Source organism: Lampetra planeri, chromosome 11 (assembly GCF_965212315.1).
Source record: "Lampetra planeri chromosome 11, kcLamPlan1.2.h2, whole genome shotgun sequence".
Classification (NCBI taxonomy): Eukaryota; Metazoa; Chordata; class Hyperoartia; order Petromyzontiformes; family Petromyzontidae; genus Lampetra; species Lampetra planeri.
In genome coordinates, this window is record NC_136117.1 from 6944885 (window position 1) to 7089063 (window position 144179).

The following is a 144179-nucleotide window of genomic DNA, read 5'->3' on the forward strand; positions in this document are numbered from 1 at the left end:
TCCAGGTCGCTTCTGAAAAAGAGCTGTATCGCTCAGTGGGCCTTACCATGGTAAAATGAAAATTGAATAATACAAGTATGAGAGTGAAGGTACATATGCTTTCGATTGTTGCAATTGTGGAGCAGTATATTTTACTAAATCGTGTTACCCATTTACTGTAGGTTCAAACGTACACGATTGTCGGAGTCTTCTCTTGAATGTATGAAGCTAATGTTACTGGTTAGATGTAGTACAATTTAGGCGACGTTACAACAGTACTACAAATTCTCTGCTCACGCTGCTGCTGCTGCTGCGTTGGCAGTGCTGTGCAAGCACTAATACACAAACAAAACTCAACACATTCATCAAGGACACCGTGGCCCTAAAATGAAAACTATTTAATCGGCGTCGTGGGTTTTAATTGGGCAATATTTCATTCCACCAATAGGTGTCAACATGATCACTGCTCACGCTCGTTTTGTTTGCTTTTCATCTTGTTCCAGGAGCAATACGTGGTGGTTGAGCTGTCTGGCATCATAGACTCGGATTTCCTGGCCAAGTGCAACAACAGCTTTAAAATACTGGTCAGTGAAGGTTATGTGAGTTTGCGCTTACCTAATATTTTAGCTCTGCTTGATATATTGCGTGACATTTTTTTGGGAATGTCAAGTTATGGTAGCATTGTACTGAAATGAGTGATGGGTGGACATAATAATAATGATGATGCATCATTCATGCAATTTGCATATCGCAATGCTGCACAATCTTCCAACACGGAGGTGCATATATAACGATTTTTCAGCCAATTAATGAGTGTGTATGTGTGGGAGGAAACCAAAGCACTCGGAGAAAACCCACACTTGCGAGGGGACAATACTCTTATCCTACACAGATGTAGTAGGTGATGTTAGTTCTTGCTTTAGTAGAAACTGTCTTCTATTGGCAAACCAGAGTAAGGCACCTACTCGATGCCCATCAGAAGGATATTTTGTAAAATGTATGCGATCCAACAACCCTCGGTTCCAAGATCGTGGATTACAGGCGTGCGCCACCGCCGCCCATCGGCGTTCACGTGTCTCTCGCCAGTGTAGGCAATTCCACATTGTTGTTGTGGTAATCAGTTTATCCGCATGACAACCGCAAATTCAACTCCCGCAAATTTAATTTCGATTGTATCAACCGCGAAGAGATGGTGAGCTTTCAAACCATGGCTGGCCTTAAACTCTCAAACCGATTTAATCGAATTGTCTTTAAGATGAACTGGAATGTTTTGTTGTGTCATGATAAAAATATGTTCTGCTGCAGTGTTATTGTCCCAACAAGAGCCAAACTGTTGAACAGGATTAAAAAAAATACCTCGGCACGTTAAAACAATTCCCAGAGCAATGCTCTACGTCTGTAAAGGTTCCAAGCTGAATGTGTGTATAAAGTGAGTGCCTGGAATTCCATTGCATGCTGTGATGCTCAGCAGAGCATTGCATTTTTTTGCTCTCTGCTAGGTTGTAATATTTCATTTTCATTTTTCCACTTGACCCGTGGATGTGCCATGTGATACAAGCTGTGTATTGCCAGCCAAAGCTGACTTGTGGTTTAGTTTGACATCGATCCAACACATTTGATTTGCAACCAAGGGATTAACGCTTGCACGCACGCCAAACACTTCTATTGTAACATCTAACTTCTCTTTTGCGTGTAATTAGCTGTATACATTCCACAAGTTGATGAATGAAAGTTCACGTGCAATATTAAACGAAAAGTAAGCTGGTGTGAATGAGGTCCCCTCACGCTCTCATCCATCTCTTCCTTCATTCCCGATTTTGTCTCACGATACAACTCAATTATCCACACATCATGTATAATGTGTGCAATAATATCGCCATAATACAGGTGTTTTTGGGTTAAATGCGTAAATACGAATGTGTCGTTAAACCCGCCACCACCCGACACAGCCAATTAGTAAGCTTTGTCACGTAAACAGAACACGCCAAATCGTTACTAGTACAGCACACCTGTGTGTTGGAGAGCAAATCCACAACATTTACAATCTGAGTATGACGTTTTGCCAGTAATTACAACTAGCATTATCAGGTGGACAGCCACGTTTGTGGATAAATCCTCCTGTTTCGTTCCTTAAATAGAGGAATAATATCTCCCTGTAAGGGGAACGATGGCACAGTGGTTACAGCACATTGCGCTATGAAGCCAGCCATGGCTAATGTCAGTGGCCAGTGATATATGAACTGGTTCTGGCCCCCCTTCACCAACACGCATGGTGAAGTTTGAGCCAGCAACCCACCATGACCAACACAGCATGGCGAGCCCTTCATGTAGCAGTGAACTTGCAAAGGGCTCTACATTATTGATGTTGCGTCCCCCTAATTAGATCTCAGAAGAAAGCAGCTTTATAGTTGGTGATTATAACTGGTTTTAATATGTTGTGGTTACAATGATGATGATGCACTTCACCAAGGAAAGCCTTGCTGAGTCTCAAGACTCATTCAGGAGGGTTCTGTATTGCAATGCTGATCAAATTTCATTAGGCGGTGTTTGACAATTGGAAGTATACCAGAGTTCCTGGAGGAAACCCATGCATGTCATGAGCTAACACTTAAAGCTCTACTGAGATTGATAGCTGTGCTGTCATCTAACAGTATTGCATTCCTAGCCTACAATACCTCGTATACTCAAGTCGTCTCCCAGGCTCAGCCCTGCTTATCTTATATTTTCTGATGAGATTATGCCCATTCATGATCATTTAGTCACTGAAAATGAACCTGTTGCAAAGTTGCTTATTAGTGGTCCAGATCTCAAATTTTACCAACCATCGGTTGCCATGCAATCTTTTGTGCATTTCAATCTTCATTCCCATTTGAATGGAGAAGGCTGGTGAACATGGAAGTTGGACCATAGTCAATTGCAAGAGGTGGAAGTCTTGACAAGCTCTGCCCCAGAGGTCGCAATCGGGTACCCGATACCCATACCCTACTCGATACCCGGCTACCCGTACCCGGCCGGGTACGGGTAGCCGTTTGCGACCCTGGTGCGGCCGGGTACGGGTACGGGTAGGCCGTGAGTCACTGGTGAGTAACCGTTTGTCACTCATTTCCCAACGTCTTGTCTCTTCTCACAATTCAAGTTCCTAGAATCAACCCACCTGCGCCTGCATCATGGCTTCATCCCAGAGGTCGCAATCGGGTACCCGTACCCTACCCGATACCCGGCCGGGTACGGGTAGCCGGGTATCGGGTAGGGTACGGGTACCCGTTTGCGACCCTGGTGCGGCCGGGTACGGGTAAGTAATCAAAACCCGTTTGCGACCTCTGCTCTGCCCTAACCCAGCTTTACTGTCGCCCATTCTCATGTCCACACTGCCTGCAGGGGGTGGACACGGATGAACCCATCATGCAAGTGGGTGGCTGTGTCTTTGCTGGTCGATACGAAGGTAATGAACAACATTCCTGGTTGTGTGGTTTCCTTGGGAGTTATCCGTGCTATCGACTCCATGACTTAGTTCAAGTCCAGGCTGAACAACCGCCTTTGTTCCTCTGCCTGTGACTGGCTTCCGCTCTATTAAAGGCTATGCCAACTGTTTGTGTGCAGTGTCTTCAGATGCGGTTGCATTTAAATGCTACGTACGTCAAAATTGTGTGATATTTGTTGCATGTTAAAATGTGAGTGGCTTGAGCTTGTTTTTTTTTCATGGAAACACATTAGTAATTTTGCGTGCTGTACTTTTGCACTTGCTTACAGATGCACTCGGGACGTGCGTGTTATTCAAAGAAAACTCCACTTCAGGTTAGTGTTGCAAAACGGATTGACTGATTGGCATTTCTGTATTAACATTGCGTAAAGTAGCGTCGTTTACTCTAAGGTCCTGGTATGGTCAGTCATAATATCGCTGTTGTACTCAAGCATTGGCTGGTGTTCTTTTCAGTTGATGGTCCTCGGCTATTCGTGACAATTCCCACATTTCTTTGACCGAGGTCAGTCTATTCCACCCAAGGACGACCACTTGACTTCCAACAAACGAGGTTGACCCGCACCTCCGATTAGCACGGTTGGCTACGTACGGTGCTAAATAAGTTCAACGTACATACATACGACCTTGACCAGGATTTAAATTCATAGACTCATGACTTAATGTCCTGCTGTTATATCAACTCAGCCATTTCCTAGCCTCTGTGATAGTAATACATCTCATGCTGCTATAGGAATAAATAACTTGATATTAGTGCTGAGAAATACTTGAGGCATCGTGATTTTGTGTATGATACTGAAGGTAAAATCTCCCTTTACTTGAATGGGATTCTAACGGTACTATATAGTGGCGATTCTTGGAATCGCCACAACATTTTTAATGGGGATGTTGGCATTTACATCAAAAGAACGGAGATTCTTTGACAGCTTAGCAGTCATGCATATAGTTATCATGCCTTTCAATGGAAACTCCTGAGTCTCTTTTAAATTGAATTGGAATCTTGGTGGGAATTTCAAGGGTCACCTCTTAGGTGGTACACTTTGGCAATGCCCCATAGAAAATATCGATTATCCAGGAGTCTTTAACGATCCCTCATTCCTCTTGGGAATTGTATTCCATTTCAATAGTTGGATCGCGATTCTGGGTTAGCAATTACAGTAATCGCCCAGCACTAATATATACACATGTATGCATATGCAGGTAGAGCAGCAGATATAATAAACATTTAAAAAATAGGAAGTTGTGGAATGACGCGAGGATCACTGATTAATTTAGCTTTTTATGATCACGATACATGCATCAAATGCGTGTTTGAGAATGTGTTTTGATCTTCTTGGTTCTGTCGGTAAAGTCACGTAGAAGGGAAATAATACAATAATAAAAATAAAACATAAAATACAATTCTCACGACGTTTCGGCCACAACGTAAGCAGCCGTCCTCAGGTGAAGAACAGATCTGTCGGAAAGACAGCGTCTACGTGACTTTACCAAAAGAACCAAGAAGATGAATCCCTGCAGTCACGAAAGCTTTAGATCGAAATGTGTTTTGATTCGTATGTTGGGTGTACGTGACCCCTGTAGCCACGAGTGGCCACTGCTTCACCCCTCCGTTTAACAAAAATAATACATTTTTGGAAGCAAATTGGGACCCCTGACTCGCAACAATTCATGGAATTGTAGGAGGAGTAGGGTTTGTTTAACTCCTTAATAATTACCAGCATGGACAATGATTCGCCTCGTGACAAGTTGTGGGAAAACCAATTTATTGGGCATTCCTTACCGTCTCTCAAATTTCTTGCCACAGGCAATCATTCATTGGCAGTCACGAATGTAAATGTTTTGGAAATTCACAAAGTCATTTCCCAGTAAATACCACATGTCATCATCTTCGACTTATTCTTGATGGTGGCCAGGTGGCTTGGCTGACTATTTTAACGTCAGATCTCTGAACATGTTGCGTTTATTTCTGTTGAATGTATAATCTTAATCAAGTTGTTTTAACACTCCTTGCACATATTGTGTACAATGCATATTTCTTTAAATGCACTTTGCAACGACATATTTTTTCCACATTTATTGATTTAATTTCAGTTACTATACCCTTTGGTTCTTTCGGTAAAGTCACGTAGGTATAAAATAAAAATAGTTACTACTTTTGTATGTGTTGAGATATATTGCGCCATACTTGTCTCAATAGACTCTCACCTGGTTACAAACAAAGTTTACGCATCCGTTACCTCAATTAGACTATGGGTGTATTCATCCTCACGTGACGTCTGGGCATTACGCAAAACCTGGTACAAAGGAGCGTTGAAGGTGTCACGATACGCGTCGCTGAGCCGTGAGCGATGACGCCTGCTTCTCTTGTTTTACAGGTCCTGGGGACGCGTCGGAGGGCACGGCCTTGAGCTACCAATGTCACACGGCCAAGAAGCTGCTCATGCATCGAACGTTCCTATCCGAAAGGCAATCATCTGAGCCCATCTCTGGTGAGAAAAAGGGGGCGGCAGTGAGTGAGGGAGGGCAGGCACGACTATCCCTTGACTCACCGGTGCCGGAAACGTGACAGTCAAGGTCATAGCACCGAATGATGCAATTTGGTTTTTATCCGGTAACGTCACGTGCTCGCAAAGGAACAAGGTAGTTGTGTGTTGTACTTTCAGCCTCCTTTGCCTCCCCACTCTGACATGAAACAGACCTGGGACAGAAGGAAGGTTATGTATACCTGCACCAATTGTTGAAATAGTAGATCAGAATAGAATGCTTTAGGAAAACTGAGTTTGGGAGTAGAATGTTTTCAACCATTACATATTACCTCATGACATGCGATTGAAAACTGGACCACATTTTAATGATAGCGCAGTGGGTAGCGCACTGCATTATGAACCTGGTGGCCACAAATTTGATTCCTGACCACTGCTAATATCAGTGACGAGTGATATCTGAACTAATTCTGAGCTCTTCGGCTTCACCAACCTAAATGGATCAGCATGATGAAGTACAGTGGTACCTCGGGATACGTCGTTAATTCGTTCTAGAAGGTAGGACTTATACCGAAAATGATGTAGACCAAATAATTTTTCCCATAAAAAATAAAGGGAAAGGAAATAATCCGTTCCAGAGTATAAGAAATTATATTTTATATGGCATATTTTACATTAATGGAGTTGTATAAAATAATTTAAAACACTACTTATTACTAAAATGCATACATAAATGAAAATACATGCATAAATAAATTAAAATAAATTGAAATAAAAATAAAATTTAACATCACTTTACCTTGCTGAGAGGAGTTGATAGCCTATGAGGATGGTGGTGAGGAAGGGGAGGAGTCGTGAACGGGGTCTACGTGGGTACGCGGTGACTCATCCCGACCCATACAAGTTCTAGCAAGCGCGTCGTATCCCAAGACATTTTTTCTCTCGTCAAAACACGACGTATACCAAATTCGACGTATTCCAAAGCGGTCATATAACGAGGTATGACTGTATGTCAAACAACCACCATGACCAACACAACATGGGGGGAGGCCTTCAACCAGCAGTGGATTGACAGAACTCTAACTATGTATTTTTTTAATCCACACACATGTCTGGATAACAAGTCATCCAGCAGTAGTTTCCCAGAAGCGCTACATTTATCCGATCCACGTTTTACCCAGGAAGAGAGCAGTCACCGAGAACTGGCAGCAAATTCATTCCGTTTGCTTTTATCCACGAGTAACCACGTTAGATTATGGGGTCATTTTCACAGATAGTTGTAGATAACGGTGTCTGCCAATAGCACCCCCAATATCAATGCAGATGAGGGGAGTTTGACTGTACTGGTGGCAGTCGCAAGTACCATTACAGCGGTGTTCTTCATTGCAAGGCCCGTGGGCCACTGGCGGCCCCTGGTGGCCTTTAGTGCGGCCCCTGATGGCCTTTAGTGTGGCCCCTGGTGGCCTTTAGTGCGGCCCCTGGTGGCCTTTAGTGTGGCCCCTGGTGGCCTTTAGTGCGGCCCCTGATGGCCTTTAGTGTGGCCCCTGGTGGCCTTTAGTATGGCCCCTGGTGGCCTTTAGTGTGGCCCCTGGTGGCCTTTAGTGCGGCCCCTGGTGGCCTTTAGTGCGGCCCCTGGTGGCCTGCAGTAAGGCCCCTGACGTGCAGCCCCCGACAATACACAACACGTGAAAACACCCCTTGCAGGCGGTGTGGCGGCTCTCGCACCGATTCCTTATCGGCGAAAGTGGCCCCCCTCTGAAATGTAGTGAAGAACGGTGGATTACAGCACGAGTGACCCTGACCCAATCGCACCACCCTCACCCACCCTCCCACCCGCAGGCATCGAGGCGATGCAGTTAGACTCGCTGGAAGGATACCGCCACTCGTCGGGATACCACTGGCAGCCGCCCAAGGAGGAGATGAACACAGACGTCACAGGAGGTGACGACGAGGATGAGGACGACGATGACGACGACGGCAAAGATGACAATGGGGACAACGACGGCGACGATGATAACGATCACGGTCGACGGCGAGCGGAGGCTGCGGTGCCCAGCCCAGGAACAGCGAACGAGGGCAACAAGGAGGCAGTACCCGAACCATCTCCCGGCACGAAGGCTGAAGCCTCAATTGTGCCGTGATGGCCCATCAATCTCCAGTGGTTCTTTTGTCGGGCTGACTTTTTCACTGGCTTGCGCAGAGTGGGCCGTGTAACATGCCCACTAACGTTAACTCAATTGTTTCTTTGCTCAAAGGAGTAACAGCAGAGTGGGCCACATCCTGCTAAAGGCCTGAACCAGGGGAGAAAATTCCACGTTTCCCATCGTGGGAGCCATTCCCTCCACAGGTTGACAACTACTGACTTGCTGCAAAGTGGTTATGTATTTTATTTACCTCCAGAAGGATGATGATGGGCTGAGTTGACATCCACCTTCTGGTAAGAGTTACACTCCCTAACCACACCACCACATTCTGCAATGTAATTATTACGAGACATAATAAACCGGTATTGAGCTGCATACGGCTAATGTTTAAGTCAGCTCTGTGCCATCTCTAATAGGCTGAGCCTATGTAATTGACACTGATGATGTATCCTGTGCAGGTTGTTTGGTAATGAAATCACAGCACACTGGCATCGGTGTTGCCACGTTGAATCTACGTAGTGGGAGGAGGTGGCTTATGATGCTTGTGCAATATCCTGAATGTCCCTTGAGGTTTGTATTGGTCTTTATGTCATTGGTCGAGGGAAACTTCCATTCACTCGGACTGTGTGTACACAATGTAGATACATGTCATGTAGACGTGTTAATAAAAGTTGTTTTGTTCACCATGACCCTAATGGAGTTGAACATAGAAGTTTGGAATGTTTGGGTACATTTTGTATGTTGACAATACCGTATAAAGTCAGCGCTATTATAAGTCGGTAACATCAGTCCCGTTTACAAGGCTGTGCATTAAATAAAATCATTGTTTGGTTTGCATTTATTTACAGCATTTATTTTCCACACGTAACACAAAGTACACTCAGATACAAGCTCAATTATCACAAACATCCAGTACTGTCCACAACACACCGACATCAAACACTCAGTATTAAGAAAAACACTCAACTGGCTACAGCATCCAGTATTATCCTCAACATTAAAAAAGCGAAATGCACAAGACGTTTATTGTGGGCCGTGTCCGTTGTTTTCCCCTGTGCCATGTTAAGAAAAAAGCAGAAATTAGTCAAAATGCTGAGCATATGTAGTTAAATAACTTTACATTGTTCACTGCAGCCAAGAGGCAAGGAAGCATTTGTTATTGGCAATTTAAAAGTCTAAGTTGCTCACAAAGCAAGGCATCGATGAGGTCTGAGTTGGCATGTAATGACGCATCAATTAAAATCTATTGTGCGTGTTAAGATACATTTTTATTCGTATATGTTCTGATTAGTTTTAGGTAAACTCTGCAGCCACTAGATTCTATTATCATGATCCAGAATTAGAATTCAGCGAATCACAAGGGAGCAAATTATAAAAAAAAAACATTATGTTTGAGCGTATGTACGTTGAACTTCTTTCGCACTGTACGTAACCAACCGTGCTAATCCGTTACCCACTCAAATCTATAGTCATGGATTTTCCTTCAAATGGCTAATAATGGCCAATTGATAGACTCCTTAGCTTAGGTCTCTATGCTAATTTGCGTATTAGAGTTGAGATGTAGCTTGCATATACCCTGCTGCAGTATTGTAGTGTGTTTTCTGTCCTTTCAAAAAGTATAAAAGGTGCCTCTCAGCATGTTAAACTGTTAATTCCTCGTGAAACAGCATGCAGGTGCTGCTTGTGGTTTCGTGAATAGCAGTGACACCAATGTTTACATTTCAGTGGTGCAATTTTATTGATGAGCAAGCACACTGATGAATTGATGGGCACACACATTGTGTATTGATGCTCTTCAGCCCTAATTGGGCAGCTAGTGCAAGTTTTGACTCGTTCACATGAGTTGCCGTTATGTGCCCCATAGGCTCGGATTATAAAAGATGTGTGGGTTAGGCACCGGGGTCTAATCTCCAAATTGTCTGCTGTAACAAGCGCTTGGGTGCTTCTCAGTTGGCAGCCTTGAGCCAATGGTGGGGATATCCACATTCCTGTGAGAGAACAAATCACTGTGGACTTCCAGTACTTGTTTTATTGACTCCAGACGGATGGTGGGATTTGAATGAACAATTTCTACAATTGTGAAAAAAATTCAGTAATTTTAAAACGTTTACTCAATAACCGCCACCCCCCCCCACTGCCCCTCAATTTTATGCCGATTGTGATACCGGTGGCATGAGATGAAATATATTTTCAGAACTCTCGCAGGGAAGTACATCTCCCCTTGTTAGAGAACGGCCCGCAGAAGAGGTTATTACAGAACCAATACTGAGAACACGTCAGGCGACCTCTGGTCCACACAGTAGGGGCAGCACTTTCCCACCCACCCTTAATATTTGTCACGTGACAATCATGCAACAGTAAAACTGTCGCTTGGCAAAGTGCGGAACCATATTTATTGGGGGGGTTTGCCGTCATTTGGTGACTGGGTTCAGACCCTCAACTCGCTACATTCGAGAACCCATTTAATGACAGGCGGTTGCCTGGGTTTGAACCCAGGTCCTCGGTGGTGATAGCTCGCAGCTACGAGCTGCCCAGTCACCTCGCACTGCAGCACCACCTGGCAGTGGTTCACTCGCTGCACTATGAACCCAGCCACCTGGGTTCACTTACCAGCCATCGACAACATCAGCGGCATATGGAATCTATACCAGCCCTGGACCTTCCTTCGGTCAGCTCGGCCCTAAAATTGTAGCTGTGTGTTGTGCAGTGAATGCTGCAATATTGAGGTAGTGCAAAATGGCACCGTGTCTTCAAGGCCTCGGCAGTAGAGGAATACAAATAATGCTTTGGCTCTTTTTGATCCGCCGGGATGTTGTCACAAACCAACAAATTAGCAGAAGACGTCCCCTATTCAGGGAGGTAATGGTGGCACCAGGCTCACATCTGAAATCAGCACAAGCAATGGGACGGGGTCGTAAAGACGCCTAACGGTTAAGTCTTCATCCGGTCAGAGGTCATGGCAGACACAACGCTCGCACGCAACTTGTAAGAAGTTTAGCGTCGACAGATGGCAGTGTACCATGCCGACAAAAATCGAGGGGGGGGGTTCTTTTAACAATGTCTATGTTCAACGTACACGTTTAAACAATCACATCATCTCTTGACACAAATGACGTGGAGGCGGGGGGGGAAACGCCCCACATAGCGTGGCAGTCAATATGCGTGTTTGTGTAATCCATAAATAGTGGGAAGCTTTCTCGGAAATCTCCAACATTTGGAGATATGCGCAGTCTGCGGCAGTGTTTCAGTCGACGAGATCCATGGGTCGGGGGAGTTGATTTCTATAAATAACAAGCACCGATAATATTAATTCTCGGAATATTTCTCGTTGCACAGCGCAAATTCCTCTTCAGTCGGTCTTGACAAGGCCCAATTTTTTCAGATATAACAGAGATGAGAATCGTATTCCACTGGTCAGCCAACCGATGGAATATCTGCGTACACGATCTTTCATCACAAAAACAGGAAATGAAGTGAAATCCGCCAGTCCGGCTGGCCAATTTGAGTTCAACAGGAACGAGAGCTTTACAGTTTCTCCATGAATTGTGTTCGAGAATACAGATTGTAATTTAATAAAGAAGAGTCACTGCTGTGCCTTTCTGAGAAGTATGTAATATCGTTATAATAGACAATTGTCTCAATATGAAAATGAGAGACTTTGTTCCAAATGACAAAATCCGTACAGATATTTCAGCATCCCAGAAATTGGTAATTTTTTGCATCAATGTGTCCATGGACTTAATTTTCAACGTAAGTTACCTCTAAAATTAAGCAAAAAATATCCGCGTTTCATCTGGTTCATGCAGAGGCGAGCTGTCCCTGGTTGTTTCTGCTTCACCGCTGTCCTGTTGGGTGGCCTGGCTTTCTTCAAAATGACCCCCTTCGTAGAGCTACGATCCCTGCGTTTGATTTATAACGTTCAAAAGGATATTGACGGAGTCCAGTCCTGGACGATGTTTTATTTTTATAGCTGTTGGAATTCCCTGTCTAAGACTCAGTGGGGGCGAAACGTCAACAAACAGCCACGTCTTTAAGTCTTGCCGAAATGCTCATGTCTACGTTTGGGGGGCGAACAGGTGGTATGAACGCGGCTCGGGCAGGTGGGGCATGCCGGGGTAAATGCAGCATAACAAATTTACGTTGTGCCGCTGGATAATCTATTTAAATAAGTAGACAAATAAGGTCGTGTGTAAGTGCTTGCTGAAATTTTACGTTGCAGGATCATGAGAGATGGCATTTGCTTGGGGAGGCCTTCATCCAGCAGAGGATTATGGCTGGTGATGAAATGGTATGCAGCCAAAGCCCCTTTTAAAAGTAGTGAATAACCTAACATCCACTCTCGTCGATGGTTGTCTCTTACACACCGGATAAAACCATGTGCACAATATTCAGGTCACGACCCTATCAGCTTCGACTCTCGTTTAACAGCCGAGAGGAGCCGTCACATGGGGATGCTGTCTGAGAGACGGTCAATATCCCGGCACACTTGGAGAAACTCATCCTGAATTTCCGGATCAGCATCGGCCCATCGGAAGCCGCCCATGGATCTCGCCGACGCCTCGCTGTCGTATTGCGGAGCCGACCAGGCTGGTGAATAGTGGCCTTGCTGCTGTTGTTGTTGCTGCCATTGCTGCTGCTGTTGTTGTTGCTGCTGCTGATGCTGCTGCTGCTGCTGCTCGTAGCTACTGCCCTGCCGCTTCCTCTCGCTGCTCGAGTCCGGGCTACTGGATCCCAGCAGCATGAGCGACGAGTCGTCGCTGCTGCAAGCGCCGGGCAGATACGACGCCTCGGCCTGCCTGAGCCGCGAGCAGCTAGGCAGCGTCTCGCTCCACGACAGGTGCATGGGGAAGTCGGGGTCGTCTCCCGCGCACGACTCCCCGTCGCGTTGCACCTCCCGCCTCCGCACCTCCGCCTTGCCGCCCGTCTTTCCCCGCCCGCCGTGCCCGTTGCCCACCACCCCCACGTGGGCAGGGTGCCTGCTGTTGGCCGACCGCTGTCTGCCGCCCCCGGCGCCGCTCTGCTCATCGCCAACGCCGTCACCGCCGCCTTCTGAAATCCGCACGCAGATGAAGGACTCGGACACCGACGCGTTGTCCTGCAGGCAGCCGCCGCCATTATCCCTGCGCTCCATCGAGCGGCAGCTGCTGGAGATGCTGCCCTTGAGGTCGATCATGTCCAGCAGCTCCGGGTGGACCTGGAGGAGGCCGCCGTTGCCGACGACGCCGCCGTTGCGGGACGCCTCGTGTTGCTGGTGTCGCGGCGCCGAGGGAGGCAAGCGAACGCCGCTGTCCAAGAAGCGACGCGGGGCCACGTCGCGCCAGCGCACGTGCAGCAGGCGGAGGTAGAGCGCCAGTCCGCTCGCGGCAAGGCAGAGCGCGAGCTCGGCCAGCCGCAGGCAAATGAGGAGAGCGTCACGCCGCGCCATCGCCAAACCCTCGTCGCCCTCCGCCTCCTCGTCGTCGCCGGCCCGGCGAGCGAGCCCCTGTGAGCTGATGGCGGCGTAGAAGCAGAGGCAGAAGTAGGGCCCGGCCACCGCGGCCACGAGCAGCACCACGGCGGCGGACGCCTGCAGGCCGCCACCCGCGGGGCCGCCGTGGAGCGCCAGGCCGTACAGTTTGGTCTTGCACAGGCTGGCGGCCCGCAGCTCCTTGCGCCGGCAGCGCATGGCACGCCGGAGGCCGGGGAAGGCCGCGACGTACGCGAGCGACAGCGCCAGGCCCCACGCGGCCGAGAGCGCCCGGCTGACCATGAGCAGGGACGGCCCGAGGCCGCCGCCGATTTCCGCCGACGGCGCAGGCGGCTCGCCGCGCCTCTCGAAGCGCGGAGGCGACGACGGCGCCGCCGCGGTCGGCCCCTCCGCCGTCGCTGCATCCGCGAGCCCCGCGGCGGCGGCGGCGGCGGCCAGCGAGAGGGCGAAGTGAGCGAGCACCGCGGCGAGCAGCGCCAGGGGCCCGGGCGTCCCGCGCAGCAGGGGCACTCGCGTGCGGGACGCCACCAGCGTCGCCAGGAAGAGCGCGGCGAGCGCCGAGCCGGGGCACGGCAGCGCCGCGTCGTGCAGCAGCAGCAGGGGGAGCAGCGGCGGCGGCGTCGACGACGGCGGCGGCGGCGACGACGACAACGACGACAACGACGGCGATCGCTCGCTCTGAAGCCAGAGTAGCGACGCGGCCCTGAGCGAGGATAGCAGCAGAGCAGCGCCGCTCGACACGGCGAAGTGGACGCGCGCCGCCGGGAAGTGTCGGGCGCCCGGGGAGAGGGCGAGCGCCGCCAGGGAGAGCAGCGCGAGCAGAGCGAAGCAGGCGCCCAGGCCGTACGCCAGGCTGGAGCCGACGCCGGCGGGGCCTCCACACGCCCACGCCGAAGCGGCCGCTCCCGGCACGGGGAAGAGCGGGGCCACCCGCGGGCGGAGATGCCACGGCGGCCGTCCCCTTGCGGTGGCGGCGGTGGTGGTGGGGTCGGAGGTCGTGCTCGCGTTGCCCGTGGGAGGGGGCGTCCGTGCGTCCGTCGTGTGGGATGGGGGCGATGATGTCAGCTCACCTGCGCACGATGAATACAAAAATGAAATGGTCTAAGTTCGATGTTAAGATGTCGTGACTGATCGCTAGAATAGCACCGCACTTCACATCTTCCTTTGCTCTGATAGAACGCGCAGTCGACAATCAGCCTCGACGGTTGGCTTTTTTCTTCATCATTATAAAAATAAAGAAGAGTCCTGAAAATAATGTTACAGCCGCCAATTAAATCACTATATTAGGCCTCATTGTTCACACCAGATGAACGCCTTTCAGTGCCCTGCAACGAAAATGTTTGTCATACGGCAATGGGACCAAGATCATGAATTCTCAAAGTTGTAATGTGTCAGTGAAACAGCAGATATGTCTGTTTTTGCGTGCAGTCTTTGTTTCCTGGGCTGACACCACCAACTCACTACACATGAGACCGCGGTTTAATGAATGGTGGCTAAAGTCCGGATTGAAACTCAGGATATCGGTGTTGCCAGGCCGTGACACTGTCCTCACCTGCTCAGCGACCCCAGTCACCTCCAATAGAGGACATCATTTCACTGTCGCCTTGCCCAGCGACGGCATTTCACGGATTGGTGATCGAGACCCTGTTCCGATTTGTTGACCTAAAGCAGCCACCCCAATAATGTCGCTCGCAGCCGACCTCGAACGAGGGACAGGGTGCCTACGCGCCATCGTCCGTCCAGCAGCAGCTCAGGGGCCGTCCATAAATGACGTCACGCGACTTTGGACGATTTTAACCCCCCCCCCCTCGTCACACGGCGTCACAAAAAGTCAGACGCCCACCTCAAATATGACGTCACAAAGCTCTGCCCCCCCCTACCAAAACCATATTTCCATTTTGAAAATTAAACATGCTTCAAATCGCTTTAAACTATTGTCATTGTCGTGCGTATTTAATGTGGCGCTGCACTCTGATGTTGTAGGAGTGTTGTTATAACATTTAGTGTTGTAACAATTAGTGTCGTTATAACAATTAGTGTTATAACAATTAGTGTCGTTATAACAATTCTACCACGACCGCTCCCGCACGCCACCACAACCACCACCCCACAAGGCAGCCCTGTGCGTTCCGCGCAGTGTGCTTTGGGGGGGCGCGGAATTGAGGCACTGACGACGTGCCCTGGTTTGTTGTTGTTGTTGTGCCCTGGTTTGTTGTTGTTGTTGTGCCCTGGTTTGTTGTTGTTGTCGTAGGCCCGGAGGTGGCAATCCTCTCGGTGTGCCTCATCAGCTGAGCGTTAAACAACACTCAGCCCGCCACCCCCCCCCCCATCTCTCTCTCTCTGATCGTTTCCCTTCGTCTCAGTTTACTTTAGGCCACAGGCCAATCGGCCTTAAAAGGATCGTGTCTCTCTTTGCCGGAGATTATGTCAAGGTGACAGAACGCAGTCGCGCCTTCAACACTCAGAGATTTGCTTCACTTTCGCACAGGCTGAAGAATTAAACTTTGGCGTTTCATGCAAAAGTGAGATTCCGTGGAAATGGAATCTCGTTTAGGAAAACGTGTTTAATAAAACCGCATATAATTGTGCAAATGTCACATTGTTCTCTCCTTTTACTTAAGACTTATTATTATTTTACATCACACTAATGTAACGTCGAAATGCGACTGCATCTGAAGACGCTGAACGGGAAACTTGGGGCATGGACACCCTGGGGAGGGGATGTATCTTTATCCATACTCTTTGGTTCTTTCGGTAAAGTCACGTAGTTAGAAATAAAATAAAACAAATCACGACGTTTTGATCGCAACACAAGCGATCGAAAAGTCGTGTTTTATTGTATTTCTAACTACGTGACTTTACCGAAAGAACCAAAGAGTATGGATTCCTGCAGTCACGGAAGCTTCAAATCAAGATCTGTATTCATGTTAAGGAGAGAAATACCGCCACAGGCAGAGGTAACGAAGGGAGGAGACCTTGAGCCTGAACTTGAAAACGGTGGCAGGGATTCAACAGCGAGGATGGTTTGTGGGAAGGGAGTTCCAGACGACTGGAGGAGCAGAGGAGTAAAATCATTTTCCCGCTGAGCGGAGGTCAACTGGACTGTCGCCTGATGAAGCTAGTTGCAATTGCTGGCGAAACGTCGTACTCAGATTGTAAATGTTGCGGCTTGGCTCTCCGACACACCGGTGGTGCTGTACTAGTACACTACACTATACACTACACTGCTATACACTACACTACTACACACTACACTACTACACACTAGTGCTGTACTAGTGACGAATTGGCACGTTCTGTTTACGTGACGACCCTTACTAGTTGGCTGCATTGGGTGGTGGCGGGTTTAACGACACATTTATATATATTTACGCGATCTAACCCAAAAAAGCCTCTTATGGATGATATTGGTCGTGACAGCCTGCCACGTGTTAAACCAACTGGGGGGCTTTGACGAAAGGCCTTGCTGGTGCATAGAGTTCACAGGGGGCAGGGGGGGGGGGTAGAGTGAGAGGCAATGACGAGTCCACGGAATGATCGTGAAGACGGCAAGTGTGATCCTTGACATGGATCCAGGATTGTATTGGGAGCCAGTGGAGTGATCGGGGTGATGTGGTCTCATCGACGGGTGCGGGTGAGCTGTCTGCCAGCCGCATTTTGGATCATCTGGAGTTTGATGACGGGGAGATTCGTGGATGCCGTGAAGGAGGAGGGAGTTGCGTTTGTCGAGCCGGGGATGCGATGAAGGCTTGGATTAGAGTCTCGGTGGCAGCTGGGGTAAGGAAAATAATGGATGTGAAAAGTGAACATTCCATTTTTTTTCTAACATAACACAGGCCGCAGCAAGTTAAGATACGACTGCAAACAGTCCTGGATTTGTTTTCTTCATAAAAAGCCTACAATGAGTCACATCTACTGTGGATGTCTCTGTGGAATAAATCAAACACATTTTCAAGTCTTTTATGAATTCTTTTTTTTTTCCCACAGACAGGGTCTTTTACTTCACTAAACCCACGCAAAATTCTCCACAGTTGCGCTGTCTCCTTCCTTCAGGCTCGAGTGATCCCAACTGGGTGCCCAATTATTGTCTTCATCAACAAAAAAAGCCACCTCCAGCAAGTTCCTTGCACACAGCACGGGTCCGTGGCTGCGTGTGTGCACGAACGGTACACAAAGACCCCCCGTGTAGCCTGTAACAGACTGCAGGGGCAAGTGCTGTTAGCGAGCAGCACCTATGAAGGCCGGCACGGAACACGAGGGGGTAGGTGGCCAACACCACGCCCGGCCGCCTTTGTCTCCCTAGTGGCGATGTTTGCACACCGCACCAGGTACTGATTTGAGGCTGAGTCGACCTAGGGGACGCCCAGGACCCGTTCAGATAATCGTCGCTGGTGTTGACCGTGAGCGGGAATCGAATTCGAGTCGCCGGGTTTGTAGCGCAGCGTAGCGCTAACCGCTACACTACCGCACATTAGCAGAGTAATGATGCATCGATTAGTTGATGAATGTACATTTTAAAAACCTTATCATCAGCCATAATCGACCCACTGCAATCCACAGCGGGATGAAGGTCTCCTCCGCCAGTCCGTAGCCATCTCTCGTGGTCTTGCCATACAACAATCCATCGGCACACGATCTGTCTTTGCGGTGGCTGCTTCTCTTGGAGCGCGTTCCCTACTTTCGTCTTGCTGCCACTCGTTGGGTTTCCGGTGACCTGTTCTGCCCTAGCCCATTTGCATTTCTCTGAAAATAATTGTAATAATACAAATCTACGTCTGTAAGGTGTGCATTTCATCCGTAGATCCCGATGCACCGTGTGTGGTAAGCAGGACATAAACAGAACCAGGGTACACGGCCAGAACTAGGGGATGAATACCAAATTTAAAGAGGTGAGTTTTCGAGAGCAACTCTTGACTGCCTTCTTCTTGGTTCTTTCGGTAAAGTCACGTAGAATGGAAATAATAAAATAATAAAAATAAAACATGATAGAAAATTCTCACGACGTTTCGGCCACAACGCAAGTAGCCGTCCTCAGGTGAAGACCAGGTCTGTCGGGGAGACAGCGTCTGAATGAAACAGCACCATGCTTGGAGCGTATATTTAAGCTGGGTTGGATGGGGGGGAAGGGCGCCTTTATTTTATTATTTTATTATTACCATTCTACGTGACTTTACCGAAAGAACCAAGAAGATGAATCCCTGCAGTCACGAAAGCTTTAAATCGAAATCTTGACTGCCTTATTACCAAAGGCAAAGCGTTTCACAGTCTTGGAGCGGCTTTGGCAGTCACCACGATGTCTGTAACCCTCCTGATCCAAGTGTTCCTCCTGTCCCCAGACAAATTCCAACTCTCCATGCCCTGTTGCTCAGACATCGAACCGCGCGTGTAAGAATCCACGTTGGTTTTTTTTTCATTTACGCTTTTGTTGCCTGTGATATGTTCACATGGCCCATGCTGCTACTCGAGGCCACGACAACCACCACAATGATAAGATAATAAAAACAATAAAAATTGTATAGGCTCATTTGTGTTGTTTCCCATTCTTTTTTTGTAATTTCAACAGTTTTGTTCATTCCGTTAGCTTTAAAAAATATATATTCTTACACACACAATTTGATGCATTTATTGGGATATTTTAAAGTGTAGACATTAATCTATCAACCGATCCGTCATCACAACCCAGATTCTCAAAGACGCTTCCTTAAATTTTGACTTAAAACTTTCGTGACTGCAGGAATTCATATTCTTGGTTCTTTCGGCAAAGTCACATAGATAGAAAATAAAATTAAAATAACAAATATATTTTTTAAAATTAAATTTAAATAAAAAATAATACAATTTTTTTTCTATCTACGTAACTTTACCGAAAGAACCAAGAATACGACGCTTCCGAAGTTTGCCTTCAGTTTTACAAAGTCGATACTGACGCTCAGATGAGACTCTAGACAATGATTTCACTGCACTGTTAGACGCACCCGATGCCTGCCAGCCCTGATGCGTGAGACGACACCACCGCCACTATTTCAAATGTTCATCGGGCAACTCGTGAAGCCATCCACCGGCTCGCCAACATCAGCGTGGACACGTCTACAGTGTACACAACGCTGTTGAGCAACAATACGAAGCGAATGGCAGGAGCAGCAGTTGCGTGAGAGAGAGAGAGATAGAGCCGAGCCGAGGCCAGCTGCACGACCCATTCCAGATAATGTAATCTCATGTTTAACACTGGTCAACACACTTTTTCTGGCATAAGGTATTCCAACGGTTTGAAGGTAATTTTGGGGTGCTGATTCCAAATCTGGCATCAGTTTTTGTCTATCACATCAGGTTTTTTGAGATATCAAATATTGCATTTTCAATAAAAACTGCAGAAGAAATATATTAAATAAATGTGGATATCTACATAAAATTATATTATAAACACACTATCCTAAAAATACAGCACCATATTTTAACACTAAAGCAGTCACTGACTCGCAACAACTTGCAATCATAAGTGACAGTTAATTTTGGGTAAAATCAATGAAAATGGGGTATGCCGATAGCATAAAAATGAGATGTGATAGAGCAAATCTGAGATTAGATTTGGAATCAGCACCCTGAAATTAGTCTAAAACAGCTGCAAAAGTCCAGGCCAGAAAAAAAAGATTTTTTTGTTGACCAGTGTAATTAAAGAAATAAAAAACCCTTCACGTAAATTAGGGCATGGACGTGCCCGAGGCGGTCACTGTGTGCACTGGCAAATGGGATTTGCGGAGAGCAGAGATGGAGTGTTAAAGAACGAGGAGATCGCACGCGCAGATCGCAGGGGGCGGGTTCCCGTGAGGGCGGTGCCGCGTCCACTTCAAGCGGCTGTGCGTACACGTGTGTCAGTGTGTCACGTGTGTAGTGTGTGTCACGTGTGTCAGTGTGTCACGTATGTGTGTGTCACGTGAGTGTCACGTGTGTGTGTCGTGTGTCACGTGTGTGTGTGTGGGGATGTGTGAGTGTCGTGTGTGTGTATATGAGTGTGTGTGTGTGAGTGTCTAGTGGTTATCGCTACGCTACGCTACGAACCCAGCCACCCGAGTTCGATTCCCGCTCACGGCCAACACCCAGTGACGATTATCTAAACCAGCCATCCCTAGGTCGACCTGGTGCAGTGTGTAAACATCGCCACTGGGAGACAAAGGCGGCCGGGCGTGGTGGCACCTATGAAGGCCATGCCGGCCTTCATAGGTGCTCGCTAACAGCACTTGCCCCTACAGTCTGTCAAGGCTACACGGGGAATCTTTGTCTTTATCTTTGTGCGTGTATATATGTGTGTATGTACGTGTGTGTATTAGTGTGTGTGTGTATTAGTATGTGTGTGTATGTGTGTATGTGTGTGGAGAAAGACGACGTATTGGTTAACGCACGTATTTGTTGAGTTCAATTCCCGGCCATGGCCAGCACGACTGGTGACTGACTGCGTGACCAATTCCTCAGCCTCCCCGAGGTTTGCCTCGCATCATGAGCGACTCCCTGCAGTGTTCAATAAACATCAGCACTGGGGAGACAAAGACGGCCTGGTCTGGTGGTGGCCACACCACCCCCCCTTCGTGCACCGTGTCGGTGTGCAGTGGCGCGTGTCAACTACACTTGCCCCAGCACCCTATGGGGCCGTCCATAAATGACGTCACGCGATTTTCGACGATTTTTGACCCCCCCCCCCTCTTCGTCACAAAAAGTCAGACCCCCCCTCAAATATGACGTCACAAAGCTCTGACCCCCCCCCCCCCCCCCAAATATAAAACATGCTTCAAATCGCTTTAAACTATTGTCATTGCAGTGCGTATTTAATGTGGCGCTACACTTTGATGTTGTAGAACGTGTTGTCTATATTTATTAAAAGTTGCGCATTTTGATGTGACGTCACATTTCTCACCCCCCCCCCCTCGTCACACATCGTCACAAATGTCTGACCCCCCCCCCCCCCTAGGTGCGTGGCGTCATTTATGAACGGCCCCAATGTAGGCTACATGGTGGATATTTGTCTATGTGGTGTGCAAAGCCAAAACATCTTGTCACGTTCCATGCCCCTTACACTCAGACGCCTTCCCCCTCTGACGAACGTCTCACTGCCCCAGCTACGGCTCCTTTCTCCGCCTTTCACTCACCTTCACTCACCCTCTCACTCACCCTCTCACTCATCCTCTCACTCACCCTCTCACTCACCCTCTCACTCACCCTCTCACTCACCCTCTCACTCATCCTCTCACTCACCCTCTCACTCATCCTCTCACTCATCCTCTCACTCACCCTCTCACTCACCCTCTCACTCACCCTCTCACTCACCCTCTCACTCATCCTCTCACTCACCCTCTCACTCACCCTCTCACTCACCCTCTCACTCACCCTCTCACTCATCCTCTCACTCATCCTCTCACTCACCCTCTCACTCATCCTCTCACTCACCCTCTCACTCACCCTCTCACTCACACTCTCACTCACTCACCCGCTCACTCACCCGCTCACTCACCCTCTCACTCACCCGCTCACTCACCCTCTCAGTCACCCTCTCACTCACCCTCTCACTCACCCTCTCACGCACCCTCGCTCAAACCTTCACCTCTCTGCCTTCTCCTCTCACCCGCTCACTCACCTGCTCACTCACCCTCTCACTCACCCTCTCACTCACCCTCTCACTCACCCGCTCACTCACCCTCTCACTCACCTGCTCACTCATCCTCTCACTCACCCTCTCACTCACCCTCTCACTCACCCTCTCACTCACCCTCTCACTCACCCTCTCACTCACCCGCTCACTCACCCTCTCACTCACCCTCTCACTCACCCTCTCACTCATCCTCTCACTCACCCTCTCACTCACCCTCTCACTCACCCTCTCACTCATCCTCTCACTCATCCTCTCACTCACCCTCTCACTCACCCGCTCGCTCACCCTCTCTCCGTAATCTCTCCCCAGCCCTCCTCCTCCTCCCTCCCTCCCTCTCTCCGCTCACAAACTTCCTCTTCTCACAGGTACACGTGCGTCTCGTTTCGTGCCGTGCCCGCTCATCACGGCTCCGACGCCACTGGCTTCGGCCCAAAGCGAATTTAGTGGAGGAACGGCGCCTGGTAATTTACGTTCCAGTCCTCTGCGCGGAATGCCCACGAGAGAGGGCTGGGGGTGGGGTGGGTGGTGGTGGTGGTGGTGATGACTCCCGTTGGTCATTAAAATCGGCAGATGGTCTCCTGCCAGATGCGCCTCCCTCGACAAGATTTTGGTGCCCGAGGGCCTATGAATCCCTTCAGAGGATTTCGCTACTTTGCATGCAGTAATTGCTTTTCTTTTACTATTACGAGAGGCACAGTTTACGGACATAAATGCAGTTTTGGATTATTTTGGTTTTTTTAAACATTGCGCCGTACTCTGTGGTGCTTGACCGGTTATTGAAAGCGTCGCGTGAGATCACGCGAACGTCTGCTGTCATCCCCCCCTCCTCCTCTCCCTTTGCCGGAGAGTTCATGTGTCCACGTGAGCTGTTGGCTGTGACGGCGGCACACAGTGGACGACTGCTCTGGATGGACGACGCTGAGACGCAGTTGCGGGGCTCGTTGCCAATTCCCTGCGGGTGGCTACAGCAATTAAAGTGGCTCAGTGTCAACGGCAATAATCGCTGAACTCTCCAATGCGGTGGATATGCATTTATAAACATCGCCTCAAGCATACAGATAATGGTGACTGACAAGCTCGATATTTGACTGATGTTCTAGATGAGCTAGAAGCAGTCGTGCAGTGGCATATACAACAGCGGTGAGTAACGCAGGCCATGTCCCAGCGAGAGGTGGGTAAACTCACATCACCCGCGGTCGCCCTCGACTGCACCACTGACCAGTCAGCTGAAAAGTTGTACAAATATAGTTGAGTCCGTGCTTATGGCTACAAAAACAAATGGTCTTACGTTTTGGGCCAGAAAGATGATGAGGCCCAGAATGGCATTGGCTTTACTCACAGCGCAAGGTCTGCCTGAAGTCTCGTGCTAAACACTGACAAATGTAGAAACCCCATCACCGGTGAACCAAGTAATTTGCTTCCCGTGGAGCGTGACACCAGCGCTGATATAAAGCGGTCAACGCATGCCGACAGTGACTCGCTCGGTACATCGCGTGCTACCTTCTCCGCTCAGGTAAAAATATTTCTGGGGCCAGTGCTGTTAGCAGTCTTCAGTTAAAGCCCTGCACTGCTAAACCACGTATTTGATGTTGAGTCAACCTAAGGGTAGCCCGGGCTTCGATAAACCTTTCGCAAGTGCTGTTTGTGCATCATAGACTGAAATAGAAGATGGGTCACCAGGCCCATAGTGCAGTGCGCTCCCCGCTATGCCACCACTCCCTTCGCGAACGCACACTGAAGCGCACACACTGTGCGCACAAATATTTCGTATTTATTTATCCAGCCCAACGTGAATTTCTTAATGTTAATTTGCCAAAAACAACGGGCGCCCTTCTTTGCAACGGGAACGTTATCCGTGCCGTGACATCACCACCGCGGAGTGAGGTGACGCGTTGCGTAACTTGGCGACGTTCGCTTCACGGGCCCCATTCATCCCCTCGTCCGATCTGTGGCTCCAGAAGGGGATGGTGGGTTGAGTGGAGGAGCGGGCGGCCAGGCTGGCAGGCTCGCGGGCTGGCAGGCTGGCAAGAAAAGGAACCCAGGGTGACGGCAAGTACGTGCGCTGCAGCCACTGCCCCGACCGCCTTGCCCAACCCGCAACAACAACGCCGCCTTTATATTTCACGCGGTGGACCGATGAAAGCCACCTGTGTCGGAGGTGACCCCGGAGGCTCGAGGGGCTCACAATGGCCGTGTCAGAGCAGTGAGCTCGCGGGGCCGATGTGCGTGCTGATGCTTTTTGGGGTTGGTGTCTGTCTTGTATCTCTCGGGAGGCTACTAACGGCCCTGTCGGTGGTTTTGAGCCAGCAACATTGAGATGCTGGTTTCAATCTCTTCAGCTTGGCGCTTCTTTCTTTTTGTATTCTTTGGTTCTTTTGGTAAAGTCACGTGGATAGAATAAAATAAATGTAAATAAAATAAAAATTACGACGTTTCGATCACAACACAAGCGATTGTCTTCAGGAGGAAAAAGGGGCAAGGTCACTGAAGGCAACCTTTTTTAAAGATTTTAAAAAATGGGCGTGGCACGAGCCTCCTGGTGTCAGAACGTAGTGGGCGGGGCATAAGTGGGCGGGGCATATGTGCCCTGGGCAGAGGTCGCAACCGGGTACCCGATACCCGTACCCTACCCGATACCCGGCTACCCGTACCCGGCCAGGTACGGGCACAGGTACCCGTTTGCGACCCTGGTGCGGCCGGGTACGGGTAGGCCGTGAGTCACTGGTGAGTAACCGTTTGTCACTCATTTCCCAACGTCTTGTCTCTTCTCACAATTCAAGTTCCTAGAATCAACCCACCCGCGCCTGCAACATGGCTTCATCCCAGAGGTCGCAATCGGGTACCCGATACCCGTACCCTACCCTATACCTGGCCGGGTACGGGTAGCCGGGTATCGGGTAGGGTACGGGTACCCGTTTTCGACCCTGGTGCGGCCGGGTACGGGTAAGGAATCACAACCCGTTTGCGACCTCTGGCCCTGGGGTCAGAGAGCACCAAGATTAAGCACGGAAGGTAACAAGAAAGTAACGGACGGTGACAAGAGAACATACAGCTTCTTCCTTTCTCTCTCTCTCTCTCTCAAGAAACTCGTGAGGGCTCTGTCAGAGCACTGAGCCAGTGCAATCGTAATTCAGCGTGAGTTCCAGCCACCAGCGATCAAACGTGGTTCTTGAGTGTGCCGAGTTTGACGTTTGCAGATGGGTCAACAGTGACTGCACGAGATAATCCATTACGTAGCTCATTTATTCTTTCAGTTAATTTAGTCTTGCAAGCAATGAGGGCTACAATTTAAACAATTCAGTTGGCTGATTTGTAGTGAACCACTCTTTAAAGAGCGTAATTGTTCTCTGTTCGCTGTTGGGGTTAGAGAGGTCTGATTAACTAAATGTCAATTTCAATTCTAAATAACTCCTGCTGAAGTATACATTGCTGGCCCTGATCAGGTGGTGGAAATTCCACATTCCTGTGATGGTCGACTCACAAACTCCTTCTCGTCTACCCGCCGACTGGTGCAGCCTCATCAGGTGGTGTTTATGTTATACACCCTCGAGGGATGATGATGATGATGGTGTGGTGATGATGATGATTATGATAATGGTAGTGGTAATGAGAGTGAAGATAATATAATCTTGACCAGGATTTCCACTCATCACCTCCCTACAGATTGGAGTTCTTTCTTTATCAAGTTAAATTCTGGCCATTAACGGCAATTAGAATATATAAAGATATCGCATAGAGCCTGCTGACAGAAGTCCTGCTAGAGAACAATCATGAAGGCTGGAATGGCACACGAGGGGGTGGTGTGGCCAACACCACGCCTGGCGTGTTCCCAATGCTGATGTTGACACAATGCACCAGGTACTACTTATTTAAGGTCGAATCAGCCTAGGGGAGGTCCAGGACCGGTTCAAATATTATCCGCTGCTATTGGGCGTGATGAACTCGGGTCGCCGGGTTATTAGTGTCTATATATAGGCCCACATACACAAACAAAAGACTGATCTACTAAGCAGATGGTACGTTAAATGCCTGTACTTAGCAACGCAAACCTAATTACCGTAAATAGCGCTTGCTGACGTCACGGAGCGATCTGTAAATATGGTTTTAATGTTCTTGAATAAAATACCAAACGCCGCCCACTACGTTTTGGGCAGCTGCCCTTTCGTGGTTGGATAAACGGACGGAGAGGAAAAGTGTTCCCATCATTTAAAACAGGGCTCGCTCACAGCAAGCGACCGGCTTGGGATTCCATAAAAAAAAATCCTCGGTAGGAGTTAAACGCCGGTGCCCGAGGCTCTCGCAGTGAAGAACAAGTGAGAATAACAAGTCCGAATAACACATTGTCGGGGGGCCTTCATAAATCATGAGAATAAATGGCAGGCTGAAAGCGGTGGAAAAAGGACGTTTAAAAAATGTTCAAAAAGCTCGGTTGGATTTATTTGTTCTTTTTGCGCGGCGTTTGGTTCACCGAATAATTTCAGTCGGAGAAACTTTATTTTTTTGAAAGAGGTACGCAATCCGCGAACTTTAGCTTTACAATCATTAAATGTTTCCACTCCATTTTTCTGAGGTCTCACTTGCGAAAGCAACTTTTTGTCAAAATTGGATCGTGTGTGATGATAATGGTTTGATGGCGATGATGAATGACGTAACTTACAAAGTTCTCTTCATAATTACAAACTGCCACACACACGGCGCTGATATTGACACTCATTCCACAGGTCAGAACATTATCAAGATTATGTGTAATTATTACATTCACAAATCAATCATTTTGGATGCTATCGGGGTGCATGTACAATCGTAGAGGCTGTGAGGTTTCAATGAAGTTCCTGTGAAAAATCTCTCCCACGGCTGACCTCTGACTCACGAGGAAACCGCACTATGAGATTTCCAGATGGGTTCTTTGTCTTGAGACGTGTATGGATGTATGTATGTTGAACTTCTTTGGCACCGCACGAAGCCAGCCGTGATAATTAGAGGTGCGGGGGAAGGACAATCAACTAAACACAAACAAAGCAGTTCTAAAGAAATTAACTTTCAATCTAAGAAGAAGAGACCGCTCTGTATTTAACACAATAGCACGAGGCCAATAGCACAATTTCAATAACAATTTAGGTCGGAGAAAGACCCAAAATATATATTTAAATAAATTCCAGTGATCCAATGAGGGAATTGAACCTATGCCCTCAACGGTACCGGCTCGGTAACCTGACTCAGGCTTGGCCCCATGAGCCCACCCAACCTTCAGACCTCTTCCACCCAGTCCCCTCCTCTCTCTCTCTCTAACAGTCAATCACTCAAAGCCTAATTAACCCGCTCAGAGGGCAGCCACGGAGTCAGGGAGCAGCACAGCAAGCATTCAAAATGTGTTCCAAGCCAAAGTTTTAAGATGTGTTCAGCAGCCAATTGCATGGGGGCTGTTTATCATGATCCACTCTGGGCAAAGCCCAACGCTGCAGCGATCTTAGCTCTGGCCGTTAAATGGCACCCGACATCTAACTGGGACTGAAATGCCACAGGGAAGTTTTGCCAATTCAAAAACATTGCTTTCAAGAGGCGTTTCATCAAACGCGTGACCATTAAGATTGTGAAAGAGCCAGAAAATGGCTTAGACGTTTACTTACGACTTTAGCCGAGGCCTGTGGTGTTTCAACAAAGAGCTTAGAGCTGTCTTATTTGTTTATGGATGGCCATGGCTGGCAAAACTACGTGACAAGATTGCCATAAAATTAACCCACTACAATGTTAAATTATAATATAAATAGGCCTTTGTCAATCCACTGCATCTCAATGCCATGTCGGTCTAGGGGTATTGTTTGACCATACTTCACCATACTCTTAGTTTTTTTTTCCGGTAAAGTCACGTAGGTAAAAAATGAAATAAAAATTTATACAAATAAAAGAATAACAAAGAATAAAAATCTCGACATTTCGGAGGCAACACAAGCTTCCGTCTGAAGACGTCTGAAGACGGAAGCTTGTGTTGCCTCCGAAACGTCGAGATTTTTATTCTTTGTTATTCTTTTAATTTTATTAATTTTTATTTCATTTTTTACCTACGTGACTTTACCGAAAAAAAAGAAAGAAAAAAACTAAGAGTATGAATCCTTGCAGTCACGAAAGCTTCAAATCTAGAATCATACTTCACCATACTGGTCAGTGCGAGGGTTGGCCGGGGGTGGGGGGGGGGGCAGAACTAGGTCAGATATCACGAATCACGGATGTTTGCCGTGGCCAGGCATCAAACTCAGATTACTGGTATCACGGTGTCGGAGTGTGCAAACCACTGCGCCACCACTCCACCCCTGGGTATAACAGGTAGTACCCCTCGATTTGCAAAAGTTTGGTTTCACGGAATTGCGCGTGCACGCAATTGATGAACTATGGACACCCTTCGACGTACGAAATCGAAACGAAATGTCTCACGGCACGCGCCACAAGGTCATGAAACAAGAAGCACCCAGGAGGCTGCGTCATCCATCCGCGGCAGCGTCACCGTATCCCTGCAGTACAACAGCAACGGCCTCCACATCACCTTCCCTGTCTTTCCAACATGCAGATCTTTTGGTGAGTTCCTTGAAAAGATAAAACTAAAATGATTTACTTTTAGTTATGATTCAATCGTTTTAATGTGTGTGTTCTTCATGATTATTTTGTTTTGTCAAAAGCGATATAGGTGAATATTTAGGAGTAGAGTTGGAATGGCTGTGCAAAACACATCCCTAAATTGTTGGTATTTACATTAATGGCAAAAGTCGATTCCGAATTAGGAAAAGAAATTCAACGTGTGCTTTTTAACGAACGCATCCCTTTCGTAAATCTAGTGATACCTGTCCATCTACAGCGGTGCATTTGTTGAGATATCACTCGTCACGAATGTTAGCTGTGGCCGGGAGTGGAGCTGATGTAGCCAGGTTCAGGCTATAGTGAGCACCACAGCTCCACCAACTTGTAATTGCAAAGCAGATACGTTTTATTCACACATGCTTAGCATTTGGGGCTTGGGTCATATTGCCAAAATATATGGCTTATCTTTTCGTACCTTTCTTGGTGGCAAATGCTAAACTCGTTTTTTGTGAAATGTTATCTCTAGATAAAATATGTATCCTTACACAAGTTCAATGATAAATATATATGATAGCAAGGTCACTGTTGTCGAATTTATGAGGGTAATTTCAGGCAATATCGCTTTTGAAGGGAATATAACACTATGATAATCAAAGATGTATGGTATCTGAGGATAAGTGTGCAGTGTGTATAGAAAACAGACAGTGCAGAGTGCCCCCATGATGCATGCGAGTGGCATGTTCCACTGCAGGTGGTATTGACCAACCCCCTAGGATCACGGCCTGAAAAGGGTCCGCAGATGAAGATGATGGGGTGGGTGGATCAGAAGTGGGGGAAGCATTTATAAAACGGGGAATGAAGACACATTTGGACAAAAATACATTTCCTGGGGTCAAGGCAGTTCAAATTTAATCTTACCGATTGCAACGCTCATTTGCATTCATGAATGCAAATGTTTTTAGCAGCTGTTAACACACGGTGGCTGTTCAAGAACGTTTTAATTTAAAAATCATTATCACGACTCCGGGGCGGAGGGGTGGTGCAGTGGTCGGCGCTGGCCACAGCGGGAGTCAGTGCCGAGTGACATCTGAACCTGTCCCAGGCCCCCTCTCAAAGCCCAGCACTGGGACGGCGTTTGGTGATGTGTGGACAGACAACGTCCGTGACTGAAACGAGTCAGCACAATTCCTTCTAGCAGTAGATTTCTGAAGGATTGGACATTACAAATATTTCTTTAAATTATTTATCATGTTTAAACCACGTGTAAGTGTTATTTCTTATGTTTAAACCATGTGTAAGTGTTTGTTGATTTCTATACTTCTAGTATTTTCAATATGCAGTGAACATACCTATTTATTTTTTTAGTTTCATATCACGTATGAAAGTTTCGTATTGATTAATGTTCATTGAGTTTCCTTCCCCCTCTAAATTATTGTATGTTATTCCTGGGGGGGGGGGCTATCGTGTCAGTGGAGGTGCGGTGTAGCAAAATGCAACGTTGTACCGTACTATGCCCCGATATCTTTAACAACCCCACCTTCACCAACCCGCGCTGACCGGCGTGAAGAAGTTATGGTCAAATAACCCACACATGGACTCCCAAAAGGGCTGTGCACGTACGCGTGTGTACACGTGTGCACACGCGTGCGTGCACACGTGTGCACGCGTACTTGCTCGTCTAGGTCTTTTGCAAACATCACCGATGGCCTCATTCATTCGCCGGTGGACGGGCAATTTCACCTTTTTGGCCAAACACTGGTGATGACTGCCTCCGAGTCACCGCACGGCCTGGGCCACCTCGTTGAACACCGGTTGCTGATCTGACGAGCGCTGAGCCGTTTGCTCTGACTGTCTGAGTGAGGCGCGGGGAGCCAGATTCGTCGGACGGAAGAGGCGGGAGGCGAGTGGGGCGAGCGACCGACCGACCCTGAGTCCACACGGAGGGGTGGCCTGCCACTCGGGACCATTCATTTGCTTGCTGGATTTCCCTTCCTGCCGCTCGGCCCACAGCCAACCGTTTGTCGTGTTGCTCTTATTATTCGTACAGGTCAGTTCCATATTTATAGAAGCTTACCCCCCCCCCACCACAATCTAGCCTTCTTCAATGCCCCGTTTTGTTTCATTCCATTTTTTATTGTACAATTTATTTACTGCCCTTATTTCTTTCCTTCGTTGTGCTATTGCTAAAGTTACAGCTATTTTTCCTCCTGCTTTCAAATTACTTGCAGGACCAATGCCGCGAAGTGCACGTAACGCAACACATGCACACGCACACACGCGCACACACACGCACACGCGCACACGCACGCGCATGCACACGCACACACGCACGCACACACCCACACACACGCACGCACACGCACACACGCACACACACACACACACGCACACACACACGCACACACACCCACACACACGCACACACACACGCACACACACCCACACACACGCACGCACGCACGCACACACACACGCACACATACACACGCACACACACACACGCACGCACACGCACGCACACACACCCACACACACGCACACGCGCACACACACACACGCACGCACACACACACACGCACGCACACACACACACGCACACACACACGCACACACACGCACACACACACACGCACACACACACACGCACACACGCACACACACGCACACACACGCACACACACGTACACACACACACGCACACACACACACACGCACACACGCACACACACCCACACGCACACACACACACACGCGCACACACGCACACACGCACACACACGCACACACACACACCCACACGCACACACGCACACACGCACCCACACACACACGCGCACACACGCACACACACAAACACACACCCACGCGCACACACGCACACAAACACACACCCACACGCACACACGCACACACACACGCACACAAACACACACCCACACGCACACACACGCACACGCGCGGTTTTTAATGGCTGCTCGTGGGGAAATTCCACACTTCAAGAAGGATGCCGATGGTAAAGGCGCAGCCCTGCACGTGCATGCTGACGCCACCGATGGCAAAGGCGCAGCCCTGCACGTGCATGCTGACGCCACCGATGGCAAAGGCGCAGCCCTGCACGTGCATGCTGACGCCACCGATGGTAGATGGGCTTCCACCCATGGCAGCTCTAAAGAGCCCCTCCAGATGGTACCCTGTACTTGGCCTGCTTTTCCACGCCGGCTAGACATCTGGGAAGAGGTGGGAGAATGCCCGCACTTTATCCCACGACACGCAACCTGCAGATCGACTAACTGTGAACTACCCATGTATACATACTACTCGGTGGACACACTTTAGACACCTGCATTGCAAGCCCAGCGTGCTAACCGTTGACGACGCGGCAGCATCCCTGTATGGATGTTGAACTTCTTTCTCACCGTACGTAGCCAACCGCGCTAATCGGAGGCGCGGTGGAAGGACAACAAACTTAACACAAACAAAGCAGTTCTACAGAAATGAACTTTCAATCTCAAAAGAAGAGACCGCTCTGTATTTAACGCAACGATCACCGTCGACCTCCCACCACGTGCGTCAGTCTCACCAGGTGAGTCTAATTTTGCTAACCACAAAGAGATGATGATGATGATGATTATTGGATAGTGACAAACGGGGCGATGGTGGGGGGGGTGGAGGGGTCGTGGTAACCCTGCTCAGAATGGTTCCTGTGGCGATCTCACAAGTAAATTAGGGAGCCCGGTTGCCACTCAACCAAACCACAACAGAAACATTATAAACTGGTCAACGCACTTTTTCTGGGGTGCTGATTCCAAATCTGGCATCAGTTTTTGTCTATCACATCAGGTTTTTGAGATATCAAATATTGCATTTTCAATAAAAACTGCAGAAGAAAAATATTAAATAAATGTGGATATCTACATAAAATTATATTATAAACACACTATCCTAAAAATACAGCACCATATTTTAACACTAAAACAGTCACTGACTCGCAACAACTTGCAATCATAAGTGACAAAGTTAATTTCGGGTAAAATCAATGAAAATGGGGTATGCCAATAGCATAAAAATGAGATGTGATAGAGCAAATCTGAGATCAGATTTGGAATCAGCACCCTGAAATTAGTCTAAAACAGCTGCAAAAGTCCAGGCCAGAAAAAAAAGTTTTTTTCGTTGACCAGTGTTATTCAGTAACATTCAATCACAGCGGCGATATGAATAACATCGGAGCCGTTGCCAGAATGCCAGTGCCAATTTGTGTCTTCGTTTCGCATTTAGAAAGTACACCGCTATAAGAGAGTGTTCATGCCTAAGCCACCGGTGTCATCCGTTAAAAAAAAAAAATCTACTTGATTTCTCGAGGCTCACAGAGCCCATCCGAAGGCGCCTTCGCGATTCTTTGCGACTCAACATCAGCACCCGCAACTCGGAGCCGCGGGCGTGCGCCTAATTAGAACCCAACAGCAACAACAGCAATCATCTGTTAGACGCAAACCGTCAGGTGCAACAGTAAAAAATATGGCGTCGGTTTTGGAAACTCTTAAAACCGCTTAATTGGTGGAAGTCCGCAACTCCCCGCGTTTGTGCTCCATTCCTTTGTGCGCCTTCCGCCGCGGCCGACACAGGCGAGGCTTTTGTCGCCGCCGCCCGGCCCAAACGTTGCCCTCGTCGTTGCCCAATTACTCCCGGCGAGGGTCAATGCGCCTTTTGTGCCGCCGAGTTTCCTCGCCGCAGGTGACCGAGCCCACCGCCCGCCCTGCCGCTCCGTCTCATCCAACGCCACTTCTCGTTTGGTGGGGGGGGGGGGCCTTTCTCAGAGCTCGTTAAGGTTTTTTTTTTTTTGGGCCAGCGCTTCCTTTGTGTAATATTTTCGTTTTTATACACACGAATTAAATTCTGAATGAATGTCGCGCAGGGAAAGACGGTGTTGGATGACCGGTAGGAATTGTGTTACCTCCGTCCGGAGCCGATGGCTGCAAATGAAATGTTACGCGTCGATGAACGGTCCTCAATCTTAGGATGCGAGGTGTTTGCGCCGATACGTACGAGTGTACGGTATTTGACTTGCAAGTTCGAGCACGTGTACACGTACGGGGATTTTTTTCCATCCATGTGCTGTGCGAATAGTGGGAGTCTTTTGACGATACTTCACCACACTGGTCAGTGCGGGTTGGTGGGGAGGGGTTGCTCGACACCGGTTCGGATCTCGCTCGCCGCTGACACCCGTGGCGATGCAACAGCGGCTCAAACAAACGAATCCTGACGCACTGCCATTGCAGTCCCGGTGTCTCGTCTCGAGCGGAGCAAGATGCAGCACCTCAGTCTTGTGAGAGGCTGTAAAAACTGAAAGTATTTACACTATATTTTTTATTTTAGCAGGTAAAGCCCACTGAGCTATGAAGCTAATTTTCAGAAGCGACCTGGCCACAAATGATAGCTCAACCAAGTGGCTTATCGCGTGGAAATCTATCACAAAGTTTCTAAATGTGGAGGGAAATACTGGAGGACCCGGAGAAAAATCCACGCTGCCACGGGTACAACATGCAATCTCCAAATATATAGGCATCAGGGTTGGGATCGAACCCACGACCTCCTGTATACCATGCGAGGAAGTCAACGTTTCACCGCTGAGACACCCACATGTGCAAGGGTTAGAGGTTGCAAGCCCCCTGCCCTTACCCGATGACTGTGTAGCGACAGCTCCATCGGTCGGGACGAGGTTCACAAAGCCAAAGCGGGTACTCCAGCAACAATTACGTAACAATTTACCACCTTCGCACCGTAAATCATCGGGCCTGGGACCCGAGCGTTACGAAGCAATGCCCGTTTGTTTAATGGCGTGCGACGGCACAGTCGAAATTAAGGCGATAAAGGAAGTGCGTCCTTGCCCAAATTAGTCTTTACTCATGCCCCATCGATCAGACCGGCCTCGATTCAGCGCAGGGTTTTGTTCGCGTCGCTTTCTGTCAAATGCAACACAGCCCAGGCGCTTTCCAGCGTCACGAGAGCGGAGGCTGCAGTCTGGGGGTGGCAGATTTGAGCGTTTACCGGCAAACGCGGCCCACTCTTTGAAGTCAGCCAATCGGCAGCCTGGAGCATGAAGTTTGAGATCCAGTCTGGCTCCGAAAGCTGCCACTCGCGAAGCCACGGACTTTACGATTGGAATGTGAATGGCGAGGAAGAGGTGGATCAGGGGCTCTGCTCATAACGGCTGTGTTTGATCAATGAGCCACTGAGCCCCTGAAAGGCACGCCTATTTTTTCCTTCACAATTTGCTTTACGACGTGACATAGATTCGTGAATTATCATGCCATTAGCAACATTTTACAAATGCCAGAATTGATTAGATGTTTTTTTTTTAATTGAGGTTGGTGTCTTTTGCTTGAAACATCTGCCTCCCCTTGTCTTTACAATCTTTACAAACTGGAATTCCCACGTCCTCACTGCAGCCTGGCATCGCACATTACAATCCAACATAGGGAATCTTACAGGCTCAATCACACGTTGCGTGAGTCTTTGGCAATGATGGAAATTCCACATTGCTATGACTGGGAATTTCAAATGCGTGTTGCTCATTTTCACGTCAGTCAAGGAATGGTGCACATCCAATCGGCAGTTCGCGTGCAGTGCAGTAAAGTGTGGGCACTCCCAACTCTTCCTAGACACCTGGCCAGCGTGGAAGAGTAGGCCAAATGCCCTCTCTCTAGAGGAGCTCACGAGGGCTACCCTTCTGTCCGCAGTGGCACGTGCAAGAAATTGTAGGGCTGGTAGGACGATGATGGCAATGATGACGACTGCAGTGAAAAATCAAGTCCGGGGCCAAGAGCTCAACTCTCAAACCTCACAACTGGAAGCGCTGCAGTTCTGCCAACCGAGATCAGTTGTGACCACTCAAAGAAAAACTGCGCGCACTGCACGTCGCCGATTGACTCAGCGGTTCTCGCTTCTCGACGCAAGCGAAGCACCCACCTGTGTCATGCCGGGTGTGCTGGGTCCAGCCCCACGTGTCCCTCTCGGCCGCCCGCTGCTCCCCGCCCACACCAGCGCCCACCATGAGCTCCCGACCCCAAGCCGACCCCGGCGTGGCCTCCGCACCCTCTCCGCCGCCTCCGCCCGCCCCGTTAGTGCCACCGCTGCCAACGGACGTCCCCGGCATCGCCGTGGCGACGGCAGTAGGAGCGGCAGGAGCAGCCGTGGAGGCGGCGGCGGTGGAGCGAGGGCTCTCGATGCTGCCGAGGAGAGACTCACGCTCACCGTGGCCCTGCGGCCAGGCGATGGCCGTGGTGATGGAGGGCGAATTTAAACGTCCATCGTCATCGTCATCGCCGCCGCCGCCATCGTCTCGGTCGCTCCAAATGACGCTGCCCCCCGACGTCCGAGCGACGGAGCGAGAGGAGGTCCCGGACCCCCCGGGGAAATCAGGAGACGTGGCGGCGGCGGGCGACGACGACGACGATGCCATCTGCCACGGCGGCCGCCCTCGTCCCCCGGGGGCCTCCGTGCTGCCGCTGCTGCCGACGCCAGCGCCAAGTCGCGCGGATCCGGAGGACGCTTGGGCGGGCGAGCTGCTGGGCACGCGCCTCGCCCAGCTGTCCGTCCCCGGGGAGATCGCCGGAGCGGGGGACGCCGACGCACGTGGAATTTCCGAGCGGCCCAGTGAATTTGCCGCCGCCGCTGCCGCCGCCGTCGAGGTGAGGGCGGAGTCGCCGCCGCCGCCACGGGATGGGCCCGTCGGGGCCGTCGTCTGAGACGAATCGCTCGGAGGTGGCTCGATGCTCGTGAGCAACACCTCGCTGCCGACGCTGCTCCTCTCAGAGTCGTCTCCGGCTTGCACCGCACCCTGCGCCGCCGTCGCGTGCGATGTCGGCGGAAAGTCCCACAATCTGGTTGCGGTGGGGTTCGTGAACTGTGTTGAGGTCGGAACTGCTGCTGCTGCTGCTGCTGTCGTTGTTGTCACGATGCCTGCGCTGCTGCTGAGGGTGATTCCGCGCACACCGACAGAACGGGTCGTCGGCGTTCGACTCGTGCCAAACGCATCGTCTTCCTCTCGCGCCGCGGTCGGCACGGCGGCCGTGCGTGTCGGGGTCACCTCGCTCGGGGTCTCTCTCGCCACGTTGGAGCCCCGCGTAGCGGAGGAGGCCCAGCTGGCCGATGTGAAAGTCCACCCTCCTCCCTGCCATCGTGTCGTTGCGTGACTGGTCGAGGAGGACCACCCCGCAGCCGGAGATTCCTCCCATCGGCCCCCGCGGCGAAACAGACGGCTCCTCTCCACCCTCGCTCACGGACGCCGAGGCTGCGGCGACGCCGTCGTACGTGGCCGGCAGCAAACCCTCGTCCACCAGCGACGCCACGAACGAGGACTTGTCCTCAACCTCCTCCGACCTCTCCTCCGACCTCTCCTCCGACCTCTCGTCCCCATGCGTCACGATCGACGTCGGACCCTCGGCATCGCCGGGCAAGGCCAGGTCGACGGCTCGCTCCGTCTGCATGGAGGCGAGTGCAGCATCTTCCTTGCTCACGTCCAGGGGGCCCCAGCTGATCGCTGGACCTCCCGAAGCGAGCGTTCTGTTGCGAGCGGGGTGCCGATGAGACATCAACGACCGCAACATGGACAATGCCGTGGCCGCCGCCGCTGTTGACCTCGACGTCGGAGCCGGTGATTCATCGGCGCTGTCTGGCAGCGGTCCGTCCCCGGAGGAAGAAACGGCCGCGCGGCGGTGAGCCCGAAACATGGCCAGCAGCAGCATCCGGGCGGCAGTTGAGCCCAAGCTCACGGGATGCCAGGCGTGGTACGCGGCGTCGGTGGGAGCCTGTGCCGTGGTGGTCCCTGGGCTCGCGTCTCCTGGACTCACGTCCCCGGTACGCGTGTGCCTAGAGCTCGCGGATCCTAAGTTCGCATCTCCCGGGCTCGTCGTCTCTCCGGGGCTCACGTATCTGCGGCTTGCGTATCTGCGGCTTGTGTATTCTAAACTCAAGTCTCTTGGGCTCGCGTCTCCTGGGATCGTGTCTCCCAGGCCCGTGTCTCTGGGGCCCGTGTCTCCGGGGCTCACGTGTCTCGGGCTCGTGTCTCCTGCACCGGGCAGCAGAGCGGCCGCTAGGCCAAGGCACGTGGCCAGCAGCAGCAGCAGGAGGCTGCCAGGCTGGGCCATGGTCCCGCACCGTGGTCGCGCGGCGAGCAGTCGCCGGTTTTGGGAAGTGCGTTGAGCGTGTTTGCGAGACCGCAGGGAAAACGGCAGGTTACGAGCGAGGGTCGTCTGTGAAGAGAGAGAGAAAGAGGGAGGCAGAGAGAGATGGTGCAATGCACAAGAAGCAAAAGTGTTATTAGTTTGAAAAATAAATTAATAAACAGAGCAGGGCCGTGGCTGACATCAGTGGCGAGTGACATTTGAGCCAGTCGTTGCCTTTTGCAGAGGTTGGCGGTTCGAACTCGACGACCGCTCTGGGTAATACCAGGGGTGTATCAACCATAAATACGCGCCGTTCGCTTCGTGGCCTTGGAAAAAGAGCCAGAGGCCATGTGTGCCGGTGTCACGGTCTCAACTTGCAACGTTTTAAAATGCTCGCAAATCTCCCGAAATTTTATCAAACGGCATAGCAACAGCGGGTTATTACTGTGGATCTACTTCAGACTATACTCGGATATGAAGCGTATAGCACCTTCACGGTGGCTCTGCGCTATAGGAATGGAGCAAATCGCAAGTGCACAAATTATCTCTTGAATTGACTCACAACCGTGGCATAAAGTTGACCAAATTCCTCCTCATATAGCTAAACGGTTGCTCAGGTATTTATCACAACATCAGCAACAACAAAAACCATCATGAATCTTACAAGGTGAAGGCCTACGTTGGTCGAAGGACTTTGAGCTTTTTTGTTGCAGTGACTTTGCTTCGATTCAAGTATCTGCACCTGGTGATGGGCCGCCAGTAGGTCAGCTGAGCCTCAACAAGTTTCAGCTGGTCGATGTTTTTAATACGTGAAGCAGAAAGGTTTTTTTTTCTGCTGCTGCTGCTGCTGCACCTAATAGGCCTCTCGTCTGCTCAAACCCAGAGGAAACCCCGTACATGAAAGCGATGGGCGGAGTTTGCGGGGGTCGTGGGGGGGGCAACACCCCCCCCCCAAACTGGTCATCTTTATTAATTTAGTTTCAGTAGTTCACAATTATTTATATATATGCACTCGCGATTCGTAATGTGAGGGAGAAAGCGAACCCCTGCCCACCGCCCCCCCCCCCCCCAATACAGAAGTCAAATGATGAAAGCATACCATCGTCGGCAGGATGCGAATTTTATATTTTAAATTATCACGAAATATTTAATCTAATTGATGCGGCTTAAATGAAGGCGCCGAGCGGGTAATTTGCGTGTCCTGAGATCAAAGCCGTAAGCTGGCCTCGTTAGATGTTCGGATGAAAGCGGGCGACACAGAAATGTAGGCGACACAAGTTTCTCCTTCCCGGTGCCAACTGCTGTGCTGCACGTGCTGTGGCAGAGCCCCAGGGGCAGGTGAGGGCCCCGAGGGCCCAACAGAGGCAATCGCCTCCCGCTGCACATCAGATGATGGCCTTGAATTCACTGTGCAACAGTTGTGGGATTTGGCAGGAGGAAGGGAGCGATGGCGTGGTGCGGTGACTATTAACAGCACAGGCTGTGATGACCTCTTGACCTTGACTTGTAAGATCATTTTAACTTACTTGGAGTTTTTGTTGTTGTATTATGGTTGCTGAGCACAGTTCCAAAAGCCCCAAAACTCCATCGGTCAGCAGCAAACATCGCTCTTAAAGTCGCAACCGCGTAAGAGGTAACGCGACTTTGAATCGAGCCAGGCTAGAATTGTTCGGCAACAGGGAGTATATGAGAGGGAGTTCCAAAGTGGAGCGGTGTGGGGAGAGACGCAGAGAGAGGAGAGTTTAGACCCGCAGTGTGGTGGCTGAACACAGTGTGGGTCGGGGCACCACAGTCAGTCTGCAAATAAGGGGCTCTAATAGTTCCAATCACCAGGCACCTCAGATTTGCATGGTTGGCTCAAAAGAAGTTCAACACGTACATCCCTATGTCAGAAATGCAGCAGGATTCTTACCCTGGAAAGTTCCTGTAATATTTACTCATTGCAATTGTGGGTTTCCCAAAGTCACTCCAGTTCCCTTGTACAGAAACAATCCTGCTAAATAATTGGGCCAACATCCCAAGCATGACCCCTGTTGTAGCATGAGCCGAGAGACTCGCAAACAACCCAGAAGCCCGAGTTCGATTCCCCGCCGGGGCTAATGTCAGTATCGAGTGACGTCCGAACCGGTCCTGGGGCCGCCCCGCTCCGCGAAAATCGACGTGGTGAAGTATGGACAGATAATCCTCCCGACGACCGACATGGCGCTAGAAAGTCTACATCCAGCAGTAGATAGACAAAAGGGCTGAACATTACCGATTGTTTTTTTTCCACGTTATTCTAAGTCATTGTTACGCAGTGGATTGTCTGCACGAGAATGAATCATCAATCGCGGCGCTAATGCATTTCCAATGGCAAAAGGCCACGGCTAAAAATCTGCCAACAGCCTTTGACTTTCAGCCAAATGCAGCAAATCGGTTTAATTGTTGTGAAACAAAAGGTGTGCAAATGCCGCAAGCCGGCTTACACCGCAGATAAAAGTTAAAACAATCCAACAAAATCATTTAGGAAACTGGCCACGAGGAGTGGCTCTTGTGAATAACGTCTCGGGGGGTGCCGACATCCGTGCCCCCCCCCCACCCCCCTTGATTCATCTCGCGGAGTCGCGTCGAGTCTCGCTGCGGCGCGATTGCGAACGTTGCTTTGTCTCTGCTCGCAACACGCAACGGAATCAACGGCACGCGACAGCAAAAAAATCAAGGAACCTTAAGTCAGTTTAACACGTAGGAGGCTTTCGCGACCAATATTATTCATAATCATCGTTTTTGTGGGGGTTAGATCGCGTTATTTATAAATGTGTCGTAACCCTCCACCACCCGACACGGCCAATCAGTAAAAAAGTTTTCACGTTGACAAAAGACAAATAGTTCACTACTTTAGCCCACCGGTGTGTTGAAGCGAATTGCCCGATGATGCTGGATGAAATTACCAGCGAAACGTCGTACAACTCAAAAATTGTAAATGTTGTGGTTTCACGCTTCAACACACCGGTGGGCTAAAGCAGTGAACTATTTGTCTTTTGTCAACGTGACACTTTTTTGCTGATTGGCCGTGTCGGGTGGTGGAGGGTTACGACACATTTATAAATAACGCGATCTAACCCCAAAAACGTTGATTATGAAGGAACCTTCAACAAAAAATCGGGAATCACAGCGAAATGGCTCAACACGACGCGGGAGCCGTGCGACGTCGCGACTCGCCGGCGAGTTTCCCGGTTGCAGCCGCGTGCCGCTCGCTACGATGGACGATGCGCCACCTCCACGCGCCGGCGAGCTTCTTGGGCAATATTTCAGCGAAACGTCGGACACCGCGCCGAACAACGCGCGGCGCGAGCCCAAAATATCTTCTTGGTTCTTTCGGTAAAGTCACGTAGAATGGAAATAAAAAAATAGAAAAATAAAACATAATAAAATAATTCTCACGACGTTTCGGCCACAACGCAAGCAGCCGTCCTCAGGTGAAGAACAGGTCTGTCGATAAGACGGAGTCTGAGTCTGTCTTATCTGAGTCTGTCTTATCGACAGAACTGTTCTTCACCTGAGGACGGCTGCTTGCGTTGTGGCCAAAACGTCGTGAGAATGATTTTATGATGTTTTATTTTTATTATGTTTTATTTTTATTATTTCAGAAAAATAAAAACACCATGAAATCACCCACGCGGTCGTGTGGGGTGAAAAAGTTCATTCCACAACCTCCACCCCCCATTGCAGTGGCTCCAGTTAGCTATTTGGGAGGTTATATATATATATATAATCCTGCAGTTGCACTGGGACTTTCGACTGCGGAATGAGTATGTGTGACATCCTAAACACGTCTAGTTGTTAAGACAAGGAGTGGTGACAAGGCACAGCTGTGAATACAGCAACTTTGGAGGAGAGGATCAGTGAACCACTGAGACACGGAGGCAATATGTGCGCGAGACATGCACCCGCTGGGAAACAGCGTGGCGCTTTCAGGAGGTAGCACACAGCAAGTCGGCTGCGGATCGAACTGTGAAGATTGAACGGCAATGTTATAGCCCCCATCGTTGCAAAATCAACACGGGCAACTGCGTTGGTTCTGCCGTGTAAGCATCGTTGCATGTACAGTTACAGCTCTTTTTGTATCCACTGCTGGATGAAGGCCTCCCCACAACTTTTGTTCAATTAGTTGGTGTTGACCATACTTCACCGTGCAGGTTGGTGGAAGCAGGAAGCATAAACTGTGTGCATAGTACAGTACAACATTGCATTTTTCTGCACTGTCCTATGTTGCCCACAATGTAGCTCCTTATCAACCAATAAACAGCTGGTGGGCAATGTGGTCACCCATCCAAGCACTGTCGATGCTCACGCCTGCTTAGCTTCCAATTTGGTCATTGGGCCTTGTCCATGAACACTGCTTTATAACAGAAAGACGGTCACTGCATTGCACACTTTCAGATGCGATTCTGTGGCCGTCTGGAATGCTCTTCCCTCTGATATGAGGAAGCCACTGGAGCTATGCACTTTTACATTATCATCTAGATTGAAAATTAATTTCTTTAGAAGTGCTTTTTGTGTTTAGTTTGTTGTCCTTCCCCCGCAATTCCGATTAGCGTGCTCGGCTATGTACGGTGAGAAATAAGTTCAACATACATACATATAAAATAATAATACTGGTAGGAACCTCCTGGTTACTCCAACCCACAGGGATTTATTGTGTCCGTCCGTCCGTCGTGCATCCAAAAATGGGAGGAGTGGGGCTGGGTGGAGAGGGGAGGGTGGGGAGGGGCTGGGTGGGGAGGGGCTGGGTGGGGAGGGGCTGGTCACCCCATGGTGCCCTTATAAAACTCAACGTTGAACCTACTCACGCCGGCTTGTGCCCGCCCTCACAGTCGGCCATATTTGCATAATACACCACGCCGCCGTTGAACCTGGACATTGACCGAGCAACCCAACGTTCCTACCAGCTCCCTCCGCAGGAATGTGTTATTGAGCTCCAAAAAGCCATTCCACTCGTTGTATTTTCTCTTCAAAAGCAGTGTTGATGAAGGTGTTGCTTTCTTGTATTTTGTGCTATGCTATCTTATATGTGTGTGTTATAACATATATACAATATCTTCAATAAGGCATTGGCCAAATATACCAAGCATGACCCAACGTGAAAAAATAGTCTTGAGACTTCTCCAGTCTTTCTTGGGTAAAATTCGGACTGAAGTAAAAAGTGCGTGGTATCATTCTGTGTCGAGTTTAACCTGCCCATGTTTAATGTTGCAATGTTTCCAGTTGGCTTGTGAAATCTGGCATTCCGCCTTGTGCGGGAGCCAGCGATGTGTAAAGTGGACGCGGCTCTGGGCGTGTGACAACAGCATTTGGCTGCTGCTGTACATCTCCACACGACGATGAATCGCCGCCACGTCGAGCGATCATTTGTGGTCAGGTCGCTTCTGTATAAGACAGCAATCTAGCTCAGTGGGCCTTACCTGGGAAAAAACTATTATTTTGTTTAAATGAACGTCACCTGTGAGACTCGCCAATATTTGAATGCAGCTGCTTCGATCAGGATTGACAAAATGACCTTGAGAACGTATATCGTTGTATCACACCGAATCTACCACGTGCAAGCTCGGTGGGCCTTACCTGCTAAGATACCAATAGTAAATAGTTTAAATATATATTTTATACGTAACACATCGGCAGGACTAGCGATGCTGTTTATGTTTCTTCACTCCACAAATTAATAACTACATGAACTTCCTTGCATTGAAAAGTAAAGCTGGGATTTTTTTTTTAAGATCTAAATATCCACCGAGAAATATATATATATTTGGTTTCAAGAGAGCAATCACATTTCAAATCTTTTTTTTTGGTCGAAGTGACAAAACAATAGCATCTCCTCACTCAGTGAAAACAATAGCATTTCATTTTTAGAAGCGCGTTCTGGCACGCCCCGCCGTCGACAGGAGAAATTCGCGGAAGCTTCTCGTGGCAGCCGTGGCACGCCTCGAATCCAGCGGCAGGCAGGAAAAAGGGTTCGTGCAACCAGGCGCGCAACGATGGGGGGAGGGGCGTGGTGGGGGGGATATACAGCACCGTTATGCGACGCATAGGGGACTAGTCTGCCACACGCTAGGGCCCAGAATTAACAGATAAACGTGGGGAAAAAAACACATGAAGAAAGAATCTTCAAACAAAAAAGTTTTCATTAAAGTTTTTACCTGTGGTCTACCATGGACCGAGGCCTATTTTGCGCGATCCACACCCCCTTTGTGGAAATCCTAGAGCGATTGGGCCGGCATGAAAGCAAGACGCACGAACACATTCCTGCGGAGGGAGCTGGTAGGAACGTTGGGTTGCTCGGTCAATGGCCAGGGTCAACGGCGGCGTGGTGTATTCCGCAAATATGCCCGACTGTGAGGGCGGGCACAAGCCGGCGTGAGTAGGTTAAACGTTGAGTTTTATAAGGGCACCACGGGGCGACCAGCCCCTCCCCACCCAGCCCCTCCCCACCCTCCCCTCTCCACCCAGCCCCACCCCTCCAATTTTTGGATGCACGACGGACGGACACAATAATCCCCTGTGGGCTGGTGTAACCAGGAGGTTCCTACCAGTATAACTTGATTTGTGAGTATTGCACCTTTAAATGTGTTGTGTTCATACGTTCACTGCGAGACTGTCTTCCTCTAAACCCAATGCACGGTGCAACTAAATTTTGTTTAACAAAATAGTTTTCGCCTGCATAATTATTGCGTGCGGGGTTAAAGACATCCGTTGAAATAGGCAGTGAAACGAAGAGACAAGCGCGAGACACCCGCCTGGCAGACGTGTGTCGGGGGCAGTGAAGCAAGTAGGTTCATGGCATGAAATGGCGAGGGAGTCAAGCCATGCTGTAGCATAGAGGAGCATCGTCGGATAGGTAGTGACCTCCAGTCGCGCACTGACGGAGGCAGGGAGAAAAGTCATTGCGGGAGAGAGACTTTTGACTTTTAAACAACTTTTATTGCCGCCAGCAGCAACAGCACTGGAGGCGATTTTGATATGAAATACACAAAGTCACCAGCAACACAAATGAAATGAAACGCTACAAATCCACGCGCTGTGGCGCTAAAAGCACCGCGCACAACACGAAATAAAAGCCACGTGGTGGTGGTGGTGGTGGTCATCGCGCACGCCACGGTGACGAGCGAGCGCTTCAGAAGGTGAACACGAGGGTGCCGTCCACGCTGGTACAGAGACAGAGAAAGAGACACAGAGAGAGACACACACAGAGAGAGACAGAGAGACACACACAGAGAGAGATATATATATAGAGAGATGGAGAGAGACACACAGAGAGAGAGAGCGCAGAATTGTGGGAACACATCACAGAGGGAACCAGGGCATGACCGTGGCGGAGATTTAAGCGAATAATCTGGAGTATAATAAGGTTGTCAGTGGCCAGGCTGAGACCATCAAACTCAATAAACGAGAGGAAGAGCTTAATCTCTTGGGTCGCCGACAATTCGAACCCATGATCTCAGCGGTAGTAGCTTAGTGCTTAACAATGCCATTATGAGCCCCCTCCCCCACCCCCCCGAGATGAAGACACACACACAAAGGCAAAGATCCACCGTGTAGCCTTAACAGACTGTTGGGGCAAGTGCTGTTAGCGAGCACCTATGAAGGCCGGCACAGCACACGAGAGGGTGGGTGGCAAACGCCACGCCCGGCTGCCTTTGTCTCCCCAGTGACGATGTTTACTATACACCGCACCAGGTACTCATTTGAGGCTGAGTCGACCCAGGGGAGGCCCACAACCGGTTTAGATAATCGCATAGCTGTCAACCCATACGGCTTCCCCGTATTGTTGTACAGGGGAATTGAGTGTTCAGGGCCACACGGCGTACAGCCGTTTCAATGCGGGCAAAACATGTGTGTCTATGTGTTTGTGTTTCTCCCTTGTGATGGGACTTTGTAGGATGAACGTTGATATGTATAAGGGGCACGGGATGACCAATGAGGTCTGAATTAATCTGTAATAAGGTCGGGCACTGGTAAGGGCTTGACAAGTTTGTAATGATAATTGTTTTTTTACCCTTCTATCTGGCAACAAAACTGACACCTTTTTTTATCATATCATATTTTTTACTGGCAAATGAGGTTCCAATGGTGAGGTTTGTAATGGTCACATACACACACAGACCCAGCCACAACGCTCACGATTTACTCGTCGTTCGCCAAAGACGTAAACACACGACGCACACACGATGCACACACGACGCACACACGAGACACACACGACGCACACACGAGGCACACACGACGCACACAAAACGCACGCACGACGTTGCCCGCCACGTGGTCCCGTCGCAGGTTTGGGGAGAGTTGTGGCAGAGTGGTGGGGGGAGTGACCACGACGGGCGAGCGAGACGCCCGCTATTGTCTCCCTCGCCGACAGAACCCCTCGACCCCCCCCTCCCAGGACATCTGACGCCGTGTCTGCTGCCCCCCTCCACCACCACCAGCACCACCCTCCCCATTGTCCCGGCTCTCGTGCAGACGGAGAGCGGCGGCGCTCGTTCGAGAAATGAGCGCGACCCCCACGACCCCCGCCCGCATCCCTCCACCTCCTCCACGCTCTGGCGACCCCGATCACTCGCAGGGGGCCCTGCCCGGCCTGACATCGGTGACCTCAGATGAACCCGGCCACGGCCGGGGACGTTTTCATTCGCTTTCGTTCATTCGGAAAAAAAATTGCCGCCGTGTTCCCCTTTTATCATGTACGGCCGGGTGAGTGAGTGAGAGAGTCAGCGAGCACTTGCAGCCGGAACGGTCCGGAAAGCCGTTTCGGGAATGATGTAGACGCACGAAGTCTGTGTCGTGTTGTTGAGTCTTCGGGATACTGCGCTGGTGTGTGTGGTGGTGGTGCAGTGTTTGGTGGTGTGCATGGTGGTGGTGTGCATGGTGGTGGTGGAGTGTGTGGTGGTGTGCATGGTGGTGGTGTGCGTGGTGGTGTGTGGTGGTGGTGTGTGTGGTAGTGTACGTGGTGGTGGTGTGTGGTGGTGTGTGGTGGTGTGTGTGGTGTAGTGTGTGGTGGTGTATGTGGTGGTGTGTATGGTGGTAGTGTATGGTGGTGTCTGGTGGTGTGTGTAGTGGTGTGTGTGGTGGTGTGCGTGGTGGGGTGTGTGTGGTGGTGTATGGTGGTTCGTGTGTGTGGTGGTGTGCATGGTGGTGTGTGGTGGTGGTGTGTGTGGTGGTGTGCATGGTGGGGTGTGGTGGTGTGTGGTGGTGTGTGTGGTGGTGTGCGTGGTGGTGTGTGGTGGTGTGTGGTGGGAGTGTGCGTGGTGGTGTCTGGTGGTGTGTGGTGGTGTGTGTGGTGGTGTTGTGGTTATTAGGGATGTGTGGCGATGTGAGGTGGTGTGCGCAATTGTGTGCAAAGCAATGCACGTGAATAGTGCTTCGGGTTACCAGATGTCATTTAGGAAAGTACTCGGATTATTATGGATATCCGCACCTGAAACTCTAGTGGTAGTGCCTTATGCCAGTAATCCCTATTCCGAACCAAGCCTCGCAGTGTTCTCGAGTGTGAAAGTAACCCCTGCACATCATTGTCTGTTCAGCCCTGGAGAGAGTCCACTGAGACCAGGAGTCAGATTTGCGAGGGATAGCCTTGGATCAAAATAGAGGGGGAACAGTTACAAGAGCGAGGGAATTGGTTGTACAATTTGAGCATACTAATAATAAGCAATCAACAATAGTGCGGTTATATATATGGGGTTTAAGAATACCAGCGATTTAAATAGACCGTTGCAGTAGAATGGACAAAAATAGCATGCAAAGGAAATCTGAAAAAACGTACGGCAAAAGATATATAAAAATATTAATATATAAATCGTTAAGTGATAAATGTAACACGTGTAACATTGTGGTGAATGTGCTGTGACCGATATGGCAAGTATAATTGGAATAAATGTTGTAGCTGCCTGAATCATCAGCTTCAGCAAACATTAACATTCATGAGATGCTAATGATTGATTCAGCTGGCAAAACAAGATACGACAGGCCTGCTGAGATGATAACGGTCGTGCAGATGCATTACCATTACCATTTTAGCTGAAGCTTCATTTTTGTATGCACTTTGACAAAATAAATGTTATTAACTTCAGGGATTCAGTAGAAAGAATGTGAGACATACAAGATTGTCGGGATTTTTCCTATTGAACCGTGCGACGTTGTTGACTGGCGCGGCAAATAAAATATCCAGTGCATTTAGTGCATTTGGTATTCACGCCATAATCATAGCTCAAGGTATGACGAAGGTGCTGTCTCAAAGATGGGTAGAGTCACTGAGGTGATGAGCTAACTTGGCAAAGTCGGCCCCCGGCACATATTCCCGGCTGTGTTTCGAATAACGTCACGGGCGCCCCCATTAACCGCCGCCGTCAAACACACGCCGCGAAATGCTGTAATGTTTGTAATTAAATACTTGCTGCTATATCTTATGAATGCAAATAACATATTCATGAATCTTAGCGAAGGCATACCACTGCATACCTACAATAAACATCAGCAGTAGTTCATTAAGCCCAGAGCTTTGTTTCAAGGTGATTGCAAGCAGTCTTTCAGCTCCTAAATTGCCACATTTCCAAACGAGGTGGTTGTGCGTTCTTGTAGTTTGTAGTTTCCATGAACACGCCCGCCTGCGCTAACCAGGGCGGCAGCTGGGCTAAAACCCGTGAAACTCGGCAATGCGCCACCGCCGCAACTTTATGTGATTACTACACGCTTTCATTTAACTCTGTTGTTCTTCTTGGTTCTTTCGGTAAAGTCACGTAGAAGGGAGATAATAAAAGAATACAAATAAAACATAATAAAATAACACAATTATGTTTTATTTTTATTATTTTATTATCTCCCTTCTACGTGACTTTACCGAAAGAACCAAGAAGATGACTCCCTGCAGTCACGAAAGCTTCAAATCGAAACTCTGTTGTTGTTGTATCCTCAAATTTAAATGTTAACCCACTTCCCCATGCGGTATCGACCGCAAACTTGGTATACTTATGTTATACTGATGACAATACTATATTCTATCATTGAAAATAAAAAATATATATTTTAAACAATGTTTTTTATATGTTATATTTCAGCTTGGGTCTAATTATCCACGCTCAACTGACGTTGGCCGTAATTGGCCACGCTCCCTTACGTTGTGGCAAGCTTCGGGGCCACTTCCTGGAGTCGTGGAGTTCTTCCATTACGAGTACATTTAATAAAAGCGTGTTTTAAAAACTGTTTTTTTTTTAATATGACTTATTATTTATTCGCTTCTCGACCCGCGTGCGCGCGAGCCCGGAACGAGCCCGTGACTGCGTAAGAGGGAGGACGCCGGGGGGAGGGGGGGGGTGGAGGCAGCGCATCGTGGGTGGAGGGCACGCACGCGGCATCTGCTGCAAGCACGCCAGCACTCCCTCGCATCGCGCTGTTGAAGGAGGAGGAGGAGAAGAGGCGTTCGTGAAATGCGCTCAGCCGCCCTGTCCATAAATGGGGCGCTGTTCCATAGCGGCGCTCGGGGCTCAGGGGCGCTGACTGCGAGCCCCGTGGCTCTCGTAGCGGCGGGCGTCGTTTGGGAGCGACAGCTGGTTTTGCTGAGCGGCCAAACAGGGTGCGTGCGTTTGGGATTCATAAAATGGAACGGAGGTCGCGAAATAAAAGCCCCCCTCCCTCCACCCCCGTTGATATGAGGTCGCGAGAGCCCTGATGTTAAACAACACGCGCGAAGGAAAAACAAAATCGACGCATTCATCATTGACGCCGCTGCGTAACAACAACAAAAACATCGAATAGGTTGACGTTTCGGGCAATGGCCCTTCTTCAGAGCAGAGCAGACTCTTTGCCCGAAACGTAAGCCTGTGGTATATTGTTCTATAACATTACACTGGTCAACAACAACAAAAAATTCTGGCCTGGACTTTTGCAGCTGTTCTAGACTAATTTCAGGGTGCTGATTCCAAATCTGATCTCAGATTTCCTCTATCACATCTCTTTTTATGCTATCGGCATACCCCATTTTCATTGATTTTACCCAAAATTAACTGTCACTTGACTGCTTTAGTGTTAAAATATGGTGCTGTATTTTTAGGATAGTGTGTTTATAATATAATTTTATGTAGATATCCACATTTATTTAATATTTTTTTTGCAGTTTTTATTAAAAATGCAATATTTGATATCTCAAAAACCTGAAAAAATTACCTTAAACCCGTTAGAATACCTTATGCCAGAAAAAGTGTGTTGACCACTGAATTATTGAAGACAGTGGGTGTTTTGTTCACGTGTGCTTGTGCGCCTCTGCCAACGGGGTCGCTAAACCTTTGAGGTGGCGCACCGAAACCTGTAGCGCGTTTAGAGAATTGAGTGAAGATGATGTGTAGCGGCGGGCGCCCTGCAGCTATGAATCCAGAGACCTGGATTCAATTTGTGAACGCGGCTGCGACCAGTGACGGCGAGCGCTAATCTAAAGCGGTCCCGGGGCCTCCCCTTCCACGAAGCTGCATGGACCGGCGTGGTGAAGTATGGTCAAAACAAACCCCCCCTCCCCCCACGATTTCTACCAGCAGTGGATGGGACAAAGATTCGCAAATAAAATTTGCTTGCAACGAGATTTCATGTTTTCAAAACAAGCGATATTCATTTTGTGAGAGGAATTCAGTTGCTCCCGTTCTCCTCTGTTTCAGCATCTCGAGAAGTGAAGTGATTGCCCTAAAATGACCCTTGTCAACAACTCCGCCAGCTCAACGCACGCGCACACACGCACGCGCACACGCGCGCAAGCACGCAGATGTGACATCTGAGAGAGAAAGAAAAAAAACCGATATCATATTTCATCAAGACAAGTGGGGCTTTCTTATGAAGTTTCCAAAGCTATGCTTAATGTTATTAATAATAATGGCATCTTAGCACCATCATCCACATGGGAGTCACGTGTCTTTAGCTCAACACGTGGACATATTTCTTCGGGCCAGCTTTCAGCGAGTGGCAATCTGGAATGTTTCCAATTTAAAAACGTCGAACGATCCACTCTGCTCAAACGGGCAATGGGGTGACGCTCATACTCACTGGCAGCCATTAGCCAGTGGTGGAAATTCCACATTCCTATGCTGGAATACCAGTCTATCAATTATCTTACCAATACTGACTTCACACAAAGTGGTGCTCGTTTCGACTACTTAGGAGGCATGCTGGATTGTGTTCCTTCCCAGCAGGGATTCCAACTCGCGGCCTTGTAAGTCCAATGCTCTTTCGTAATGATGATGAATAAACTTCGTCGATGGCGTGGCAAAGGAGGCGTTAGTGCCGCGCAGATACGAGTCAGGTACTCGGCAAGAGGTGAGACAAAACGTGGGCCCTACCAACGACCCGCACTGACCAACATGGCGAAGTATGGTTAACCCGCCACCACCACCATGAACCATGCGCCTAAGAAGCTCTGGATCCACCAGCCGTCGCGTCGGTTAGGAGGATGCAGTAGTTGGGGACTGATAATAATCTCTCGGCACGAGCAATAATCACGGCCTTTTATGTATGTGTGAATGTTGAACTTCGTTCGCACCGTACGTAGCCAACCGTGCTAATCGGATGTGAGGGTGCGGGCAATAAACCAAACACCAAAAGCAATGGATTGATCACGGCTGACGACGATGATGATGAGACCCCGTGCCATCAATGGGGGTTTTTATTGGTTGCGAGCGGAACGCAAACACCAACGACTCGCTCGCCACACGACGCGCCCCCCCACGCTGACACGGGCATAAGCAACAACACATGGGGGCCCCCCACCCCACCCCACAGCACCCCCCACCACCCCCCCCCCTCACAAACACTTTGCCAGCCTGCACACTCACGCCGCACACACAAGGCCTGCCTTTGTCCAGCTCTGACCAGCTGTGCCCAGAGACACCCGCTCTGCAATGTAAGCCTTTGCAAGCTGCCACCACTAACCGCCCCACCACCACCACCACCACCACCCCCCCACTCCTTCCCTGTCACGGCGAGAGCTGTCGGCCCTCATTATAATGCGGCACGCGTCAGCGCAACCGCCCCGTGGGATTCGTTTGAGGCCCTCACGTAGCAGCGGCTACGGCGTTGCGCGGGGAGTTGTGGGTTCGCATCGGGAGCGCTTCATGCTCGACCTAAACTAAAGCTAAACTAGAGACGATGTTTTTTTTTTATTTTACCAGGTCAAGCCAGAGGTCGCAACCGGGTACCCGATACCCGTACCCTACCCGATACCCGGCTACCCGTACCCGGCCGGGTACGGGTAGCCGTTTGCGACCCTGGTGCGGCCGGGTACGGGTAGACCGTGAGTCACTGGTGAGTAACCGTTTGTCACTCATTTCGGGTAAGGTATGGGTACGGGTAGCGTACGGGTACCCGTACCCGGCCAGGTACGGGTACCTGTTTGCGACCCTGGTGCGGCCGGGTACGGGTAAGGAATCAAAACCCGTTTGCGACCTCTGGGTCAGGCCCACTGAGCTATGTGTAGATCTTTTTCAGAAGCGACCTGGACACGAAGGACAGCTCAACGGAGTTGGCTTATCGCGTGGAAATTGACAGCAGACAAATATTCTTGAACGCACGTTGATTCTGAATGTGGAGGGGGGGGGGAAACCGGAGGACCCGGTTGAAAAAAAAATCCATGCCACCACCACGGGGAGAGAGATACGCGCAAACTCCAAATATACAGCAGGCGTCAGGGTCAGGATCGAACCCACGACCTCCTCAATACGAGGTGAGGAAGTTAACATCTCGCCATCGTTCTGGCCGTGACGTGGCCCGGCGGTGTAGAGCCATCTCGCAGAGGTTCACGGCTCGAATCGAGCGGCCGCCCCGATTAATACAGCAGGCGTTTTTTAACGCTGAAAATACCTCGCCGTACGCTTGACAGTGGACGTCATAGATCCCGTGACCTCATTCGCAGGAGTAGGCCACCCTGCGCTGGCGTCGTGGCTCCGCATTTATTTATTATGTAAAAAAGACCCTCAAATTACTTAATTGGAATATACTGTACGCCGCAGTGATCATCTTCGACTGCAAAACAACATTTGCAGGACCCTTAGGACCCTCCAGAAAAAAGAGTTTTGAGGTTCAGTGAGGCTTCCCTGTGATGGACAAAGAACGTTGTTGCTCTTCGAGACATCGCATTGAGTCTCTGAAGACAACATAAGTGGGCCCGGCCAGTGCACGTCATGATGAGGAGTGATGGACAATGGACAAGACTGGTGATGAAATATGTCTGAGAGGATGACCACCACGATGGAGTGTCGAGATCAATTTACGTGCAGGAGTGAAATATATTTTGCCAAGGCAGGAACGTACGTATGTTGAACTTCTTTCGCACGGCACGTAACCAACCGTGCTCATCGGAGGTGCGGGGAATGGCGTGGGGAGGCCTTCATCCAGCAGCGGATAGGCCATGGCTGATAAGGAAAATGATTACATTTATTGCAGGTCTCGTACACATGTCACGGAGGTCATTCTACAGCCTAATGGGCAGCTCGGTCACCCCAGAGCTGTCCACTTAACGACGATTACATTTCCACAATTTCCAAAGCGTGCAGTCTTCTCTAAAATGGACATTAAATACATAGCGGTGACATCATTCACGAGTGTCAAAGGGGGGAGGGGAGAGAGAAAAAAAAACAATCCTGAAAATGTAAAAAAAAATGGAGAGAGATCGTAAATAGCGGCCCACCCAGCGTACTTGGGAGTTACTCATGCCGTGCCTTGCGAATGAAACGATGAATCTCGGCGGGCTTTCACCTGCCTCAATATAGGTCGTCAATCAATTAGATATCTGCGCGAGCAATTGCAGAGACCTCCTGATCCAGACACACTCCATCTCTGCGCATCAATCAGCCTCCTCGCCCATTCACTTGTAAATTGGATTTCAAAGGCGGTTCCCCAACATCTGCTCACCCAAACCACGCGCCGCCCCTCACCCACACGATTCCCAGGTGCCCACTCGTACCCAGGAGGGAGGTGGGGCTGGAGTTGGAGGGGGATGAGCGCACCCCTGATGAAGACTCAGCCTCCCCAACCCCCATTTATACATTCTCACAGTCAAGTTAGAAAAATAAATATCGGAACACATACAACGTGAGCACAATTCTGGGATAAGCGTCGCAGGTCACATCCTGCCCTCACACACACACACAGGGGGGTGGTGAGGGCCACAGAGGAATACACGATAGACACACACAGATCGCGTTGTTACTCATTCTGTATAACATCTAAGATATTTTTTTCAACGTAAACTGAGCCGTGCCCGCCCTTCTCATCGCGGCCGTCTCGGCACTTCGCTGTGCGCGCCGTCATCCCCCAGGGACATTCAGCTCGCGCTCGGCGGAGGAGGTTGAGCCGGGGGGGGGGGCGAGGGAGGTGAGCGGCTGAGAGGGCCGTGTGGCAGAGGTCGCAAACGGGTTTTGATTCCTTACCCGTACCCGTACCCGGCCGCACCAGGGTCGCAAACGGGTACCCGTACCCTACCCGATACCCGGCTACCCGTACCCGGCCGGGTATCGGGTAGGGTACGGGTACCCGATTGCGACCTCTGGGATGAAGCCATGTTGCAGGCGCGAGTGGGTTGATTCTAGGAACTTGAATTGTGAGAAGAGACAAGACGTTGGGAAATGAGTGACAAACGGTTACTCACCAGTGACTCACGGCCTACCCGTACCCGGCCACACCAGGGTCACAAACGGGTACCCGGCCGGGTACGGGTAGCTGGGTATCGGGTAGGGTACGGATATCGGGTACCCGGTTGCAACCTCTGCCATGTGGGTCGTCGCGGTTTGGCCGGCACCGCTGCCTGCCACGGCACGGCACGGCAACCCCAAAAGGGCTCTCTCAGTAGCGACGGCGAAGCGATGCGAATTACGCCGCGAAAATTGCCGGGGGGACGGGGACAAGGCACCGTTTTGCCAGCGTCACGGTACGACTTGTGGGCAATTACGAAGAAGAGATCTTCCCTGAAACGCGCCGGGGAGTTCTCGTAATCGCAGTGAGCGGTGGACTGCGAGGGATCAGGGAACCCCAAGGGCCCTCTGAGTCATCGCGATGTTGACAAAGCCAAAGTTTTCTCTATTCAACCTCAACACGGCCCCTACGCTCTGCCTTTCCCTTGCTCGCGCAGTTAAAACTACAGTATTATTTTAGTATTTGACCAGATAGGGCCCACAGAGCGATGGAGCTCTTTTTCAGAAGCGACCTGGCCACAAATGATAGCTCAACGAAGTGGCTCATCACGTGGACATTTATAGCAGCCAAATACTCAAAACGCGTGATTCTTAATGTGGAGGGAATTTGAATTGGAACTGTGAATTGTAATAGGATATGAACCCTTTGATGCATTAATTATTTAAAGAAAAACACAAAAATAAATGTTGCTTTAATATGGTTTTAGGAGTCAGGGAAGCACCCCGAGTATGTTGAAAATGCTTCGTACACTTTAGAAGTCCACCAAAAGTCGACATGAGAGGGTTAAAAACTCCTGGAATATAACATAGCAATAGACCAATATATGCCACTGTCATAGCCCAGATGCCAAACTTTGATACCAACAAAGAAAATTCACGAGAAATGTCTCTTTCTTTGGTGGCATTCTATTTCTTACCCATCTCGGTGGGGCAGCGGACCGAGGATGTGCCTCGCAATTTGAAAGTCCAAGTTGAATTCTTGTTCGAGATTTGATTCACAGCCACATCATCATTGAGTTCCGTTTTACGAGAAGTTGGGTGTCCTGTGGATATACTCTTCTCTGCCACATGAATGTGTAATTTCCACCGCTGTCTCAGGGAAGTCATCAGCAGATGAGACAACATGACTCAGTTGAACACGAAGGCTTTCACGACCAATATCATCCATGATATAGGTTGTTTGGGTTAGATCGCGTGAATATAAATGAGTCGTTAAACCCGCCACCACCCGACACAGCCAATTAGTAAGGTTTGTTATGTTAACAAAACATGCCAATTCATTACAAGTTCAGCACACCGGTGTGTTGGAGAGTAAACCCACAACATTTACAATTTCTCTCCAACACATTGGTGTGCTGAACTAATATCGAATTGGCATGTTTTGTTTACGTGACAAACCTTACTAATCAGCTGTGTTCGATTGGTGGCCGGTTTAAAGACATCCATATTTACGGGACCTAACCCCCAAAAAACCGACTATAATCACCCAGGAATGTCTGTCCTTAACGCTCGTGACGTCACTCCACATCGACCAGCCCCCCTCATTAATATTCATGAGCAGGTGACGTCCTCCAAATGGACACCCCTCTCATTCATAATAATTAGCGGCTGACGTCACTCCACGAGGCGCCTCCTCCCCCCCTCCTCGGCGTCAACTCACAGCCCTCACTACAAAGACAGAACCCTCACGTCACGTGATCTCCGTCACGCTGTTGAGACATCAAAATAAAATGGACGTCGTGATGAACAAGGGATTGTAACCTTAAAATGAAATAGGTCTGTGTCACCGCGCCCCTACAAACTGCACACGCATTAATGCAGTGAATATCACGTCGTGGTCTGCTTTTCGTTTGCAAGTTTCAGATTTACTGCAATACACCCGTCCTTGGACGGGCAAAAGGCGAGTGGATAATACACTGAGACCTCCTTTGGTGTTGGACCAGATGACGCCTTTTTGCGTCATCTGGTCCAACACCAATGGAGACTAGGCTCTAAGAAAAGCTGTCTCGGGTGTGGACCAATCAACTTCAAGGACAGTGCATAGCATTATCATTATCAGAGTTGTTTCTTTTTATTTGCATTTTGACTGCTTGTGTTGTGGTTATTGCAAACATGATCCCTTGTATAAAGGTGTCAGTTTTGTACCAGTTGAAAGGGTAAAAACCTATTACTATGCTAGTGGATAATATTGGTCACAAAAGACTACATGTTAAAGTGTTATTGACAAGTGACTGAAATTCCATTTGTAAATGTAGCAAAACAGTGTGACCCCATGTGTCCAAGAATGGCTGCTCAAGAGAGTGGCTTTTTACATTCTTCTTTGCACAGCGTGGGGTGTACGATCCCACGCCACTCTACTATGAGACTGGTGTTCGTCCCATCGCAGCCGGACCGATAATTAAATTATCGCGCTTTGGAATTCAGCCAAATGAAATGAAAAGCCAAAGAACAGGATGATGTGGGGGTTTTTTTTGTGTGTGTGCGCATTCATTGATGACTGGGCTGAGCCCATCAACTCATTACACTTGAGAAACGGCACTAATCATGAGCAGATGTCTGGCTTCAACCCCAAGGATCTCAGCAGTTGCAAGCTCAGTGCTCTGACCTCTGAGTCACGCATTTTTCATTATCAAAACTAAAACTAAACTATAGATTATATTTTTTTATTTTAGAAGGTAAGGCCCCACTGAGTTATGTAGCTCCTTTTCAGAAGCGACCTGGCCATAAATGATAGCTCAACGAAGTGGCTCATCATGTAGACATTCTTTCAGCCAAATGCTCTAAAAGCATGTTTCTAAATGTGCAGGGAAAAACCAGAGGACTCGGAGATAAATCACGTGACTAGGCGGAGCACATGCAAACTCAAAATATCTAGGCGTCTGGGTCGGGATCGAACCCACGACTTCCTGCATACCAGGCGAGAGAGTTAACATCTCACAACCGCAGCACCCCATGACGGTATTGAGAAGACATCCTCTCTCTCCCGGTGGCGGGAGTAGAAACAATGAAGAGGTTACTTACCCCCCCCCTTCCATTCCATCTCCACGCCTGTGTCCACCCAGTATGTAAAAAGGTAAACTACGGTCAGTCGACCGGCAGGCCACGTGTGGTTGGGTAAAGTGCCATGCATAGCCATCATCGCCTCCTAATATTCCACTGTAAACGAGAACCGGATGTTGACTTTCTGTAAAAGTGAACGGTTAGCGTCGGAACTCCCACCTCTTCCAGGACATTTGGCCAGAATAAACGGGTAGGCCCAATACGCTCCAGACGGGCTCTCCGGAGCTCCCTTTAGTGAAGCCCTTCCGCTGGCAGCGGCGTGAGCGAGTAATTGCAGGGCTGCACCTTTACATTTTCTCTTCAACTTCGATTTAAAGCTTTCGTGACTGCAGGGATTCATCTTCTTGGTTATTTCGGTAAAGTTACGTAGAAGGGAAGTAATAAAATAATAAAAATAAAACATAATAAAATAATTCTCACGACGTTTCGGCCACAACGCAAGCAGCCGTCCTCAGGTGAAGAACAGGTCTGTCTAGAAGACATTCAGACTCTGTCTTCTCGACAGACCTGTTCTTCACCTGAGGACGGCTGCTTGCGTTGTGGCCGAAACGTCGTGATAATTATTTTATTATGTTTTATTTTCATTATTTTATTATTTCCATTCTACGTGACTTTACCGAAAGAACCAAGAAGACTTTTCTCTTCACCTAAAGAACTGAGAACTCGGACGCGGCATTCACTACAATGTCAAAGAAAACACGCCGATGTTAACGGTAATATAGTGAATTATTAACACTGTCCAAGTGGGAGTCATATAAATGCCAAAAACTGACCAGCGTACAACCATCCTCCCAGCATTAATCTAAGAAAAACCGGAACGAACAACAAACGTCTTTCTTTTCTTCCCACTCCGTCCGTAGCTCCGGCTTAGTTCCCACGTTCTCTCACGGGAGCGTAGGGGGCCTGGGTCAGGGTGAGGGTTATGGGACGGGAGTGGGTGGTGGCTCCTCGGTTTGGTCTGCGGGGAATTTGTCTCGTGCAGCAGAACCTCCAGATGTGTGGAGTCTTAAGCATTCATTCATTCGTTCATTGAACAGCTCGTAAATGAATGGGATAGCATTCCCCTTTGAGATGACGCCGCTATAGGTACACGTGCAGCTCTGTTGTCAATCCACTGCTGGATGAGTGCCTCCGCGCACTCTGCAGGGTCGTGGGAGTTATTTGATCATATTTCACTGCACTGGTCAGTGCTGGTTGGTCATGGCGGGGAGCATAGATGGAGCTTGGAACAAGACAGCAAGGACATTCTTTGGTTCTTTCGGTAAAGTCACGTAGATAGAAAAATAAAAATAAAGTGAATATAAATTAAAATAATACAAATTGTATTGTTTTTTTATTCTCTTTATTATTATTCTATCTACGTGACTTTACCGAAAGAACCAAAGAATATGAATTCCTGCACTCACGAAATTTTTAAGTAAAAATTTAAGACAGCATGGAATAGTGCTGCACTCTCCTCTGTTGACAACACAGCCCGGCAGGAGCCTACACCACGTGTTTTCTATACGATGGACACCCATCCAAACACAATCGAGGCTTAAATCTGCTTAGTTTCTGTGATCTGATGAGATCGGGTGCATTCTGGCTGGTCATAGGTTATGATCAAATCGCCAGGAATAACGATGACAAAGGTGAACAACCGTACATGCTGCATATACGCTTTCCTGACGATCACTAAGAAGATGAAACCAATTTAACATGCCTCTTAGACCAACCTTACGGCCATATAAATGCGCGGTCATGATCACAGCTGTAAAACTCATTTGGACTGAGGGCAGGCAAGAGAAACAGGTGAGATTACAAAATAGAAGATGTCGGTGGCCACTACTGGACAGCAATAACTAAGGAAAGGCGGGCGGGAATGGCGAAAAACATCTTGATATGTCGAGGACTGCAAAGTTGGGATATTGTTGGTAGTGACTGCTCAACGCCTGTTTGACTTCCAGCTTGTCTGAGGTTCCTCAGCCATTGCGAGATGTCATTTGCATGAACGACGATGCTTGTGAAAAATAAACATTATGATTAGCATGGGGGAGGCTTTTGTCGAGCACGTGGGAAGTCACAGGCTGATAACAGCAGCGTTGAAATGAAATGTTTTTTTTCTTATCGTTCCATTCAAACATATACGGTATTTCCACACTCTGGATCGTTGTGGAAACAAGATGATATAAAGTGTGTATTTTGAAAAAAAAAATCATCCAGTCTACAGTTAATATTAAATCATTTAATTAAATTCCAGCAAGTCTTGAAGCAGAGCGAACGCGCAGGTGCGACCAGCCTGCCTGCCAACCGGCCAAATCGTTTTCATTATCTACGAAAACAAAACACGGCGAGGTGGAAACAAAATAAACCCTTTCAAGGGGCCCTCTACAAGTGCCGCCCCACAAATCACCGAGCGACGTGCAGAGCCACGACCCCACGTTGTTTACAAATGAACTGAAACACTAACAGTGCGTAAATCCTGTCCATTTGCCCAAATATGTTTATTGTTGGGTTTTGTTTCTTCCCTTTTCTCTCTCTCGCTCTCTCTCCTTGGGTTTCCCATCTGCATGCTCGAACGATGCAGAACTATTCTTTACTTTATGTGTGTCTCCTGTGCGTCGTCTTACATATTTCCCCCAAATAGACTCTACACAGCAGCGGTTCCCGACCCCTCGCTTGCATCACCCTGGTGGCCACGGCACGGAAACCTTTCGGGGTGCGGAGGGTAGGTGCAGGGCTGCGGCACGGATACCGTGCAGGGGAAAATTTGGGATTTGCGCGGTGAACACGTCAGCGCCGTGTTGCGACGACAACACTTTCCGAGGCGGTCGTACAACGTGAAAAACAGGCGCTTGACCAGCACCGCGTCGACCCGTGGCGTAGACATGCGCTCGCTAAGTTTACTGTGGCGTTCGTAACCTGGGGGGGGGGGGGGGGCATTGGTCTTGATTGAAGGGGCCGTCATTCCAAAACGCTTGAAAACCACTGCACTAAACAATTCCCATCAGCGTTTTGCCAGAGATGCTTTGTTTTTTTTTAAATATATAAATAAATATATACAATCTCTCTCTGTACACTCATTTGTATTGCCTGTACGGAGGACAAATGGCAAGCTCCCAGGCGGGCCTGCTCGGGAGGTAATTCGGAGCGCGACGTGTCCTCGATTCCAGGGCCCTCCTCCCACGCCAAAGCAGAGGTCGCAAACGGGTTTTGATTCCTTACCCGTACCCGTACCCGGCCGCACCAGGGTCGCAAACGGCTACCCGTACCCGACCGGGTACGGGTAGCCGGGTATCGGGTAGGGTACGGGTATCGGGTACCCGGTTGCGACCTCTGCGCCAAAGCCTTTCCCAGCCCGTGCGGGGGTCTCTGTAGAGAACACCCGGCCACTGTGAACTCGGGGGCATACTCTCTCGTGATTGAGATCGCTGGAACGGACCTCGGTTATTTTTACGTGGAGTTCGCTAATTACGAGATGTGTGTATTGTACAGGGCGTGGCAGGGTGCGCGCCTGTAATCAGGAGGTTTGCTGGATCGTGTACATGTGGCAATCCAGCAAGTAGATTACTGAGCTGTCTCTCTCTGTGCAGATCTTTAAATATTATCCGCTCGTTATGAATGTGTTTTGTGAATGTTGTCAGGGTCCAACATTTCCGCAGTCAAAAATGACACCGCAAATTACTCAATTGAGATTACGCACAGCAAATCACCCCCCTCCCCCCACCGCTGACAGACCGTTTGCAGGCCAGGTGCAGAGTCACCTTGTGGCCCTTTCTAATGTGTTGAGACGAGATGGGATAAAAAAATAACTTTGAGACCCATTGGCGAACAGGGCACTACATCACACAGACCAGTCATTGTCATTATTTTCCTCCACATACTGCAGTTTTGTCAAGTAAACCTAACGTGTAAAACACGACCCTCCTGACGTGTCTTGAACATTGGCGCAACAGACTACAATCACAATCCATAATAGAGTTTTTTTTAGGTTAGATCGCGTAAATATATAAATGTGTCGTTAAACCCGCCACCACCCAACACAGCCAACTAGTAAGGGTTGTCACGTAAACAGAACGTGCCAATTCTTCACCAGTACAGCACTAGTGTGTAGCAGTGTAGTGTATAGTAGTGTAGTGTAGTGTATAGTGTAGTGTACTAGTACAGCACACCGGTGTGTTGCAGAGCCAAGCCACAACATTTACAATCTGAATACGACGTTTCGCCAGTAATTAAAACTAGCTTCATCAGGCGACAGCCAGTTTTTTGGAGAAGTCCACCTGTTTCGTTCCTTATTACAGTAGCATCCAGCAGTGGATTGGAGAAAAACATATATATCTATGTGTACATGAAAGTTCCAGATCACGAAACATGAATGGTAAGTTTGCAGTGGCGAGAACATTTCAACGGGTTATTACTGCGTGACACATTGTTCGGCACAGGACTTAATTTAATTTGGAATTGTCTTGAGGTGGGGAAAATATTTCCCCACCCCCGCCCCCTATCCCCACTATTGGGCAGGGCAGGAGTCCTGGGTGGGGGTGGTGGGGGGGGTTTATGGTTTTGGGAGTGCCTGGAAAATATTCAATTGGAAATGTAGCCCTGGTTCTGGAGTTCTTAAAGAAGGCATCTTTTTTATTCTTAGGTTTTTTTAGGTAAAGTCACGTAGGTAAAAAATTAAAATTAATTAAAGTAAAATAAAAATAAAATAAAAAATCACGACGTTTCGGAGGCAACACAAGCTTCCGTCTTCAGTTGGAACCGTCACAGCCACGACAGCTGTATCAAGTTATCGTGCTGTGACGGTTCCACCTGAAGACGGAAGCTTGTGTTGTTTCCGAAACGTCGTGATTTTTATTTTATTTTACTTTTATTAATTTTTATTTTTTACCTACGTGACTTTACCGAAAAAACCTAAGAACATGAATCCTTGCAGTCACGAAAGCTTCAAATCTAAAGGCATATTTTATCACGAGAGGTATTGCCCTGCCTAGGATCATTTACTGGGTAGGTTGGGCAAGGGGGGGTGGGGGACGCAACTGCCCTGGGCAAGCTATTGCCTGCGGCTGGCGTGCTGCCCTGCGCAGCGCGAGGATGAACCACGCACTCAGCACAAAGCTTCACAACGGAACAGCTGAGAGTGGCGCTTTGTGGGCATCTGGGGAGCGTGGAAGGACAGGGAGAGGAGGCAGGGATGCAGGAAAGGATGAGTGGCACTTTGTGGTGATCTTTTTATTTATTATATTTATTAGATTTGTAATAAACGTGGCGCGCTGTTTTAGAGAAACAGTGGACTTTTCAACATAACAGGAGAGTCGGATATATACGCATACCTTATGTAAGCACAATTCTGCTATAAGCAGCACGTGCTGAGATTTCACTGGTGGCAGGAAGGCGAAGGGCAACTTCTGATACAAGCACGATACTTTGGTTATAAGCACACCTGGTCATGCTCCCAAGGAGTGTGCTTAGGTCCAGCTTATACTGCCCTGCGTGTCTGTTAAAGACACGGAACCACCAAGGGGCCTAAAGACAATGCTCACAAAAGCGGCTTCACCCAATGCCACGTAACACCACTTTTGGTGGGGAAAAAAACCTCACGAAACGTATGTAATATAGGTGTCATCATTTGCTGTGATCTCATAATTTTGGGATCAATCCGAAACAAAATATTCAAATAATTCGAAATGGTGTGTCATATCTAGTGGAAAAGAATCTGTATTGACGCTGAAGCCTAAGCAGAATCAAACACAATTCTACGATTTCGTTGGAAATGTTAATATGCGTGCCGATAGGTACAAATGCATTACTTTAGAAGAGATATGTTCTCAATCTTGATTTGAACCTACGTGACTTTACCGAAAGAACCAAAGAGTATTGATATTTTCTCATATTGAAAGAATGGCTGAGTTCAAAGGACCTAATATAGACTGACTTGACTGGTATAGTTTGTCTTCAAAACGTTTCATAAGTTGTGCAGGGAGATGCTCAGGTCGACCAAATGTTAATGTATGTTTCGTTAAAGCATACTTTGTTTTCACGAGCTTTGACTATAATACGTGTTTAACATCAGAACGTCAGCACATCAGAAAGGTCACGAAGCAGTGGGGACGATTCGATCCATCTCGCTCGTGAGATCAGGAAACCACAGACAAGCCGGGAAGCCACCAGGGACCGGCCCCAGCTCTGTGGTCTGTCAGTGGGCGGCGGGGGAGGACCCGGGGGTTTACTTACTATGCATCATTACAATTGAGAAGTGTACGGGTAATTCTCAAATTTGGTCAATTTGGACCCGTGACGCCAACACAGGATGGCCTTACTCTTGCGAGACTGAAATAAGTAATATTTTTAAAAAACTTTTTAAAAAACGCTTTTATGAAATGTACCGTACTAGTAATGGTAGAACTACAACGACTCCATGAAGTGGCCCCGAAGCTTGCCATAGCGTAAGGGACCGTGGTCATTTACAGCCAACGTCAGTTGAGCGTGGACAATTAGACCCAAGCCGAAACATAACATATAAAAAATAATGTTTAAACATACTTTCTTTAGATTTTTATGATAGAATATAGTATTGTCAGCAGTATGACATAAGTATACCAAGTTTGCAGTCGATACCACATTGGGAAGTGGGTTAAAATCGAGTTACAAGATTTGAGGATACAATAACGACAACGACAACAACAACAACAGACAGAGTGCGTTAATAAAAAGCGTGTAAAAAGAAACACATCACGGGATCATTGACGTCCACCGCGAAGCAAACGAGGCATACACTGCTATAGTCAATACACCCGCAGTATTAACCAGGGCGGCCGCTATGCCTCGAACCGTGAACCCGCGCAACAGGCGGCGAACGCGCTGTCGCTAAGGACCCACGTTGCCACCACGATTCGTCTGCCCTCCCCTCCTGTTGTTGCCTCCTCACTCACCGTTTGAACCCGCGATGGGAGTGGGGGGGGCACCGGATTGTTTAGAGCCGCGGGGTTCATAGCGCGTCCCCGTCTCAAGGGGGGTGGGGGGCACGGTGTGGAACACGGGGGGGGGCGGGGGGAGATGAACTGCAGACTCGGCACATTCACGCACGTCAACGAAAACTCCGTTCTCTTTGGTTCTGTCGGTAAAGTCACGTGGGTAGAAAATAAAATAAATAGCGACGTTTCGGGCGCAACACAAGCGTCCGTCACCAGGGGGGAAAGCTTGATGATTTATTTTATTTTCTACCCACGTGACTTTACCGACAGAACCAAAGAGTATGGGTTCCTGCGCTCACGAAAGCTTCAAATCGAGATCGGAAACTCCGTTCTCTGCCTGCGATTCGCTGAGCCGTCATTCGTGATGGTCCGGTCGCTTCTAGAAGCTAATAGCCCAAGTGGCCTTCATCTGATAAGGTACAAACAAAACCGATACTTTATGTTTATTAGTATACACGCTTAAGTGAGTTGCTTACCTTACTCTTTAATTTGCACTCCTATTGTGTCGTCGCATCGTTTGATGTTGTAACGCTCGGAGCTGCCCCGAACCGGACACCTGCGAAAAAAGCTTCATAGCTCATCGGATTCCTCCTCCAGTGTAATTAGATCGTCTCATTCTGAGATACGGTGAATACAGCGATGTACATCCTCAAGGTCACTTGCCAAGCAACTGCGTTCACGTCTCTGCGTGTCTCGCAGGTGAACACTCAGCCCGGCGTTCACTGTTTCGACGCCGTCGTGCGCATCAGTCGCTCGCTCACCCGTGCGGCAGCTGCCTCGCGTCTGTCCCATCGCACGCGGGTGAAGCCTCCGCAGGCGCGCACAGTCACTCCATCGCCGGCCACACCATCACCGGCCACACCATCACCGGCTACACCATCACCGGCCACACCATCACCGTCACACCATCACCATCACACCATCACCGTCACACCATCACCGGCCACACCATCACCATCACACCATCACCGGCCACACCATCACCGGCTACACCATCACCGGCCACACCATCACCGGCTACACCATCACCGGCCACACCATCACCGTCACACCATCACCGGTCACTCCATCGCCGGCTACACCATCATCGGCCACACCATCACCATCACACCATCACCGTCACACCATCACCGGCCACACCATCACCATCACACCATCACCGGTCACTCCATCACAGCCCAGCACGACCGACTCTGCGCGTGGCACCGCTGTCTGTGTGCTCCGCTACTAAAACTCAGCGAGCAGAAGAGCGAACTCGCAGACGCATGCAACGCGCCACAGGAAGACTAACAATACCAATACTACGAATGATGAATCCGTAATCATGCACGGAGCGTACACGTACCGAGCAATGTGAGTCTACTGCTGTATCACTGGGTTTACTCCTTCTAACACACCGAAGCGTTGAACCCGTCCCAGCGTTGCGCGCGCGGCCACGCGTGAGGCTGCCTGCAGGGTCACTGAGCCACAGGCGGACGGCATCTGTGAGCTGGGGGATGTGGAGCAGGCGACAGACTCCACCCCGTAGACGCAGCCTAAGCAGCCTCAGCAGCAGCACCTCCCCAAACAGCTCTTACCCCCCAACACGCACGCAGCACTCCTGTTGTGTGCGTGTTGGGGGGTGGGTGGGGGCGGTTTATCCCGTGGGGAGCGGTGGTGGTAGCGGTTAGCGCGTTCCTGGGCCTTCCCTAGGTCGACTCAGCCTCAAATGAGAAGCTGGTGCCGTGTGTAAACATCGTCACTGGGGAGACAAAGGCGCGCGGGCGTGGTGTTGGCCACCCCACCCCCTCGTGTGCCGTGCCGGCCTTCATAGGTGCTCGCTAACAGCACTTGCCCCAACAGTTTGTTAAGGCTATACGGGGGATCTTTGTCTTTGGTTGGGCGGTCTATCCTGTGGGGAGCGGTGGTGTAGCAGTTAGCGCTGCGTTGCGCTACGAACCCGGCCACCCGAGTTCGATTCTAGCTCATGGCCACCAACACCGGTGACGATTTATCTGAACCGGTCCTGGGCCTTCCCTAGGTCGACTCAGCCTCAAATGAGAACCTGGTGCCGTGTGTAAACATCGTCACTGGGGAGACAAAGGCGGCCGGGCGTGGTGCTGGCCACCCACCACCTCGTCTGCCGTGCCGGCCTTCATAGGTGTTCACTAACAGCACTTGCCCCAACAGTCTGTGAAGGCTACACGGGGGATCTTTGTTTTGGTATCCATCCGGGCGTGGTGCTGGCCACCCACCCCCTCGTGTGCCGTGTTTGACCTTCATAGGTGCTGCTCGCTAACAGCACTTGCCCCAACAGTCTATCAAGGCTATACGAGGGATCTTTTTCTTTGGTATCCATGCCTACTTGCTTCCACAAGCACACCCCCTCCTTCCCACTCACCCGTTGACATGAGACATTCGCCCTTTTCCATTGGCAGTGGCGTCGAGAGAGAGTGGCAAAGGCCCAGAATGCGTTCACACATTCGTCACTAACACATTTAGTTCCGTGACTTGCGACGTTTCATTTAAAGCTTTCGTGACTGCAGGGATTCATCTTCTTGGTTCTTTCGGTAAAGTCACGTAGAAGGGAAATAATAAAATAATATATTTTATGCTTTCTTTTTATTATTTCCCTTCTACGTGACTTTACAGAAAGAACCAAGAAGATGAATCCCTGCAGTCACGAAAGCTTCACATCGAAATTTAAGGGTCATCCTCTCCAGAGGACGATCACTGTTGATTTTCCAAGTTTTATGAACTCAACATGAACGATGGGCTCACGTGACCCCATAACTTGCAACGTGGTCCAAGCCCTATAACCAGGGGCGGTTTCTTCATTAGGGCGATTGGGCGACGCACCACCAATGTCATTCAACCACAGAGTCACGCTAGCCGTCACTGTCAGCCTCTGGATATAGTCCAATCAGCGTCATGTCACGTTCTGTGGAGTACCGCCTCTTTTTGGGCGATTTCACTCCGGCTGAGAATCGCCCCGTGTGGTCCCATAGACTTACATTCAAATATGTTTTTTTTCGAACGGGGGGCGCTGCAATGCATTCTCTATGGCTTCCGGGAGGGCTCGCCCTAACGTGCTTACGTCATCATACGTAAGCACGTTTCATCCAACAATATAATTTGTCGCCACCTAGTGGAATCTTTAATAAAAGAAACTTGAGTGGTTTGTTTTAATAGTGAGTATAGAAACAAACAAGATGTATTGTAAGAGTCACTTTATTTTTCATTAATATTAAAGAAGTGAAGTTGCCTTTACATGCTTAAGCTGTTAATTTATCCATTGCATGGGTGGACCTTATCCTTATCAATCATCCAGACATTTGCCCCCCCTGAGAGATTTTGCAGGAGCCGCCACTGCCTATAACCACATTGCAACGCGAATGGTAAAGTATACGAAAGAGTCCTCTGTTCGTTGTTTCTCATCCGTATGACAAGGCAGGCAATATACACCGACCTAAAACATTCCTGTCTGTGTACATTGGGGCGATGCTTTTCATAATGAAATTCGGTTTTGCAAAGGAACCCCCCACTGCTCGCCATCGCCGAGTTATTTATCCACTTTCGTCCTGGTCCATCTTCAATAAGTGTCCCACACACACACTCCAGAACACATTCCTGCGGAGGGAGCTGATAGGAACGTTGGGTTGCTCGGTCAATGGCCAGGGTCAACGGCGGCGTGGTGTATTCCGCAAATATGCCCGACTGTGAGGGCGGGCACAAGCCGGCGTTTTATAAGGGCACCACGGGGTGACCAGCCCCACCCCTCCCACCCTCCACACAGCCCCACCCTCCCCACCCTCTCCTCCCCACCCATCCCCTCCCTCCCCACCCAGCCCCTCCCTTCACGACGGACGGACGGACACAATAATCCCCTGTGGGCTGGTGGAACCAGTGGGTTCCTACCAGTAAAACATTTTCCTTTGCTCGGCGAACTCGTACGGCGATGTCTCTGCTGCCCGTGTTAAACTTTTTTTTATCTAAAACTCACATTTGCCGCCCTCTTTGTTGCGTCCTGCAATCATTTCCTCCGGGTTATTTCCCCGCGCTCGCTATGGTGACTACTGTGTAACAAATGACAATGAATGTTCTAACGAAAAGGTGAAAAGTCCGCAAAATAAGCACGAGACGCAGGCTCGGAAAGAGACCCAAGGTCGCAAGCGAGAGATATCTTATTGACGGTTTGATAAAGTGTACTCGCATAGGGCACATCGCTATAAGTGAATGATGACGGATGGAGAAGATGAGCGACGGAATGGAAGACCGCGTGCAGATGGAGCGGAGAGATCAGCTGGCGTGCACGAGCAAGACGCAATGTGCCACTGTGGACACGCGCGCGATGGCGGCGTCATGGGGAGACCGTCGTCTCGCGAGGAGTAGAGGTCACGGCTGACGATGATGCCATTATAGCACTACGATATCAATATATATTTCCATGCATTTCTAATATAAAATGTTCCAGGATTTCATATCTAATGAGACATTTTTTTTCTGAGCTCAGCCTTGGACAGTTCCAGTTGCAAGCTCTGGTATAGTAATTGGTGCTCATGAAGAAAAAAAAACCCCCATCAACCACACTCGGGATGTCAGGCCAGAAAATATGACAGCAATGGGCACACGCGTTAGCTAAGAACGCTGGGCCAGTGACCGGTGAAATTGTGTCCAAGGGCGTGAACACAATCTACACAGGAAGCACAAGCAGTCCTCTCTGCCCCTTCCACACACCTCTTCCCAACAACAACAACACAGACAAAGATCCCCCGTATAGCCTTCACAGACTGTTGGGGCAAGTGTCGTTAGCGAGCACCTAGCGAGCACGGCACACGAGGGGTAGGTGGTCAACACCACGCCTCTGTCTCCCTCGTGGCGATATTTCCACACTGCACCAGGTACTCGTGTGAGGCTGAGTCGACCTAGGGGATACCCAGGACCGGTTAAGATAATAGTCACTGGTGTTGGTCGTGAGCGGCAATCGAACTGGGGTCGCCGGGTTCCTATGATCACTGTTTCATTGCTTTTATGGCTTTATTTTGGTGATTTTCGAAAAGTGTTTTGGTTTGGCCATGTTTGTTTGTTGTAGTACAGAGTTAGACTGATGGCCTTAATCTAAGTTGTCTTGTGGTTGTTGTTGTTGTTGTTGTTTGACTTGCATCCCACTGGGATTTTTGCACACAGTGTTGGTGTACGGTGCTTTTTCTACAATATTTTGCCGTTTTTTCTTGGATTTTCTGTTTGCACATAGTCACATAGTCACTTTAAGATGTTTTCTTGTTCTTGTTTTTGTTTTCTGTTTGTTGCGGTTGCACCCGATTCAAGAGCCGAATGGCTCACAGGGCTGCACCTAATAAATGAACTTTAACTTGTATCCGCAGCGCGCTAACCGCTGTGCCACCGCTCCCCTCTTCTCAATGGGCAGTCATTCACACCGAGGCGAGCTCGTGTTTGCACGACGAAGCCGCCATGCACACGCGTTAATGGGAATCATAAAGCGTCACCCTGCAGAGAGGAGGCGTGTGGTGGATCCACCGTAGAGATGTCGGCACGTTTGAGGATTAAGAGGCTGGGAAAATTGGGAGGTCTTGCAGATTATTGTCATTATGCAAATGGTTTCATGATGTTCGTAGACGTACAGCCCTTTTGTCTGGATGAGGGTCTGCCCATCCCGTGACCATACTTCACCACACTAGTCAGTGTGGGTTGGTGAATGACCTGAGAGCATAGTACATCATGGGAACTCCTTTGTCAGTACCAAAATATGATAATAGGTTTTCCCCTTTTGTCTGGCAACAAAACAGCTGTGTTGAGATGTTAAAACACCAAACTGAAACCTTTTACGAGGAATCATGTGTGCATTAACCACAATAGTTGTGGTCAGAATGCAAACAAAAAACGCACTCTGATAATATATGCATTGTCTTTGAAACATAATACAGTATTATTATGAATGTGCTTGTTTTCCCAGGAAAACCTAATCGAGTCTCATGGCTAAGTATTTTTTTAATATTCACAATAGGTGAGGCTGGGGCGATGATTGCTATTATCTGCACCAGGAGACCGGCACACAGTGGCTTACCCTTGCGAATGACTTCGCCGGATCTTGAGTAACGACCAGGAGCGGACGTTTAATTCTGACCGTGGAAACTGCTCCAATGGGCGGCGAAAGCGTTGCCGCAATGCCCCCTCTCTGCAGCCCCGATTGGAGTCTGCAGCGATGGGTTTTGCCGCACTGCCCTCTGCTGACGATTTACAGCCCACGGCAGCAGAGGTCGCAAACGGGTTTTGATTCCTTACCCGTATCCGTACCCGGCCGCACCAGGGTCGCAAACGGGTACCTGATTGCGACCTCTGGGATGAAGCCATGTTGCAGGCGCGGGTGGGTTGATTCTAGGAACTTGAATTGTGAGAAGAGACAAGACGTTGGGAAATGAGTGACAAACAGTTACTCACCAGTGACTCACTGCCTACCCGTACCCGTACCGGCCGCACCAGGGTCGCAAACGGGTACCTGTATAGCCGGGTATCGGGTAGCCGGGTATCCGGTAGGGTACGGGTATCGGGTGCCCGGTTGCGACCTCTGCACGGCAGCCAGCGGCGCCACGGGCTGGGCACGGCGGTCACCCCAGTCCGGGCGCGATCGGCCAGGGGTCGTCAATCTTGCGGGCCAGGAGTCGCATGCGGCTCTTTAAGCACCGCTGCTTCGTGAAGTTGTTTGTTTTTGTATTACTATTAAGGACAACCGTCTCGTATTTACCACGTGCATTGCGGCTCTTGAAATTTGAATTTTTTTAGCCGAATTTGAAAGAAAAAAAATGACCTTGGCTGTTTTGGATGTCGATCCCTCCGCTATCCAGGCACTATCCAGGCACTAACTTGCTTAGCTTCCAAAATCGGACGTGAGCGGTTGCATTTCGGGTTGACAGCAACAGTGTATACTGCACATATATTTATAATGCTGCGTTCTATAATTGCTCCGGTTTTCCTCCCATATATAAGCGCTAATTCATTGGCTGATAACACCACAATATACAGAGGATCGCAGAGCTTGGGCAACTACTGGTGCTGGCTCACCGCTAAGTTGCCTTTCCCGCTTGTCTGCGGCTCCTCGCGCCTTTGAGTCTCTCTCACTCTTTATTCGAGAGAGAGCGAGTGCTGTGTGCGTAACAAGTTGAAATCATTGTGCAGGAGAGCTTCACCATTCTTGCCCGATGAAGCTGATTGTAATTATCAGCGAAACGTCGTACTACTCAAATTTTAGAATGCTGTTGATTCTCTCTTCAGCACACCGGTGGGCTAAAGAAGTGAATTATTTTGTCCTTTGAAAGGACATTTTTAACGTTTGGCCGTGTCGGGTGGTGGAGGGTTACGACACATTTATAAATAACGCGATCTGACCCAAAAACCTATATTATGAAAAAATAATAGCTGTCATTTTCAGACTCTTCTCATTATCCTATACTCGGACCACTACAGGTTATTCGAATTGTTTTTCAATGTACTACCATAACATGCATTGTTTTTTTAAAGGTATATATTCTCTAGAATTTAAATAATATCTTGTGGCAAAGAATGACTTGAATAGAAGCACACATTGAATAGTGCAATTTTAAATGGCGTGTTCTGTATCCGTTACTGCCATTCTTTGATTTTAGACATTCTATTTAATTTGTTGAATATATTAAATAACGTATAAATCGTGCATGTATTGGCAAGATAGAGTAATTTAGAAGTTTTACAATCTAAGACACTTCAAATCAAGAGTTACTCAACATCTTTCATTATCAGATATAAGTAAATGTGTGTATGCTGCATTGACATTTCTATTTTTCATTGCTTGTACCAATTGAATCTCCAATATATAAAATAAACTGCTGTATGTACTGCATCTATGTTAAATTCTGGTCAGATATATGCATGGGATGCCAAGTCAGTGGGTGGGGGGGGGGACTGCAGTCAGCCAAGCAGGCCACTCCAATCCCGGGTGCATTTTCAGGAAAACGGGCAGTAGAAATGGGCCTAAATTACCCCGCCAGCATTACATATACAATGAAGCAACCAAGAAGCCAACAACTCTAATCATGTTGTATTTGTTTTACCAATAACACGGCCGAAAGCGTGTTCTTTTAAGGCTTCCGTTACCCACACACACCCCGTGTCGCTACCAAGACGGCGTCCGGGTTTGTCGACAGGGGGTGACTGTTGCCACAGGAGCCCAGCCAGCAGGCAGCCAGGAAACTCGGGAGCATAGATTATTATTTTTTTAAAGAGCGATGTGATGTGTGATTCGAAAGGTTGCAATGCAGGTGTGGAAGTGCTACACAGGTAACAAAGCAAAGCAATCGACTTGAACGCCCGATCACTGCGATGTGGCAGCAATGCCAACCAATAGAACAAAAAACCCTTAATCTTCTTGGTTCTTTCGGTAAAGTCACGTAGAAGGGAAATAATAAAATAATAAATGTAAAACATAATAAAATAATTCTCACGACGTTTCGGCCACAACACAAGCAGCCGTCCTCAGGTGAAGAACAGGTCTATCGGAAAGACAGTGTCTTCCGATAGATCGGAAAGACACAAGAACAGGTCTATCGGAAAGACAGTGTCTTCCGATAGATCGGAAAGACAGTCTTTCCGAAAGACAGTCTTTCCGATAGACCTGTTCTTCACCTGAGGACGGCTGCTTGTGTTGTGGCCGAAACGTCGTGAGAATTATTTAATTATGTTTTATTTTTATTATTTCCCTTCTACGTGACTTTACCGAAAGAACCAAGAAGATGAATCCCTGCAGTCACGAAAGCTTTAAATCGACAAACACCCTTCGATATTGGATGATCATTAAGCAGAGGACCCACACGAGACCACTGGCGGCGTGTAGGCAACTCCAGTTCATCGAGTCCAACGTCGTCACATTTATTCAGCAGCATCTTCGCGATGACTTCAGGGTCCTAACTTGAATGACATCAGTGGTTAAAACAAGTGCGCAGCTAAAAACTTGACTACAAATCACGAATCACGGTACAGTATTTACAAAAACTTCACACATCTGGTTAACGTATCTGGTTTAGTATTCACATTAAATCCGGTTAAAGCCGCTAAATCTCCTGCATGGCCAACGTCTCTCTATGCAGCTCCGTTTAAAAAGATAAAAACAGACAACACCTCTATGAGTCTCTCAATAACGTTGGTAAAACCAAAACATCTCGGCGTTTTGAGACAATGTATCTGGGGGGTGCACGTTGTGAGAGGGGTGAATGTTGTGTGGGGCACGCATTGTCACGCTCGCGAATGTGATCATTAGTCAGGCCACACAGCAGTCTTGAAACAGAAAAATAACCTCGATGTTTGCCAGCCAAAGGGTTCTGTATCTTCACAGTGCCTGATATAATCAGTCGTAAAAATCAGAATTAGCGTTTTTTGTATGACACTGAAACTACATTTCAAACTATCAAACTCTCCCTGGTTAAGGATCATCAGCACTGCCTAATCCTCAATGATATCTTGTTGCTAACAACAATGTCGGTGGTTGCCAAAGAATTACCGAAACAAACATCGTCTCGATTGAAAGCTTTCGTGACTGCAGGGATTCATCTTCTTGGTTCTTTCGGTAAAGTCACATGTCTCCTCGACAAACATGTTCTCCACCAGAGGACGGCTACTTGCGTTGTGGCCGAAACGTCGTGAGAATTATTTTATTGTTTTATTTTTATTATTTTATTATTTCAATTCTACGTGACTTTACCGAAAGAACCAAGAAGAAACATCGTCTCGTATTGCGCACTCGCCGTAAAATGACAACACTGACTCACAAACCCTGCGTCTCCGTCCCCTCGACCTCAAGATCTTCAAAACGGGGATTCGCACGTGCGCTCCGAAATGCGGCGGGTTCCTTCGGCTGTCCGACCCATTTCCTTCCTAACTTCTGCTGGTGCTGAGCCTACTCACCGGACGTCCAGTTGATGTCCGCTTATCATTTAGGGGCCGTCCATAAATGACGTCACGCAATTTTGGACGATTTTTGACCCCCCCCCCCCTTCGTCACACGGCGTCACAAAAAGTTAAGACCTCCCTCAAATATGACGTCACAAAGTTCTGCCCCCCCCCCCAAAAAAAATATAAAAAAATGCTTCAAATCGCTTTAAACTATTGTCATTGTAGTGCGTATTTAATGTGGCGCTGAACTCTGATGTGGTAGGAGAAAACATTTATTAAAAAGTCTATTTAATTAAGTAGAACGTGTTCTCTATATTTAAAGTTGCGCATTTTGATGTGACGTCACATTTCTCACCCCCCCCTCGTCACACATCGTCACAAATGTCTGACCCCCCTCCCCCCCCAGGTGCGTGACGTCATTTATGGACGTCCCCTTACGTTGCTCCCATTTACGTTGCTTCACTGCAACGTCGCCGACGAATTCGGGGACGTAATTTGATGGGCAACGCATCGATTCAACCGCTACGTTGTTGGTGAAGATGTTTAACGAATGAACGCGCAGCCGTTTTGGCGGTGTACGTGTCGGACACGCACGTCTCCCTTGGTGGACGATGAATCCTCGGTGTCTACGACCACATCGTCATGTCGTAACTCGACTCCCCCTTCGCCCAACACCAGGCCCCTAAATGCAATCTCTGCCACCCATCTGTGGCGAGCTACTAATTTACTTATTTAAACGTATCCTTGGTTCTTTCGGTAAAGTCACGTAGAAGGGAAATAATAAAAATATAAAACAATACAAATTATCACGACGTTTCGACTGCAACACAAGCAATCATCATCAGGTGTGAAATTCACAGCAGTCGAAACGTCGTGAGAATTTTTATTGTTTTATATTATTATTTTCTTATTTCCCTTCTACGTGACTTTACCGAAAGAACCAAAAATATGAATCCCTGCAGTCACGAAAGCTTTAAATCAAAATCTATTTAAACGTGTTACACTTAAGATCTTTTCTGAGTCGCATTGGCAGCGATGGAGCAGCTTAGCTACAAGCCGAAGGGAAGATACAAGGGGGCATGGGAGGCGATGTGCACCCCATTCCTTGAGAAACCCAACACAACACGAAGCACCTGCACGGAATGAGGAAATACAATGATCGGTGAGCCGAGGGTTAGAGAGGAGGACCGGGCCATAGACACCAGAGGACTCTATTCTCAGTTGACTTCCTCTCAGAAAGGAAGAAGGAAGAACCGGGCATCCTGGCAGTTATTTTTACTCTCCTAATTCTTTATTTGGTTATCCCCCACCGCGTCCTCTCTCTCTCTCCCTCCTCGAATCCGCTCTCCCGACCTTTGACCCGACTGTTTGTAGGGAAGAGAAACGCGATGAACCCTAACCGGCTCCCATTAAAGGGATAATCATCCAGAGGGCGCGTCTTCCATCCACACGTTCACCCACTGTCGTGTTTGTGTTGCGGGTTCAATAAAAAACATTGTGAAAGTTATTTTTTAATTGTCAAAGACCCAACGCAGAATATCCCTGGGTTTGATCTTCCACGAAGCTCATGGTCCACCCGAAATCTCATCCACTGCACAAACCATGGCAGATGCAGACACCTGATGCACAAATGGAAAATGTAAAAGTCTCCAGTGGTGTGCGACTGTGGTCATCCAGAACGCACCGTACAACGTATAACGACGCAATGGCCCGATGGACAAATACGAAGGAGACATCACGGCCATGATGATACACTCTGCTGCTCCTGACTTGGTTATCTGCTTTGACCACCTGAATGTGAAATTGTCGTTGTTGCTCTGCATCTACATCAGCAGCCATACGAAAGAAAAGTAGTAAAATACACATTTTACAAACATTTTTTTTTCAGTGTCTTGTTATCTTTTCTGATACTTATTTAATATTTTTTTCTGCCAATGACTAAAAAATGTAACCCCAGGAACGTATCCTAAATGTATATAATTAAGTCAAGGTTAAATAGGTTTTGATACACGTTGTTTCGCCTCGTGTCGCGTTTTCCAGGGATGAGTCCCCAACGTAAATAGAGGACTTCAACGTATTTGAAATGTCTTGCTTATTAAATGCAAGGATGGCGTGCCCCAACTTGGCTATGAGTAACAGGTGAACGAAGATGAATGGAGCTCATCAGTGACTGTGCATCGCCAATTACTGAGAAAGTACATCACAAACGGAACTTCAAAGCGACCGAATCGACAAATAACACCAACATACCGTGCCATTTAGCTCTACAAAAAATATTAAATCTCGTGGTTGCTGTAAATTTAAACCCTATAACTTTCAGATAGTGTTGCGTTCCTATTGAGTCGTGACATAATGCTGCTGTATCATAGATAAAACCCTAAATTGCTTCACCAACAGCAACATTGAGGTTACTTACACGGATCTGGTTTTGAATGAAATGCAGAGACCAAAAGTTACATGGATTAAAATGCAATGGAAATTATGAATTATAAAATATGATTGTTAATAAAGTTAATTGCTTGTTCAATCAACTACACACACCCAGGTCAAAAAAGCAGTGCCTTTCTATCCTGGTAAGCTAAGAGTAATATTTGCAAGCATCGATTAGAGCCAGCAAAACCATCACTGGGAGATTGAGAGTGATCATTAAACTCAGCTGCTGTGTGTGTACCGGAGGTGGTGATGCCAAGACCTGGAAAAGTGGCTCAAGATGCCATGCCTGTCTGTAAGAAGTAATGCACTAAACCTCTGCTCTGTACAAAATGTAGAATTGCATATTTCACAATCTGGTCCTTTCATGAATATTTCCCACTATGTGAATGTTTACACGAGCACATCCAAAGTAATCGGGGGAAATCTCAATAAATGTTGAATTGATGACGCTTTCGGAAATCCTTGTACGTGCCGTGATAATAATGAAATTGCAGAAGTTAACACAGTTACATTCCACGAAGCATTGCCCAAGCTATTTTTTCTCGTGACCTGTGACTACGTCCACTGGCACAGCTTCTTCGCTGCTCGGACACGAAACTGCCAAGTGCAACACTGCCAGGAGTGTGGCACTTATGTGTTTATTCATTTTTTTTATATGCTGACCAATGATACCCGAGACCCGTTACCCACTGAGTGCGAACTTTGCGCAAGGCTTTACTAACTGGGAGGAAACTCAAACGAGTATTCTCTCCAAACGTGACTGTCGCTGTCAACGCCGACAATGAAAAGGGCATCAAAGGTGAAGAGGTCATCCTTGGCAATATGGGGACAGGCACTCTATTAGAAGACATTTGACATGAGCCGAACACAATCGGACACAACCCCTTAACCACATGACCTGATCAATGGAAAAGCATCCGATATCGTCATATCCAAAAGGCTAAGTAGGCTGGAGCCTGGATAGTGCTTGGATAGATGGCCTTCATGCAGAATAGGTTACTGGAGACTCCGGGACTACATGGCGGCAAGCGGAAGGCATTCTACAAACATCCATGGTTGGATCAGATCCTAACATTACTCTAACCACCAGTCCTACCCCTAGCACTATCCCGAAACGCAATCCAAATCCTGGTGCTTCGCTCCATCCGTTCTCTCCTCTCGGCGTTGTGTTGTTCCCGCTGAGCGCGAGGCTAAGCGGGCGTCCGTGCCACGATCCAAGCCTCAATCTCCTCCAAGACGGTGGCAGCGCACTCCGGGATCTCCTTGTGCAGCGCGTGGTACGCGCCCTCGTAGATCTGCAACAACCCCACCCACACCGCACAGACGCAGCAGACGCGAGCAAGGCTACTCTTCTCCCGTGAACTTCACTCGTCCATTCCTCCCACCGTGGTTGCGGACCCGGTCTACCAGTCTGCTTTGTCTCGTTCATACTGTATCCTGTCACCGCACAGCAGGCCACAACACGACTTCTCTTTACTCTTTCTTCCCTCTCACTGCACGACTTTGGAATGCCCCTCTCCCATCGTCTCTTTTCTCCAAGTTCGTATAGCCGTGGATCAATTGAAGAAATGTGTTAACTGTCATCGATTACAACTGCGATCAGTGCTGCTTGTTGCTGGCCGCTTGGCATTTTGGGCCTGTGCCCAGAAACCGGTGATAACAACAACAGCACCCAGGATGGCTGGCGGCGTTCGCGCGATCTCGCACCCAAACTCACCGTCAAGACATAAACTCAATTCTGAGCAGTGTCCCTTGATTCACCACTTTCATTGATTATGGAATATTCACCCGTAAAGGATGCTGCCCAATTGACCGATTTGCGTTACAAAGATGTTTCGGCGTGGTTGGAAAGCTGAAATCTGGCGCAAACGTAAATCGAGTCGATGCCTAGAACTCGATATTTTAATTTGGCCCTCCCCCAAACATTATGGCGCAACAGTTGATTGGTGTAATTCATGGGGCAGACTCAACCTGAAGTCTCATGCTAAACACTAAATCATTATACAATCACTGTTAACAGTGAATTAAGTCAATTTGTCTCTCGCGTAATGTGACACTAAAGCCTATATAGTGAGCCCACCACCGCTTCCTGGTGCTGTATCACAATGAACCCATCGAAAGCCTACTGAGATTGGCACGGCCCCGGGCATGGCTCGGTTGTGCAGTGGAAAAAAGACGCATTTGGAGAGTCCCCGGGGTTTGTCGTCTCCACCGCGCGCGGGGGCCGCGAGGGCGCTAGCTCACGTGCAGCGTCTTGTCGGCGCTGCGAGCGCGCTCGTGAAAGGACCTGGAGGCGCCCACGAAGCACAGCTGGTCCTGGTCGCCGTGCACCAGCAGGAACGGCCACGTCACGTCCGGTAGCAGCGCCTCGATGCGCGCCACCGCGTCCATGAGCGCGGAGAGGAAGCTCACGGACAGCCCGGCGTGGTACACCAGCGGGTCCGACTCGAAGAGCTCCACCTGCAGCACACGGCGACGCGTTCAGGTGCGCGTGCGGCTGTGTGTGCGGGTGTGTGTGCGGGTGTGTGTCGACTCGGCCTCAAATGAGTACCTGCTGCGGTGTGTAAACATCACCACTGGGTCTATAACGGTGAACTAGAATTGTCGATTTTTTTAGGTGTTGCTGTGCGGTCGTGCGTTTCTATGGATGAACGAGAGTTGTGGTTTTTTAGGCAATGTTGTGATGTTGTGCGGTCGTGCGTCTGTATGGATGAATGAGAGTTGTGGTTGTTTTAGGCGATGCTGTGATGTCGTGCATCTGTATAGATGAACGAGAGTTGTGGTTGTTTTAGGCGATGTTGTGCGGTCATGGGTCTGTACGGTTGAACGAGAGTTGTGGTTTTCTTGGGCAATGCTGTAAGGTGGTGCTTGTAGGTGCTGATGCGAGTCGCTTCAACCTCCGCCTTGTTGCGCGTCACTGAGGCGGCTTCGATGGAGGCCAAAGTGAGGCTGGGCAGCAGGTACTTGAAGATCTTCATCAGAAAGATCTGGGGAGCAAGGGCAGGCATATGGACACATGGCTCAGAGAACAAATCACAGATATCACTGCTAAACCCAAAATTAAGCTTGGAGAGCTGAATGGGGTTAAAAAGAACTTACTGAATGACCCAATGCAAAATATCCCTGGGTTTGATCTTCCATGAAGCTCATGGTCCAGCCTAATTCGCATCCACACAAACCATAGCAGATGCGGATACCTGATGCACAAATGTAAAACTCTCCAGCGGTGTGCGACTGTGGTCATCCAGAACAGACCGTGCAGCGTGTGACGTCGCAATGCCCCCATCCACAAAAACGAAGGAGACATCACGGCGATAATGCTCCACTGCCGCCGACGCGGTCATCTGGCTTGACCGCCTGCATGTGAAATTGCAGCTGTCGCTCTGCGTCTGCGTCAGCCGCACGCAAGAGGAAGACTGTGGCTGTCGAGAAGAGTCAAGGGTGCTCGTGCAAAATACACCGCTGGAAGTGGTGACGGCCGACGGACGAGACTGGCGGCAGAGTAGCGGGCAACGCTGATGCACGAGACTGGTGGTGGTGGTGGAGTGGCAGCCGGGGGGGGGGGGGTCATGCAGGAGAGGTCGCCCATCGCGGAGATAGAGCCATAAGCTCAGCCCATGTACGAAGTCTCACGCTGACCGTGTTGCGCGCAGCAGCAGATCTCGTCCTGTGACTGCCGAGCTGATATGTGATTCGCGTACTGCCGATCACCGCCGGGCTTTTGTCGCAGCAGCAGCAGCAGCAAATCCACTGGACGAATGGCGTGTGTTGTTTACAAGCTGCTACACTCCTGCGAGTCTGCCTCACAACAGCACAACATCACTGCCGAGCCGTTTTGCGACTTCTTTTCCCACAAAGGGTGAAGCGTCCTGCGGGACAGCACGGCCGCGACTGGCTCATCAGTTGACGGCGCCCCTAACCCTACACTCCTCAAACAGCACCGACGCCGGGCACATTCGCACACCCACGTCCGCGGAAGGGGTCCGGAAGAACATCGACGGACTGCAGATGGCGGACCAATTCTCTGGATAGTTTTGTGACCGCGCTGCTGAAGGTCTTCGAAGAGGAACTGTACATTACGCTTCCGCGCCCGGTCAAACGTATCTTTCAGCCCCGGCACTTTCCCGTCCATTTTGAAGAAGTGCCCGATCCCTCTGCTCCTTAAGATGTTGCAAATTATCGGCCTCCCTCCGATCCCTCTGCAAACTCAAAATGAGTTGAGCGGGCTCGTGCTGGCGCGGCTACGACCGCGTGGAGCCGGCCCGATAGCCTTCAGCCCTATCCAGGGAGCAAACCGAGCCCTCCACTCCACCGAGACCACAGGACGATTGTCAATCCCTCAGTTGGCGGCAGCACTTTTCGGACTGGACATTTCGGCTGCTTTTGACACCGTCGGTCACCGTGTCCTTCCTGCACTGCCTGCAGACAAACCTTGGGATCGGATGACGACGCCGTTCGCTGGATGGAATCTCACCTGACCGGCCGTTTTGGCTTCGTCAAACACAGACAAGGCACGGCCAGCATCGTCCCGTCTCTGTCCTTGGCCCTATTCGCTTCGCAGCTCACGTGTCTCCAGTAGCCAGGCTCATACAGAGTTTCGGTGAATCCGTACCATCGATATGCTGATGACACCCAGCTCCACGTCCCTTTGGAAACGTCTGCTCGCTCCTGTTACAATAAACGTGCTCCCAGAATGCACATCGGCTCTACAACACTGGCTGATGCTAAACAACTCAAACCGTCAGAGTTCGAGGCCGTGATTCTTGCAACTCGTCAGAAGTTACGACATCTGAACATGCCGGTTTTCATCGTCGTGGTGGGCAGTTCGATAAAACACTTAGCAAATCTGAAGTTACTGGGTATCAGACTCGACAAACATTCCACCTTCGAATCACGCATCAGCAGTTCCCGCACCTATCGCACATGCGCTCGCATGGAGTGCGGTTGCCGCGTGCGTCGACTAGCGCAACTCTCTCGTGTACGGAGTAAACAATCGCCTTGGCGAACGTCTCCAGCTTCTCCAAAACACCCTCCTCACCAGAGTCGCTTGCCTGGCCCCTACCTCTTGTGAGATCTTCAATACTTGATAATTGATCATTGGTTTTTTACCCTTCTATCTGGCAACAAAACTGACACCTTTTTTTACAAGGAGTCATGTTTTCATAGACCACAATACCTGCAGTCATAATGCAAACAAAAAACATAACTCTGATAATGTATGCACTGTCCTTGAAGTTGATTGGTCCATACCCGAGACAGCTTTCCTTAGAGCCTAGTCTCACATGGGTTTGACCAGATGACGTTTTTTCTTTGCATTATGACTGCAGGTAGTGTGGTCTATGCAAACATGACTCCTTGTAAAAAAGGTGTCAGTTTTGTTGCCAGATAGAAGGGTAAAAAAACAATTATCATATTTTTTACTGGCAAATGAGGTTCCAATGGTCTTCAATACTTCTGAAGGAGCTGCGCTGGTCTCCAGCGCATACGGGTGCTCGGTTCAACCAACCTACCCGAACGGTGCCGTACACCCGTACGTACCACCACGAAACCTACGGTCCTCTGGTATGGACCTGCTGCTTTGTGTGAAATCCACTTGGGTTCGGACAGCAGAACGGAGTTGTTTATCTGCAGCCCCAGTGGTCTGGAACGGTCTGCCGACTGAAGTCTGGTCAGCCGTGACAACCGGTGCTTTTGAGACGTAGACAAAAAGGAAACTTCTCTTCTGTTCAGTTTAATTTAGTTTTATTTTCTCAGTGCCATTGGCACTTCCCTTGGAGGTTTTTGTGCCGAGTACGGCGCTTTCTAGATCTGGGGATTGATTGACGGCGCACCTTGAACGGGGAGACGACGTCCGGGTTGCCTTCGATGAGAGGACCGATCAGCACCACCCCAGCCACCTTGTCCGACCTCTCGCTCGCCGCCAGGATAGAGATGGCACCACCCTGTACGGGCGTGCACACACACACACACAGGATTTCGTGTAGCGCTTTTGTTAAGGGGCCGTCCATAAATGACGTCACGCAATTTTGGACGATATTTGACTCCCCCCCCCCCTCGTCACATGGCATCACAAATATGACGTCACAAAGCTCTGCCCCCCCCCCCAAATAAAACATGCTTCAAATCGCTTTAAACTATTGTCATTGTAGTGCGTATTTAATGTGGCGCTGCACTCTGATGTTGTAGGAGAAGACATTTATCAAATTAAGTAGAACGTGTTGCCTATATTTATTTAAAGTTGGGCATTTTGATGCGACGTCACATTTATCACCCCCCCCCCCCCTCGTCACACATCGTCACAAATGTCTGACCCCCCCCCCCTCCCCCAGGTGCGTGACGTAATTTATGGACGGCCCCTAACGCGCTTTACAAGCAGTATAAATTGTACATTAGTGTTGGTTGATGGGGAAAAGGGATGGGGTTTGAGTGTTGTGGAGGGGAAGGGATGGCAAGGGAGTGCGATGACAGGGAGAGGGAGGGGCAAGGTTAGGAAGGGCCAGGATGGTTCAGTTTACGGACGGGGACAGGATGTAGTAGAGAGATACAAATGCAACAGAGACTGGATTTACGATGCAATGTGGAATTATGAAGCCTCAAAATGAAACTGGATCACAAGACGCTGTAGAGAAACAGCGGGACGTCCATCACAAGGAAAGTATGCAGTTGTTTATGCATCGTATGAAGAATAGATTGTCGTATCACACATCACCTATTACACATAAATGCACGCGGAATTGTCAATTCACTGCTTGATGAGATCCTCCCAATACCATACGGCTCACGGGTTTTACTCAACTAGACTTCACCACGCTGGTCAGTGTGAGTTGGTGAAGATGAGGAGCACAGACATTTGAGAGCATAGCACAGCACAACAATGGATTTTTTCTGCAGAGCCATCCGCTGAAAGCATAAACCGCGGCAGCAGGCTGCACCACCTGTGTTATGAGCGGTGTTATGAGCGGTGTTCGTCCGTGCAAGTTGTTATCCAGACTCAACCCGGCTTAGCTTCCAAAATCTGCCGAGATTGGGTGGATTCCGGGTGACGTGGTCATAGGCGTAACGTTTGCAGAAGGTGATATACAAAGTTCACGTCTCAAAATGTCTCATCTTCTTGGTTCTTTCGGTAAAGTCACGTAGAAGGGAAATAATAAAATAATAAAAATAAAACATAATAAAATAATATTTTTATTATTTTATTATTTCCCTTCTACGTGACTAATACAAATAAAACATAATAAAATAATATTTTTATTATTTTATTATTTCCCTTCTACGTGACTTCACCGAAAGAACCAAGAAGATTAATCCCTGCAGTCACGAAAGCTTTAAATCGAAAATGTCTCATGTCTAGCCATTCCACTCGAAAAATCACTCCGGCGATGCGTCCCAAAAATTTCATTGGAGACGTGGCTATTTCATTTTGATAAAAACGCGGCCTCCCTCTGCAAAAGTCTCCCTCCTCTTGCTGCACTGCAGGGGAGCTGTGGACACGATTGCCGTCGTACGACCGCCTGCTGTCCCGTTTGCAGCCCGGTGTGTTCCGAGGAAGCCCTCACGCACCATGGAGTGTCCGAGCAGGAAGATGGGCACATCCGGGTAGCGCTTGCAGATCAGATCGAAATGCTGCAGGGTGTCTCGCACAAACACCTGGAAGTCCGACACCTGCATCCGCGGCCCCTCGCTCTGCCCGTGCCCCACTGGGGGAGGAGGCAAGGGGGGGGGAGAAGGGCGCGTGAGGTTACACTCACTCCTACGCTCTTTCGTCACCGCGGCTTCAGGAGGAACGAAGCAGATGCAGAAGCACCGGAGTGCGCCGATGTGATCGCTAAAAGGATCACATGAGCAAGCAAGCGCACAATTACATTCGTTTTTAAATCCTTTATATTAAGTTCGCTTGCTTGCTTAGGACCGTGCAAATTTTTCGGTCGTTTTTTAACCCACTTCCCGTGATCCAATCGAGCTGACATTTTCCACACAGACTCGTTGTGCGTGACAATTAATGTTCGTGAAAAAATTTTCCAAAATTTTACACTTTTAGGACAAAAATATTATATTTAATTACCAATTGCTTAATGGTGCCATGCAATCATCTGACCCATAGGTGGCAGCCATCTCAAGCCAGAGGACGAGAGGACTCTAGCAGCCACGCATATAAAGGATTTATAGTGAAAAACTTTGTTTTTACCGGTTATACTTATTAAGAGGCCCAAGTGTGGTTTACAGTGTGAGAATTAATATGAATTTCCACTGAATATTCATGTTTTTGGGACCGTCACATTCAGGATGTTTCTCATGACACGGGCACACATTTGACGAACTCTTGAAACTTGTATCACCTAATTTTCGGGGTTTAAAATGTTTGTTTTGTGCTGACCGCAACGCTGCCTGGGCAGTGGACACCCTTCTCGAAACGAAATAACAGAAAATCATGAACATTGCACTGTAATCTGCGAATAACCATGCTACTTGTCCGTTTGATGCCAATCCATCATCACTGGCCAATCGCAGCATTCCCCACCGTGGTCTGTTATTTATGGAGGTCACCTGAGCTACAATGCATGCCCCTCGATTGGCCAGATTCAAAGTTCCCGCCAAACGCTAGACCAATCCGCGTGCTCAGTTCTGGCGCGTGGGGCTGGCAGCGAAAGGGGACTGCTATAAAGTGAGAAGCCTCTTCTTGGTTCTTTCGGTAAAGTCACGTAGAATGGAAATAATAAAATAATAAAAATAAAACATAATAAAATAATTCTCACGACGTTTCGGCCACAACGCAAGCAGCCGTCCTCAGGTGAAGAACAGGTCTGTCAGAAAGACAGCGTCTGACCCCCCCCACCACCTACGCATTCCACAAGTAATGACTAATCCCATATCTGCATTTCCCATAAATATGCTAAATTCCTCTTGATATGCAAAATCCTTTGTCAAGGCGCTCTTCTCCCCCTCCAACCCAGCTTAAATATACGCTGCCAAGCCTGGTGGTGCCCATTCAGACGCTGTCTTCCCGACAGACCTGTTCTCCACCTGAGGACGGCTGCTTGCGTTGTGGCCGAAACGTCGTGAGAAATATTTTATTATGTTTTATTTTTATTATTTTATTATTTCCATTCTACGTGACTTTACCGAAAGAACCAAGAAGATGAATCCCTGCAGTCACGAAAGCTTTAAATCGAAATTTAAAGTGAGAAGCGTCAAGAGTTGGTGTGACATTGAGCGCGTAGTGAGTGTGAGTTCCTGGTGAGTGTCGGGTGAGTGGTGGGTGTTTGGCGAGTTGATGGCTGGTGTCAGGTGAGTGGTAAATGTATGACAAGGGTCAGAGGTGTCATGTGACTGTCACATCTGTAGAACAGGCTGCCCTCTATTCACAGTTTACATTGTCATCATTAAATATGTACACCATACACTTCTATAAATAAAGGGATAATTCTTCGAAATAACTATTAATCAGAGCAGCTCTAATATAAAATATCTGGCAGAATTAAGAAAATGATGATAGGAGGATGGGGTGGCATCTACAGCAATGGCCATGAAAACGGACTTTGACAGATGACTCGTAATAACTTGTCTCGTAAACAAGAATTCAGATGTTATTGTCCACAGTAAGTGACCCTGAAGTCATCTGCATCAATCACACTCAGGGCTAAAATTTCACAAATGGCCAGAATGTCCCAGTAAGCATGGAACGTTGGGTCAACGTTTTCCCCAACAATTCAAAACGCATGTCAACGTTGATCCAACGTTGGCATGCTTTGTGCTGGTGCTGCAGATCATCCGAGCATGCCAAACCACGCTCGCGGTTTCACTTTGAGTCACGAGCCGTAATATATCAGAGTACTCTCCGGTTGCCCCAAGCACTTTCGCCGAATTACGTCCTGTGTGTTTGTAAATATGTAAATACCGTCCTGTCATGCAATGTGCAACGAGGCAGCTCATGTAGCCGTGACTGTGTATGTAACCTATGCTCTGATTTGCAGCAATCTGTACGTAGATGTATGCGTGTGCTACGGGTGAAATTGATGTCTGTTATGTTTGTGAGTTCATTGGGGGGGTGGGGGGGGGGGGTTAAATTCACAGAAGGTGGCGACTAATTTAGGCGGCCCAGCAAGTAGGTCCAGGTGTGGCACCACCTACCGTGGAGATGAGTATTTAAAGCGGACAGTGGACAGCGCTTAAGAGGGACGATGAAAACAGCCCACGTCAGCGTATGCGGTGGCGTCAAGGAGACAACAACGACACCGCAGCCAGGGCAGGGAGTTGAACCCAGCTTCCTCGAGGTCGGACGCGGCGAGGCGAATGCTGGGGCAAGGTAATTAGGCCGATCTGCGTAGTTTTATTTTGTTACCAGCGGCCGAGTCCGGGTGAGGCCTGCAGGCTAGAACTGGAGGAGCGTGGTGGGGGAGACGAGCCAGGGAGCTGAGAATTGAGGAAGAGTTCGTAACCACTTCTGAGTCAAACTGCTGTGTGGTGGCGCTGTTAGTGCTGCTGTAGGGGAGTGCTGTTCACTAGGTGAGCGTGAAGAAGTGGTCGCTGTAGCATACTGGATGAAGGGGGGGGGGGGGGGGTATGCTGTAGTGAATGGCTGGAGAGTGGCCACGAGTGTGCACCTGTGTGTGACCCTGACCAGAACCTGAAGGAACGAATTCTCTGGGTGCTCGTTTTCCTATGCTTGGTCAAGGGTACAGCGAAACTATTTCTGCGTGTGACGGTTTTGCGTAGGGACGCGGTGTGTTGGTGTGTAATAGTGCAAAGCACGATGCCTCCTTCTTGGAGGATGTGGGCCGTGACCACTTGACCCCTTAAACCTGGTGAACCTAAATGTGTTTAGACCCTTTTGTACTGCCTCGGCCTTGGTTTGTGATCGCCCGCGAAGTACAGACGAGCACGCCATGCTCTACCTGGCCCTGATGGACTCCTTTTTGTGTAGTGACGCCATTTAATTGATAACCCACCGTCACAGTATTTACGTTGAACTTCTTTCACAAAACGTAAGCAACCGCGCCAATCGGCGGTGTGGGGGAAGGACCACAAAACGGAACACAAGACCGTTCTAAAGAAAAATGAGTTTTCAATCGAGACTTGAAAGTGCACAGCTCCAGTGGATTCCTAAATATCGGAAGGAAGAGTGAATTATTAGACGGCCGCAGAAGCGAATATGAAAGCGCGCTCGATGCGCTGTGCCCAACTGTGGTCATACTAAGCATGCATGTACAAGCGTGCGCTAACGAGTGCACTTTAAACAAGTACACAAATACAAACAAAGACACCCATTTTTTCGATTTAAAGCTTTCGTGACTGCAGGGATTCATCTTCTTGGTTCTTTCGGTAAAGTCACGTAGAAGGGAAATAATAAAATAATAAAAAGAAAACATTATTAAATAATTATCACGTTTCGGCCACAAGGCAAGCAGCCGTCCTCAGGTGAAGAACAGGTCTGTCATGAAACAGAAGAACAGGTCTGTCATGAAACATTTCATGCTGTCTTTCCGACAGACCTGTGTGAAATGTTTCATGCTGTCTTTCCAACAGACCTGTTCTTCACCTGAGGACGGCTGCTTGCGTTGTGGCCGAAACGTCGTGAGAATTATTTTATGTTTTATTTTTATTATTTTATTATTTCCCTTCTACGTGACCTTACCGAAAGAACCAAGAAGATGACACCCATTTTTATACGTTCATAGCCTGTAGGGTTAAGTGCTATGAGTGGCCTAGCCCTTTTGTTGACCCATTGCTCATTATGCTTGTTGACCTGGGAAAGCGTTGCCGATTTGCAAGGCTCTTCAGAAGGGGGCATGTTGCTGCGTGTAAATCCCAATTGGGTAATTTGCAGGAAAGTTTTCAACATTGTTTGGCCAATATCAGTAATATTACGAGTTTATTTAGCTTGCTGGCTTGAAGTGAGACTGCGTCGTGTATTTGCCACCCACAACTATCCAATGCTCTCTCTCTCTTCGTTGCTGCTTTTCGTTGGAGATATAAATAAAATGTTATTCATAGACCCCCCTTTAAGGTACACGGCAGGAGATGGTGTGACCAGCACCCCATCCGACTCCTCGTCTCTCTGCACCTTCTGACGTTTTGCGAATTGCACCTGGTGCAGTGCTCATTTCAGGCTGAATCGACCTAGGAGTAGCCCAGAACCAGTTAAGATATTCACTATTGATGTTGGCCACGAGGGCAAATTGATCTCGAGTTATCGCTTTATAGCACAGAGCTCTTAACTGCAACAGCTCCTCACACACGCGCATATAGTTCAAGTTAATTTATTAGGTTTAGCCCTGTGAGCCATTCGGCTCTTGAATCGGGTGCAACCGCAACAAACAAAAAACAAAAACATGAACAAGAAAACATCTTAAAGTGACTATGTGACTAAGTCAAAACAGAAAACCAAGAAAAGACAGCAAAATATTGCAGAAAAAGCACCGTACACCAACGCTGTGAAAAAATCCCAGTGGGATGCAAGTCAAACAACAACAACAACCACAAGACAACTTAGATTAAGGCCATCAGTCTTACTCCGTACTACAACAAACACACATGGCCAAACCAGTAAACTTTTCGAAATCACCAAAATAAAGCAATGAAACCGTGATCATAGTTAAACACAAGATGGCAAAATCAACCCATTGCAGAAGACGAATGCACTCGCAGGGAAGTTTCCCCCTTTTTAGAACGGGCAATTTTGCTTTAAGCAAACGCCCTCTGTTAAATTACTGGGCACATGCCCAGATGGTCCAAGTCATCTGGCAACAGCGGTTTTAACTGTCGGACTAAAAAACATTGAGGTCGGGGCAATGCTGCCCCACAGCACGACTTGGCTGGGTTTCCACAACATTTACGTGTTTTTCTAATCCACTGCTGAATGGAGGGCAAGCCTCCCTAAGCTGTTTTGAGTCGTGAGAATTTACTTTACCATCTTCTTGGTTCTTTCGGTAAAGTCATGTAGAAGGGAAATAATAAAATAATACAAATAAAACATAATAAAATACAATTCTCACGACGTTTCGGCCACAACGCAAGCAGCCGTCCTCAGGTGAAGAACAGGTCTGTCGGAAAGACAGCGTCTGAATGAACACCACCAAGCTTGGCAGCGTATATTTAAGCTGGGTTAGAGGAGGAAGGGCGCCTTGACAAAGGAATTTGCGTATCAACAGATGAATTTAGCATATTTATGGAAAATGCATATATGGGATTAGTCACTACTTGTGGAATGCGTAGGAGGTGGGGGGGGTCTCAAAGTCATATTATGCCCATGCATTATGTAGGATTAGCAGCAACAAAGGGAGGAAGTAGGGTTAGCAGTAATAAAGGGAAGGAATTTTAATAGTAAGGAGCTGCAGCAGCCAAATCAGCACGTAAAAAACTAAAATATAAACTACATCAGTATCATCAATATACTAAATATACTCTCCAATAAGCTGAGCTACTCCACGCTGGTCAGTGCAGTCTGCTAATAATGTCCACGTGGCATAGAAGCGAGGGCGTAGTTACAGTGCGATGGATTTTCCCAAACCGATTTTATTTGACCAGGTAATACCCACTATTTACCAGAAGTGACCTGGCCACGTGATGGCTCAACAAAAAGTGGCTTACGTGGGAATTATCGCAGCCAAATACTCGAAACCCGTGTTTATATATGGGGAGGGGGTGGGGGTTACAGCGGAGGACCTGGAGAGAAATCTACGTGATCACATGGAGAACATGCAAACTCCACCTCCTGTATACCAGGCAATGTTGACGTACTCTTTGTAAAGTCACGTAGGTAAAACAATAAAAAAAATAGAAAATAAAAAAAATTTAAACAGCTAAATTAATTTAGTTGAAAACAACTAAATTTGTTTAGTGGAAAACAACTAAATTTATTTAGTTGAAAACAACTAAATTAATTTAGTTGTTTTAATTTTTTTTTTATAAAAATGAATACAACTAAATTTATTTAGTTGAAAACAACTAAATTAATTTCGTTGTTTTCATTTTTTTTTATTTTCTATTTTTTTTTATTGTTTTACCTACGTGACTTTACCGAAAAAAACCAGAGTATGAATCCTTGCAGTCACGAAAGCTTCAAATCTATAATTAATGTTGACGTACTGCACTATCCTCTGCTGACAACACAACCCCACGGAATATTACGCCAGTTTCATGCATGGCAGTCGCCCATCCAAGCAGTATCCAGGCTCAAACGCCGTTTTTAGTTTCTAAACACTTGATAAGATCGGGTGTCTGGGTCATAAGCCAAACGCAGCACAGAGCCAAATAATTACATTTTGTACATTCGCATTGACCGAAGCATAACTTCTTTAACGAGTTGCCATGCCCTTCCTAGCGCTGGTGTAAATCAATAAAGGGAAGCGAGCCTAATGGATCTTTAGAAATGCACAACGCTCATAATTCAAGAGGAATATGCGTTCACAGGAAATTGGATGTCATCTGAAACATGTTTTCAAAATTGAGTTTAGATTTTTTTTTAAAAAGGGATCATGTTTTTTTAATAACGAGAAATTATCTGTTTTGTAACAAATATATTTTATTTTGCCGCTTCCCCCCCCCAACAATTCAAACCCACGATCTCAGCGGCAGTAGCTTTGTGCTCAATTGCATTGAGCCACACCCAAGATAGAGACACACAAAGACAAAGCTCCCCCGTATAGCCTGAACGGACGATCGGGTCCAATGCTGTTAGCGAGCACCTAATGAAGGCCGGCACGACAGGCAAGGGGTGAATGGCCAACACCACGCCCGGCCACCTTTGTCCCCACAGCGGCGATGTTTACACACCGCACCAGGCACTCATCAGGTAATCTTCACCTGCTGTTGACCGTGAGTGGGAATTGAACTCTGGGATGCCGGGTTCGTAGCGCATCGTGCTAACCGCCTCACTTTTTTGTAACAAGACGCGCACACACCCGCGATTCGCCACTAAGTGGTGGCGACGTCACCACGGCGCCTGTGCCAGGCTAGGTGCACGTTAAGGCCACGTGAAGTGTCGAACGCCCGCTGGCGGGAGGTCATGGGACAGACCCAGGTGCCCACGTCATTGTAACGTGCGCGGAAAACAATCGATTGGCTACGCGCAAAAAGACGCGCACAACGCACTCGCAGGCCAGCGCGAGCACGATTTCCGCGACGTGGACTTTGCATCGCACCGTAATTGCATAACGTTGAACTGTATTGTTGAAATCCCGTTACCGTTACTACCCCGAGGGGACATTCGCTCAAAGCATTCACCTATTACACAGTACAACATTGATTGAATTGACCGACATGGAGATGTAACTTCTTGGAGGCAATTCTTTAATTAAACACCGAGCACACTTTGTACACTTTATACAATACACCCTACACTACTACACACACTGTGTCTCTCGCTTGTACGCAACTCTACACTGGTTTCTAGCCTACACACAACGCTAGCCGTCTGACACTGACGGCGCTGAACTAAGACAGCCAACTCCGTCTAGCAGCGCAGTTATCAAGTGGAGACAACAGCGGTGACGGTGACGATCTTCAGCAGCGACGACGGGGATGGGGATCCCACTCCAAACGACAGCCCCTTTCATTCTCCCAGCGTGGCCTCGCTCTGCACTGGCCACGCCCCCTTTCTAGAACCTACCAGCGGGTTCCCGACGTGTCCCTTCCGTAACCTTTCCCCTAGATCCCTCTCGGGTCTATCACGTGGCCTGCTGACGTCAGGGCTGCTTCAAGCTGCAGATCCCCTTCCCTGCCAGCAGCCAGCGCTATGCTACGTAGTGACCAATTCTATGTCACTATAATTGCAATAGAATTTATATTTATATACCCGACTTTAGTATGAAACGGTGTGCGGATTTACAGCTACGGAGAGTGCCAACTGGATCACAGATCACCTCGGCAGAAAAATAACTCGGGCTCAAAGAGTTATGCCTGGTAAGCTTGACGGAGCCTACATGATCACCTGCTGTGGGAAGACTAGTGGAAATGTTTTTATTTAGCAAGGAGAGATTTATACTTCTATAAAAAAAAAAGTTGTTCAAATTTGTTGGCTAATATTGTACAGGACAGCCTGTCCTACAGATAGGGTGACATGATGCCCTCAACAGACACCTGACCCTCGCTGGATAAGATTCGCCAGACATCCGCCATGCCTCGGATATCATTAAACCAGACGATCGCACTCATCCACCAGTCACTCACTCACCAGAAAATTACACTCTACACCACTCGCCAGACACCCACCACACCAGACACAGCACTTTTACTCACTCGTCAGGACACTTAACAGACACACCTCCTGATCAATACCTGCAGACACACACTCGCCACGAACACATAGCCATGGGGCAATAACCACTCGCACACCTGACCCTTGCATCAGACACTTAGACACTACTCGCAGACACGCACCACTCTCATTGGGACACTGAAGGCTCACCTGTATAATAACAGAAGTTCCTGTTGATGTGCTACCCTCACCTGACATTTTTTTAATATACTTGCACGAGGCAGACACAGCAGATGCTCCATCGCGTGACGCCACTTCTACTCACCAGATGCGTTTCATTGACACTCGCCACTCAGCTATGTGCTCTAGGGCTGGACAAGGAGGCATCAGAGGTGCACCGCCGATTACGATTTTTGAGGCGGTCCTGGTCTTTTTTTTGCCCATAGGTCAAGGTTGTAAACACAGCTCATATTCAATCCCATAGCTCCCTGGAATGCTAATGGTCAGAACGAAGCCTGCATGGAAGCTGCACGACAACAATAATTTGAGTAAATGCTGTGACCGACTGACATGCCTAATGGATAAAGAGTGCTTTCGTGCACAGTACAGTCCAGGTACACAATTTACAAAGGCGACGGCTGCTGGAACGTGCCGACTTTGTGAGACCCACAAGCCCAACGCGCTTGAAAGGAGCCGAGAGGATCAATCCAGCCGGTGGCTAAGCGGTACAACGGGCCCTGGCTTGAGGTTGACTCAACCCATTCGACGAACTCCGAGCAGATAAAACGTGCAACACTTTGTGCGGAAGACAACGGTGTTTGTCCCTGCGGATAGACTCGGCCCCAGCTCAGGGAAGATGGAACGTCTACCACTTGCCCATTTCAGGCCTGTCAACAAGGGACAAGTCCTACCTCAATGCGTATTTGGGCTAGAAATCCCTTTGAATGTAGCAGTACGGCAAGTGGGTTTATTCAACTGTTTCTGCAAACAACGCATGTTTTTGCAATAACACGGTTCTTCCGAGGGAACGCTGTTTCACGCAGCGCGGAACGTGCAGCATTTTAACGCTGTTTCTTAACGGTCAACAACTAACGAACTACTTTGAGCCGAGTGTTGTGGGAATTATGGGTACATTTCGCGACATGATACGGTACGCGGTGTACCTTCATCTCGGTTCTTTATCCTTCCATGGGATGACTGCAGACAGATTATAATTACCAATCGTGCAAATGTGATTCGGTACCAGGAATTCGCCGGCTAACGCGGTTTTCCGCTCAATGCAGCTCCTGTTCAGAAACGCATCGACCGCGTCACCAATGAGGAACTACTGCACTCTCCTCCACTGCCCACGATGTAGCTGCTCTTAATGTTAAAGTAATGTCGTCAGCCATCCAAGCACTATGCAGGCTCACTCCTGCTTAGCGTTGGAGATCCGGTGCATTTCCAGTTGATTTGGTCATACAAAGGCCTTCGGTGTAAGTATGAAATAATGATTGCCAACAGGTCAATAGCCAGTGTCTGGAGCTACTCGTGCAGGGACCACCTCATCGCCCTGCGGGTGCGAGTATCTCGCGCACAAAGGCTCCGTGTCTCCATGCCGTGGGATCGCGGCGGCGGTGTGGCACGCGCCAGATCGCTCCCGCTCACCGTGGTCGTGGGCGAAGGCGAAATATCCGAGCGCGGAGAGACGAGACGCGATCTCGTCGTAGCGGCGGCAGTGCTCGCCAGCTCCGTGAATCACGTGCACCAGCCCCCTGCAACAACACCACCGTCACCACCACCTTCGCCACCACAGTCCGCACCTCCGATTTTAGAACGGTACGGAAGAGGTTCAATGCACATACAGAGTCACCGCCAATATCATTGCCACTGCTGCCAGAACATCACCACCACTGTCAGTACCACCACGATCCACTGTTACCACCACCAACCACCCAATGTTAGCACCGCCATCACAACAACATCTTCCTTATCTCCTTTGTCCCACGTGCTGTCGGTTTCTTTAACGTAAATCACTAAATATGCCTCCTTGCCCCAGAAAACACATGGGCTTCCCACTGGATTGTACAGGGGTCTCGGATGCGGTTGAATGCAGATGCTATACAAGTGTAAACTGTGTCGTGCTGTGGAGGTACAATACGAGCCAGCGCACATTGTCTGGGCGATCTGCCACACCGCTGGTATCAGGCATTTAGGCACGCTGCTGAATTCTCACTATTTTCTGTCTTGGTGACGCTTTTAGCCAAAGTATTTCGAAAATATTTTCGGTAAACAATCGCCAAAATGTGACTCAAGCCATATGAGCCACTGATCACCAGCGCAGGAATGTACGTAACTATGTCGAACGTCTTTGCACCGTACGTAGCCAAACGCGTTAAATTCGAAGATGAACGCCTTCTCCCACCTCACCCCTCTACCCGTCGCAGGGATGGCGCCGGGGCATCAACAGCCGAAGGCGTCAGCGACGATCGCCTGATCGGATGTGGCCATTCGCCCAGGCAGGCGACGCCGTAGGTGGAGTCAAATGTGTCATTCACGTCTCCCTCTCGGTTGTCCCTTCGAGGTGCGTGGTTTTTCGTGGTTTGGATTTCCCATTCCTACACTCGGGCCCTCCTGTCCTGTGTGTTTGTATTGTGACGTGCTGACCCACCCCTGCTGGGCATCGATGAAAAGGAGCGTTGTCGTTCATCGGATTCGTCCAGTGTAAATCAATGCTGCCTTTTGTTCTTCTATACAATGCACCAAATGCGTTTCTTAATCGGTGCAACTGGATATTTGTAGGTTGAAATCTCAACGAGCAGGATGGAATTAGCCCAAAAGTCCCCAATGAAATGTCAAATGTGAACCGAAGCAAAAACGGATTCGGGCTCTTAGGTTCTTTCGGTAAAGTCACGTAGGTAAAATAATAATAAAATAAAATTAAAAATAATAATAATAAAATAATAATAAAATAACATTATTATTCTTTTACCTACGTGACTTTACCGAAAGAACCTAAGAGTATGAATCCTTGTAGTCACGAAAGCTTCAAATTTAGTATAAACGGATTCAGGCCTGCTAACAGAGATGTGGCACCTTCCCCGCGCTCGTTCAAGCAGGAAGCCCCCTTAACTCGTGACTCGCATTCATCTGCATTACTTGTTTTAATCCACAGCACGCCTCCCACGCAGCACATCTGACCCCCTCGCAAACCGCTCGGCACTCGAGAGACACTCGCCACTGATTAATGAATGGGTTGAGTAAAGCCCTAACCATGTTTGTCATTGACTCAAGGTCTAGGTCGCTGTGACGTCACCCCGCCTTTTGGGTGGTGTTCACTCACCAATGGAATGACATTCCCATGAAGGTTGTCCCCAAATTCCGTTTTCCTGTACAGTATAACTATTGTTCTCAACGTCCTTATCTTAACGGACAGACACTCACCGAGATTCACGATCGTATGTAGGAGAGGCCTTCATAAATGTGCCCGTAGTTATTTTTAAAATCTGACATTTTAGACACCTTCATATTACTCTGGAATATCAGGTGACTTGGTGTTTAATGTCTATTGCAGACAACGAGGGTTTGATAACTTCCTGAATGCATTACAAAGTGGCAGCTGGATTTGAGTTATCATGTCAAGACAAATTGGCTCTAGTGGGCCGTTCATACACTTGCTGGATGACTTCACAAACACACAGGATAGTGACTATGGTATTACACGTATACGCACACTGTGCCTTGATTTTAAATCTATCAGCAAATGTGCCGAGCTCATCGGCACAGGCTGAGCCTGGAGAGTACGTGCATAGTTTGACCACATTGCACAGAAGGTGTTCATAACCAGCCCGTGGGATTAGGTAGGGGGTGGGCATAAGAGGGCAGTACAAAATCAGTGTTGTACTATATTCTTAGGGTTTTTTCGGTAAAGTCACGTAGGCAAAAAATTTAAATTAATAAAAGTAAAATAAAAATAAAATAAAAATCACGACGTTTCGGAGGCAACACAAGCTTCCGTCTTCAGGTGGAACCGTCACAGCACGATAGCTGTATCAAGTAAATGAGAAATTCCAAGAAAACAGTCCTTGTATATATACTGGTTGAGGGTGGGAGGAGTCAAGGTAGGCCCTGAATATTACTTGATACAGCTATCGTGCTGTGACGGTTTCACCTGAAGACGGAGGCTTGTGTTGCCTCCGAAACGTCGTGATTTTTATTTTATTTTTATTTTACTTTTATTAATTTTAATTTTTTACCTACGTGACTTTACCGAAAAAACCTAAGAATATGAATTCTTGCAGTCACGAAAGCTTCAAATCCAGTGTTGTACTCTACGTCTATGCCCCCACACCTGTTGTCCCTTCAGCTACACGTGTTAACAAGGCTGAAGTATGGTTAAATAACCCCCATGATGGGGACTGCGGGTGGGTGGGGACAACTCACTCAGCAGTGGATCAACAAAGGGCACTCCGTAGACCGAGAGGCCCATGAGCCCGACGGCTGGAACGCTGTTAAGAGTGACCTTCAAAAGGTTGCGTGTCAACTTTGCAACTATCATGAAATCTGGCAGAAGGAAGGAAGCGATGGCGAGGTGTGGGACCGCAAACGCCACTGGCTATACGTACACGATGACCTTTTGACCTTAAAGGGAATGTTGTTTTGTTAAACGTTCTCAGCGTAACGATAGGAGGGTATTATTCCGATGTGCAAAACACTTTTCCGGCTGCTGTGAAGTTTCAGAATGACACTGCGCAGTCAAAAACAGAGCAACACCCAATAGGTTCCTCCTTGCCAAGGCAGCCGCGTGCCCTTTTTTTTGGCCTCAGCGGCGAACGGGAGCGGAGGCGCAGATCACCATTCCCCCGCGCTCACCTGGGCTTGCCTTGGGTTGGCCTCCAGTAGCGGCAGTAGATGGAAAGGCCATCGGCGTTCGTGATGTGGTCCGTCTCTCCGTCGGGTAAATTCTCATCTCCTGCGGGCGATGCCTGGCTATGGCCACCCTTGCTCATGCTTAACGGCGACGAGCGGAGTCAATGGGAAATCCACACGGGGCGACAGCAGCAGCAGATGGCTGAAACTGGAACACAGAGTTAAGAAACACTTTAGCGTACTAAATTTAACTTTGATAATAACAAAAAAAATCCACTGTTCGACTGTGCTGCAATGTCTTCAAGTCGTACTGCGACCTGCACGGGAAGGTCATCGTGCAGCGGTGGATTGACAGAAAAAACAATCTGCATGTACAATTATATTATTATTCGACATCGTTTCACAGTTGTACTCTTGCCATGAGGACAAGGGAAGTGGCGGTTGCAAGACCTCTTGAGAAATAACGGAGCATCGTGCCTTGTTGTGAAACTGCCATGAAAGATTTACAGTACCACGCATCAAATACATTTCAGGAAGCACTTTTTGTGGTTTAAAGCACACGCTAAACATATTCCACAACGCTGCCCTGCGAACAAAATACTGAAATACTGAGAAATAAAAGAACGTATCACTATCTACTCTTGGCGATTCATGAAATGGCCCTTCTGACCTCACAGTTGCAGACATTGCGTTACAGTGTTTACTGAACAAACGCAAACGTGACCCAGGACCCAGGTCACGCTTGCAAAATGAGACTCATCCTGCGATAAAGTGCTCGCCCGGTTCGACGCAATAAACCTTAAACTCTTCGACTTTCTCCACAACCGTTTGCTTCAGCTGACCAGAAATGCAATTGATTCCGTCTGTAACCCAATACGCACAACAACTGGAATGTATTAGATCGTTGTCCTGTCTCATATCCGACTCGCCGGGCACTGAGGCATCGGCAGATATGTGCAAAGGTCGATTATCTCCTAGAAGGTTCCAGTTATCCGACGCACGTATAGCGAGTGCAGGCCTCTCTCTCTCTCTATGCCGTGTCGGTCATGAGGTTTGTCTGACCTAAACTTCCCCCCGCACCTCCGAGTAGCGCTGTTGGCTACGCACGGTGCGAAAGAAGCTCAACATACAGAACGTCACCAATGCTGCTCGGCGTAGGTTGGTAAGAAATTAACCCGTAAAAACAAAGTTTTTCACTATAAATCCTTTATATGCGTGGCGGCTAGAGTCCTCTCGTGCTCTGGCTTGAGATGGCTGCCACCTATGGGTCAGATGATTGCCTGCCACCATTAAGCAATTGGTAATTAAATATAATTTATTTTTTCCTATAAAGTGGAAAATTTAGGAAATTTTTTTTCACGAAAATAAATTGTCACGCACAACGAGTCTGTGTGCAAAATGTCAGCTCGATTGGATCACGGGAAGTGGGTTAAAAAACGACCGAAAGATTTGCACGGTCGTAAGCGCGCAAGCAAGCAAGCGAACTTAATATAAAGGATTTTAAAAGGAAGTGCGCCTCCCAGGATTGGTTCAGCTATCACTTGCCGCTGACGCTGTCCATGGCTGGGAATTGAACTCAGGTCACCGGATTCATAGCAAAATGTGCTAACCACTGCATTGACGTAGCTATAACGCGACGGCATATTATTGGTATTTGACACTAAACGGTCCTAATACCACACAGAGATGGGTTTAACTTAGCCGAGGCTCCTGCCTCTGCCAACAATGCACTCGCAAATAATAAGCAACACGCATGCAGGTCTACAGACCAATACACAGTACGGCATTACAAGTGACACTACACAATAACCCTATCACGAATACTGTTATGTTCATCATTTTGCATCAGAGTTTAAATTCACAAACACTGTGTATCCATGGATGACTGGATATCGGGATGGTGTGATCCAAATTTGTAAAATAATGGGCACGTTTCCTAAATCTGCCCGATCTATCCAGCAGCATGCATGGTGGGGTAAATCGTGGGTTACTCTACATTTCTTTCAATACGTCTGTCAGCGTGGAAGAGTAGGCCAACTGCCCTCTTTACGGACCCTTCTACAGCTCCCTCTAGTGGAGGGCCTTCTGCATGCAGTGGCACAAGCAAGCAATTGCAGAGCTGCGCTTCTATCCTGTTGTAACTGGATGCGAAACCACATCACCCGATGCTACAATGGTTATTTTGTCATGCCTAATACTTGATGTTTGTTTGAACCCTTCGGCCAGCCGTGCTAATCGGCGGTGCGTACCAAGGTAAGATGTTAAATTAAGCACGTTGCAAGCTGTACAATAAAATACATTCCATAACGCAGCATACTCTATTTACCAGCATGAAACACACGTGCCAAATCCGACCAGGCTCCAAGTAAACATTTCCGACGTTGAGTCAACGTTGGCCTTTTAAACCTTGGCGGGTGTTCACTGGGGTGGCGGTGTGTTGAAGCCAGTTTATTTTAATCGCTTACCGATTTTTCGAAGGGGGAGGGGGGATGAAGTTGCTGACGTTTGTGTGTTTCTTTAAAAAACAAAAAAAACCTCGTGCGAAGTGACCCGATTATTAATCTCTGAACAAAAAAACTAAAACCCTCCCGGCAAACCACCACTTCGATCGGTACGGGTGACAAGGAGGTGCAGATGACACGAAGTCCATCAGAGATGGCATCGTACAACACGCCTCGCAAGCCAGGCGCAACGTTCACGCCATACAAACTACAAGACGGCAAACACAAACAGGCAGCAGCATTGTCAGAGCACGCAAGTGTTGATGCTTCGACTTACGTTATCGCGGGGCTAAAGAGCGAGTCGCATGCGCAGACGAGAAAGCTCTTGGTTGTTGACCTTGGTCGCGAAGATGAGAGAGACCACGGTGGGACAGACACACCCACGTTCGGCACAGCAGCACACTGAGTGAGCCGCCTCTTCTGAAAGCACTTTCAGTGGCCATCCATTACGTCACCAGCCCCACACCCACTCGATTCGCACACACTCGAGCCTTGTCTGAGAACGCACGTGCAGCGCCATTCAAACACCCAGACACCCACCCACCAACACACACACACACCACCCGCCAACACACACACACACCACCCGCCAACACACACACCCACCCACCAACACACACACCCACCCACCAACACACTCACACACCACCCACCAACACACTCACACACCACCCACCAACACACACACCCACCCACCCACCAACACACACACCCACCCACCAACACCCAACACACTCACACACCACCCACCAACACACACACCACCCACCACACACACCACCCACCAACACACACACCCACCCACCAACACACTCACACACCACCACACACACCCACCCACCAACACACACACACCACCCACCAACACACACACCCAACCACCAACACACACACACACCACCCACCAACACACTCACACACCACCCACCAACACACCCACCCACCAACACACACCCACCCACCAACTAACCCCCGACCCACTAACTCACCCCCAACCCCCAACCCACCAACTCACCCCCAACACACCAACTCACCCCCAACCCACCAACTCACCCCCAACCCACCAACTCACTCACCACCCACCCACCAACACACCCCCACCAACTCACCCACCCACCAACACACCAACACACCCACCCACCAACACACCCAGCCACCCACCAACACACCCCTCACTCACCAACACACAAAGATAAAGATCCCCCGTATAGCCTTAACAGACTGTAGGGACAAGTGCTGTTAGCGAGCACCTATGAAGGCCGCAACGGTACACGAGGGGGTGGGTGGCCAGCACCACGCCCGACCGCCTTTGTCTCCCTAGTGGTGATGTTTACACACCGCACCAGGTACTCATTTGAGGCTGAGTCGACCTAGGGGAGGCCCAGGACCGGTTCAGATAATCGTCACTGGTGTTGGCCGTGAGCGGGAATCGAACTCGGGTCGCCGGGTTCATAGCGCAGCGCGCTAACCGCTACACTACCGCTCCCCAACACTCACCCACCCACAACACACACTCACCCAGCCACCCACCAATACACCCACCAACACATCTTTCATCCCCCCCCCTCACCAATACACGCACCAACTTACCCCGCCCCTCCACCAATACACGGCCCTCTCATGCATTCGGCCACAAAACCCAATTTATGCGGCACCGTTTATTTTCCACTTGTCAATCAAACCCGTGAATAGATTCAAGTTGAATGCGTGGGGAGGAGGGAAGGATGCCAGCACTGCGTGAATGCACAGGAGCCGATTACCAAAGTGTGTGCTGTGCAGAAGGCCCATTGTCCGAAACGCCACCGCTAATATTTATTTGAAGGCAGCGTTGTTGACAGACAGTGACACTGAAAGCGATCATTCTGGACAACGGATTTTAATCTTATTGAAACATAAATTAGTTACGCCCCCGCACCCCCCGCCTTGAACCGCTGTGTTAACAGCGTCATTGATGTATTTGTGACGTGTTCAGACGCACGTGCTATTGTTTTTATTTTTGCAAGGCAACTTGTAAATGTGGTAGAAGCGCATTCCTGCAATTGCTCACTTACTCCACACTGCTTTGTAGAAGGCCCTCCACTCGAGGGAGTTCTATAAAACCACCCCAAATCGTATTTGGCCTACTCTCCCACGCTTGCCAGATGTCTTGAAAGAGTTGGGAGTCCCCAACACTTTTACTGTGGTTTACCCGTGTCTAGCCGTGCTGGGAGATCGAACCTAGCAGACTCTGGATTGCAGGTCAAGTGCGCTAATAACCATTACACCACTCCACAGCAGCAACATCAAATAGCAGCAAACATTTGGATGATTGCTCACATTTAATTTGTACGCAGACCAGCCCATTCAGTTGCGTTTAACCTGAAGCACACGTTATGCTTAATACGTATACCAGTTACATTCACGTGCATTTTTTCATGATAAAATATAGTATTGTCATCAGTATGACCTAAGTATACCAAGTTTGCAGTCGATACCACATTAGGAAGTGGGTAAAATTTTAGTTTCAAGATTTGAGGATACAACAACAATAACGACAACAACAACAGACAGAGTGAGTTAAAAGAAAGCGTGTAAAATTGGAATAATCGAGAGTATTCTATATGAGTAAAGCGCTCTACCTTATAGCATTTACCGTTATAAACCCTGTTCATGTGTAGTAGTTCCCTAGTAATTACCCTGTAATCGGGTAATTTGTATGGGTAAGGGTAAAAGTAGGGTAAAGGTAAGCTCGTTGCTTTTTACCTTACCTGCTAAAGGGTAAAAGGTAGGGTAAAGTGATTGTATCGTGGTAAGGTAAAAGGTAGGGTAAAGGTAGGCTCGTTGTTTTTACCTTTTAACTTTTACCTTACCTTGCCGAGGCCTACTTAATACGTATAACAGTTGCATTCAAGTGCAATTCGCATGAAGGCACTCTACTCTTCGGCCTGCCATCATATTTGATGTGTATCTACTAATCATGTGAATGCCAGTGGTCTGTGCTCGGAAGTTATTAATCCGCGGGTGCTCCGTCGCATGTCAATATGTTTAATGTGTTCCATCTTATCAGGCTGAGTTTATCTTACACTCGGCCAGACGCACTTCCAATGATTCTTCTTACCATATGAAGGCTCTACGAAGAGTTACTACTGCAGTCGCTCTGCCTGTCACAGCGCCGGTCTACAGCTGATGAAACAAGTCTAAGGGGAACACACGCAGGGGTGAATTTAAAAATAAACAAGCAGTGTCGCATCCCCCATACACCAGTCTCTCCACGTTCAAAGTATTTCTTACGCGATCCATTGGCCGCACGGTCATCTGGCAGTGCATGTCCGAATCGCTCACTTCAGGACAAGCAGACTCATGGACTAGTTTCGACAGTGGTATCGTCAGTAAGGACCAGGCTTGCTTTCATCAGTGCATAATAAGCATGCATATTAAATCATCTGAATGAAATGTGGAGGAGGGATTGTGTCTGGTTCACAAGGCGTGGTATTGCAACTTTTTTTTAAGTTAAACGACATTTTCTTGGTTCTTTCGGTAAAGTCACGTAGAAAAAAAAAAACTTAATAAAATAATTCTCATGACGTTTCGGCCACAACGCAAGCAGCCGTCCTCAGGTGAAGAACAGGTCTGTCGGGAAGACAGCGTCTGAATGAAACACCCCAGGCTTGGAGCGTATATTTAAGCTGGGTTGGAGGGGGAAGAGCGCCTTGACAAAATAATTTGCATATCAAGAAGAATTTAGCATATTTATTGGAAATGCAGATATGGGATTAGTCACTACTTGTGAAATGCGTAGGAGGGGGGCGGGGGGTTTCAAAGTCATATTATGCCCGTGCATTATGCAGGATTAGCATCATCAAAGGGAGGGGATAGGGGTAGCATTAATAAAGGGAAGGTGTGTTAATAGTATGTAGCTGCAGTAACTAAACCACCACGTAGGCGCTCTTCCCCCTCCAAACATAACACAATAAAATTAATATGTTGTTTTTTTATATTTTATTATTTCCCTTCTACGTGACTTTACCGAAAGAACCAAGAAGATGAATCCCTGCAGTCACGAAAGCTTTAAATCGATATTTAAACGACATTGGCGAGAAATGGAAAAGACAGCATGAAGGGGAATGGTGTCACTAAGTCTCGTGGTCATGAACGCATGGACGAATAGGTAGCGATCAGCTGGGACCTGTGCGTTCAAGGGCAAACTCTCAACACATTGCCCCACCGTGACCCTTGCTTATCAACCCGTGCTGTACGTGCAGGGATATAAGGGCCGTCCATAAATGACGTCACGCACCTAGGGAGGCGGGGGGGTCAGACATTTATGACGATGCGTGACGAGGGGGGGTGGGGGTAGAGAAATGTTGCGTCACATGAAAATGCGCAACTTTAAATCAATATAGACAACACGTTATACTTAATTAAATATACTTTTTAATAAATGTTTTCTCCTACAACATCAGAGTGCAGCGCCACATTAAATACGCACTACAATGACAATAGTTTAAAGCGATTTGAAGCATGTTTTATTTGGGGGGGGGGCAGAGCTTTGTGACGTCATATTTGAGGGGTGGTCTGACTTTTTGTGACGTCGTGTGACGAAAGGGGGGGGGGGGTCAAAAATCGTCCAAAATCCCGTGACGTCATTTATGGACGGCCTCTTTAAACAACAAACAAAAAAATCGGCATTGAATCTGAGCACTGCGCGAGCCTTAAACAGCCAGTTTCTTCACTCAGAACTCGTCTGAATTCGCTTGCACAGGACACCAAGCACTGCACACACACACACACGCGTGATCTGTTTACCGCATAGCCCAGTGCGCATGGAACACGTTGGGGCCAATGACGGGAAGGTCCAAAGATTCTAAAGCACGTGCCAACGAATGTTGGGGCAACGTTGGCATGTTTACTGGGCCGCCGTGCATGGGGAAGTGAAACTACTCGCGGAAATGGAAACTCTCGTGAAGGTTGAACAAAAATAAACTCCTTAAAAAAATATATGTTTTAAAACAACGGTGTTATTTTATACTCTTGGGTTTTTTCGGTAAAGGCCCGTAGCTAAAAAATAAAATTAAAATTAATAAAAGTAATAATAGAAATAAAATAATATAATAATATAATAATATAATAAATCACTTTATTTTAAAGTGCACTAAAGAGTAAATAAGTCGATTGGACAACGGGAAGTGGTCGAACGCCTGCTGCTTCTGCGAGGCGATTGCAGAGTTTAGGGACCGCGGCGTTTTTGACCTACACAAATAAATATTTAATTAATAAGCCGTCCATACAAATTGTTAATTGCTTTAAAAGAGCCAATTAATTCAATAGTTGATGCCGATTTTGATTCAGGCACGCAATGTCACCGGATCTGAGTACGTGTGCAAAATGTGGAATTGATTAGACAACGAGAAGTGAACTAAATTTTTATTACAAAATTTGACCACGACAAACAGAGGAATCGAGTTAAATGAAACCGTTGAAAAAGAACAGATGCGATTCTAGATTTGAAGCTTTCGTGACTGCAAGGATTCATATTCTTAGGTTTTTTCGGTAAAGTCACGTAGGTAAAACATTAAAAATCACGACGTGGTGTAAGAGTTCATACACTGGACTTGCAATCCAGAATTCGCCAGTTCAACTTCCCGGCATGGCAGTCAAAGGAATGGGCTAGTTGTTTCTGAAATTCCAACCACCCACCCACCCACCCACCACGGTTCTGTCCACCCAGCAGTATAAATGGGTTCATCACAGTAATTCTAGATTTGAAGCTTTCGTGACTGCAAGGATTCATATTCTTAGGTTTTTCGGTAAAGTCACGTAGGTAAAAAAATTTAAAGTAATAAAAGTAAAATAAAATTAAAATCACGACGTTTCGGAGGCAACACAAGCTTCCGTCTTCAGGTGGAACCGTCACAGCCCGACAGCTGTCGGGCTGTGAAGCTTATGTTGCCTCCGAAACGTCGTGATTTTTAATGTTTTACCTACGTGACTTTACCGAAAAAACCTAAGAACAGATGCGATCGCTGTGCTGTATCGTCCCGTCTCACCCACACACAGCGGCTACACGTAAACCACTGGTGGATGATCATGGATGTACCGTATGAACACGTGCCAACATACAGACGCGTGGACACGTGCGTACGTACAGACGCGTGGCTGGAGTTCAAGTGAAGGTAGAATAACCATTTCCATTGACTCAAGCGAAAAGAATGTCCCGAGTGAGTTGCGTTATGAATCCCGGAAATTGCAGGATAACTCGGTCACAAACTCACGAGCGGCCTTTCATGCAGTGCATAGATGGTTTTCCACGGCAGGGCATACCGCATAGCAGAGGTGTGGACTCGAGTCATGTGACTTGGACTCGAGTCAGACTCGAGTCATGAATTTGATGACTTGCGACTCGACTTGGACTTGCATAACAATGACTTTGTCCCACCTATGAGATGTGGACTCGAGTCATGTGACTTGGACTCGAGTCAGACTCGAGTCATGAATTTGATGACTTGCGACTCGACTTGGACTTGCATAACAATGACTTTGTCCCACCTCTGCCGCATAGGATTGCTTAGCAACTAGAATCCACGTCACGTAGGCCTGTGCTAGGAATGCCATGGCCAATGCCCGCAGGAATGTGAACAGCTATGCTGAAAATACAGTTTACAATAATTACATCATGGAATATATGTATTTGTACATATGTAATGTAGTAACTCCACGGGAGACGACTTCACGGGTAACACACTCTTTATTTTATCAAACTTGGTTACAGGTGACTAACACCTACTTTGTATCTCGGGTGACAAACACCCACTTAGCTACTTGGCGACTAACGCCCACTGAGCTACTCGGATGACCAACATCCACTTAGTACTCGGGTGACAAACACCCACTTAGCTAATTGGCGACTAATGCCCACTGAGTTACTCGGATGACCAACATCCACTTAGTACTCGGGTGACAAACACCCACTTAGCTACTTGGCGACTAACGCCCACTGAGCTACTCGGATGACCAACATCCTCTTAGCTACTTGGCGACTAACGCCACTGAGCTACTCGGATGACCAACATCCACTTAGTACTCGGGTGACAAACACCCACTTAGCTACTTGGCGACTAACGCCCACTGAGCTACTCGGATGACCAACATCCACTTAGCTACTCGGCGACTAACGCCACTGAGCTACTCGGATGACCAACATCCACTTAGCTACTCGGCGACTAACGCCACTGAGCTACTCGGCTTCACTAGGTCTTCAGCTCCGTCTTCGGGTCTTCAACTGGGTAACTCTCCCTGAGTGCTCTCGCGCGTCCCCCTTTATACCCCACCTGCGGACGTCGCTGCGAGCACCCACTTATTCGACCAATCGCCGGGCGCTGGCTACGATCCTCTTTTCCCACATCTCATCGTGCCTCACCACTCACTCCGCGCCGCCTCGTCATCTGTCACTCCTGGCGCGCGCGTCCACACCACGCCCACAACGCGTGCCCAACCCCGCACCCCGCGCCGCCCCGTGATCCATCACTGTCACAGTCGGCGCACGTCAATACCACCACTACATCACCCCCTACCACATAGCTCGCAGCCGCCCCGGCTGCTACAAAAATATACAAACCCTCCCTGTGTGCCCCGTAACACAACACAACAACAAGAACAACAACTAAGCTAACAACACAACACGACGCGAACACCACCATCTGCAACCCTCAACCAATGCCACCGCGACAATAGAACAATATATACAAACCGGCGAGTGACAATAGCAATGTGTATACAAAAAAAATAAATGGAAAAATTTTTTTTTTTCTTTCGACTCGTGCAGTGTCCCCTTTTCTTCCGAGCGTCCCTACAACGGGACATTACCCCGGCAGAGGGGAACACCGGGCGAGCTCGGTGTAGAGCACAAAAAAACCGTCCTCATGAAAATTGTTGAGACCTAGCCCGAGTCCGCCTTGCCGGTCCGTCGTACGGCACCAGACGCGGTTGAACGTCCGGTGGTGCCGGCGGTTCAGGAAGACATCGGCCAGGCATCGAGGACTCGTGCGTGCCCCGGGGTTCAGGCTCTCGACGGTCAGCAGCCGTCAAGCCCGAGGCACCTGGGGGTGGGTCAGGTGGAGACACGTGAGGATCAGCCTGCGACACCTCCCTCCCCGAGTCGACGGTCACATCACACGCCCGGTCGTCACGGCACAGAACGGGGTCACACGGTGCCGCATAGGGCTTCAGTCGGGAGGGGTGCACATACCAACGGCGTTTCCCCCATTTAATCTGTATACTCTGGGGCCGTGCAACCCGCACAATTTCCACCGGTCCCCTCCAAGGTCTCAACAACTTGGGGGACGTAGCCAACGGTGCATGTGGACAATGCAGCCAGGCCTTATCGCCTGGTTTCCAATCATGCGTATGCACCCTCCGCTCATGCAATTTCTCGTTTGCAATTTGCCGCGACCGCGAATTCAACCTTGCCCCCTCCCGCGCTTCAGTCAATTTGGCGATATTAAATTTGATGTGGTCTGCCAATTTAGATTTTGCACGTGGCTGGGAAATCCCCAGTTGGACGTCCATGGCTGGATCGGCCTCCCGCCCATACATAAGAAAAAATGGGGAAAACCCTGTCGCCGCATGAGGGGCCATTCGATAGGCCGCGAGTACCCCCGGCACCTGTAAGTCCCAATCAACCTGATCGTCGCAGACCTGTTGGCACAACATAGACGTAATCGTTCTGTTCAGACGCTCAACCATCCCGTCAGTCTGCGGGTGGTAGGGGGAAGTACGCACTTTCTTTGTACCCAACAGGTCGCACACCTCGCGCAACAAAACGCTCGAAAAATTCTTCCCTTGATCCGTCAGCAAGCGTTCGGGGGCGCCCTTGTCCAACACATAACCCTGGACAAAGGCGTCCGCCACCGCCGCAGCCGACTGGTTGGCGAGCGGCCATGCCATAGGCCATCGGGTGAAGTATTCCACGCCAACCAGCAGGAACCTATTTCCCCTTGGTGTAACCGGAAAGGGCCCCAAGATGTCCAACGCTACCAATTCGTTTATACGCGAAACCTGAATGGATTGCAGCGGTGGATTAGCTGCCAATGGTGGCGGTTTCCTTTTGGCGCACCCTACGCATCCCTTAAGAATATTCGCCACGTCGTTACCCATCCCCGGCCAATAATAGTCTCGCTGGATTAGGGCGAGCGTTTTGTGAAAACCCAGATGCATGAGCCGTTCATGAGCTGCCAGAACAACCCTACCCCGCATAGCAACAGGCACCACGAGCACGTGACGCCGGGACATGTTGTCCCACCTCATCAACAGGCCCTGTCTGCACACCCAGGAACCGACCCGCGCCTCCCCTTGTTCGGGAGCGCCAACTTTCCGACGCAGCGTAAGTAGGGAGCTGTCGGACATCTGGAGGCGGCCCCACTCAATGAGGGGCAACGACAACAGCGAATCCCTCCCCGTGGGGGCGTCCTCTCCCGGGGTGTCAGTGGCGGCGAGCGCAACTCCCGGGGTGCCGGCGACCGGGGGTTTGCACCGCGCTGATCCCAACAAACATGTGCAGTCCGTGCACGGCGGCAACCGCGACAAGGCGTCCGCGTTTGAGTGCCGCAACCCCTTGCGGTAAATCGTCGTGAATTGGTAGTCTTGAAGGACCTCCAACCATCGGGACAATTGGCCCGATGGCTGCGCCACGCGCGTAGCGTATTGTAGAGCCGCATGGTCCGTCCGGACCGTAAAATGACGGCCGTAAAGATACGGCCTGAATTGCTGTGTAAAAAACACAATGGCTAACAATTCACGACGAGTTACGCAATAGCGTTGTTCTGCGGGGGAAAGAACCCTACTACCGTAGGCGACCACCCGTTCAACCCCCCCGACCAACTGTGAGAGCACCCCCCCGATACCCGTATTGCTGGCGTCCGTGTCAAGCAAAAACGGTTGTGTGAAATCGGGGTAACACAAGGGGGGAGCCTGCACCAAAGCGTCACGGAGGGAGCAGAACGCATCCTCCTCCTCTGCCCCCCAGCGAAACCTCACACCCTTAGCCGTCAAAGCGTGCAGGGGCTTGGCTATGGTGGCAAATTGCTTGACAAAACGACGGTAATAGGAGGCAAAACCAATGAAACTACGAACCTCCGTGACCGAGGTTGGCGTTGGCCATGAGCTGACGCAATGCGTCTTAGCAGGGTCCGTCGAGATCCCTGAACGACTCACGATATGGCCCAAATACCTGACCGATTCCCGAAGCAGAAAACATTTAGCCGGTTTAAATTTTAGCTTAGCGGAACGCATCCTGAGGAACACCGCTCTCAGTCGCTGGAGGTGCTCCTCGAAAGTCCGACTAAAGACGATAATATCGTCAAGATAAATCAAACAGGTATCCCATTGGAGGCCCGACAAAACCAATTCCATGAGTCTCTGGAACGTGGCGGGAGCGGAATGTAAGCCCATGGGCAAACGGTTGAATTCAAAAAGGCCCCCAGGTGTCCGGAAAGCAGTTTTAGGTTTAGACTCGTTATCGAGTGGCAATTGCCAAAATCCAGAAAGCAGATCGAGCGTGGAAAAAAACTGCGCTCCCGCCAAGGCATCCAGCGACTCATCCATCCTGGGGAGCGGATACGCATCCGCCATCGAGATTTTGTTTAAGCGGCGGAAATCGACACAAAACCGCAAGGACCCGTCCTGTTTCTTTACTAGGACAATAGGAGCACCCCACGGACTAGAAGAGGGCGAAATGATATCGGCCGCCAACATATCATTAACCGCCGATTGCACATGTTCCTTCTCGGCCGGGCTGAGCCGGAAGGGATTCTGACGAATAGGGGCCGCGTCCCCTGTAGCTATGTGGTGGCGCAACAGGTCAGTGCAGCCGATATCGTACTTATGTTTGCTGAACACGTCAGCAAACTCGATGAGCAAACCCCTCAATGCTCCCAATTGCACCCCGGACAAGTTAGCAGAACCCGCACACAGCGAGTCCAACCACTCAGTCCCCTCATCACTTTGAGGATGCGACTCGACAGTAAAATCTGCTTGAGCCACGAGCCGTTCCTCAACGGGCAGCGGCGCGGCGTGAGCCAGCACCGTTCCCTGCGCAATTACGGCCGGCCGCGACCCCGTATTCAGGACCATTACGAACGGCTCACTGTCCCCTCTCACCACGGTTTGAGCAACCGCTAAGTCGAGGCCCTTACTGGCTCTGTTTGACGGCCCCAACAGCACCCCCTGTGCCTCCGCACCCACCTCGAGTGGCTTCCTAAACCGAAGGGGTACTAACATTTGCGATCCCGGGGGTACCCGTACAGTGTGAGTCGCCAGCGCCTGCACCGTCGCACAAACCGTGCGCACTTTGATAGGGCTCGACAAGAAGGCAACCCGCCGACCTGACGGAAGCTCTATGCAGGCCTGATCAATAAGAATTTTGATGGGCATTTTTGACAAAAAGTCCGTACCTAGCAAACAGGGAACGGCCAGCGATGATGATACAAAAATAGGGCCCGCTAATTTAATGTCCCCAATGCAAATAGTCGCCCGAATCTGGCCGATGATCCCCAGGGATCCCCCATTCGCCGCATAAAATGGCACGTCTACTGGCAGAAGGGGTCTACTTTGGACGGGAAGAATGTTATAAATAAGGTCCGAGATGATGGTGGCCGACGCACCCGTGTCAACAAGCACCCGGACCTCAACCCCGTCAATGAACCCCGTTACCACGGACGACCCGGCTGACGCAGCCACGATCCTGTGGGCCAATTCGGACCACTCGACTGCTTGCGGGCCGCGTACGGACCCCCCTCGCCGAATCGAACCCCCGGCACCCAGCCGCGAACCCCCCACCGCGAAGCGGCGACCCGAATGTGCCGTGTTTGTGGACCGAACGTGTGAGGTGCCGCGACTTGCCGGGTTTTGTTGGGATGACTTGTGGCCCTGGTCGTCGTCCCGACGTGGTCCTGCGGCGCGCGGACGCGGGGCCCGGCACCCGGCTGCGACGTGACCCCGAAGGCCGCAGTTGTAGCAGACGACGGACGTCGTAGGTTTCGGTTGCTCCAGCTTGCGGGGCGAACGTGTGGGCGAACGACCTCCCGTTCTCCACTCCCCCGGACACGATGCAGCGAAGCCCCGCTCCTGCACCGCAGCTGGCTGAGATTCGGCGATCGTGGCGGCCAGTGCCGCATTCCCCGGCCATTTGCAGACGACCCCCGGCTTGCGTTTGAGGACCTCGTACGCGTGAATGCTCGTGGCGATCGCCAGGGAGCAGATCTCCATCTCGTCTACCACGTTGATGGGGACCCCCAACTCGTGGGCCAACACCAGCAGCTGCTCCGTCACCATGGCGTCCTTCCCCTCCTTATCCATGCGGGGAAAAGCCGCGTCCGCCAAGGCGAGCAGTGCCGTGCGGTAGGCTAGCGTCGTTTCCCCAGCCACCTTCCGCCGATCGTAGAACTGGTGGCGGCACGTGGAGGGCGGCCCGAACACCTTCGCCATCAGGTGTAGTGCGGCCTGGAGCGTAGAGCGGGACGACCTTGCAGCAGATGTGAAGGCTGCAAGCGCGTCGTCGTCAAGCATCGCTGGCAACGCACGCAGGGCAGTGGTGTCGGACCACCCCGACATCTCCTGATGAGCGAGGAACCTTCGTTGGAAGGCTCCCCAGTCGCCCCCATCCGCCTTGAACGCCGACAGCGCGGGCAATCTTTGCTGGAGGACCCGATCGTCGTCGACGTTGGAGAGATTTCCCCGCGCTCCGCTGGAGTTGTGTAAAATGTCGGCTCGGTTGTCAGGCGCAAAATGGAGGGCTCCGGCGCGCGCCGATGACGTGGGCTGCGCTGCGCGGAGGTGTCCGGCCACGTGGCGTCCGTCTTTCCCGCCAATCGGTGGCGGCCCCCCAAAAACGGCGGCAACTTCCAGGCTTTTGGCGCGAAGCGCCCTTTGGCGGGAATCCTCCACCGTCGCTTCCTCCACGACCCCCGCAGCCGTTTTTTCCGCTCGCCGGAACGGAGATGTCGGCCAAGACAGCGGCGGCGGCGAGTAGCAACTCCGCCAAGCGGGCGTGCGCGTCCTGGAGGCCGGTGTCGGAGGCAAGCGGAGCGTCGGCCATCACCGCGAAGTGCTGCATCGGCGGCAACTCCTCGTCCTCTACTCCCGAGGTCGGTGTCCCCGGTACGCCGTCGTCATCCCGACCTCGCTCGTGGGTACGGGTAGTCTTCCTTGTGTCCATACTTCTTGAAGACAGGTTTACTTCTGACGCCAGTTGTAATGTAGTAACTCCACGGGAGACGACTTCACGGGTAACACACTCTTTATTTTATCAAACTTGGTTACAGGTGACTAACACCTACTTTGTATCTCGGGTGACAAACACCCACTTAGCTACTTGGCGACTAACGCCCACTGAGCTACTCGGATGACCAACATCCACTTAGTACTCGGGTGACAAACACCCACTTAGCTACTTGGCGACTAACGCCCACTGAGTTACTTGGATGACCAACATCCACTTAGTACTCGGGTGACAAACACCCACTTAGCTACTTGGCGACTAACGCCCACTGAGCTACTCGGATGACCAACATCCTCTTAGCTACTTGGCGACTAACGCCACTGAGCTACTCGGATGACCAACATCCACTTAGTACTCGGGTGACAAACACCCACTTAGCTACTTGGCGACTAACGCCCACTGAGCTACTCGGATGACCAACATCCACTTAGCTACTCGGCGACTAACGCCACTGAGCTACTCGGATGACCAACATCCACTTAGCTACTCGGCGACTAACGCCACTGAGCTACTCGGCTTCACTAGGTCTTCAGCTCCGTCTTCGGGTCTTCAACTGGGTAACTCTCCCTGAGTGCTCTCGCGCGTCCCCCTTTATACCCCACCTGCGGACGTCGCTGCGAGCACCCACTTATTCGACCAATCGCCGGGCGCTGGCTACGATCCTCTTTTCCCACATCTCATCGTGCCTCACCACTCACTCCGCGCCGCCTCGTCATCTGTCACTCCTGGCGCGCGCGTCCACACCACGCCCACAACGCGTGCCCAACCCCGCACCCCGCGCCGCCCCGTGATCCATCACTGTCACAGTCGGCGCACGTCAATACCACCACTACACATATATCCATGTGCACATATACACACATCACCAGCCATGATCAATCCCATTGCTGGTTAAAGGCCTCCCCACATCGTTGCCATCCATCGCAGTATTGCTATTAAAACACCAATCCATCTCGCTCGTGCGCATGAGATAATCTCGTCTCGTATTGGCTGGAATCTTCCCGCTTTTGGCTGCCATTCCGTTCGCAGTCTCCGTCCGTCCATCGGCCTTCGTCATCTCTCCCAGCGAGCAAAGTGTGTGTACTGCCCCCCAAAGCGGCATGCTGTTGTCGTCTGTCCACAGATATGCCTCCCGAGTTCAATTCTCAAGCATGTGCCTCTCTGTGATTTGTTGAATCGTTGACATCCCGGTCCACTGTTCGTCAATTGCCCGAGGTACGCACACTTGCTGTGACTTCCAGTTGCGTCTCGCCAACAATTGCCTCTTCTTCACTGCATGTACACACGCCTTTTCTTTGGACCATATGTATTTTGGCCAGACTCTGCAGCCTTTCTTTGTTACGTTATTCCAACATTTAGCGTAGCTTGTTTCCACCGGTTGTTATAATGATTGTCAGCAGACAAAATCTGAGATGGTTAACAGTGCCTCCTATTACGTATCTGCCTGTATTTCCCCGGTCCGATTTAAAAAAAAAGGATTTCAGCCGCCGTGAAAAACCTTGGTGGGATCTCCTCGACTCCTTCTGATTCATATTTCTTGACTTTCTACTTGCAAAATCTCAGTGCAACTGTCCCATTTCCATAAATGGTTGTAGATAATTATCGATTCTACGGGGCGGATCTGCGGCGCAACGGTTATCAACTCTGCGCTATCGTTTGGGCGGCATGAGTTCAGGCGAACTAACGTAAGTGGGGCAAGCGATATCTGAACCCGTCCTGGGCCACTCCTTCAAATGGTTAAACAATCCCAACCCCCCCCCCCCCCATCGAGCAGAGGAGCTGCATTGAAACAGTTGCGACGAGTTACATTCAAATCTAGATTGAGTAACATAGACTCATCCATTCCACGCCCGCTTACTTGTGAATGGTAGCAATATACTCTGCCGATATCAGTTATAATAATAGTTCAATTTGTAACGCGCGCAAATTTGCAGACGTAGTGGCCGCAACTTAGAGGCGCGGAGCCAAGCTCAGAGTCGCTCGAAAGCGTGGTTGTAGAGGTGAGTTTTTAAGTCTCTCTTGAAAGAGGCGATTGAGGTGATGCTGCGAATGTGCAGAGGGATATCGTTCCAGACTGTTGGGGCTGCCACCGAGAAGCGGCACATAGACGTGCCCATCCTGGATCTTGGTATCAAGAGGGGGTCGTGAGTCGCGCTGCGCAGGCATCTGCCGTGTGCTGAGCTGCAAGTTGTCAATAAGGAAGAAAGGTACGGCGGGCAGGAGGATATGAAGGCATTGTGGCAGAGGCAGGCGGTCTTGTATGTGACCCTACTGGCGATGGGGAGCCAGTTGAGAGCACGGAGACAAGCTAGTGAGTCGAGACGGGGATGAGTGTGGGCAATGACGATGCGTGCTAGGTTGTTTTGTAGTCTAGATTTGAAGCTTTCGTGACTGCAAGGAATCATATGCTTAGGTTTTTTCGGTAAAGTCACGTGACTTTACCGAAAAAACCTAAGAATATGTAGTCTTTGAATCTCACCCACGCCCAGCCACGTTTTGTGCTGATCACGGCGTGTTAGTCATCGAGAGAGGTCACGTGCGCGTTATGCAAATGAGAGGCAACTCGTCGTTTGAAGGGATAATTAGGTTAATTAGAGGGAGCCTTATATCAGTTGTGCCTGGTGATATCGAATTGATGTAACGTCACCATCATAACAGTGTAACATTTTTTGTTTGTTTCTGGGTAGTAAGTGTTATTTCCTAATTGCTTATGCCTCAAAAGCACAGAAAATTGCTATTATTCCTCAAAATATCACTGTCCTGGTCACAAAAGCAAAGTTTATGGGTAATAATAGCCATTTTCTCTACTTTTTAGGCATGAGCAATTACGAAATAAGTCTGGATGACCGCATCGGTTCACTCGGTGGTCTCAATGGACCTGGCGATGGTTTCAGCGGTCACAGTGATGGGGTTTGAGATTGCGTTTAACCCTGGTTAGTAGATCTGGTGGTGGTGGTCCAAAGGCCCAGCACCTGTCCCAGTGGAGACTATGGTTGCCATGGGCCCAGTGTTCCTTGCGTGGTGGTCTTCGTGAATCTGATCGCTTAGATGAGTTCACCGAAATTATGGGCAGCACAAACCTGGATATATAAGCTGTAAATTTATCCCGCTCTATTATCCACTACTCTTCAATGGGAAAAGTGCACAGGATAGCGGAGATAATATCTTCCAATATCGTTATATATGAGCACGGATAAGCGGAGTTTTACTGTACATACACATACAGCCGTAGTGGTGGTGGTAGTGCCGCCTTTACAATGTCTGTGCCAGGATTGGTGGACTTTGAGTCTCGAGTGTTGAAAGGCTAAACCAACAACAGGTCAAGAAACAACGTTAAGTGTTGTTGCTTTACCGACCGTGACTGGAAATAAATTTAAAGTGGGCTGCTCCCACAGTGCCAACTGCAGTGCCGAGAAAACGTTTGTGAACCACCATAAAAATCATGGAAATGCCATCGTTTTACCATAATAGCCTTCTTGAATCTAAACCGGACTTTTCTTAAATATCCAATAGGGTTCATATTCACCAATTCCATGCTTTTGAAACTAAATTAAGGACGAATTAAACAGACAATCAGTATTAAGGTTCAGTGTATGTCAACAAAAATAAGTGAACCCCTGGTTTAATTAGCCCAATAAAGTGAACAATTCCAATTAGTTGTAAAAATAAATAGGTAGATCTTGAGGGGTGAGTTTGGGAGGCGCCACCCTCTATAAAGATCAGAATCTTTGAGTTTGGTCTTCACCACACAGGTGTGTGGAAACAAGTCATGCAACGATCAAAATACACCTCTGAGGAATTCAGAAAAAGAGTTATTGATCAGCTCATCAGTCCGGAAAGGGTTACGAAGCGATTTCTAAGGATTTGGGGTTCCACCAACCCACTGTCAGACAGAGTTTACAAATAGAGAAAGTTCAAGACCACAGTCACTCTACCCACGAGCGCAGTCGTTTTCCCAAACTCTCTCCAAGAACAAACCGGAAAATCATCAAGGAAGTCACAAAGAACCCCAGAGAAACATCCAATGATCTGCAGGCCACTCTCGGCTTGGCTAACGCGAGTGTTCATGACTCAACTATCAGACAAATACTGAACAAGAATGGTGTTCGAGGAAGGATAGCAAGGAGAAAACGACTGCTCTCCAAAAAGAACATCGGTGCCCATCTGAAGTTCGCCAAAGAGCACACAGATGATCCTAGATTCGAAGCTTTCGTGACTGCAAGGATTCATACTCTTAGGTTTTTTCGGTAAAGTCACGTTGGTAAAAAATAAATAATAATAAAAAATAGAAATAATAATAATAGCAATAAAATTATAAATCACGACGTTTCGGAGGCAACACAAGTCTCCATCATCAGGTGGGACCGTCACAGCTAAATTTACTGTATCAAGTGTGGCAAAATTCCAAGATACAAATTCTTAAACACAAGTTAAGGGGGGAGGAGGGGGGAGGGGCTTATCTGAATCTGGAACAATGTTCTCTGGACAGACGAGTCAAATGTAGAACGTTTGGGCCTTAATGAAAAACGTTACGTTTGGCGAAAACCAAAGACTGCTTTCGAACAGAAGAACCTCATCCCAACCGTCAAGCGTGGTGGTGGTGGGAATGTGATGGGTTCGGGCTGCTTTGCTGCCTTAGGACCTGGACGGCTTGCCATCATTGACACAACCATTAATAATGCATTGTATCAGAATATTCTAGAGGAGAATGTCAGGCCATCCGTCCGTGAGCCGAAGCTGAACCGAAGGTGGATCTTGCAGCAAGACAATGATCCTAAACATACGAGCAGATCTACAAATAATGGCTGCAGAAGAAGAAATTCCATGTTTTACACTGGCCGAGTCAAAGTCCAGATCTAACCCCCATCGAATTGTTGTGGCAGGACCTGAAGCGAGCTGTCCATGGAAGGCAATCCTCAAATGTCACAGAGTTGAAGAAGTTCTGTCAGGAGGAATGGTCCAAAAGTCCTCAAATCCAATGTGAGAGACTGCCGAACGGTTACAGGAAATGTTTAGTTGCAGTCATTGCTGCTCAAGGGGGTGTCACCAGTTACTGAATCTAAAGGTTCACAAACTTTTCCACATATGGTTATTGAATGTAGAATCATTTGAGGATGAATCAATGTTGAAAGAGTATCATATGTTTGTGTCATTTGTTTAATCAGGTTATTTGATCTATTATTAGGACTTAGATTAGGATGTAATAACGTTTTAGGTTTGAAAGATGTAAAACATTAGAAAATCATAAGGGGTTCACAAACGTTGTCTCAGCACTGTAGCTGTGGTTGATCTGCTCTCATTACAACTATAGTTCTAGTTAATACATTTACATGTATATTCCTGTCAATCCACTACTGGATGTGAGCCTCCTCACGCCGTGGGTATTATTTGAGCCGACCATGCACGGTAGAGCGGGTTGGTTAGGCAGAGAGCATAGAAGAACCACAGTTGAACGTATTTTGCTGCATCGCCCCTCAGCCCCATACAACATAGTCTCGATTGCATTGACACAGTGGGTAATAAACAACTCTCTGTGTGTCTTCTTGGTTCTTTCGGTAAAGTCACGTAGAAGGGAAATAATAAAATAATAAAAATCAAACATAATTCAGGCGCTGTCTTTCCGACAGACCTGTTCTTCACCTAAGGACGGCTGCTTGCGTTGTGGCCGAAACGTCGTGAGAATTATTTTATTATGTTTTATTTTTATTATTTTATTATTTCCCTTCTACGTGACTTTACCGAAAGAACCAGGAAGATGAATCTCTGCAGTCACGAAAACTTTAAATCGAAACTCTCTGTGTGCTTCGTAATATTAACTGCGTTGACATGGAACTCCATCTCTGATACAAATGGAACTTAGAACGCACACAGTATTCACTCACTCTCGAAGAGAGCCGATTCGGATTGCGCGAGGAACAACAGACACGCAGGAAGGAAGTCACTCGCTAGCCGGCGCCAGCAATTGCCCAAGGTCTGCGGTCTTCTATATATTAACGTCTTTTCGGCCAATTTAATGAGTGTCTATACGTGCGAAGAAACCGTCGCAGCCGGAGAAACTCCACGCGTGCGAGGGGGAAACACTCTATCCCATGCATACGGAACAGACGGAGTCCACATTTTTGCTGTACTGCATTATCCTGGCAAGCCAGGGGTATGGCAACCTTTACGTCCACATTCGTGCGATCCAACAATCCTCGCCTCCACCGCTCTGGATTTACAGGCGGCCAAATCACTCTGCATTAAACAGATTTGAAGGCATCGGCCGCGTGAGTGATGTGAAGCAAGAGACACGCGGAGCGCAGGGGGAGATAGATGTGAAAAGATAACAGATTGGGCTCACCTTGTCCTTGTGGACTTAAGCGGATGATGAAAGGGTCCACAACAGCATCCAAAGCCGCCACGAACTGCGCTGTGGCTCCCTCTTACAGTGGGGTTATGGCTCTCAAGGGCAGTCGACAGCACGTGGGGAACAGGGTCACCCAGTGCGTGCGGTGGGGAGTGTGGTGTGGACCGACAACACCAGGGCTCCTGCCTTGCTTCCATCACGCCGCCTGCCAATGGCATGCTCGTCATGTCATCACAATGTCAGTGTTGCCAACCGAGAGATACGTCACTAATCCGAACGACTTTGGGGGTATTTCCCAAACAACGACATTTGTTAAATTTCGATTTAAAGCGTTCGTGATTGCAGGGATTCATCTTCTTGGTTCTTTCGGTAAAGTCACGTAGAAGGGAAGTAATAAAATAATAAAAATAAAACATAATAAAATAATTCTGACGACGTTTCGGCCACAACGCAAGCAGCCGTCCTCAGGTGAAGAACAGGTCTGTCGAGAAGACAGAGTCTGAATGACAACCCCAGGCTTGGAGCGTCTTTTTAAGCTGGGGTGGAGGGGGGGAAGAGCGCCTTGACAAAATAATTTGCATATCAAGAGGAATTTAGCAAAAAAACGACATTTGTTTGAAAGCGACGAGCGGCAAAGTGAGCGACTTGCTGGGAACGATGGCATTATGGAGATTTAGGAGTCATTACAAGTTTGCGTTTAGGGTCATGTTTACGTGTTATTGCGTAAATATCTGGTGAACAGTCTAGATACATGATGCCAGGTGCATGTTAATGATCCTGTATTGGTTCACTGTGCGTAGTAGTTGGTAAATTGTCTACTGGCATCGACTCTGGGTATTGATTGGAGGATTCTGTATCAATTTAATAGATCAATAAAAGCGACTTCACATCACATCTCATTTAAAACAATTTAAAGGGCACGTCCCGGTGGCAGCTGTCCATGCGGGCGCCAGGTGACTCGGCGTACATAGGGGCCGTCCATAAATGACGTCACGCACCTAGGGGGGGGGGGGGAGGGGGGTCAGACATTTGCGACGATGTGTGACGAGGGGGGGGGGGGGTCAAAAATCGTCCAAAATCGCGTGACGTCATTTATGGATGGCCCCATAGCCGAAAATTGGTCATTAGTTTGCCAGCAGGGGGCGATAATTACTGCCGCGTGTTTCCCGCACCTCCCGTTGGGGCGATTGGCTACGTACGGTGCGAAAGAAGTGCAACGTCCATCCAAATGAGTCATTTACGTTTCATTTTTTCGAATTTCGAGCAAGGGATATTTTATTATTATTTTGAAAAAATATTTTAAAGTTGCAGGTTTTCCCCACGCTCCAGTCATCGCGACCCATCACACGACGCCTCTCCGCGTTTACCAATCTACCAATTAACTCGTTCCACACTGCACGCGCCCGATGATTGTTCAACACGTCCCACGTGACGCGTTAAGTACACTAACGGCATCTACGTCACGTGGGACAAACAGACTGTCGGGGCAAGTGTTTGTTAGCGAGCACCTATTAAGGCCGGCACTGTGGCACACGAGGGGGTGGCTGGCCAGAACCATGCCCGGCCGCCTTTGTCTCCCCAGTGGCGATGTTTACCACCGCACCCAGGTACTCATTTGAGGCTGAGTCGACCTAGGGGAGGCCCATAACCGGTTCAGATGATCGTCACCGGCGTTGGCTGTGAGCGGGAATCGAGCCCGGGTAGTAGCGCTAACCACTATACTACCGCGTCCCCACACACGTGTACACGCACACACGTGTACACGCACACACGTGTACACGCACACACGTGTACACGCACACACGTGTACACGCACACACGTGTACACGCACACACGTGTACACGCACACAAATGAACATGAACATGCCGCCAGCAACTTGGAACGAGTTCATTTGTATCATGGGACCTCCTTTGCCAGTACCAAAATATGAGAAGAGGTTTTCCCCTTTTGTCTGGCAATAAACAGGTGTTAAGTTGTTAAAACACCAAACTGAAACCTTTTACAAGGAATCATGTCTGCATTAACCACAATGCTTGTGGTCAGAATGCAAACAAAAACGATATTCTGATAATATATGCCTTGTCTTCGAAACTGATTGGTCCACTCCAGAGGCAGCTTTCTTTTGAGCCTCGTCTCAAAACGGTGTTAGACCAGAGGACGCCACAAGGCGTACTCATTCATTCACGAGTTAATTTGTATTGTCAATGGGAAGAGGGAAATCGGTAAACGCGGAGAGCCGCAGGAGGCGTGGTGGATCGCGAAGACTCGAGTCTGCCTCGTGGCATCGAGCGACTCTCTGGGGGGTGTGTGTGGGGGGGGGTGTGTGTGCTGGTGTGTGGATGTGGGTGTGTGTGTGTGTAGGTGTGTGTGTGGGTGTGTGTGTGGGTGTGGGGGTGTGTGTGCGGGCGTGTGTGTGTGTGCAGGTGTTCATAGGTGCTCGCTAAAAGCACTTGCCCCGACAGTCTGTTAAGGCTATACGGGGATCTTTTTGTGCGGGTGTGTGGATATGGGGGTGTGTGGATGTGTGTGTGCGGTGTGGGTGTTGGTGTGTGGGGGAGCGGTTGTGTAGCGGTCAGCGCGCTGCGCTATGAACCTGGCGACCCGGGTTCGATTCCTGCTCACGGCCAACATCAGTGACGATTATCTGAACCGGTCCCGGGCCTCCCCTAGGTCGACTCAGCCTCAAATGAGTACCTGGTGCGGTGTGTAGTAAACATCGCCACTGGAGAGACAAAGGCGGCCGGGCGTGGTGTTGGCCAACCACCCCCTCGTGTGCCGTGCCGGCCTTCATAGGTGCTCGCTAACAACACTTGCCCCAACAGTCTGTTAAGGCTACACGGGGGATCTTTGTCTTTGATCCTTGTGGCATCGCAGCGGATGTGTTACGTCTACATAATCTTGCAGACGCTCATAGGCCGATGTAAACCTCGCTGCTGTGAAATCTGTGGAACGCACGGGTAGGTGACTATAAAGACTCCACATTGGCTAGGATGTGTTGTGAGTAGATGCCATGGTGTGAGTCAACACCGCAGTGCAAGTACGCGTGCAGGACTCTGCGGGGTGGTCCAGATGTGTTGTGACTCCACGTGAATTGGCCACAAAAATAGCACTTTTTTGTTCCTTTGCATATGTATTTCTCTTTTAAATAAACCGTACTTAAAAAAAAAATTGAGAATGAAATCGGGGTCACAAGACATCTGGACCAACCTGTATATAATGTACGGGGCGTGAAGCTGAGTAATCTATAATGGTGTACAATTATACAGTGCGCCGATTAAGATAGTTTTTTTAATGATGGTATTCTTTCGACGCTTGTACACCTAATGAGTCTCAAGACTCATTTTCAGGAGGATCCTGCCAAGGTGCCGCAGTCGGGGTGCGATGTTGGTCTACGCAATCTAAATTGAGTAACTTGCATGTGATTGGTCACACACCCCAATGGTGCACAATCTCAATTTCGTTGGCTTTTTTGTTTTAAACGATTGTAGAAAAACGGAGAACCCGGAGGAAACCCGTGCAGAACGTGGGCAGAACGTGGGCAGAACGTACAGACGCGACACACAAAGGCACCCGAGTCGGGAATCGAACCCAGGTGGTTGTTGCTGTGAGGCACGAGTGTCGCTACACACTGGGTCACCCAGTTACATGGCGACAGAGAACCAGCGCTAAACGTCGCAGGCTGCCAGGCATCCTTGGGGTAGGGATCGTCGGCGTAAGGCACTACCACTAGAATACAAAGTACGCGTATCCCTAACAATCAGATATCATTGTATCCCGTAATCCTTATGAGGGCAACTGCAGTATCATGACAGGGTGATGCTTTGCTGCACTTTAGTGACGCTCTTGTGAACGTACCCCGAGGATGTGGAGCGATGAAGTCGCCTCGTGTTACAGGTGCGAGGTGGATTCTTGCATCGCAGGATCGTGAGAATTGGGGACAGCTGGGCTTGGGTAGGCCTTTATCCAGCAGTGGATTGATCATGGCTGATGATGATAGTCTGTAGTGATGCTAACCGATGTTGGTATTTGAATGATGCTGTTTTATGAACACGATGTTTAGCTATAACCAACATGTTTTGGATATAGGCCTGTAGCCGAAAGGCATTCCCAATAAAAGTTAGGCTCCTTAAAAGAACGACTAGCTTGTGTTGTGCCCTGTTCTTGTGGTGTGCTTTGTTGACGATGTTCTTATATTTATTGAGCGCAATTTTCTCAAGGTGCTCAACAAAGTAACAAAAACAAACCAACCCGGTATAATTCTAGATTTCGCTACGTTGTCCCCACCGTCGTGATTTAATTTAGTTGTTTTAATTTATTTTATTTTTTCACCTACGTGACTTTAGCGAAAAAAATAAAGAGTACCAACCCGGTTTCGTTAAAATAATGATGGGATGGCGGGGCCGTGCAAGTGACTGAGAAATGAGTGACCGCGATAGGCGGCACCTCGAGATCACGAAAGGGTAGGGGAGGGACGGGAATACGTGGAGGGGCGAGTAGAGGGAAGAGAATCCCTGTCAAGGGACAAAGTAATCCTCACCGACGTACATCGGGCGTGAAGGCGAATTGTCTCTCGTGTTAGTTTGTTCCTGAGTTAAGTCGTTTCTTTAGTTTGTCCACGGTTTTGGGGTCACGTGCACATTGAGTTATCTGAACCCTCGACGTGCGAGAAGCAGCCCAAAGAGGGGGGCGATTGAGAGGAGGGTAACGGGGATTTGCGTTCATTCCGGAAATATTCCTTGAGAAATTGAGGCCCCAGCCTCTGAACCTTTGCTAATTTATACGAAGCTAGTTGGTGTCTTCTACACCATCATAAGTGCGTTTTCGTTGCTGGGCCGCATTGGGTTGAGGGTCTTCTGGCCTGTGCTCAGCAACTGTGATCAGAAATTAAGTGGAATGTTAATACGAATTGCGTTTCGAACATTTTGCTGGCGAAACCCGTCGTTGTGTCGTTTCGAAATGGAGAAACATGTCAGGACATTTTGACCTTGAGCTGCTGTGCACCAAATGTTTATTTTTACTCACTGGGGTGTCGCTTTACGAAGGTCGGTCCAGAAAATGTATAAATGCTGCAAATCAACTCGAAACATTCCAAACCCTCGCAGACGGGAAACCAGATTGTCGCTTTAGCCAAAGTTCACAAACTTCAGTGGCCACAAGAGGGCATCTGAGTCACGCGACCTTCGGGCGAATGCCTCAACAACTCAGCGACGCTGTTCAGTTCGATTTGTCCATTGCTGCCATAGACATTGTTGATATTCTGTTGATAATGAAACTCCAATATTAGGGGCCGTCCATAAATGACGTCACGCACCTAGAGGGGGGGGGGTGTCAGACATTTGTGACGATGTGTGACGAGGGGGGGGGCGGGTTTGAGAAATGTGACGTCACATCAAAATGCGCAACTTTAAATACATATAGACAACACATTCTACTTAATTAAATAGACGTTGTAATAAATGTTTTCTCCTACAACATCAGAGGGCAGCGCCACATTAAATACGCACTACAATGACAATAGTTTAAAGCGATTTGAAGCATGTTTTATTTGGGGGGGGGGGGGGGCAGAGCTTTGTGACATCATATTTGAGGGGTGGTCTGACTTTTTGTGACGCCGTATGACGAAGTGGGGGGGGGGAGGGTAAATAATCGTCCAAAATCCCGTGACGTCATTTATGGACGGCCTCTTATACATTAGTGAGGTGTGAATGGCATTAGGACATCAGCGCTGTCTTCTTTGTGATTTCGGGACTGGGATAATTGTAGCTCTCCCGTGTGTGTCTGCCTGGTATTCTGACTTTCGTTCCACAATGCTGGGATCTTTGTTTTGTCAGAAGGTCTCACGACATAGACGAGGCTCCCGGCACGTGGACCGAAACATCGGACATCGTGCTGAACAACACGCTGTAGAGGCAGAAAACGAGAGCTGTACAGCACAATTGCGAAATCACAAGTTGTATTTATTATTGGTAAAGCACTGATAGTTGTATATAGTACAGGATAGGCACGTAACCATGCATCAATTCATCTATAAAATACAGTTATTGGACTCGGGATACATGTACAGAATCGTATATGAAAATGTATTGCTTAAACGCTGTGCAGATTATGTACTAATCTTACACTTCGGTTAATGGAGTAAAAAAAAAGTTACTGCGGTTACAAAAGGACACTTCTAAAACAAGAACATCCAGACGAGATGGTACCAATGTGACAACAGAAGGCATTCTTGAATCGAACTCGCATCACGACGTTCCTTGACCCGTTGGGCGGTGACATCGGGCATTAAAAAATAGAGACAGAATATTTATTTCGAAGTCATTGTCAATGTTGGCGTACATCACAGTTTGTTTTAAACATGAGTGTATAATTTCCATGTTTTTGTCTCACCATCGTCAAGTATTGCTGCATTGAAATATTGACAGATGCATTCTATTCCGGGCGCCTGTGGGCCAAATCACCCCGAAGCTAAGCAGGGTTGCAGCCTGGATAGTTCTAGGATGAGTTGCCACGATACTTAGTTCGCCACTAAGTAGCGGCGAGGTGCCATGCTAGGTGCGCTTTGAGGCCACGTGAAGTATCGAAGGCCCGCTGACAGGAGGTCACGGAACAGACTCAGGCGCCATGGGTTGACTGAGATGCCTGGCAGCTGTTTGTCGGGCCGTGTTACATAATGATCAACAGAGGGCAGTAAAGCAAAACACAGTCCTGTGCTGCGCTTCTAATGCTGCCACGTCCATGCTCATAGCCTTCACCAACTCGCATTGAACCGCATGGTGAAGTATGGTCAAATAACTACCACGATTCTAGATTTGAAGCTTTCGTGACTGCAAGGATTCATATTCTTAGGTTTTTTCGGTAAAGTCACGTAGGTAAAACATAAAAAATTAATAAAAGTAAAATAAAATAAAAATCACGACGTTTCGGAGGCAACACAAGCTTCCGTCTTCAGGTGGAACCGTCACAGCCACGACAGCTGTATCAAGTAAGGTAGCTCCTGCAATCTCTCATTTACTTGATACAGCTGTCGTGGCTGTGACGGTTCCACCTGAAGACGGAAGCTTGTGTTGCCTCCGAAACGTCGTGATTTTTATTTTATTTTACTTTTATTAATTTTTTATGTTTTACCTACGTGACTTTACCGAAAAAACCTAAGAATATAACTACCACGACGCGGAGAAGCCCTCTCACACAGCAGTGGGTTGATGTGAGTGCTGCGCTTTAACACGTGTAGCTGTACATACCTCCAGGCCATGTCTGTAACGCAACTCTGCAGCCTCAAAATTAACAAATGTCACATCAGTCTGTGTATCCAGCTTTGATTGGTTTCGGGAATTGATTATTTGCTACTCGGTATGTATTTAATGGATATCTGGTTGATGTCGACATCTACGTTGTATTTAGGCACCACGGAATAAATTCAGTACAATGCCTCTCGTGTTCTGTCTATTCTGAAGAAGACGAAGGGACATTGGTAGTGTTAGTGGCAGACGCGTTGAGTCTTTTTGCATCGTGATTGTGCAGAACTGCCAATGCAATCCTTCATATTTAATTTCATTCTTAAGTAATTTTGTTCCTCTAAGCCAAGGCAATGACCACTGATGACACCCCCCCCCCCCTAAATAACAGTACCATTTTAATTTACAACTTAACGTTGAATGTATTTAATTTCAGCTATAGTATAAACTCTAGCCTATGACCGAATCGCCCAACATCTCCCTTAAGTCATCAGATTTCGAGCCTGGATTGTGGCTTTGATGGGTAACTACCGTGCACGAAATAGTGCTTCTGGTGGGCAGCAGAGAGCAATGCGGGAATATCCATTGTTGTACTACACTTCCATGCGTCCACATACACTCTCACCAACGCAGACTGACCAACGCGGTGAAGTATGGTCAAATAACCCTCATGACCTGCACCGGCATGGGGAGGCCCTCATTAAGCAGTGGATTAACAAAAGGGCTACACAATAAACCACATCACGAATGGGTTAAAGAAAGATCAACAGCTAAGATAGAGAGATAAACTGTGAAACTTCAAATCTGGTTGTACGTCTTGAGTGCTATGGCCGGATCATATGATCTGGGTTTAGTCGAACATCTTACTCCTTTCATCCACATCTTAATACACGGATAAAAGGATGAATTTGCCACTGCTTTACGCCACAGATATTCCCTATTATCCGCGTAAAAGCTTGATATATATATAAAAAGTTGTCGTACGGTTAATAGGATATTGCTCGGATCGATTCAGGGCTACAGAAAATTATATGAGTATGGGATAATAAGTCTTTTGGATAAGGTGACCTTCACTGTCCAGCACAACTACGTGAGAGGCCTTGTAAAGCGGGACAGACACAGATGCACAGGTTGTGGGTCGGCAGAGAGATCAAGCTGATAGATCCTGGATAGATAGATCTAAATTTACCAGAGCACTCACATTTTGGCCCGCGTAACACAATTTCCCTAAGCCCAGCGCTCGCTCGCTCACCGCTCGGGCTAGGACACACATACATCATTTGGTCACATTTAGCCCCAGGGCCGGAGCGCTTTGTCACCTGGCCTTTGTTATGAGAGCAGTCGGTGCCATGGGGCTGGCGTGGGGGGGTGAGGGAGGGAGGGAGGGGAGGGGAGAGAGGCCGCGCAGGTGGGAAGCTAAACCCAGACGTCCGCCTGGGCAAGATGATCCGATTCCCTTGACCGCTCCGATTCTTATAAAACTCGGCACTTAGGCTCCAGCAGCAGGGGCCAACGCGTCGAGTGGAGTCCCGGGCCTCCTTAAACGGGGTCAGCGGGGTTAAAGGCGCACAAGCAAATGTGCTTAATTAAAAAAAACACGGAACAAAAGGATCGTTTCACGTCCCCGCCGCAGCCGCCGCCGCTGAGAATGTGAGCAGGTTCCGTGCGCGGTTCTACCGCAGTCGACGCTCACCCGAATCCGCCTTTGAAATGTGCGCTTTCCTCCCTCCCCCCTCCCTCCCCCCCCCCCTCGTTTTCTTTCAATCGCCTCTTTCTTAGAAAAGGTATCGGGCCAAGTCACCTCAGTGCCGGTGCGCTGAAGCCAAGCCTTCTCGTCGTTACCCGCTTCAAATAAAGGTCCTTTTTAATCTGGCATGGGAGCATTAGGACGCACGCCATCCCCGTGTGTCGGCTGGAAGCGTGTTTTCCTCCCGCGTTGCTGCCTTTCTGTTAGGGAATCTGAAGGACGATGCGTTTCTTTATTTTACCTTTGAAGCCTTATTTGTATTTCTCAAAGTTGGACAAAAGAAAGTAGCTTTTGCGCTGTTTCTGTACATAATATTCAGATGCGGCCGCAATAAGACGCTATACGAATCCAAATTGCATTGCATTGTTTGCGGTGTGAGCATTAAGTTGTACATGTGGCTGGCTACCTTGTGGTTTGCTGTTTGGAGTCACGAAATTTTCGGTTGAAATATTGAAAATAGCTCTTCAGGACACCAAACACCTGATCAGCATCTCCCCACTCCAATCGTCTGCCCCTTGCCGTATGTGCAACCCACTTAAGGAATTGTAGTCAAATGCTTTGACATTATGTCACAATATCAATCATGCGTTGTGCCCTTTCGTGCCATTGACATTTTGAATTATATGAAAGTAATAAGTCCGGCTAGTTACCCAAGAGAGTTTCACGAAGTCTTAAGAGTCCAACTCAAGAGGGTCCTGCATTGGGATATTTGGCGAACGTCATTAATGAGTGAGGTGTTGGAGGACAACCCCACGCAGACGAAGGGGTGACACTTTTCACTGCCATCTCTTGGCCACCGTTACTGTCCCATACCTGCAACCTGACGCGTCTTCATGGCCACCCCGCCCAAGTACTATACAGGCGCCAACCTGATTAGCTTCCGAGAGCCGACAACTTTTTTTGGAGAGATCAGGCGAATTCAGGGTGATTTTGTTGCACGAAAATAAGAGTGCGTTGTTGTTTAAAATAATAATAAAAAGTGCAAACATTGGTGCTGAACGCTTACAATCATGTGCGCCTAATTCTGACTCCATGAGCTTCAGTTAATAGCGGTGAGCCCATGTAATAACTCACTAAGGCTGCATTTGGTTCTGAATCAATGTAGATTAATGTCAATATTCGGGGGTGTGACAGCCCATTGACTGAATCATTCTTCAATGAGTCTGTACCAGTGGCTCTTTCTGCCTCAACCTTGGGGTCGTAGGGGTGGCTCAGGAAGAGCAACCTCGGCTCTTTCGAGGGTAGCGAAGGCACGGGGACTGAATGGGTTTCTGTTATGTCCCACGCTCTGAACCCTCACCACCCCATGCCAGCCCTGTTGAGTCTTAAGTACTGCAGTACAGGCGGGACTGCGTTGGCAGTGGTGTCCTCACGTAGACTAAGAGCACCACCCCACTGCTTTCTGTAACAATGCCTCTTCACAATGTACATAGTAGTTTCATGTTTTACAATGTGCATAGTAGTTTCATGTTTTGGGCAGTGGCCCTTTAAAGTAGAGAAGTGGGCAGCCAATATATTTTACAGTGCGGTCCCGTAATAACAATGATAACTTTAGAGTAGAGAGAGAGAGAAGCCAATATACTTTACAATGCAGTGCCTTGAAAACACTGGGAAGTTTTAAAACTCCTGATAAACGAGCACTTTTCTTGCAGCAGTCATTGTGTATAAAACCAAATTTTGGATGACGCTATATGACGAGGTAAAGGCGCGGCCCTGCAATTCCTTGCTGACGCCACTGCTGGTGGAAGGGCCTCCGCCGGAGGAAGTTCTGGACGGTATTTGAACAACTCTTAAAATGCGAGCCAAAAGTCTTTGAAGAGGGGGAAGGACCCACACTTTTCCCCATCACACACAGCCTAACTGGTGAACCCATTGAAGGCTACAGGGTGGACAGAGGTGGCAGGGGGGAAATTAATAAACCTGCCTCATTGTTTCAGCTGTGCCCTTACCATTACAACGCAGCAACATCCCTGGATGGAAAATATTCATCCAGAGATTGATTTAAATCACAGTGGGAAGTGACACTTCGAGACTCTAAGCTTCTCAAATGCCGCCGATCGTCCAGCATCGAAAGTGAGCGCGCACGTTACTCCGTGGGTGCGTGAGTGCGTGGGTGGGTCCGTGCGTGCGTGGGTGCGTGCGTGAGTGCGTCCGTGGGTGCGTGAGTGCGTGCGTGGGTGCGTGGGTGCATGCGTGGGTGCGTGGGTGCGTGCGTGAGTGCGTCCGTGGGTGCGTGAGTGCGTGGGTGGGTCCGTGCGTGCGTGGGTGCGTGCGTGCGTGAGTGCGTGCGTGGGTGCATGCGTGGGTGCGTGGGTGCGTGCGTGAGTGCGTCCGTGGGTGCGTGAGTGCGTGCGTGGGTGCGTGGGTGCATGCGTGGGTGCGTGGGTGCGTGGGTGTATGGGTGGCATGGGAGCGTGCATGGGTGCGTGGGTGCGTGCGTGGGTGCATGGGTGGCGTGGGTGCGTGCGTGGGTGGGTCCTTGCGTGCGTCCGTGCGTGTGTGCGTGGGTGGCGTGGGTGCGTGCGTGGGTGCGGCTGTTGTCGCCTCGCCGTGCGCTATGCGAGACATTCACGAGGATGTTTGCTGTTAGAAGACTCGGATATAAAGACAGCTGAGCTACGAGTGGGGAGAAAGAATTTCTTTCCGTGCCTGACTCGCCCGCGGCTGTTATTTTACTGTGCAGGCAATCTGACAATGGGATGGGTTCATGGAGTCAACGTGTGTACCTGTGTTGCATTTTTACGTGTTAAACGGGGCCCCATATTTTATGTGGAGCGCTCTCGCCAATAACATGTGGTAATCCCCCAGCATTCACGAAGCTAGCATTTGGCTAGTCTGACTGCTGATGAGAACCGACAGGTCGAACCCCATCAAGAGTGGTGCTTCCTTAAATAAATGCTGTGTGATAATATTGCTGATGGAATAAAACATTTTACATATATGTGGAGATGCAGAATGGAGATTTGCTTACATTTTCCATGTACCCAATAGATCCTTAACAAAAACAGTTAGTATTAAAAACATCTTTACAAGGAATAGATTAGATAGTTTATTTAACCAGTTCTTTCGGTAAAGCCACGTATGTAGAAAAATAAAATAAAACAAAAACTATTATATATAAATATTGCTAAAAAGATTGTAATTGTATTGAAATATTTTGTGTCGCAAATGTTTTTCACATTTAAATAGTAAACTATCTACACAGTACAGATGGCATTTTTTTATTATACGCTCCCATAAATATATATAACCAAGAGCAAAAAAGCTTTTCTTATCATTTTTAATTCCGTTTTAATTTCCAGTTCTACATGGAGGCCTCCCCATGCAGTGTGGACCGTGAGGGGTGTTGACCATACCTCACTGCACTGGTGTCAGTATATCTACTACGTGTTAGTGCAAACTAATGCTTCAATTGTGAGCAGAAGGTTGATTGGTTAATGCCCTGTGCTATGAACCACTTAACCCTGAGTTTAATACCCGGACAGGGCTAACATGGGTGCAGAGTGATATCGGAACCGGTCCTGGACCCCCCCCCCCCCCCTTTCACCAACCCACACTGACCAGCATGGTGAAGTATGGTAAAACAACCCCTTGACTGTGGCAATGTAGAACGTCTTTGCAGGGCGGTCGTTAATCTGTTTTATTAAACGGAATGTTACGCTCAACAATACACGCACCCGATTGTGCGAGTGAGAACAATTACGAGCTTTGCAAATTAGACGTTAATGTTCCGTTAGGTGAATAAAACGCACAAGACGAAACTGCGAAAAAGAACAATGTAAGATCACAGTCCAAAAAAAACATAATTAGTCACGATACAACTCGTTCTATGACAGTGTGTTTTCGTCACGTGACGATTACCACAATGTCAGTTTTCCACAACTGTGCCATTGTACTTGACGTCTTTATTGCACTGCCATTGTGCTTTGCGAATGAAGATGTGACTTTAAAGTCCTTGGGCCGCAGTCCACTCAACAGACGCTTCTCCAAAAAAAAGCCATCTCATCATCGTACACTTTACAACCCCAGAACGCTTATAAAGTGCACGCTGTCAATTCCACGAGGACATCTGTTTCTAAACGAACCTCTACAATTGTCAAGGCTTTTAAAGTGTTGATGCTGCAACAAAACAACCCAAACGCATTTAATGTAACAGCCATTTATTTACGTGTTTTAATTATTTTATTTGTTAAAGTAGTAAACATTTTGTTGCTTCATAGCCACATTCTTTTCAACGATTTTTTTTTGCAAAAACGGACGATACAATTATTGTGGATTGTACGTTGTACTATTTATCGTAGTATCGACATATCGTGTTGACCCAAGCAGGTGACCTCAAATATGTGACAATTCAAAAAGCTTGCCAGGGAGGGTGAATTGCCCCATGCTTCGCTTTGAGCGTCTTTGTCCACGTGGAACAAGCTGGCAGTACGCAGTGAGTGTTTCAGTTGGTTGGTTAGACTGCATAAACTGCACCTTCACTTTGACACGGAGGCTTTCACAACCAATATCATCCATAATAGATGTTTTGGGTTATATTGCGTAAATATAAATGCGTCGTTAAACCCGCCACCACCCGACACCACCCGACACAGCCAATTAGTAAGGTTTCTCACGTAAACAAAACATGCCAATTAGTTACTCTCCAGCACACCGGTGTGCTGGAGAGTAAACCCACAACTCGGTTGTGTCGGGTGGTGGCGGATTTAACGACACATTTATATTTACGCAATCTAACCCAGAAAATCTTCTTATGGGATCCGCCCCTTGGAGAGAGAGAGCGAGAGGCATTTATGCGTGGCATACACAAGCCACCCGGAATATATCAAAGGGCAAGGCAGACACTGAGGGGCATGGAAGGGGCATTCCCAGGGGCATGCGGCATTTTGGGCAGCCTTCCTGTTTGGGGGGTGGGGGTGGTAGGAGACGGGGAGCCTTTGGTAAACAAGACAAGCAGGATATTAAAAGACCGCCTCTGAAAGGGCAACAAAGGAAATGAACTGGTTTTAAAAGGAGGGAATAAAAACAACTGTTTAAGGAAAGTAGGAGAAAAATGCTTTTGTTTATGTAAGTTGACATTTGTCATTTCTCTACAGTAGCCTCTCAAGTGCGGTGTGTTTTTCACAAAGTGGCTGTGTAATTGCTGTTATTTTGCCAATTTTCTACATTTTTGTTGTATTATTTACAATAATGGTTTTCATACACATTCCTCAACACAGTTTGAATTCGTCTTCTGCTAATGTCTAAAATTATATACTTTAGGTAACGTGTAATTATATTACAAATACACGATTCGTACTTGTTTTTTTTTTCTTTCAAAATCGGTTTTACGTGATTTACCAACAATAGACATTATTGTGAAACGCCAACGGGCCACTATGGCCACGCGTCTACCAAGAAATTATCCACACACAGAGACGTGATCGCGTAGCTCAGGGGCTAATTCCATTTCAGAGCACGGAGTCAGCGCCACTAGAATTCTGGGCTTAAATCCGGGCAGCAATTTGTAATTAAACTGGGTTTTCAAATGCGGCGAGTTTGTTTGTCTCTGCCCAATTACCGTTACCTGCAACAACAACAAAACAATCATCATTAAATGTCAGTGTTCACCTGATTAAGCTTATTCCAGCTATGAGAGAGAAAAAAACAGGTTTCGACTTGATGGAAATGTGACACTCATCTCAGGCGCGTCATTCGTGCTGATAATGCAGCCTCAGATGTAGTTCCCTGAGATTCTCTTCCCCGGCCATTCTCTGCCATAAGGTGGTGCACTGCTCGATGCGAGAGTCCCGCATTGAAACTCGTTCGTCTCGTGATTTAATGGCGATCGCAACATTTCTAAGATAATTTTTTAACGAAATAAATCGACAAATCTCATAAGAAATGATAAACTCAAGCACTGCAAACCGTCCCCGCTCCGTCGTCGTCTCTGCGTGGCTCCTCAAGGGCAGAGCCCTCTCGGGGTGCGGCTCGAGTTGAGGAGCCGCTCTCTCAGCCCCGAGGAAGGGAGCGGTTTGCGGTTCGTGCTGCTGCTGCACGGGGCTGGGCTGGGCTGGGCTGGGGAGGGCGGGAGGGCCTCGCTCTGCCAAACAAAGCAAGGTTTTGTGGGCAGTGAAGGATGTGGGTTTGAAGTCCGGCCGGGCAACTTCATTTTTGGTGGGGAATGATTTTTGCGAGCCGCGCTGTGAGCCCGGTGATCTGAGTTCGATTCCCAGCCAAGGCTGACATCAGTGGCGAGTGATATTTGAACCGGTTTTTTCACCCCCCCCCACCGCCGCTCTGTCCCATACGCTAACAAGTTGTCATCGGCAGCTGCAGCACTGTGATGTGTGGTGTTCAGCAGAGGGCAGTGCAGAAAAAAACATCATTGTACTGTGAGTCTATGCTCCCACGTCTGTGCTGCCCGTTTTCACCAACCCGCATTTACCATTGTGGCGAAGTATGGTCATACAACCTCCACGACCGACATGGTGTGGAGAGGCCTTCGTCAACAGTCGATTGACGAAGCGCTACGCGTTGCATTTTGTTGCGCTGGCAATGCAGCGTGTGTGATAGGTTGTGCGTTATACGGCACTGTTGGGGAGTTCGATTACCATCCAAGGATGACTCAGCCTTCAATGAATACCTGGAATGGTGGGTCAATATCAGCACTGGAAAGACAAAGCCAGCTGGGCACGGCAGAGGCCACTTTGCTCTCTTGTGCGTCATGCCAATCTTGTTGGATGCTAGTTAATGGCACTTGCATGTATGGCTATATGGGGGATCATTGTGGCAGGATGGTTATTTGACTACACGTGTGTCCGATGGGATGAGCCTCGCAATGTGTGGTTGTGGTTTGAGCATCATGCGACCTGATTTCCATTCCTGGCCACACACACACACACTCACACACCCCCATTGAGAGTCCAGATCCGAAACGTCGTTGGCCTCTCCGAGCTTAACTCGGTCCAAACTGAGTAGGCCTCGGCTATGTGATGCGTTGACATCATAGCTCGAGAGACAAAGACATGTGTGGTGGTGGTGGTGCCCACACCATCCCATCGCATGCTGTGGCTATTGCTGAGTCTTAATAGGTGCTCGCGCAGCGCTCGTTGTCCGTGGACAGCCGTCCCGATTTCTCCCAGAAGTCCAGTTGATGGACACATCCGAGTGACCTCGTCGAAATGAAGTTTCTGAGCGACTTGAGTTGTCGCTTCAACTCGCCACCAGCTTCAACGTCGGGGAATTACAATGCCAGCACGCCAAGTCACATCGGCTGGTTGAAGTTGACTAAAAAAACATGAAAACGTAGTGCCCCCAAGGGAGTCACAGAACTCGAGTGCGTATCCGAGTTCTGCAACTCACGGAAATGTGGTGCATCAGAATCCCTGCTGAATGCTTCAGGGTGAATTTGATCTGTTTAATGTCTCCAGTGTTTCAGCTGCACAATGCACCCAGGATCTGATGCAGTACAGGAGTAATGAAATGTCTCCCACGACAGGCACCACGCATTGGTGTTGCGTCTGTAAACGCGCGAGGAAAAAATTAACCCGTAAAAGCAAAGTTTTTCACTATAAATCCTTTATATGCGTGGCGGCTAGAGTCCTCTCGTCCTCTGGCTTGAGATGGCTGCCACCTATGGGTCAGATGATTGCCTGCCACCATTAAGCAATTGGTAGTTAAATATAATTAAATTTTTCCTAAAAAGTGTAAAATTTTGGAAAACAATTTTCACGAAAATAAATTGTCACGCACAACGAGTCTGTGTGCAAAATGTCAGCTCGATTGGATCACGGGAAGTGGGTTAAAAAACGACCGAAAGATTTGCACGGTCGTAAGCGCTCAAGCAAGCAAGCAAGTGAGCAGTACGGGAACTGACGGGAAGCTGTCGGGGCAAAGACTTGCTTGCATGCCTGCAGATCGTAATTTTAGTTACGGTTTAAGTAAACCCCTTTGATCAAATTGGGAAGTTTTCAATCGTGTACATTGCTCGTTGCACATAAACTCTCTGCTAAAGTTGTTTTCATGTCAAATATTTTTTACGAGAGACATACAAACACCCCCCCCGCCACCGTCGATTTAGATGAACACAACGACAGACAAACATTTCTAATTAATAAATGCCTTCAGAGTGACAAAAAGTTACATTCCAGCAAGGGTTGTTTTCTCCGCGTAACAAAAAAATGTTTGCTCCATTGAGCCTATGGATTTTTTGGAGCGATGTCTTCCAGCGGCGTCTGTTTAAGTAGATGAACTCTTGCCCAGTTTTGACCTTCTGGGTCTCATCAGTGGACGAGAGTGTGCTCTGCTGAGTGCTGTTGTGTTGTTTGGTGGAGTAAAGTGGCAATAGAACCTCGACAAACACCATTTGGATGGCATTTGTTTAACAGGTCAATGTTATTTGTGTCTCGTTTGTACGTTTTGTACGCGCTGAAACAGACACCTGTTTATTATTGTTTGTGCCACAATCCAGTACAGGAGGGCACAATAAAACAAAATATGCGTGCACAATCGTGTGGTTGTGTTGCAGGCATCCCACTGGCAATGATGAAACACGGTGTGTTGATGAAATAGAAAAGCACATTCATAAATAATGGTCGGCCTCACTCTGTGAAAATGCAAGTAAGTAACGTTTTAGGCCATCAGCTTTTGGGCCGTCTGAACCAATGTTTTATTTTGCAGCAGAAGTAAATGAATAAATAAGCAGACGAGGCTCCGTCTCACGTCTCACCGTGCGAAAATAAAACGGAGTATTATGTATTTATGTATAACTTGTGGACACGTTATGGGTAAAATCAAAGATGAGTATAACTCTGTTTTATGTCTCCACATACAATTGCAAACAGTTTGTTTCTATCCCAATTGGCCTATCGATTTTCTAACGTAATCCAACAGCATTTGTTTCGACAAGCAAACTCTGGACCGGTTTTGACTTTTTTGGTCTCATCAGCGGGGTTAGCATGAAATAGAGAGAAGAAATGTTTAACCAAACTTATCCAAAAGAGACTTGAATGGAGTTGCTCCACGAACGCATGGTTTGGGGTCTTTAGCAATTAGGGTCACACGGAGGTCACCCAATCTTCACTCGTCTGTTCCCCCCACCCCCTATCTTATTACCTCTCTCCATCCTCACCCACACCCCGGGCCTCCAGGGCACAGCCTCCACACGGAGAGTGAGCGAGCCGGCGGGGTTAGAGATTGTCCAGTGATAAGAGCAGGTCTTCATCACGTGTGAGGAGGGCTCGTGACTCATCAAGGGTCAGGAGACCAAGCTGGCAGGTCCGCACTCTGAGTCTCATTATTGATGACTGTGTCGACCAGGCAGACTTATTAAGACAATGCTAACCATACACCGTCTATATTTCCACATCCGTCAGTGACATGGGTGTTCCAATTGTCCTCAATATATCATCGTTTTTTGACGAGCCATGAGTTATAGAGGAAAGATGCACACGTTCATCATGGAAAGCAGATGTTGGAGACTAATTATGTCACGGAGATATAGGCGAAAAGAAACTGCCAATAGATAATAATTGATGATCATTTTGGGAGCGGTGGTGCAATGGTGAATACATTTCACTGTGATCCTGGTGACCTGAGTTTGATTCCAAGTCGCAACTAAGATCGACGGTGAGGGACATCTGACCTTGTTCTGAGCTTCCATCTTCACCAACACACACTGACCAGCATGGTGAAGTATGGTCAAACATCGCCCCATGATGGACATGGCACTTGCCGTACCCTTCATCCAGCAATGGGATGACAACTATGCACGATGAGCTTCTTAAATTAAAGAATTCTGCAGTTCAAGGCTAGTTTTGAAATTCAAAGAATAAGCATGTGTTTTTACCTCAAACATGTTGACCAACTCTGCCGATTTCAACGGTAGGCTGGTGAGTTCAAAGGAAAAGTTGCCTTTTCTACTCTCCAAAAATGTGTACCGTGATAATCGGTATGATAATCATTGAACATCGGTATGGGTTAAACATTGTTGAACATTCGGCACGCTACCACTTAAATCGGTAGAGTTGGCAAGCAGGAGTAGTATCCTGTGTTTAACCAGGAGATCAAAGTTCACGTCCGCTGAGACACATGAAGCAATGGTCTTTAGCAAGATCTCGATGTAAGCTGATTCACATCAAGAAAATAAAAAGCGTTTTTATTTTTTTAGAAACCTTTATTCAACAATTCAAATTTGAATTTAGATTTCTTTTATTTTAAGTTGAAATGCACTCTCAAATTTTTCACGCGTGAGAAATAACATTTATTGAAAGAAAAAAAACCCCCCACACAAATAATAAGCAGGTCTCTAAACTCCCCTCCGCACTTTCCTCCCCAATAATTTAACCCCTTCCTCTACCCACCCCCCACCTCGTTAAGTGAACCTCTCCTTTCATTTTTGGCTTTTCACACCCAAAGGCCCTGTCGTGTGTCACCGTCAGCCACTTCCAGGGAAACACCTTTCGCGCAACAATTTGTCGCCGGTGATGAATCTGCAGCCTTCACAAAAGGCAGCTGCAGCGTCGGCAAGAAGACAGTGCCGGCCCCCCTCACCCCCCGTGGCGTAGCCCTGCGGTTAGGAACACAGACGGCCGAAATATAAAACGCGCACACACACGCGCACGCGCACGCACGCGCGCGCGCACGCACGCACGCGCACGCACGCACGCGCATGCACACAGTTTAAACTTGACACACCGTGTATATTGATATAGTGAAAGATATTGTAGATGCGTTTTATGTTTTTCTTGTGAATACCCTAATGTTTGGCACGAATGTTGCCAACCTCTATTTGCTGTACAGCATACTCTTGTACCCCCCCCCCCCCCCATCATGTAAATCCTGTGCATGATATCAGCTGGAATAGTCTGGAATTCTGTTCCGTGGAATGATATTGGCACCTCGCATCCGTCTCGCCTTATTTTGTCATCATTGTACCCTATAGTCCTATAAACCTGTTCTTAGGATCATAGAGATATATGGCACAATAATATAGGACTATTAAGGACAGGCGTACCTTGTACAATAATGATAAGTGAGGTAAGGCAGGGAGTGAGGTGAGCGAAAGTCAGTGAGCGAAGTGAGGGAAGGCAGTAATTAAAACTAAACTAAATTGTTTTTATTTTATTTTACCAGGTAAGCTCCACTGAGCTATGCAGCTCTGTTTCAGAAGTGACCTGGCCACAGATTATGGCCCAACGAAGTGGCTTATCGTGTGGAAATGTACAGCAGCCACATACTCTAAACGCGTGTTGATTTTAAAATGTGGAGGGGAAAAACTGGAGGACCAGGAGAAAAATTCATGCAACCACGGGGAGAACATGCAAACTCCAAATATACAGCAGCAGGCGTCAGGGTCGGGATCGAACCCATGACCTCCTGTACACCAGGTGAGGTGGTTAAGAGGGAGGGCAGGTAATGAGGTGAGGGAGGGCAGAGAGTAGTTGTGTTACGATTCGGCATCAAGTTGACCCAATGGCTAAATAATTATTCAATATTCGATCAAATATTTTTTTTACTACTACTTAGTTCACCCCACGTATGTAAATTTGAATGTATACACAAACATTATGCCTATGCATTTAATATGGATGTATATACATGCTGGGAGCTGTCAATATATGTGACTGAGTGACGCGAATTCTACTGTTCCTGAAGACCCCCATAAGATTACAACTTTTTTTTTGAAATGTGACCTCATACGAGACAAAAAAAATAATACCTTAAAACATCGCTTTAATTTCAACGCACAAATCAGAAACGCCGTAGAGCAGTGACGGGCAGCCCTAGACGAGTTAGTTGAACCACGTGAGCGATCCTCCCTCACCTCGGTGGGCCCGCAAACTTCACGTTGTGCTCGTGACCACCCACGCACCACCCTCGAGCCAGCGAGACCAGGCCACCACGAGGACCTCCATGGGCCCAACGCTACCCAACCGCCGTTGTAGAGGTGCTGGGTTCTTTTGATGGGACACGGGCAGCTAGACGATGCAACAACAACAACAAAACGGCCTGATATTCCTGCCTGGTGATTTCTTCACGAGCACAACGTGAAGACGGAAGCTTGTGTTGCCTCCGAAACGTCCTTATTATTATTTTATTTTTTATTTTACTTTTAGTAATTTTAATTTTTTACCTACGTGAATTTACCAAAAAAAACCTAAGAATATGATTTCTTCTCGTTCTAACTCACGGCTGGCTGATGTCGATGCAGAACATCGACAACAATTTCACGTTCAGGTGGTCAAGCCAGATGAGCGCGTCAGAAGCCGTGGTGTCTCCTTTGTGTTTGTGGATCGGGCATATGTTGCATGATCTGTTCTGGATAACCACAGTCGCACATTGGAGAGGTTTTTGTGTTGATGTTCCATTCGGGCATCAGGTATCTGCATCTGCCGCGGTTTGTACAGATGCGGTTGAGGGTGGACCATGCGCATTGACTATTCCTGGTGGGCAGGTGTGATGCAATGTGGCGCACAGGGAGGAGGGGCAATGTTCAACGGGGTTGGCAGTTTTAGAATGATTGAGCTGCGGATTGTGCCGTGGCTTGCAGCTATGGACTTAGTCACCTCTGCTCAAGGCTTAATCTGCCACTAATATTGTCTAGAACACTGCTAGGCTCTTCCACAAGAGCACTAAGAACTCCTGCACGTAACACTCGTTGTACTGTCCTCAAGGATATTTGGTGACGACACACACCACGACACACACCACGACACACACCACGACACACACCCACACACCACGGCACACACCATGACAAAGATAAAGATCCCCCGTATAGCCTTAACAGACTGTAGGGGCAAGTGCTGTTAGCGAGCACCTATGAAGGCCGGAACGGTACACGAGGGGGTGGGTGGCCAGCACCACGCCCGACCGCCTTTGTCTCCCCAGTGGCGATGTTTACACACCGCACCAGGTACTCATTTAAGGCTGAGTCGACCTAGGGGAGGCCCAGGACCGGTTCAGATAATCGTCACTGGTGTTGGCCGTGAGCGGGAATCGAACCCAGGTCGCCAGGTTCATAGCGCAGCGCGCTAACCGCTACACTACCGCTCCCCACACCATGACACACACCACGACACACACCATGACACACACCACGACACACACCATGACACACACTATGACACACACCACGACACACAACACCACGGGAATCGAACCCAGGTCGCCAGGTTCATAGCGCAGCGCGCTAACCGCTACACTACCGCTCCCCACACCATGACACACACCACGACACACACCATGACACACACCACGACACACACCATGACACACACTATGACACACACCACGACACACAACACCACGACACACACCCACACACCACACCACGACACACCACGACACACACCACGACACACACCACGACACACAACACCACGACACACACCCACACACCACACCACGACACACACCCACACACCACGACACACACCACGACACACACCACGACACACACCCACACACCACACCACGACACACACCCACACACCACACCACGACACACACCACGACACACACCACGACACACACACACACACCACGACACACACACACACACACCACGACACACACCGCAGCACGCGGTGTGTGTCATTTTCGGAACAGCGTTCCGGACTGTTCCGGCTGAAACAAGTCAGTGTCTGTGCCAAATGTACAAGTACATCCCTCCTGTTTATCCACTGCTGGATGAGGGCCTTTCAGAGCCGTGTGGGTCACGGGGGGTCACTTGACCATACCTCACCCCACCGCTCGTGCGGGTGGTTAGTGGACCAGAGTTCACCACCCCGGTTAACAGGGAACGTTGGGTCAACGTTGGTCCAAAGCTTCCACGAACATGCCAACGGTGGCCCAACATTTCACGATCACTGGGACCACGCCGGTCAGTGCAGGTGGTTGTTTGGCCATACTTCACCACGCCGGTCAGTCTCGTCCCCCTCCCCTCGTCCCTCTACCCTCACCCCCCTCCCCTCACCCCTCCACTCACCCTCCTACCCTCACCACCATCCCTCGTCCCCCTCCCCTCGTCCCCCTCCCCTCTTTCTCCTCCCCTCACCCCCCTCCCCTCGTCCCTCACCTCACCCCCCATCCCCTCGTCCCCCTCCCCTCGTCCCCCTCCCCTCCCCTCACCACCTCCCCTCACCCCCCTCCCCTCACCCCCCTCCCCTCACCTCCCTACCCTCACCCCCCTCCCCTCACCCCCTTCTCCTCACCCCCTCCCCTCACCCCTCTACCCTCACCCCTCTACCCTCACCGCCTCCCCTCACCCCCTCCCCTCACCCCTCTACCCTCACCGCCTCCTCTCACCGCCTCCCCTCACCCCTCCCCTCGCCCCCCCGACCCACGTGTGACCCCTGCCCCGTGTTTGTTGTTTTGCTCAGATCCGTACACAAGGCCTCGTAATGGGGCGGCTCTTCCTGCCTGGCGCAGCCTGCAAGTCGCGGGGCCCTGTCGCCTCCTTCTACCTGCGACCCCAGCCACCTGTTGTGTGTAAACACGGCCTCTGTGTGTGCGCGTGTGTGTGTGTGTGTGTGTTAGATGGGTGAGTGTGTGTGTGTTAGATGGGTGAGTGTGTGTGTGTTAGATGGGTGAGTGTGTGTGTGTGTTAGATGGGTGAGTGTGTGTGTGTGTGCTAGATGGGTGAGTGTTGTGTGTGTGTGCTAGATGGGTGAGTGTTGTGTGTGTGTGTGTGTTAGATGGGTGAGTGTGTGTGTGTTAGATGGGTGAGTGTTGTGTGTGTGTGTGCTAGATGGTTGAGTGTTGTGTGTGTGTTAGATGGGTGAGTGTTGTGTGTATGTGTGTTAGATGGGTGAGTGTTGTGTGTGTGTTAGATGGGTGAGTGCTGTGTGTGTGTGTGTGTTAGATGGGTGAGTGGTGTGTGTGTGTTAGATGGGTGAGTGATGTGTGTATGTGTTAGATGGGTGAGTGTGTGTTAGATGGGTGAGTGTTGTATGTGTGTGCTAGATGGGTGAGTGTTGTGTGTGTGTGTGTGTTAGATGGGTGAGTGTTGTGTGTGCGCGCTAGGTGGGTGAGTGGTGTGTGTGTGTGTGCTAGATGGTTGTGTGTGTGTGTTAGATGGGTGAGTAT

At 48.8% G+C, this 144179-nt stretch overlaps 3 protein-coding genes across 9 annotated transcripts in view; 1 reads left to right on the top strand and 2 right to left on the bottom strand.

Annotated features, from left to right (window-relative positions):
- LOC144721239 (general transcription factor 3C polypeptide 6-like) overlaps positions 1-8921 on the top strand; it is a 12921-nt gene extending 4000 nt beyond the window's left edge. For both annotated transcript variants that reach the window (XM_078598696.1, XM_078598697.1), the window contains exons 2-6: positions 483-563; positions 3358-3421; positions 3730-3774; positions 5833-5946; positions 7780-8921. In XM_078598696.1, the coding sequence (XP_078454822.1) occupies positions 483-563; positions 3358-3421; positions 3730-3774; positions 5833-5946; positions 7780-8081 (606 nt within the window). In that variant the 3' untranslated portion in view covers positions 8082-8921. The remainder of the gene's footprint in view (positions 1-482; positions 564-3357; positions 3422-3729; positions 3775-5832; positions 5947-7779) is intronic.
- Positions 8922-36287: 27366 nt separating this feature from the next.
- Positions 36288-66145, bottom strand: LOC144721240 (uncharacterized). Of its 2 annotated transcripts, XM_078598698.1 has the most exons (4): positions 65976-66145; positions 65392-65501; positions 65107-65186; positions 36288-38010 (listed from the first exon to the last, which is right to left on the bottom strand). In XM_078598698.1, exon 4 carries the CDS (start codon positions 37903-37905, stop codon positions 36568-36570), a length of 1338 nt encoding a protein of 445 aa, XP_078454824.1. In that variant the 5' UTR covers positions 37906-38010; positions 65107-65186; positions 65392-65501; positions 65976-66145; the 3' UTR covers positions 36288-36567. The 2 variants fall into 2 exon arrangements, with proteins under 2 accessions (XP_078454824.1, XP_078454825.1); XM_078598699.1 differs by lacking the exon at positions 65392-65501.
- A 6541-nt stretch (positions 66146-72686) lies between these two features.
- Positions 72687-120236, bottom strand: LOC144721241 (monoglyceride lipase-like). Of its 5 annotated transcripts, none has more exons than XM_078598703.1 (8): positions 120118-120236; positions 98028-98232; positions 94824-94930; positions 84542-84678; positions 82813-82923; positions 79879-79968; positions 79226-79441; positions 72687-78276 (listed from the first exon to the last, which is right to left on the bottom strand). In XM_078598703.1, the coding sequence occupies exons 2-8, from the start codon at positions 98162-98164 to the stop codon at positions 78172-78174; spliced, it is 903 nt and encodes a 300-aa protein (XP_078454829.1). In that variant the 5' UTR covers positions 98165-98232; positions 120118-120236; the 3' UTR covers positions 72687-78171. The 5 variants fall into 5 exon arrangements, with proteins under 5 accessions (XP_078454829.1, XP_078454826.1, XP_078454830.1 ...); XM_078598700.1 differs by lacking the exon at positions 120118-120236 and adding an exon at positions 100803-100951; XM_078598704.1 differs by lacking the exon at positions 120118-120236 and adding an exon at positions 100490-100508.
- Positions 120237-144179: the final 23943 nt, after the last annotated feature.

Bases quoted from the DNA above. Each gene is read 5' to 3' on its own strand.
- LOC144721240 (XM_078598699.1), bottom strand. From the start codon at position 37,905: ATGGCCCAGCCTGGCAGCCTCCTGCTGCTGCTGCTGGCCACGTGCCTT.
- LOC144721241 (XM_078598703.1), bottom strand. From the start codon at position 98,164: ATGAGCAAGGGTGGCCATAGCCAGGCATCGCCCGCAGGAGATGAGAAT. The intron at 94,931-98,027 runs GTGAGCGCGGGG...GTGTTGTTGCAG, and splicing joins CCAACCCAAGGCAAGCCCAG to GGGGCTGGTGCACGTGATTC. The intron at 79,969-82,812 runs GTGCGCCGTCAA...CTTGCTCCCCAG, and splicing joins ACGTCGTCTCCCCGTTCAAG to ATCTTTCTGATGAAGATCTT.